This window comes from Oryzias latipes, chromosome 2, assembly GCF_002234675.1.
Source record: "Oryzias latipes chromosome 2, ASM223467v1".
Classification (NCBI taxonomy): Eukaryota; Metazoa; Chordata; class Actinopteri; order Beloniformes; family Adrianichthyidae; genus Oryzias; species Oryzias latipes.
The window spans coordinates 2,752,421-2,896,599 of NC_019860.2; the positions used below are offsets into that span (position 1 = coordinate 2,752,421).

Below are 144,179 nucleotides of genomic sequence, written 5' to 3' on the forward strand. Positions count from 1 at the left end.
GCTCTTTATGACATAGTTTGAATTCTGTTTTTTGTGGGGGTTTTTTTCTTGGTGTATCGATTTACTTTATAGGAAATGAGTTTTTTCATTTATTTCTGTAAATTCTTTTTTTTTTTTTTTTTTTTTTGTATAGAGTCCGTACCTCCAGTTTTTCTTTGCATTCGTGGTTTTTAACCGTAGAAGTTTACTTGATTTTTGTTCACATTTTCTTGTGTTGTCAGCAGATGTACTTTACAAACACGTTTTTTTAGGTCTTCTTGTGGTGCTTTTTTTTTTAAACTTAAATTTTTTTTTTTAATATGGTTTGAAATTTCTTCAAAGTTTGTTTTTTTAAAAACTTTTTTGTAAATTCTGATTATTTTTTTAGTATTTAAAGTTTATTTTCTTCATTTTTCATGCACTTATTTTTCCTGTTACTTTTCTTGATGTAGATTAAACACTTTCACATGTTTTTGTTTCTTATTTTTATTTTCTGTGTATCTTCTGCATGCTAGGCAATATTTTTTATTTCATTTTTTAACATCAAGTGTTTCATCTTCCTTTCCTTTTTGCTAAACAGCAGCAGAGTCGAGCTGCTGCAGGACTCCTTCAAATGTTTCGGAGGCTTTTCTTTGGCCGCCCCCATTCCCCTCCCTTCCCATTCCATTCCACTTCCTGTGAGCCGTTCAGCTCATTGTTTACCAATTACCTCGCAGGCTCTCCGTCAGCGAGGACTCCTCTCTGCATTCTTTAAATTGATACTTTCTGTACTTGTTAGTTGGCAGTCGGAGACATCCTGGAGCCAATCTTCCAAAGGGACGACCAGGAAAACGATTTTTTTGTTTTTTTTTGGGTGAGATTTCAGAAGGAGATTTGGATCTGGGGCGTCTTGAGATGGGCGGTAATCAGGATAGAAAAAAGAAAAAGAGATAAAAAAATGATAAAACACCCACACAAGTTCCCCTTCCCCCTGTCTTCCTGTGCAAATTTGGACATGATCACAAGTGAGAAAAGCCGAGGGGGGTCTGGCTTCACGGCGGAGATGGAAGATTCAAGCAAGAGTGTGTGTCTTTGCGTCGTTTGACATACAAAAATAAATAAATAAATGGACGCACAGGCGCACTCAGCAGACAGTCCCGGCGACGTGAAACTCCATTTATTATGCAGAGTTGCACAAATGGCACGACTCGGAAAGCCTCCAAACGCGAGGTGAGTGGCACCATGGCACCTTTCTGCGCTTCTCAGCGCACCAGTTTTGACGGAATTTTCGGCTTTGATGAAGTTTTGTACAGATTAAGCCGCCGCCGTTCCTGCACCTTTCAAGCCGCCTGAGTGGAATATCGTTGCACTTCAAAATGGTTCCGGCCAATCATTAAAAAGAAAAAAGAAAAAAGAAAAAGGAATGTCACCCAATTACTACAAACGCACATAATTCTCCAGTGGAGCTCAGAAACGCTTAAAAAATTGAGCATCGTCAACCGTTTGGGGATTAAAACGCACTTTTCATTCGTATTTTTTTATTCCCCCTCCACCGGCTTGAAGACAAAACTAATTCAAGACCGGGGGCGTTTGACGGAAGTGTTTCGCCAACACAGACGGCGGTACTTACTACTCCTCTCCTCATGCATTTATGAATGCAGTCGTAACACGTCACTCTGGGTGAACGCCGACACAAACGCCTCAGTAATGCTGCAAACTTTACTCCTTTCACTTTTCCAAAACCCCCAAAAAACTTTAATTTTTAGGCAAATGGCTTTTCTGACCATTTAATAATCTGCCAACATGTCCATGTGAATGTGTTTTGGATAGACGCATCCCAGGTGATGGGTATTTGTGAACCAATGACAGGTGGGGCCTTGGTAGGTGTGCATACCTATTAGGTGGATTGTTCTCAGGTAAAATGGGCCGAAAAAGAGATATTTAACCGACTTTGAGGAGTCCAAAATTGTAAACGGTCTTTAAGACGGATGCAGTACTCATGAAATGTCTAATAACTTCGTCACCTTGACCTGGGTTAGCCTTAACGGGTTAGTCTTAGTACCACTCTCCTGTTGCCTTAGCCTGAGCACGTTAGCTGTTACAGATTAGTTTTTGTAGGCTAGCCTTAGTGGTTTAGCATTAGCAGGGTAGTCTTAGCAGGTTAACCATAGCAGACTAGCTGTAGCAGGTTAACCTTAGTGGGTTAACATTGACAAGTCAGGCTTAGGTGCTTTGCCTTGTGGTTACCCTTGGCAGGTTAGCCTAAGCGGGTTAGACGTAGCCGTTTAGCCTTAGCAGACCAGCATTTGTGGGTTAGCCTTAGCACCACTCTCCCATTGCCTTAACCTAAGCAGGTTAGTCTCAGCTGGTTGGTTTTAGCCGGTTAGCCTTAGTACTACTCACTTGTTTACTTAGCCTAAGAGGATAAGCCTTAATGGGTTAGCATTAGCAGGCTAGCCCTTGCAGGTTAGCCTTAGCAGGCTAGCATTAGTGGGTTAGCCTTAGTACCACTCTCCCATCGCCTTAGCAGGTTAGCCTCAGCCGATTAGCTTTAGCAAGCTAGCCTTAGTGGGTTAGCCTTAGTACAACTCTCCCGTTGCCTTAGTCTAAGCAGGTTAGCCTCAGCTGGTTGGTTTTAGCAGGTTAGCCTTAGTACTACTCACCTGTTGCCTCAGCCTAAAGAGGATAAGCCTTAATTGGTTAGCATTAGCAGGCTAGCCCTGGCAGGTTAGCCTTAGCAAGTTAGCATTATTGGGTTAGCCGTAGTACCACTCGCTCATTGCCTTAGCAGGTAAGCCTCAGGAGGTTAGCTCTAGCAAAGTCACCTTGGTAGCACCTCCAGGTGCCTTATCAGGGTCTTGGGTTGCCCAAGTCCATGAAGGGTCGTAGATAAGAGCGGTTGCATATTATGGAGAACACAGGTGTGTCTTAAAGTTCCCTCAACCTCTTGAGACCCAAGCTCTTGTTTGAAGTGCCTTTTTTTATTTCGTAGTCACAGGGCCCCAGGTAATTAGAATTAACCCCAGGGGTAATAAACCCGCAATGTCATGTGGGTGCCAGGTCTCAGGAGGTTATGGCTCTTAGGTCACCCTCAAAAGACGTTGTGGAAATAGAGTGTACCATTGTCTTGGATGAGGTAAGTATATCGTGAAGTATTTGCAAGCGCATTCAAGTTACACGCACCTGTTATGCTGTTATGTAGGGTTAAAGCTGTCAAATGCAAAACTTTTGTCATCCCTGAGGTGCGTCCACTGGCTCCTTAATGATCTATGTGGTGGCGGCCATTTTGTGACAAAGAGTGAAATTAAGCGATGTTCACGGTCTCCCACGCTATGGGAAAAAGAAGACTTATTTCTCAGTGATATTCACAAAATACACTCATATGCTACAAGGTCAACAATCAACGATCCTCTGATGTTTTGTTGACCTTTGACCTAAGAAAGAGGCCGCCATCTTGGATTAAAAACAACAACAAAAAAAGCACTTTTTAAGCTTCTAGATCTATCGTATAACTCATTAAGCATCACTGGGAAGCTACTTCATAAAATATTTTGGAATTAAAAGTTGTAGATTAGCATGAGAAGCTCACGAAAGTGGCGTTCTCTTGTTGCTTGCACATTTTTTTTACCAGAATATTGTAAAAATGTATTAAATGAATCTCTGGCTCAAGCTGAATAACATTATATATCATATGATATGACTAAAAAAGGTGTGGTGTGGTTTGCAAATAAGCTCCGTTACTAAGGAAATTCAAAGGTTTATTTTTGCAGATTCTGCTTAAAATGACATAGATCTGTTCGTCATCCCCAGGTGACCAAAAAATACAATGGTTGCTATGGAGATAAAACCAAGAGGAAGTCACCAATTTATAAAATATGTTTTTTTTCTATGAATTTGTCATACGCAGCTTTGACTTTAGTGGCGGGGGCAGAGTGGGGCAAGTTTCTCAGTCAGTGGGGGTGGGTCAAAGGGAAGTTGGAGTAAGGGGAGGGGGGGGGTTTCTTTGGTTTTGCTACTTTTATTTTTTTTATGACAAATGTGTATTTCTCTGATGGTTTTTGTTATTTCCACTTTAAAAGGTGAAAACAGTCAAGCGAGATTGGAAAATCTTGGTGTTCTTTATAGAGTTGCATGATAATTCTGCACACTAATAGTTGCCTGATAATGATGTACATCTATATATAATGCTCTACAAATTCCAAAAATTCCATTTTACACCCTAAGTGTTAAAGTTTGAGGTTTTTTTTTAGCATTTTAGATTGACTAAAAGCACTGTAGCTGCAATTTAATAAACAAGAATCCTCAAAAGTACAAATTGCCTCATAATTGTGCACACGTTGTCGTTTTTGCCACCCGATTTGCTCGAAAAAGTCGCAACAAAAGCACAATCTCGCATCTCTGAAGCGCCATTAAGCCCCTCTGAAGTCCCCTCGTTCCATTACTCCACTCCCTTCTCGCCATTTTCTTAAGATATTAGGCCATTTAATTACAGTTTAGAGCATTAAGGAGCAATTTTAAGTATAATTTGCAGTTCATGAACTGTTTTTGAAAATTACTCTTAATATAATTAACTTCCGTCATTAGTACCTAATCCCCGCAGGCTTCCTTGAAGGAACGTGGAAGGAAACGCCTTCCGTGGGAACCGCAAACTCTCCTCGTTGGAGTAATTATCACCCCTAAAAACAAAACAAAAAAGAACAGGAGTCCCAATCGTTTTTTGGGGGGTTGTCCGGGATAACAGGTACATAAGGGATAGGAGGCGGGCGGGCTCGTTTCCCCGGATAAAGAGGAGGAACCAAATGGCGAGGAATCGTGCATTAACCCCAGGATTGTCCTCCGGTGAAGTATCCCGCCTAATTAAGAGCAGATACGTCCTTGTCGAAAATCGTGGGGTCCTGGCGTCTAATTAAATCAAGAGGACTGTGGTGTTGGAGGGTGGGGACGCATCATAAAAAATACAGACGGGGGCCCCGCACCTTGACGGGTAAGTGATGGTTTGCTTAACGTCCCCGCTGATGAGGTTAAGGACGTGTCGCTTCGTCTTCAGCCGGGCTTTAATCAGGCTCCAGCTGGGCCCCGTGGCACAAGTCAGGGCTTTGCCGGCGCGTAACTGACCGGTGATTTAGAATGATATGATTACACCTACACCGGCATGCTGCGCCGTGAATTAGCCCCCACAAACACGCACACACTTCGACCTCTCCAGAAAAAGAAACAGAAAAAAAAAAGTGTAATGAGCGATGTTCCCTGCGCCCAGCTGGGGCCCCGAGGACTCGGCCATGAGCCGGCATCCTAATCAGCCGTCAGCCAAAAAACGCCGCCGCATTCGAATCTGTGTTTGTGCATAACAAGAAGACTTCCACGTTGGCAAAACACATCATCACTCAAGCCCCTTAAAGCGGGAGAAAATGTGTGTGTGGTGGTGAAGAAAATCGCTGCGGTCATGTTACACCCCCCCCCCCCCCCCCCCGCTGTGCTGGACGTTTTGTAACATCTCCATAGACTGACGATGGAATCATGGGAGATTCCAGGTTCTCTTAAAACTGAACGAATGAGTTCTGCACGTGCTCACGAATGTTCCTTTACTCTCCAGGTAATGTAGCTCAAAAGAATAAAGATAAGATAAAATAAACAAATCGACACAAAACTATTTTTCAATCAAAAATATAATTTCATACATTTTTCTTTTATATATTTTTAACTTTATATCTTGATATTATAATTTATGACTATACATATTTTTAAAACACGTTTTATTCTATGGACATTTTGTATTTTTGCTTTAAAAAACTACATTATTTTTTTATGTTATTTATGAGTTTGATTATTTTTGCATTCATATATTTTATTTATTTATTTTATGATTTCAAGTAATTTTTTGGTAGTATTTTATATATATATGTATGTATATATAATTTTTTATGCATATATTTTTTTACTTTTTATTAAAAACACATTTTTAATTCTTTATAATTTTAGTTTATTTTTAGTTTATATATATATTTATATTTTTGTTATTATTTTATATATTGTACATTTCTAAATCACAACACACATTATTCCATTAAGGATTTTTTAAAATTTTACATATATTTTATAATATATTTTATACTTATTTTTTATGGTTTTTTTTATTATTATTTTATGCCATTTTGTATAATCTACATACCTTTTATATTACTTTTCATATCACCTAATCACATTTCTATGTGATAAAACAGAAGAAAAATGACTTTTATGATTTTTAAATGGACCAACATGACACTTATTCACTAATACACCATTCCCATTTCGGCCGTTTGTGACCACCATACTGGTTGGTTGTCAAAGTGAAAACGACAACTCCTTAAAACAGAACAACAGAAGTTTTGGGTTTAATACTACACGATGACCACTAGCGCCTTCTGTCTGACCTCCATGGATTGTAAACTGATCACTCTGTACCTGAAACTCCACCTCAGAACACCAAACACAGCGCTAGACCTTCACACACAATCATTTGTAGGCTTTTCTCGCATCCAATAAGTCAACCAAAAACTTATCTTTTACCCTTGAAGTACACCAAAGGACAAACAAGAGTCCAACTACAATTCACAATGAATTGATGAAAGAACTTACCCAAAGTGGGTTAGATTTTGGATCACATACCCATTGCTTTAGCTTACTTAAGAACCTGGAAATTACCTCAACTGAGCTGTAAAAACGTTCTTACTTGAGGTTATCGTACAAACTCCTCAATCGACCCTTAGAAATGATACCAAATTGATGTAAAAGTCTTAAAGTGTTCCACCTACCTCATGGTCAAAGTTCAATCAAACAACAATTGTGTTGGCAGCAGTCTGGTCTGCCTCCAACTTGGTTCTCCACGAAGGCCACCTTTAGAGGACAACAAAGTTCCTTCCTCCAAAGACCTCAACGAGTATTTGCTTTCGGTACTCACGAAAATGCAGCTTCCTGTTGACTTGAGGCCCATGGATGCTCCCTTCAGTGCTTGGAAGAAAACTTTATTGAGATCATCAATCTTGACAGCCAGCAGGGGGCCAATCTTAGGGTGAGGCTTCATCTACTTCAAGAGAGTCTTTGATATTTGGGGGTTTGAAAGTACAACTTAAAACTGACTTTTGTATTGTTATGGTCCAAACCCTTATGTTTTTGCAATTCTTCTTAATGTGCCTTTGAGCAAAGATGTGCTGCAGTCATGTATTCAAAAACTCACCAAAATTTGCAAACACCAAGTTCCTTGGTGAAATTGAATACCCCCCCCCCCCACACACACACACACACAAAATAAAAAAGAATTTAAAAAAAACAAAATCCATAAACGAAATTAAATTTTAAAATTTCTATGTTAAGTCGAGGTTAGGTCTACAACCAGAACTGTGGTTTTGGTGACCTTTTTGACCTTTTCAAAAAGAACCACCTTTATTACTATCTACAAATTTAAACTCCTAGGCATTTCGATCAAAGTAATCCTAACTTGTTCAGCATCATTTGGAAGTTACTTTGCAAAAAAATGTCCAAATCAGAAGTTAGTGGATTTTGTCTGGCGTTAGCATGACAGGCTAGCAAAAGTGGGGTTCACCCTGTTGCTGGAACATTGTAAAATCTTGATACATGAATTCCTGGCTTAAGCCCAATGAAACGAAATGACTATATTAAGAATCTAGGCGTAGTTGACAAAAAACCTCAGTTGCTAAGGAAATTTAAAAATGTACTTTTGCCAATTCTTCTAAAAATGACATAGACTTGTTTATTATCCCCAGGCGACCCAAAAATACAATGGTTGCTATGGAAATAAAACCTTTTTTTTTAAGTACTTTTGTCACATACCAGGTTGGGGGTGTTTAGCAGTTGCTCACCTGGTGAGGGCGCATAGCAACTTGCAGACCATACAACGCCGCTAGTGGCTTTATTTCTTCGTTGCTATTGTTTCTTTTATGCTGTTAATTTTTTTTGGCCATCGTTCTCTCTTCTTAGACACTGATGAACTTGAGGTTTTCAATAGAAGTCATAAATCATCAAAAGTCACACATTTAGTCCAGCACTGAACTGCCCTGGTGAGCTACTGAGGGGGGAGAAAATGCGAGCCAGGCAGGATTTTAGGAATCCCTGCGAACGGAAAAAGGAAAGTAATTCAGTAAAACACTCACATTAGCCGAGGAAGAGTTTCTTTCATCGTCTTCTTCTTGCCCTCCTTTGCAGCACAGCTGGCAGCGGGCCGCGCCACCTGCTCCGAGGCTCCTCTCCCTTCCAGCTAGAACGAACAGCTGGCTGCTCTTCTGACATTCTGATTGGCTAATCCCTGCTGGTCACTTGTGCTTTTCCTCCCCGCTTGTCATTGAACCTCCTCTCTCCGACTGCCAGGTTCCAGCAGCACCACTCCCCCCGTCCTTCATGTGCCCCCACGAACCAGTCCGGGTGGCACGCGAGGATATGTAAATAATTTAATGAGGTCAAAAGTGTGAGTCTCCTTTCCCGTCCCTCTCGTTTAAACCTTTCCGTGGAATCACTTGAAAGAGAGTTGCTGCTGCCAAGACCCCATTTAAACCACGAATGAACCGAGGGGAGAAACATCAGAAGGTCAAAATCTCTTTTTTTTTTCAGGTGCAGAAGTGTTGGAATTAAAACCAGTTTGGTTAAGAGACAAACTAAAACACAGAGATGATTAAGCGAAAAAAAGATCAATAGAAAAAGTGAAAGCACAGATGAATAAAAAGAGGGATACGTACAAAAAAATGAATGCATTTTTAAAAAATGTGTTAATAAAGTTACTTGTATGTAGTTTTTAAGTTGACCTAAAGATAAGATTCTTTCCTCTTTTTAAAAATTAGAAAGATAAACATGCTAACGCTCATGTTAGCGCACTTTTGTAAAACATTTGTAGTTATTTTGTCTCTTTTTATTTATCTTTAAAATATAAATATTGATTTTTATGGTTATTGACCTATGTTTTTGTCTGCATCTCTACTTTTAATGCCAAAATGCTAAATGTGATGTTAGCAGGTTACCATATTTTTGCTAAAACTTTGCAGTACCTTTTTCTGTCTTTATTGTATCATTAAAAGATGGTTGTCTCGTTTTGGCATATCTGCTGTTTTTAGTAAAATAATGTAAAAAGCAACACTTCTTTTATCTTTTTTCTAAACATTAGAAATGTATTTACTTCATTGTCATTGATGTGTTTTTCACATTTTAGAATATCTATTTTATTAAGTGAAAGAATGCTAAAGGTGACTTTAGCAAGATAGCCTATTTCTATGAATATATTTTACTACATGTATCTGTTTACTTTATCTTTGGAATTTTTTGTACTTCATTCTTGCTGATTAAACCGTTTTTTCACATTGTAGCATATTAAATTTTCAAGACACAAAAATGCTAAAGGTGATGTTAGCACGTTATCATAATTTTGTAAAAATATTTGATAATGTTTTTTTTCTTTACTTTATCTTTAGATACACATTTATATCATTATTTCTGATCACAAGAACATTGAAGTAATTATTTATTTAGTTTTTTTCTGCCTTTCAATTTAAAGAATGCTAACAGTGATGTTAGCACAGTAGCATACTTTTCTAAATACTAACCTCTCAATGATATTTGAGAACATAGAAGACGATCTATAAAATTTCCCTAGGTTGAGTTTTTATTTGTACCTGGTACTTAAGGTGTTTTTGTTTTATCTAAAATATGGCGGCCTTTTTCTGAGGTAAAAGGTCAACAAAACCTCTGTGGTGGTTGTGGACTAAAGCTGGTGTCATGTGTGTGAAATTTCGAGAAACTCTTTGAACAAAAGTAAAAAACGTGAAAAACCGTTAAAAACCGTTAAAAAATCACCAAATTTCACATTTTTGCCTCAAAATAACCGCCAAGCCATTGGTCAACTGGCCATCCCATAATCATCTCATATTTTTTTTTGGATATCCCCGACACGTCTTTCAGTTTCGTTGGTGTACTCTGAATTTTTTTTCTGACTCCGTAAGCGATTTTTAGCTCCTTCCTTTTTTTATGTCATCATCTTGGCCACCCTAAGATAGGAGTGGATCGTATCCTTAAAATTTATTTTCGCTGGGTGTGACATAATTAAAAGAAATTTGCCATGTTTTATATGTGTTTTTTGGTTATAAAGAGCTAATTTATGGGGGGAAAAACACCTACAGACTATGAAGCTTATGTTTTCAAGCATTAATGATTGTAACAGATCAGACTGATTGTGTTTTTTTTATTTATTTTGTGAAAACGCTGTAATCTAACTTCATCATAGACTTTGTATACATACATTGTAAAATCAGCCTCTGAAATCACATTTCTTAACCAAATGCTAAACACAGCTGTCAGAAACAATTAGAGAGAAGAAAAACATGGTTTTCAACAATAAAGCAAATATTTATTATTGGCTCCTGAAGCCCAAAGCCACATAATGAATGTATTTGTTAGTAATATACTTTGTTTACGTTAATAAATGAGCCCTAAACTGTGGGTTTATATTTTCCAGAGGGTTAGCTTTCAGGCCAATACTAGCATGCTGATTAGCAAAACTAAACAGCCAACAGTCCGGATCAGTTTCTCCTGATTTTTTCATTTTTGCTCTGGTCGTTCAAAAATTATTATTTATTATTTGTTTATTTTTAACAAAAGCTAACGTGGAAAAACACACTGTCTATAATTCCTCACTACTTATTGAACCATTTTGTTGGGTTGTCCAAATCTACATTTCCAAAATCCAGTGCTCTGGAGATTTCCCAGAGTGCATAGATGGTTACTAGACTGGCAAATATAGACCACAATACATTGCGTTTTAAAGATTTGTCATTTGAAAAATATGTTTAATCACCTATTGGAAAACGTAAAAAAAAAAAAAAAAACGAAGGTGCTAAAAATCGCTCAAGGAGTCAAAAAAGAAATTCAGAATACACCAATGAATCACAGTGGAAACCTGAACATTTCGTAAAAATGTTCGTATTTACTGCGTTTTTAATTTAGCAAATGGATTACATCGTATTTGTTGTTCCAAAAGAAATTGGTAGCGTGAGTCCAAATTGCGTGAATTGTAATTTAAACTCTAAATGTTTTTTTTTTCTTCCCTACATCCAGAACTTTCAGTTTTACGAATAGAAGTTTCAGCAATGGATTCTTGGTACTAGTAAGGAAATTCAAACACGTGCTAGCTACTTTTTTTTTCAAACTGCAAATATGACATCACCCATTTTTGCAAAGTGAAGAGCTAATAATTACGAACATTTTAGGAATATTTTTTAATCCCTCCATTGTGTTCTGATGATGAAAATTGGATGATTTTTAAAAGTATATACTTTATTTTTGTCCACAAAAAAATGCATTGTGGTCTATATTTGCCGTTCTATTAAGCATCAGTATATAATTGTTTTTCACAGAGACATTTGGGAAATTTTCAGGGCACTGGATCTATGCTATGCCTAATTCCTTGACTACTCACTCTAAAGTGCGTTCACCGTTTTGTAGCGATGTCTGAATCTACAATTTCAAAATCAAGTGCCCCTAAAAATTTACCAGAAATCTACGAAAATCCAGTGTGCAACCCTGCTGACTAGATTGCCGACTATAGACCACAATGCATTGCATTTGAACAATTTTTGCGGAAAAAAAAGAGTTCAATTACCAAGGTCAAAAAGGTCACCAAAACTACAGTTGTAGTAATTGAAGGAAAAAAAGAGTTCAATTGTATTTTTTAACAAATAATCAACATATTCATGAGGATGGTATCCGAATTGCTTTTAAAATCGGGAGCATTACATAATCCCGCATTTTATAGTTTTTTAGTAGTGAGGGATTAGGCTGGGAACTCAGACATACCCATAGATTTTGAACACCCTGAAAAAATGCTAAACACACTAATCCAGGAGTTGTGAGGAAATTCAGACACACACCTATTGAATAAAATTATCTTTTCTTTTCAAATTGTTTAAATACAATTAATTGTGGTCTATTCCGCAGAGAACTCTGCGTAATTCCTAGGGTTCTGGATTTCGTCATTATAGATTTGGATGTCACGACAAAACGGCGAATGCCCTATATAGTTCCCTAATCCAGAAGCAGTCAGGGACTTCGTAGACATGCTAGCTACTTATTTGTTCATAGCAAATATCAGGTCACACATCGTAGTAAATCAAAACATTTTGCGATGATTAATTTAATTGATGATTAATTTAAAAAAGTTTATTCATATAGGTTTTGATTTCCATATTGTTTAAATGCAATGCATTGTGGTCTATTTCACAAAGAATTATGGGAAATTTCAAGGGCTCTGAATTTCGTATATGCAGATTCGGACATCCCCACAAAACAGCGAGTGCCCTACATAATGAGCTAACCCGGCAGTAGTCAGGAACTTCGTAGACGGGCTAGCTACCTTTTTAATAATGGCAACTTTGACGGCACCTATATTCAGAAGTAAAAACGTAATAAATACAAAAATTTTACGAAGACAATACATAAATTCACCAAGTTGTGATGGTTCGTGTAAAAAATTATTCAAATGACAAATCATTCAAACACAGTGCATTGTGGTCTATTTCACAGAGAACTCTGGGAAATTTCCAAGACTCTGGATTTCGTATTTATAGATGCGGACACCCCGACAAAACGGCGAATGCTCTATAAGGAGCACTAATCTGGGCGTAACGAGAAAAATTCAGATTTAGCCGAAATTTTCCTTTTACCCGCGCTAACGACTTCCGATTTTAATATTTGTCCATGTTCGTTAGCACGTCCACACGTATAAATCAGCGTCTTCTAAAACTTTTCAACAAAGTCATAATCGACAAACAGGAATCAAATATCCAGAACTTGTAGTAGAACTTCCACAGAAACTCGGAAAACGACCTCTTTTTAGGGCAGCTATGATCGACGATTTAAGGAGTCTATGTTTTTGTGTCTGGAAGGTAGAGAGGAACGGCGGTGGCGGTGTCGTTATTAATATTTGCGGCCGTATCTCTCAATGTTCTGTGCATGTTTTATTCAGGCATCAATATAAGAAGCCCCCCGAGGTCAGATCGTAGATTACTTTAACAGGTTTCTTAAAGCGCAGGCTTATAAAACTTGATTTTATCCTATGTAGCCATTTTTTCGCCAGTTTAGCTCGTGCTGGTTTGCAGCGCCTTCCGTCCGTGAAACCCGGGTTCGACTCCAGGCTGCTCCCTGTTCCCTTCTCTACCTCTGCCGGTTCCAAGCCCGGTTAGAGAAGGTTGCGTCAGGAAGGGCATCCGGCGTAAAACATTGCCAAATTTACCATGCGACTTGTTCGCTGTGGCGACCCCTGATGGGAGAAGCCGAAAGTGGAAGAAGATCCTATGTAGCCATTTTTTATTCCGAAGGCTGATCTGTTCTCCGTGCATGGAAACAAAAACTCCGTGTGACCAAACCTCAAATCCGCGGCGTTCTGTCACGCCTCATCACTCTTGTTTTGTGTAGGAAAGCAAGACATTTTTCCGCCTTGCATCATTTATTTATTTTAACCGCCGCGCTTCCACGGCGATGAGAGGCGCAGGTAAGGGATGAAAGCCGGAGGAGACGCTTCAAACCAGGAGGATCCGTGGAGGCAGCCGGGGGTAGCCCGAGGCGAAATGTACACTTAGCTTTGGTCTACGCGGTGAATCATCAGAGCTCAGCTGTCCAGAATACACCGCCAATCTGGCCGGGGCATATGGCTGCGTGACACTCCTATGAATTACTACTACACGCTTGTAGTGTTGTGTTTTTTTTCTTATTGCCTTAGAAATGTTATCCGAACGCCGATTTACATCAGAAATCAAAGGTTGGAATTGGAACGGAATCCATTTTCGGTTAAGGCTTGATTGCAATTAAGCCGCATCCCCCCCCCCCTGGCTTCACGGCTGACAGGCCTGAGACGGTATCGATCGGTAAACGTAGAACTCGGAGTGGATCAGCACTCCATGTTTGGAGAGGAAGCCCTGGAATTCAGACAGGCAGCCCTCAGAAGCTTTTCATCAGGTTTGCATGAAAAAGTCTCTTTGTTCCACACCTTATTTCCCTCTACGCTTCGTAGGCTAATAAATATACATTTCCAGCCCTTTTTTTTTTCATTTCTTTCTTTCTTTTTTGGCTGTCTCCACCACTCGTGAGATTGCAGGAGCATTTCATCACATCCATCTCCACCTTTGACCCCCCCCCCCCCATTAGCGTCCCATGAAGTCGGAAAATCTAACAGATGTAATATGTAAAAGGCGAAGACATTTCTTTTCCTAATGATAACGGAGAACTCCAGAGGATTCTCCTGACGTTATGCGAGCCCCCTTTCCCTTTTTTTTGATTTTGCATGTGTAACGGTTCACATCACATTAGCAAACTCATCAGCTAATCATTTAAGACCCCACCCTTTTATCTCGCAGATGATCCGATGGCGTGCCGATCGATAAAAAATTGGGCTATGCAAAGCGTGTTTCAAGGTTCGCCGCCACTCGACCTTTGCCGCTTTCATCTCCTCCTTTGATGTTGCTCTTAATGTCTCGGCGGCGGGGAAAAAGTCCGCCGGTCACGGTTGGAAAAAGTTACAAAGAAGAAAAAAAAAAAAGAAGTTCAAAAAATGACGAGACAGTAAGCGCCGCTTCCACTTTTTTTGTGTATCATAAGCGGAAATTGGATCAAATATTCGTAATTTCATTAAATTTGGCATAAACAGTTTTTCAAAATAAGTGCGCCTTTGATAATAGTGTGCAGCAAATGGGATGTGTGCATTCCCTCCATCATCATCATCAGCTGTGGTGAACTCTAAAAATATAAATATGGGCATTCATAATTATTTTTTTACACATTAAAAAATGTGCTCTTACTTTGAAAAGTGCCTTTTTTGACAGTAAATTCACAAGAGTATTTCAAGCAACTTCTGTGCTAAACTTCTTGAAAAAACTAATTGTAAAGCTCATATTGCATTTCAAAAATGTCAAATGTGAATTTTGGCTTCAAAAACAAAAAAATAGAAAACATTCATCAGATTTTTGAATCAGAAAATTTGGTTGGAAGACAGATTTACTGCTTTGTTTTCTACTTTACTTCAGTCTTATATTTCTTTATAGGGGTTTTTTACTTAACTGCACAGATTTTGTACAATTAATGAGATCAAATTTAAAAAAAACCTGCAGTTTGTACCTGAGTTTATACACTAGTCAAAAATATTTCATAAGTACGTTTTCTATTTTTATATATCCAGATGGGTAAAAGTGTAAAAAAAACAGGAATTTTGTCCTCTGTACTTTAGCAAACTTAAAAGAAAAATGAAATATTTCAAAGCATATTGACTTTTCCGTAAAAACGCACAGATCTCGCGTGGGTTTATATACTAATTAAAAACACTTTATAAATATATTTTTTGTCTTTATATATATATCCATGTGTTCGTATATATCCTAGTGGGTAAATGGAGAAAAACTGATATTTTTTTCCCCTCTGTTTTGTAGTAAATGTAATGAAATAGTAATATTTCGAAGAATTTCGACTTTTTCGTTGAAATGTAAAGATCTCGCATGGATCAAAAACATTTTGTATAAAAATTTTCTATTTTTAAAAGTCCAGATGAGTAAAAGTGGGAAAAAAACAGGAATTTTGTACTCTGCTCTGTAGCAAACTTAAAGAAAATACAAATATTTCAAAGCATTTTGACTTTTCGTAAATAAACTCAAAAACATTACGTAAATATATTTTGTGTCTTTATGTAATTCCATGTGTTTGCATCGCTTGTGTTATCTTTTGGGGTCAAAAGGACCCCCCCCCCCCCCCCTTACATTGACGTGTTCTCCCTACCATGACAAAGGTGGATAAAGGTGGAAAGATTTCATGTAATCCATGGACACCAGTGAAGATCATTGAAGAAAAAAGGTTCAGAGCACTGTCTAGTGGGTTTAGATGACCCGACTCCCAATGTTAAAGTGCCTAGGATAACACAAGGGTTACACATCCTAGTGGGGACAGACATCTTGTCCCGTCTGTTTTGTGGCAAACGTAAGAAATAAAAAATGTTGAAGCACATTGACTTTCGTCTTATGTACTAGTCTAAACATTATTCAGCCTTCAAATATATCCTAGTGGACAAAAGAGAGAAGGATGGAATTTTCTACCGTCTGTTTTGTAGCAAATGTTAAAAAAAAAAAAAAAAGAAGTAATTTTTTCCAAGAAACATAGGGAACCCAGAGGCACATGGACTCTTTTACCAGGAGCTTTTTGGCACCACGTAACCTTCCAGCTGTTAAATACTTGTTGATATTCACAGTTTGAAGAGTGCAGAGCAAACACAGGTGGAAAAAAAAAAATAAAGAAATAAGTCATCGAAATAAGACGTAATGAGCAGCAGAGCCGGGGTCAGCTTACTTTGATCCACACTGAAACTGTATGTAATTAGCATAATAATGAGAAGCAGACACTTCTGAATAGACTGGGTATGAAAGGGAAGATTTCGGAGCATTTAGAGTGACTCCGTCTGGGAATGAACACGAAGCAGCGGCGCTTTGGTACTCTGTAATTTGGCTACTTTTATTCGAGCAGGGTCATTTTTCAAGAGAAATTACAAATTAAGAATTCAATAATACTTTTACAAAGACATTTCAGGAAAGATTTCTTCTTCAGTCATATCATACATAGCAAGTAACAGTCCCTCTTCATTTTTTTTTCTTTTTTTTTGTAAATATTTTTAAGCTTAAAAAAAAAAAAAAAAAGAATAACAAAGATGAAGAAAGTGGAATTCTTTTTTTTTGTTGTTGTTTCAGTTGAAAATACAGTGTTTTCACAATTGTATAAAAGTTCCCAAATTTGGAATTTCCCAGTAACTGGAAAAGAAAACGAAAAAAAAAATAATAATAAGATTAAACTTCGCATTTCACAATGTTTCGAAACACAATAAATGCTCTCTTTACGTAAAATTTGCCCCTATGATCGACACCATGTTCCTTTTTACTAAAATATATCTATATATTGAAGAACTATAGTACTGTACACAACAGTATGAAATAAATAAAATTAGGAAATATAAAATGGGCCACATAAATAAGGTTGTTTTTTTTTAATCCATCCTACAAATAAATGAATGCTGTTTAAAAAAAAAAAAATATTGGTTTGGTGTAATACTGACAAATAAAAGAACCGACGAAACATTGCACAACATAATGTAAACTAAGGAACTGCTGCCTATTAAGTCTTAATACTGACACGGGTGCTGAACCATTTCATAATACTGAAGCTGGTGAACCAAAAGAGAAAAAATAAAAATACAAATGAAACCTTCCTTTTACAACAATACGAGGGTGGCACTTGCAGAAAACACACAGGTTAAAAGGTTTGCATATAAGGCTTCTTTTTTTTTTTTCTTATTAAAAAAAAAAAAAAAAAACACCTTACAAAGGCTTCGTCCTTCATTTTTCTTCTTTTTTTTTTTCTGTCCGTAGACCGTAGTTTTCCCTTAAAACGAACATCTTGGAAACCTCGCCCCCCCATCCCTCCCCATAAAAAAAAAAAAAAAAAAAAAATCACACAGTTTCAAATTCCTTCATTTGGAGTTGATTGAAGAGGCCTAAAACAGTGCGGTTGGAGACGTTCGGCGGGAAAACTCGAGACAACACCGTAGGTAGTCGGGTGATAACAAAGGTAATATCGCAGTGCAGCCACTACTGCTCTTTTTCCAACACTGTATAAATATGTACATAGGCAAATACTTTTTATTATTTTTGTTCGTGATTATAGAAGCGGAGTGCAATTTGTACAAGTCACTAGTTGTGCTATAAATACTATGGATCACATGGGGGGGTTTATTTCAGGAGGTTAGCACCACACATATTTTTAGGCCTTAGTACTGTACATTTTTTGAAATGGATGTTGTTCAGTTTGCATAAAAGCCACGCCCCCTCCCCCCCCTGTTTTTGTTTTCTTTTTGTTGTTTATCCTTCCCCACCGACCCCTCCTGACAGTGTTCTCCCCCAAGGAGACGCTCAAAGAGAAGCTTCCCGGAAGCTTCAGGCACGTGCAGCTTAAAACGTTGCGTTTTAAACCCAGAGAGAAACTCAAAAAAAAAAATTTGAAGCTTCTCCTCCGATTACATGGGATCCTCCATGGCGTCCTCGTGATCCGATTTGGTTTCCGTTTTACCGTCCAGCGAGCTATCGTCCATCGAGTGCTCCCCGTTCTCCTCCTCGTCCCTCAACGTGTCCGGGTCCGTGTCCATGCTCTTGCTCTCCTCCTCCTCCTCGAACTCGTCCCTCCGCGCAATCTTTGCATACGTTCCGTCCACTTCCTTGTGTCCCTCTCGTATCCCTCCGTTCACGCCGTCGTGCCGCAGGATGGCCTCGCGCTCGGCCAGCTCCGGGTAACCCTGAGGAGTCATGCCCTGCAGGTACGCCCTGCTCATGAGCAGCTCGGTGGGCTCCAGGTGGCCCTTCTCGCGCGCCTCCCGCTCGGCCGCCTCCCGCTCCTCCGCCTCCCGCTTGCAGTAGGAGTAGCGGTGGTTCATGTGCTGCGAGTAGGAACCCGAGTGCGAGAAGCGCTTGCCGCACTTGTCGCACTGGTACGGCTTCTCGCCAGAGTGCAGCCGGGAGTGCTCGATGAGATGGTGCTTGTGTTTGAAGGCCTTCTTGCAGATCTGGCACTGGTGCGGCCTCTTCCCTGCGGAGACACAAAACGCAGAAGGGGGCGGAGCATGAGTCAAGGGCCTCCAACTGGCAGCACAACAAGTCAAACAAGTCACACACAGCAGAGGAGAACAACACCACAGAGCTCTCAGTCCAACTTATGCTACGTTCACACGGAACGCGATTCACGTCAGATTTGTGTCCGATACCTCTCTTCGGACGCTTCTCAAATTCGCATCTTGACGCTTATCCAAAAACTTAAATTTGGAGGAGTTCCCATCAAATGTTTTTAGCCTCGTCGCTACACGGAATAAACACACAATGCAGGTAAAACACTATGAAATCTTCGGCAATGTGTTCTAGTTCTCGGATCATTCAGCGATTCTCCCAGTACCAAAACGTTTACTATCTATCGGACTCTGTCAGCGATACGACTTTCTGTCCCGCAGTAGTTCGAGGAAAGAAATATAAACATAAGAATAAAGTTAAGTTTTATTTTTGTCTTAATACAAATAAGAAAAAAAATCATCAAGTCCAGGAAGAGAATGATCAGTCTCTCCTTCTTGTTGGCTGTAGTCTCCACCCTCTGACATCATCAACGGGTCACAGGCCAAAGCAGAGGTCCTGATTTTCTTTTAACTCTTTTCTTATATTTTAACATCACAACACATTGCCAAAGTTCAGACAATAAATCACAGGAAACATTGCGACAACTAGCTGAATTTCCGAAATTTGAAGGATTTTGGGGAATAAAATCGCTACACTTTTCGCGAAATTCTCAATATTTCAACTCTGGAAACCTTTTTACATATTGCCAAATTTCCGATATTTGAACTTTGGAAATTTTGCGAAACATCGTGGCACATTACCCAAAATGCACTGCTGCCAGAACACTGACGCACAGGAATCTCGAAACGCATTTGTACAATGACCTGGACACTCTTACTGGGTGAATTGCGATCGTGTGAACGTAGCTTAACAGATGAGTTTACTGGAAACTTTATCAAGAAAGTTAAGCCACAAAAGTACATCAAGTCAGATCAAGTCTTCAAAGAGTTTTGAAGGAAACACAGTGGTAACCATGGCGATCTCCTGCTTCAATGTGCCATACCTAAAAAAAAAAAGCTGCCTCACAAAAAATCAACCCCGATCAAGAAGCTCCTTGCGTTCCCCGCTGCTGCTCGCCATGTGTCGGAAACATGGTGACCCCCCCCCCACCCACTTCCACCAAAAAAAGGCTTTCACACTTCTGTCCCACATCTGGCTCCACTTTTATTGTAATAAAACAACATCAGGCGACATAAAAGCGCCGGCTTGGGGACACGCCGAAGATAACCGCGACCAGCGCAAGCAACCCTCCACCGACTTTAAAGTCTGTGCAGATAACGCTGCACAAAAGCGCCCTCGCCACCAATACAGGATAAAATAAATGATGCAACCTGCTGAAAGAGGATCTCTATAATAACTATAATGAAAGACTTGTTATCAGCCACTCTGCTGATGTGATCTATCGCCAATAACGGGGGCGGGGAGGCTTTTTTTCCTTTCTTCTCTGGCCTGGTGAATTGATGCATGCCTTTTAGCATAATGGTTATTACATTATAGTAGTTGGATATGATTGGATCATAAAGAGCACAATCATTCCCCTCGTCTACCTGCTCTTGAAAAAGCTCAGTGGATATTCACATAGAAAAAAACATTCAGTCCTGTCAATGAAGAAGCACGTTAGGTGTTGGGTTACAAATACATTTTAAGGCCGTGTCACACAGCCACTACGTACATTTTGCGCATATTGCACGGACGAAAATTGGTCAAACGTGAATATACGTGGAGAAATTGAGAGAACTTCTGGTCTTTATGGGACATCTTTTACAGATGTATCACGAACGAACCACGTTGAAACCACAGAAGAAGTACAAATGAACACATTATCAACGTAGAACACGAACCGTGCACCAATTATGAAATTTTAACATGATTAATGCGGCGTATACACGAACTAAAAGTTACACATCAGTGGTAGATGTGTGAAAAGTCCTTTAGACATACATGGAACGGTCTTGGAAGCCACATTTGCCTACGATGTACGTAAAAATGTCGCACAAACTACGTAAAATACACGTAAACTGCGTAATTGTCAACCAAATAAATAAATCTTTTAAAGACCAGTCTGCCGAAACCTTAGACGGACATCTGCGCACATCGATGAATGACGAGCACAAGAAACATTTGTGAAGTTTCACGAAAGACCAAAATTCCATACGTGGAAAACGCGCAAGATGTACGTAGTGGCTGTGTGACACGGCCTTTAGGGATTAAACAGAGAAGGAAAGAAGGGGGAAAAAAAGAGGGATGGGGGAATGGGGAGCAAAATAAAAATATAGATTCATTCTAGTAGGATTTGGCAACACAAACATTGAAAACATAAAAGAAAAAGCATGGGGTTTAAAATAAGGGTCTAGAACAGTATATACCTGTGTGTTCATATTTGTGTCTTAGAAGGGAACTGCTCTTCTGGAATGTTTTGTCGCACAAGTCACACGCGTACATACCACTTTCAGTCTTCTTAATCTTCTTCCGCGACAGACAGGAGTCGGGGTCTGTCATGTCGTCCAGCCCTGACAAGTAATCGGGTGTACCGTCGAGCAGGTCCCCCTACAAGGGCAACACACACAGAAGGGGAAAGACCGGAAGAAATAAGAAAAGGGTCGCGTCGTCAACAATCTACAAGTAGCTACAGACTCTCGTCGCCTTTATTTTAAACACGCAGATGTTTCATCCAAAAACATTATTAATTAAAAAAGCATTTTAGCTGTATGATTTCTATAGAACAAAATATTTGAAAAAATGTTTTCAAACTAGCCCTAAAACTCACCTGTTTAAAGGGGGCTTCTTTTGTTTATTTGTCAAATGCTGTTGTTTTATCGTGTAATTTTTCATTCTGAATGGTGTCCCTATTTTCAATTCAAGGCAATTTCCAAATAAACATAAAGAATATTATTGGTCTTTGTGATGTCATTAAGAACACAAAGTCATAATCGAAAGGCCCCATTTTTTGTCTTTCAAATCAGTGGGGTGTAACTAAAAAATCGTAATGATGTCATTAAATAGAGGTCGTCAAAATTACACACAGACATACATTACGAAATCTATGAAATACTACGAGATAAAAAGGACAGACAGATAGATAGATAGATAGATAGATAGATAGATAGATAGATAGATAGATAGATAGATAGATAGATAGATAGATAGATAGATAGATAGATAGATAGATAGATAGATAGATAGATAGATAGATAGATAGATAGATAGATAGATAGATAGATAGATAGATAGATAGATAGATAGATAGATAGATACTGTTTTAATAAAAGTTTATATATATATCTAAAAAAAATTTAAATGTATTTATATATATATAAAACAGATATAAATGAAAGTTAATTTTGAAACTAAGAAAGATTAGATCAAACTTTGTAGGAAAAACAATTTTTTTTCATTTTTTGAAATGTACAGATGACTACAAAATTACAAGGTTTAAAAAAAATAAAAAGATTAAATATATATATATATATATATATATATAGACTTTTATTAAAACAGTATCTATCTATCTGTCCTTCTTTTTTATCTGGTAGTTTTTCGTAGATTTCGTGATGTAAACCAATTATATTGTATAGAAAAACTTCAATTTTTCTAGTAAATCTTATCTAATCTTATAATTGTAAGTTATAGAACCCAATAAAACGCTGTAAACCTGACACAACACTACATGCTCTCATGCATTTTTGATTCCCCATCGTTTATCTCGGATGAAACTTTTAGCTCTGGAGTAATATCGCCTATCCATAGCCAACATCCTCCTCATTATGAAGCGCAGCTGCTAATTCTACACTCATACCCATCTTCATTGGGCTCCGAAAAAAGGCCTTTTATGACAAAGATAAGTCTTAAATATGAATTGACTGGGAACAATATTACAGCATTAGAGGAGGCGTGCCGAAGTGTTCTTGAAATTGCAAACTCATATTATGATCCTAATCAGAAGGTGCGCCTTAATGACTAATATTGAGCCACTGGAGCCTGTTTTAATGAATATGAGTGATAATGTGAGGACAGTGCAGCAGTGTGTTTTAAGAACAGACCTCTATCACTCGGCAATCAATTTGAACTAAACGCCTGTAGCTGTATTTTTAAAATCTAATTTAATAACTTAGAATAGGAAACATTATTAATACTTTTTTTTTTTCATCAAAATGGTTCCCTCTATGTTAAACAGCCTTCAGCACTCAGTGGTAATGAACATGGAGACCGTGCATTATTAATCCACGTGCACTGGAGAAGCTCATTTTGGCTTGGGCGCTGTTTAAAATGCAGCAAAGTTGCGTCGGGGAAATGTCGGCGAAGTGCACGGCTCCGGGGCTCACCTTTGTCATTTTTACAAAGGCCTTTCACCTCCTGTATTTATTAAAAAATAGGCCGGGCCGGCAACGCATTCCAAACAAATGAAAGGGGCCAATTAAAGCGCTGCTGATATTAAATTTAAAGGCTGATTATTTTTTTAGATTGTTTTGTAGCCAGCAAGCCATTCGTGGATCCTTGTAGGTGATCTGGTCGCAACCGGTTCCACCGCAGGGTGGTGTACCAGCTGTTTATCCAGGATACCTTCGCTTGTATGGCGCACCTCAGGTGAGCGTTTTTGTCTCTCCTGACTTTTTTAATTAGCCCAGAAACGAGACCATTTTTCGAGAGCAGACGCAAAAAGCCCTTGGGGCTTTTTTTTTACAAAACCACAGGTGGCTGATTTACCTGGAAACCTGGTTTCCGCTGGTACTTTCTCCTCTGCTGCATCTCGGCAAAGGTGGCTGCCCCCGCCGCGTAAGTGTAAGCCATGTGCGGAAGGAAGCCCATTTGATCCATGCCCGGGTAGGGCCTAAGACCTGGTATGCTGGCCTGCATTGGGGGCATGAATGTGGTGGGCGGGAAAGCGCTTTGAGGTGGAAGTGACGTGTATAAAGGTTTGGCAGCAAAGGGGTTAATGCCAAAGATGGGGCTAGTGCTTTTTTCAATGTTTCTATCATTGGTCGAGCCGGAGAATTCCTTCTTGAGATAGGCCAAGTTCAAAGGCTCTTCGAAGTGCTCTCGTGGGGAGGGGATGCTGTTATGGTCGATGGTAATACTGTTGGCTTTAGGTCTGCTTTTGACCGTCAGTGCATGCTTGGGCTCCTTCATGAGTCTCGGCAGGGAGAGGTCAAGCGGTTCGGCCTGCAGGTCCTCTGAAGTCAAGCTGTTGGGGGTGTAGGAGCTGCTGTGGGAGTTTTTGGAAGATGCGGAGGACAGATTAAGAGGAGAAGGGGTGTTGCTACGGGAGTGGTCCAACTTTTCGCCCGCAGCCTTGGCGCTGCCGCCAAACTGGTGGTTCTTCAAATGTCTCAGGGGGTTGTCACAGTTGTTTTGGTGCTCCGCGATGGAGGACGATGTGATGTGGTCAACATGCTTCATGAGAGACACAGGTGACCTAGCTGCCAAAGAGTCTTTAGGTGGGGAGTGGTTATTTGTTCCGACAACCATGTCCGTGGTGTTCCTGTGCTCCAGTGGTGGGCTTCGGGTAGTGCTGTATTCGTACATCTTTCGCTGCTCGAACCACTCCTTGACGAATATCTGAGGAAGGCCAACCGCTATGGAAATTTTGAGCAGCTCCTCTGAGTTGGGCTCCATGTTCATAGCAAAATATGCCTTCAACACGGACATGTGGTCCCTGTAAGGGTTGAGGGGGCCAGTGAGTCCCTTCTCTGACAACATGGAGGACGATAAGTGGTTGTTTTTCTCCATGAACATCGGCGGTTTGTTGGGCATCATGTTCTCGCTGGGCTGCAACACGGCCTTGATCTCCTCGTTCATTTTGCACAGGTAGCGTTCGTGTTGGTGCAGCGGTATTGGCCCGGGGAAGGTTTCCTTGCAATACTGACAAGCATAAGGTGTAAACATGTTCTCTGGCACTTTCTCATCCATACCTCCGTCAAGCATGTGGTTGGCTTTCTCTCGTTTGATATTGCTAATCTGTCTCTTTGAGTCTGTTGTCAAGCTCTGGAGGCAAGCTTTGGCTTCGTTCACTTTTTCTAGCGTGTAGTCGATAATGCTTTTGGTGGCGCCATTGTGATTGACGAGTGGAAGACCGACCTGAGGCCCCCCTGGAGAATTCATCGCCTGCTTCTGCTCCTCCGCCTGGTTTCCCAGTTCTTTCATGTAAGCCTTGAGCTTGGAGAGCTCCTCCGGCTTGCAGTCCATTTTCTGCCTGCACACAGTGTTGTCAACTATTTGGAGAACCTTCTGGACCTCACTCAGGTTGTTCCCTAGCGAACCTGGGTAGCCTAGAAGCTGCGGGTCGAGTCCAGCCAACCCTAGGTGCTGCAAAGGGCTCTGACCTGTCGAGCTGTGGTGAACCCCTAGTGGGCTGCTCCCTCCTACTCCATTCAGGAATGTTCCGGGCGCGCCAAACCCATGGGACGCCATCATCAGCTTATAGTCATTGAAGTCCAGCGGTTCCGTCTTAATGTTCAGGTGGTTGTTGTGGTCGGCGAGGCCCAGCGGCTTGCCGTTCTCGAGCTTCTGCCGCAGCTGGGTGATGGCAGTATTGGTGGGCGAGGCCGATGCAGAGGTAGGGGAGGAGCCTGGCTTCATGCTGTTGCGCATGCGACCGTTGACGGCGATCAAGCCGATGCACTTCTTGCTGCTGATGTGGGAGCTGTAGGAGCCCGAGTGGGAGAAACGCTTCTTGCAGTTGGGGCACTCGTACGGTTTTTCGCCTGAAATGGAAACAAATACACACGTTTAGGCCAAACAGCTAACATGTGTCTCAAGCATAAGTCCTCTGTCCCAGTAAGCTTTGCATAAACAAAGTAGATATGAAACAAACCAGGTTTATATGGTCTTAAAAGATCATTTGGTTTATTCCAGCAGAAAAAACCTTTGAACTTGCTAAACGTAGAGATGGGCAACTGGAGGCCTTCAGGGCCGGATTCTTGCATGTTTTCTAACATCCCCTGCCATGGCATGTTCTAATTGGCTGGACACATCTGAACCAGGTAGGTCATGAGTAGTGCTTGGATAATTGGAAATCATGCTCGCACTCCGGCCCTCGAGGCCTGGAATTGCTTCCCGAATCCATCTTTCTGACCTCAAGTTTGAACTTAGTCCCAGACAACCTGCAATTAGCTTTCTGATCCATTAAGAAGCCAACTTGCTAAAGTGTTTTTGTCATTTCCCTGCAAAACCCAAATGTTCTTGAGTTTGACCTCAATAAGACATGCTTCCAAAGAATCTTCGGAATAAAAAAAAAAAAACATCTTTCCATGTAACCATCTTTAAGCTACGCTACTACGGGCCTCTGCAACTCGCATTCAAGCGACCATTGGTTTTATACCAATCATGAGTCCACTCATCTTTGTTTTAGACAGAACTTTTAAAGCACAATCAGTCCGAATCAAACATTATTTGCCTCTCTAACAAAAAGTCGATGTAAACGCGCGTTCAAAACTCACAAGCTACAAAAGTTTCTATGACGGTTTTCGCACAGGACCTGCTTTCACTGAACGTGCGTTGAAAGTTAAACTGAACTTTGACTGATCAGGGACTTTGATTTAGAAATAATATACGAATAGCATCAGTTTTAAATTCACGGAAGTGCCATCTGAAGAAAAGTAGGAATGTCGGTTTGAGCCCTGCCAGGAAATAAGCCACTATGTGTTACAAATATTGGAAGAGAGCTGTGATAGAAAAACCCTGGAGCTCTACTTCGACATTTCGGAAATGTGCTAGTATCAGTGTGGCACATCACATGCCCAGTGTGAATGTAAGTACTACTTCTATTATGTCGCTCAAATACAAGCTAGCCTTCACTTCTAAGGTTCATCTTTACTTTAATTTATCCACAAAGGATTTGTCCAAAAGGTTTTGGGGATTGGGTTTGATATGTTTATTGTTCTTGTTGCTCAGCTGTAACTCTTTCATCTAACACTCTGCTTTGGATCCCATTCAAAGTAACCAACTCCTCAACCCAAATCAATTTCTGATATTTTGTATAACTTTGGAGTGATTTTGATCAGTACTGGAAAAGTTCTCCATCGTTCCAAGTTTCTACATACTGGCTCTCACTTTGGTTCTGTGAAGTCCCATTAGTAAAAGACTTTGAAGCTTTTTTGAATTACAGTTTGGTAATTTGGATAGTTTGTCACGTAGATTATATCCAAGAGATTTCTTGGATCAACACGTCTACCAGGAATGACACAATGACCAATATAAGAGATGTTTCTGAATTTTGTCATTAAGTTTTTTGGTTGAAATGACTTTTATGGTCCGACTCACCGCTATGGATCCGGAGGTGCTCCTTCAGATGGTGCTTGTACTTGAAGGCCTTGCCGCACTCGGCACACTTGAACTTGCGGTTTCCTGCCTCTTGGTTGAGCATTTGGTGCTGGAAGAAGCAAACGGATAGACAAAAAAAATTAAAAACCAATACACACACGGTAAATAACCATAAGCGGTCGACATGACAACAGGCTATGAGTTCCCGACAAGGGGGTACTGGCGCTCCACTCCCACCTTCGACCACAACCGGCGGCGGTGGCGATAACACAGTAAATCACACACCTTTTAATTTCCTGGCTTCCCGGCCAAAGAGAGCCTTGCCTTTAGAATCGGACAGAAAATAGACTAAATGAAAAGAGGCTCTCTTAGAGCCGTCATTAGAAGATCTGATCTACTTTTCATTAATTTGGGCCTAATCAGTCTGTGAGCTGCATACCTGCATTCATTTTTTTTTATTTTTTTTTAAACCAGCCCTATGATGTCGCTAATAATCTAAGCGGACTTGATCCGTCAAATTTGCAATTCAAAACCAGCCTTTCTTCCAGCACAAAAAAAGAAGAGCGTCAACAATGCTGGCTCCTCAAACCTGGCTCCCCGAACAAAGTGGGAGGTGGGGATGTTAAATGCGCAGCGCCTCCCTTCCTCCCAGAGCCTTGACAAATGCCGGGGTGTGCGCCGGCTAAACCCGCATTCCTGGGGAGACAGATGGCGGCGCGCAGGACACTGGGAGGACTGGGAGGGATTGTTCAAACAAGGCCCAACCTTCAAAAAGCTCTGGGGGGGGGGGGAACCCCACCGCTCGCATGTTGCTGAGTTGCATAAACAAACAGCAACAGCTGCTTTGCCGCCCCCCCTCCAATGGGGACCCCTGCCCGCTAAAGTTTAGTCTTGCCACCGCTGCTAATAACACACAATCGTAAATGGCACCAGCAACCCTTCGTGGCGGGTGGGCGGGGACTGCATGTTTGCATATGTATAACCCCCTAATTAGTCATATTTCGTCTAATTGGTTAAGAGGAGGCGGAGCATGGATGCTTGTAAACATCGAAGACGACGGAGCGCCGCACATGTTTACCTGATTCTTTATGCTAATACGCCTCCCCGCCGTCTGCTCCCCATTACCAATGCACGCCCTTTTGTTAGGCCAGCGCCACCTAGAGACGGTGGGCTGGAGCGAGACCTCACCTCCGTCTCATCTGGAGGATTAGCGCTTAAACAATCGAGCTCATTTACAAAACCCAGATAACTGGATGGAGCTTGAACGGGAGCCACAGGCCTTTGGCCGGACGGCGCCGCGAGGAGGCGACGGGAGGGGGCCATCTGCTCACGTTCAAACCCAGCTGGTAGATGAGGTGATATCATCGCTCATTGGCTGGGATCCCCCCCCCCACCCCTCTTCCAACAACACTTTGGTTTTGCTGGCAGAGGATGCCCCTACATTATCTTTTTATTTTATTTTTTGTCGGCACATCCACTTTTACAATTTACTGCCCCAATTTTAGCTAGCTCAGGAGGAATAAACTCGGCGTGGAGAGAAAAAAACAAAAAAAACAACTTTACGGTGATTCACGGCTACTGCTAGCACATTAAATCGCAGACATATATGGTGTAAATCGCATTCGAGTGTACACAGATGTTTATGCGGTGCATGAAATTAGAAGGGCTTCATGGTTGGGTTGGGGGGGTGGAGTTTGATGGAGTGCCACCATCGCGAGCCGCATCAGAGGCCAGGAGTGAAGTGAAGTAAAGTGAAGTTGAGGAGCTGATAACCCTTTTTTTTTTCTTTCCAGATTGGAAATTAACACAATCATTCGATCGTGAACACGAGACTGGAAAATCATATCAGAGAGGGCCATCAAAAAGCCATTTCGGGCCTCAATTAGAGTTATTACCATTAAAGGATCGGCATCTTGGAAACGCCATGAAAAATTAATAATGATTGCCAATCAGAGGGGGAAAGAGCCCGCCTCCCATCTTGGAGCCATCTGAGCTCCTTGGGAAAGGGATGGGTTGGACGTTTGGAGGCAGCCTTACCTGGTCCCTGGCAGGCTTGTGCGTGGCCATGTGCCGCTCCAGCTGGGTGCGGTACGCGAACGTGTAGTTGCACAGGGGGCAGGCGAAGTTTTCCTCGTTCTTCTCATGGCGGTACTTGATGTGCTCCTTCAGCGATGTCAAGCGCTTGTAGCCTCGGTCGCAGTAGGGGCAGGTCAACAGTTGGGCGAAAGCATCTGGCGTTCCAGGTGGCAGGTCTGTAAAGAGTGGGAGGGGGCAGAAAAGGTCAGCGAATCAATGGCGGCCGATGGGCGGGCAGCCCGGGGTGGTATGGGAGTAATCCGCGCAATCTGCCGCGGCGCTGGCATTACAAGCCCGTCCAGCCGCGATGTCCAAACCTGCTGACACACGTTTCTTTTTAAGACGTCCTGGCCGCGTGAATCCAATTCACCCCCTTCCCCTACCCCCATCAACTCTACCTCCCCTCCCCTGGGGAGCCACTATCTGATTTCAGGCCCCTGCCCAGCTGTTGCTTAAGACTGTAGGTAAACAGCCAGGCATCCAGCGAATCTGTGGGACCAACAGCTGCCTGGCTGTGTCAGCGTCAACGTGTTTGATTCGCCGTTTCTTTCCTGCAGCATGCTCTAGGAGGTGAGCTGAGCGAGCTGCTCAGTCCCGAACTCTGCCAAAAAGAATTGACTCCCTTATGTCAGGATTTAAGAATGTCCTAGCAATTTCCTTGTTCCTGCAGTTTTTTTTTTTTTTGTACTGGTATAACTGCTTTTTGTTTAACTGTGTGACATATACAAAAAAACCAAAGCACAAAACTTGAATCTTTTAAACAACAAAAACAGCTAAAGTTAGACTTAAACGTAGACTAAAATGGCTCTTGTCAATGGGAATGCACTTGGTGACAGAGGGGAGAAACAACACAGTTAAAGAAAATCCTCAGACAAGATTCGGTAAGGTCATCGGTAAGGTCATCCACTAGGGTCGGGTTGGATGGGAGTGAGTTCAACGCTATCAAAAATATAACTAAACAACAAAAACCGATGGACCAAAAAAACACAAGAACGATACTCGCTAAAATGCTAGCTACCAAAACAAAGGGTAACAATGGGGAGAAACAAGACATTTTTAGCACAAAAGTTCTTCGCCTTTATGAGTCACAGTTAGGTCTAGATTGTGATGCAAGTATTACAGTACTAGTACTGCTAATATTACTACTTAACAACAGAAGCATATGGACCAAAAACACAAAAACTATACATGGACTTTGCATGCAAAAAACCTGTATGCTAAAATGCTAGCTTCCCGAAATTTTGGGGTTTTAAAAAAAACAAAAAGGCCTTCGACTTAACCAAATGCAGTAAGGTCGACAATTTGGGTTGGGTTGGATTGGCAAAAGTCTAAATGCAGAACCAACATGAACCAAAAATTCCAAAACGATAAATGCTATTAATGTGCTAGCTACCTAATAAAGAATGTTTTTCAAAGACAAAAGTTTTTCGATCCTTTATCTGCATGTTTGAATATGTATATGATAATCGAGACAACTGTCTCCTAAAAGATTCATTTCTATATTTTTTCCCCAGAACGATTTATTTGTTGTAGCTGTAACTATTGTAACCAAAAACTGCTAGATCATTTCTGTCTTGTCCATGGACATCTAAAGCTCAATATCTCCAATTTTTTCCCAAATTCGTACCATTCTCCTCTGGTCCCGTGGCCTCCGGCGTTCCCAGGCGGCTCAGCTCCTCCGGAGCTTCCGGGTAGATGATGGCGGTGTCTCCACGCCGCAGGCACTCGGCGATGCTCACTACGTGGCTGTCACCGTCGTCCAGCTTCCTTTTGGCAAAGAAGTCCTCCAACTCAGAAGTGCAATCCATGCTCTTGACTGGAGAGAGGGGAAGAGGAGAGGCGGCGAATGAGAAGGAGAGCAAGTTTAGGAGAATATTGGGTGGGGAAATTGGCGGGAGTGTCACCCTGAAACATTGCGGCAGCGAATTGGGGAGCAAGGCGTGTAAATGACGGAAGTTGCTTCTCTGCAGAAACAAGAATCGTCACCCAGTCCAACCAAAATTCAGAGATAAATGTGATACTTTGTTCTTTGTAAGGAAAACTTCTCTGACCTCATGTGGTCATGATTGAAAATCTGATTTGTAGTTTGGGGCTCAAACTTAAAAAAAAGAAAAAAAAATCAATTTCTATACATATACGGTCTTGGCTTAATCAGCAGCAGAGCCACGTCTCTTTGTGTCGGCTTTCGCGTATAAGGTCAATCAAGAGGCCTGTGGCTTTTGTTGACTCTGTGTTGAACAGATTACCGGGGCCAAACCACAAACCAGAGCAGAAAGGAGGAGAAAAGATGGCGAGGCAGAGACGCGTCTTAAGCCAGCCAAAGTGCTGAGGCCACACAAAGCGCTTTCTTTAAACTGTTTCCCCCGTCCCCGTCCATTTGGGGAAACACTTAAGCTGCAGCATGGAGATAGCTGCCGTTCAAAAAAAAACACACACAACTGAAAAAAATCTGCGGATTTCATTGAGGGAACCGACATCGAAAGACGTCCCGTCAAACGCAGTGAAACAACCTATGCTATGTTCACAAGGGGATTGGAGACCGTTTCGGACAGAGTTTTGATCAGACTGTAAACATGCATTGAGAACCATGTGTTTGAATGACCGCTTTCAATGAAAAGTCTATGTAAACGCACGTATATGTGGATTTTGGGTTTCTGTGTTCAAAACACTTGCGTCTACGCAATTTTTTTAGTCTGATGCTGGACCATACGAGAAAAATGCATAGCCATTGAATGCACGCCGATAAAAACGCATGTTTGAGTGACCACTTCCAGTCATAAGTCGGTGTAAACGCAGGTATTTAAGTATTTCGGGCTTCTTCTTTTTTTTTTTTTTTTCACTTGTCTGGTCCAACAGCAAACAGATGAGAGCTGAAGGCCTACTGTGTTGGCCATATTTTACTTTAACAACAGGGGGTTATGAATCAGTATTTCAGGCTTCTGCATTCAAAACACTCGCAATTTTTTAAGTCCGAATTCCGGGATGTACGTACAAAACGCGCGGTAATTGTGCGCGCTTCAAAAGTTGAACCAGTTGAACTTTGACCAATCCGGGATTCTTGTTCAGTAGCGACGTATGGGTAGCGTCCTTTTCAAAACACGGAAATGCCAGCTGTTTGGTGGAGTAATGAATAATTGCGATCCCCCCCCCCCATAGGAATTCTACGAACTCTGCAGAGTCATTCATATATCGTTATAGAGCTGTGACTGAAAAAGATTTGTGAGGTTTACACTGCTTGGACATTTTGCACCAAGTGTGTGTTCAGCATGTTCTAGAACGGGCCACACACATGCCCGGTGTGTACGGAGGCTGTTTTTGGCAAAAGAAGAGGATGTCTCGTCAGGATCCCTCTGCTGTTAATGAGGCTTTTAGACCGCGAGCCAAGGTGAGGCTTAAAGAGCGATTTGTTGGGCCGTGATGACTCTGCGAGCCAATTTGCGAAAGGTCAAGGTAGTAGATATTTGGATGTCAAAAATGGCACTGAAATGTCATCGGTGCCAATGGATCTCTTTTGAAAACGGCAATGGAGGGATTTACAACCTTCTCATTAGGTGATTCTTTGAAGACTGTTTAGCTAATTGAGCAAAGTAGCGTGTTTTGATTGGGTGGTAAATCTAAAAACTCTGGTTTTATCTACCCACCCTGTACCGAGAACTCCATTCGGGTACAGAGAAAGGGGGTCGAAAGAAAATCACCTGGATCAAAGCGCGCTCTGGGACGCGGGACGTGATCATAACGCTCATTCTTTTGTGCAAAATCACGTGTGATCGAGTGCCAGCGAGCTTGTGGTCCTGCTTCCAAAAGTCCTTTAAGTGCTCAAAATGGAAAACATTTGCTGCGCTCGAAGTTTTCAGGAGAACAGAGAAGAAAGAAAGAAAAAAACACCAGAGAGCAATCAAAAGAAGCTGGATGGAGGCTTTTTGAGGCGGAGCGGCGAGCTGTTTCTGTGGGGTGGCGCCTGAGGCCAGTTGTCGAAGTGGCCAGGATGATATCATGGAAGTGAAAGGGAGTGCGGCCGAAAAATCAACCACACACTTCTAATAAAGGATGTCAGACAGGGTTCAACGCTGCTATAAGCTAACCATGAGGGCCAAATGTACAATTGTAATCCAAGGTTACAGAAATTAAAATCAATCGAACCGCCGGCGAGCGCGCATAGATTTTCCTCGGTGGAGGATGACTCAGTGGGAGAGGATTTCCCTGTGCGGCATTACTCAATGTCGGCTTGGGTTGGTTTTGTGTTTTTCAGGTTGCCGGCCTAAAGAAGCTTAATGTGATGTCGCACAGCCACAACGTACATTTTTCGCATATTGCGCGGATAAAAACACGTGAATATACGTTAAAAAAGTGAGAAAAGTCGTGGTCCTTTTCATTTATGTATCAGGAATGAACCCCGGTAAAAGCACAAAAGAATAGCAATAAACCACGCAAAGAACACGTAAATGAACGTAGAACATGAACCGTGTGTGATTATTGCGCTGTTCATATCCAATTCATTAGTGATTCGTGAATTAATTACGTCATTTCAACGTGATGTGTGCACTACATGTGATCTTAAAGTTAAACATCAGTGGTACATGCGTGAAAAGTACGCTAGACATATGTGGAACGGTTGTGGAAAGCCACAAATTTGAGTGTGCATCACACAAAAATGACGCACAATTGCATAAGATTTACGTAATAATTGCATGCAAGCTACATAAATATGCGTAAATTTTAACTGGCCATACATTTATAAAATAAACTAGCTTTTTGCTATACATGTGCTGCTAAATCTACGGGCGCTTTTTCTAAAAATTTGTTTTCACAAACTAAATGCTGAGTACCTGTCCGTATGATTAACTACTTCAATTCACATGGAAGGTATAACCCACGCATTTTATTGTGTGCGTTGACTCGACCATGACAGGTGCATGATCTAAGGGTGTTCAAGGCTGTTTGTTTTACGACCTTAATGGAAACATGCTAAATAAACATTTTGAAACCAACGTCCCTGATCTCCTTTCAGCATCTTTAACTCACCTGTACCGTTTCCAACTCCCTGCAAAGTGGCCTCAGGCCCCAGGGAGTCAAAGTCGTATTTCATTTCATCTGCATAGAAACAAACACAAAAAAGCAGGTTAGGAACGGTGACAAGCGGGGCCTTTAAGAAGGTATGAAGGAAGCAATAAAGTGCGCCGCTGTGCATGGTGGCGCTCCACAGCTTTGTTCGGCATGCGTAATGAATGCTATCATCCGGGCCAGGCAGTGACTTATTTACCTTTATCACGACAATAAGCGGTGGGGGGATGTGAAGGAAGCCTCCATCGGCAAACACGCCGATTAAATACAGCACAAAACACATCCACCTGAGCAATCATAGAGCTCCAGCCAACACGCAGGCGGAGCTCATTACTCCCCGGCTGTGCCGCCGCTGCAGTCCTCTGCATGCAGGATCACGCTTGTTTTATCATATGTCACTTGCTTTTTTTTTTTCTTGCTTTTTTTTTATGATTCTACCGCAACTCCTGGCAGCGAGTTGAGGCTTGCTCCTAAAAAAAAATACAGCTCCTGACCACAAATGAGGAGTTGGAGCCGTGCAGGCATTTCTCAGGAGCAGAAATAACCTCATTGGTTGAGGCCAGCCCCGAGTGGGCGGAGTCGAGGAGTTAATATTTTGAAGTGGAAAGACAAAAAACGTCCTGAAGAAGAGATTCGTGTGCCTTTCGGGGGAGTTTCTCCGGCCTTATCAGGGTAATGGCAGCCAGCGCAGGATGCCGGCCAGGCACAGGTGAGGTGGCAGTAAATAAACCGTGAACTGACAGGCTCATAAACTAAACCTCTCTGGTACGAACGGACAATCATGTTAAGAAGCACCCGTCCCCTCCTTTTGGCGTTGTCGGTTAAAAAATCAAATCAAGGTGCTTCCGAGAAAACGTGGCACCCAAGGATGTCACGAATGCCGTCTCCTTTCCACCCTCAAAGAGGCGTCCGAGAAAAACCTTGCCGGGATCGTACAGGAAAAAGGTCTCGGGTGTGTTTGTTGATCATAAAGTTATCCTGCTTACATTGCTCCACACAAAGGCCAGAAACAACAGGAATCCTTTATTTTTGGTGGGGAACAATGGCCCTAATAGTTGTGGAATGTTTCTTCCGAGGCTCCTTGCTTGAAATGAAGGATCGTGCCGCCGTGGTGGGATGATAAATACCTCTGTCCATGGCTTTGCAGGATAATGACAGACTCCGTCAGAGGGATAGTTAAACTTCCTCCTTGCCAGGACTCTTTCTGTTTCACCATTGGATTAACAGCAGCAAAACCACATTGGCATTATGGGAAAAAAAAAAAAAAAACATGACAGTAACAGCAGACCTTTGCCACAGATTAAATCACACCCACATGGATCTGATATCAACTGGTAGGCACAGTGTTTGCTTTGGGTAATCAAATTTGACTGCATGCTTTTATTCTGACGCAAGGAAACGGACGACCCCGGGGGATTAGTCGGCCCTTCACTCTCTCCCTATTTACCTTGGAAGACTTCTCTCCTGTGGTAAAGGAGGGGACGGCTGCCTCCAGCAGGAGGTAGGCTAACGCTGCGGTTACCCTCTGGCACTAGCGGACCTGCGCCAGTTCAAATGGGCCAAAGTGGCCTCGTGGGTTAGAAACCCCCCCTCCCCCCATCCCCCCACGATTGCCGTCCATGGTGAGGAGGACTGCAATGCGGGGGCGAAGCGTATTTTGCCAGCAGTAAATCACAAAGGACCTGAGGCGGTAAGGTACACACCTCCTTGAAGAGTGATGTCGAGGGGTTCCAGACCGCCCGCGATCCTGCCCTATTTTCATAGAGGCTCGGACGCTGTTTGTTTTCAAAACAGTCGGATTTTTTATGGGGACTTTTAAAGTTCCACCTTTGTCCGTTTGGCCTCAGAATCTGACATTCGAGATCTTTTCAGATTAAAGCTGTCAATAGTCTTCCCGCAGCCAAACGACACACATTGTTTTCCCGACGACTCCCTGGAATGGTCAGTCGGGTGAAAAACTTGCCAAACGAAAAACTGGTGAATCTGAAACAGAAGCTGATTTTTTTTCTCTGTCTCTTTCTCTCTTTCAGAAGTCAGGGATTTGCGATAATGATGTCATGCCTTTCAAGCACACCGCGTCCAACCTGGAGTGTCAAGGACGGACGATGCTAACGGGCCACATCCCGACCTGCGCAGCCGCTCCTGATAGCGGTATGGGGGCCGACTGGTGCAAGGAGGGAGGCTGCTAACTTATCTCAGGCCCAAGTTATGTGCTGAGGTATCACTGTAGACACCAAGGCACCGCCGACAAGGAGGAGGAGGAGGGGAAAAAAAAGGCTGGGAACACAGAAGTGCAAGATTGGGAAAGAGACTCCCAAACGCTCTAATGAACTTGACTTGCTCTCCGAAATATGTCAGACGCTTTATCACACCAGACGGGTATTATCTGGAAATTGCAACATAGTTGAATTACAGACATTATGGCACCGCGGGTCTTTATCAAATAAACAATTACCGTACGCAATGACAGCTTGTTTATCCTTTATCTTGATTTATTTACCCAACTGTCTCCTCTTTCTTTCTTTCACCCCTTAAGGATCCTTGTTTTGCAGAACCCAACTTTGCTTTTTTTCCCCCTGTCCCTAATAAATGTTCAATCCCCAACCCCCCCCACCCCCATATTAAAATTTAAGCCCCTCCATTTTTCGGCGCAGTGCACCGCTAGTTCATTAGCAAAAATGAATAGCGAAGGGCCCCCCGCTCATTTAGATGGGCTGTCTTACATGACTTCTCGCCGTACTCTGTTCCTGTCACATGCTTCCAAGAATCATTGACTCTTATTATACATGTAAATGGCTATCATAAAAATAAAAATTTCATTTAAGATTGTTAATGACTTTTTTTTTTTTTTTTTTGCGCAGCAGTCTGGCTTCCTTTTAATGATTATACCCTGGCCCCTAATTAAAAGTATTTATCTTGCAAGCATCCATGACTGGCGCCCCTATAGTGGTGGGGGTGGGTAGTTGCACCACGGACGTTTCTGGTACTGTAAATATATTTTGCGCTGTTCGGCTGGGAGCACAAACCAAATGGTCGTGGAGGGGGAAGGAAACTGGGTGTTTGTGTGTGTGGGGGGGGGCTCAAAATGGTGTTTGCAGAAGTCGCAGATGGGGAGAGGGATTTATCGGCTAAGGCGCTACCACGGGAGGCAGGATGTGCACACAACCAGCCAAGTAGTAGGCTTAGAGGTCGGTTTTTCTGTGACTGGCGGCTCACCTGACACCCCCCCCCCCGCCTGTCTGGTAGAGCTGATGGAAAAAATGTACGAGCCAAGCGGACATCGGGGGCATTTTTAGAGCCAAATCTATTCTATTGGGTCCTCAACTTTAGAGTCTTTGGCATGACTTGGCTAAGGACTTGAACTCACGAGTGGACACTGGACACTTTACAACAAGGCCACTGAGCTGGTCTGTTGACCTTTTATGGACACCCCCCTCGGTGTACATTGCGGGGTCCAGACCTGTTTTGTAGTTTTGTCATAGTTTAAAACGAGCACCATCCAGAAATCCTTTGGATTCACCACCAAATCCAATTCCTTGGACTTTCTATGCATGTTCAATGACCGTAGAGCATAAAGAACAAAAATCGTTGTAGAATTTTCTGTATCTACGCGTGAACTTGATCATTTTGAACACGGAAGCCGGAAACGGCAGTTTCATAGACTTTTCAATGGAAGTGGTCACTTGAATGCACTTTGTTGAAGGCAGTGTGAACGAAAAAGAGCTTTATTTTTATAAATAAAGTTTGATTTGATTAGGTCCTAAACATGTGGTTGGTATAAAACTCAACAATGGCTTCTTAAGAAACCACTCAGATAAAAATTGTGTTTTGGTGACATTTTTTCGGTTGACGGAGGACAACTTAACATTTCTCCGTATTTCTTTGTTCAAATTGTCGGGGAGTCAGGAACGGACGGAAAAAAATGCAGTTTGAAAAAGGTTGTCAATGGGACGTCAAATCTACAATCAACAGGGGGCCACAGGCTCCCTAATGTACTCAGACAAAGTGGATGGGAAGAGGGGGTGGGGTTGCTCTGCACCAACAGCACTGCCCACATCTCAAACGCAAATCTCTAATGAAATGTTTGAAAAAACGTAGTAGGTTTTTGGATTTTAGCTAAAAACTTCATCATCATCTTTAATGACAGCTCAAAAGACGAGCAGAGTGGGACTGTAAGTACAAAATTAGATTCTCGTGGCAAAGATTGGGCGTCTTAATGGTCAATATCTGGATTTTTAAAGAGGTTTTCCAAATGGTTGGGGCTGTAGAGTCCAGATACCCACCGGTACCGTCGACCGAGGCACTCAGCATGTCGTTGTCCTGCCAGATGTGCTCCACGCCGCTGTCCCGCATCTCGTCGTCCTCCTCGTCCTTCGTCAGCAGGCCGTGGCCCTCGGCGTGCGGCGACGCCTCCGGGTTGGTGAGGCTGGCGGGGCTGCCCGCGCCGTTGATCAGTGGCTCCTCCTCGGACACGGGCAGCTTGTCCTCCTCCTCGGTCTCCGAGCCCGTCTCCACCACATTCTCGTAGTTGAGAGCTGAAACAGAAGGAGGGGGGAACAGAGATCATTGGAAAAAGAAGAACCAACACCACATCAGTGCCTTTTTGGTCGGGTTACGCCCCAATTACAGCATCTGCGATTGGAATTTGGAAGACCGCACCGCAGAGGTGGGCGGGCAGCTGTCGGGGAGATGCGGGCCAAAATAGCAGCTAATTTTCAGTCCCGCTCACATGCCTCAGATGCCAACGAGCTGCACCTTTCAGGATGGATCTGATCTGGCGAATACCGCTCAGTTTTTACATAGCTTTTTCACAGCTATATAAAGGGGTACGGGACGAGCAAACGGGACTCTTGACAAGAAAAGATGGAAACGATGCACATAAACACATGTTTAAAACGCCAGCGCGCCATCAACACCCAGGTCCCAGACATATGTGAGCACTTCCCAAAATAGATGGCCTGCAAATAAAGGGCTGTGAACTCAATCAAAGGTGGCTCTCGTGCAAATTAGTCAGCAAAGATGCATGAAAAATGAAAAAAGGGGACGTCAGACGACCCAATGGCGTTACAGATGGATGCCAGGAGTGTGTGACATCACCAGGAGGGACACACCTTACTGGCAGGACCCAGACACAGAGGCCTCTTTTTTTTTTGGAGTGCTTCATCAGGGACTTCCTCCTTCAACACAGAATCAAGAAGACCGTCGGAAAACATTAATCGTACCGGACGATAAGCCTCCCCACATCTCCTTGCGACACGGACTGGCCTGTGCTTGCCTTCGGCGAACAACTGCACAACAGGTGCAAATTAAAATGAAAACAGGGCTTTCAGACGTCAGGGGGGCTGACGGAGGGAGGAGGAGGACGAGGAAGGGTGGGAGTGCGGTGACCTGCCTCGAATACCAATCGGCGGAGGAAACAAAACCTTTTCAAGAGGTGTGATCACAAGGGTTTAGGCAAGTTCAGACTCAGTAATGCTCTTTATGGATGACAAAAAAGCCAACGGAGACTGGAGACCCCGGAGTGGAGGAAGATTCCTGGGTGGTCTTCGTCCAACCTTGGGACAAAAAAAAAAAAAAAAAAAGTTGGGGGGGGAAGGAACCGTGCTAACGCTAATCGGATCTTGCAACTTAATGTCGTTTATGAGCGACACTTTTTGGAATCCGTGGCCCGTTCAATCTAAAGTTTGGGACTTTTCTCACCCCCTCCTAACTTCGCTGGAGGAGAAAGGAGGAGTGGGGGGGTGGGGGGGGCTGGGGCAGAGCTGGGTAGAACAAAAGGCCGAGAGGCTTGGGAAGCTATCAACCCATCCCTGTGAACCTGATCCCTGGATGCAGATTCAATGACGACGGAGCAGGGGCCGGCTGAATGAAATTATCTAAGGCTGGACAGGTTCTAAAGGGTCCATTCTTCCCCGATAAAAGAAGCGGGGGAGCTTCTTTTTGTTTAGCAACACGTCCACGTCTGCGACGCACACCGGTCTGACTTCCCACATACGCAATGAGGCTACCGTGCCACCTCCACCAACTCCAAACTTCCAAACCCTCGTCGTCGTTCTTTTTCCTTCAAATCTCAGACCAAGTTTCCGAACAATATTCCAACACGGGGGGGCGTTGAAACTGTCTCATCTACAATCTCCTCCAAACGTCAGCTGTCAACGTATACCTCCGAGAAGGCAAATATTAAAAAAAGAAAAAATGACAGTGGGGGTGCTCGTCAAGTCAAATGCGTACCATTAACGCGGTGAAAGCTGCCATTGTTTGGGTGCCACCGCTGACAAGAGCCCCTCTCCTCCAGCATCAAGCATCTATTGGTATTGTGTCACGCAACAAAGTAATTCTAACCTACCGATATTTCGCAGGCAGCTATTTCACCCCCCTCCCTTCCCCCGTACGTCGAACTTCACTGTTAATCAGTCTTTTGTGTTGCTCAGGAGTGAAACGAAGAAAAAAGAAAGAGACAAAGACGATGTTTACCCCTCGAACGCCTCGTCTTCTACCTTAAGTGTCGCGCTTGACGAAAGCCATTGTACGGACGGCGTTCGGTAAACCGTTGCTACCTGTTTGCCGTCGTTTCTTTGACTGGAGTCGCGCGGGATAATTAAGCTGACACATGTAACGAGCCCAATTCTTGTCTAATATCGGGTTTTAAGCTATCTGACATAACCCTTTCAAGGGCCCGGCTTTATTCTGTCACTCACAAGGGAGAACAGAGCAAAGACTAATATGGTGTATTGATTAGCTTGACTGGGAAGTCTACGGTAGTGACAGACTGCCAGAATCACACAGCCAGAGGACTTATTAAAGTCTTTTTTTGTGTGTGTTTTGTTTTCCAAAAGATAAAAGAAAGAAAAAACCTGAACAATAGCACAAGCAATACTTCAGAAGTGACAAATTGAGTTCTGCAGATACAGTGAATTCATCTTGTGCCAAGAAACGACGCCGAAATCCAGAATGATTGTATTTACTTTGACAACACGTGTTGGCTTAACTAATCTACAAAAGTCAAAGTCAACTTCTTAAACACTTCTTCCTAGATGAAAGACGAAGCCTTTTTTTTATTGGTTAATGTAAAAGGAAAGTTTGGACCAAAACTAGTTCGACCATAGACGATTTCGTACACCTACCTACAACTGTACCCGTTTTCTGAGTGTGTGTAGCGTAAGATGTCGAGAAAGTTGACAAAATTGTTCCGTATGAAAACTGTAGTATCGGAAGCACTTATAATGTAAATGTGAAACGTAAGGTAAACTTCTGGAACACATAGTAAAGAAGAGTATTTACGACATTGGCTAATATGAAAAAGTTCTACTAGGGACAAACATCTAAACAACTACCAACACACATCAAGAACCTGCCTTAAATGTACTTTCTTGCGATTTACACGTACAAAAAAGCAATGTTGGTCAAGAAGCGTTATCAATTCTACGACACGCAGTGAACCAGACATTGTACTGTTTTATCTAATCTGTAGAAGTTCTCATAATGACAACAATCTTAAGTACTGCCACCACTCATAAAGAACTTGCCCTAAATGTACTTTTATGTGATTAACACATTTAAAAAAAAAAGTTATTGGATAAGAAGTATTACCAAATATTCTACAGCATTTTCTAAGCCAGAAATTGTACATTAGCTGTGTAAAAGTTCTCTTAATTACAAACATCACGTAGACAACTACCAACGCACGAAAGAAACTTGCCTAAATATTTACTTGTTCAGGATTTATACGTTTTTGAAGCAAAGAAAAAAAAAGTACTGTATATTTTGTACAAAACGTTGTAGGACAAGATGCATTTACGAAAATTGTACGGTTTTAGCTGATGTGTAAAAGTTCTACTAATAGCAGTTTATGGAAAACTGCTAAACCTTTACATTTGTTTGTTCGTAATTGACAATTTTCAATGCCTTAAGAGTGAAATGTACGGTAAACCTTTCACAGAAAAAGTCCAGGGACAAAGTAGATTAACAACAACACTTATGGATACATGTCTGAAATATTTACGTCTACACTGTTGTGTAGAAGTTCTCTCAGTTACAGCCATTATGAAGACAACTGTCAACATATGTGAACACATTAAAGTTTGCTTGTTGATTTTGAGGCCCTAAGAAATGTAGGGTAAATATTGTACGAAAGAAGTTGTAGAAGAAGGTGCACGGAAAAACTTCTATGATACATGGTGAAAATGACATTGTACGTTAATAGTTAGCGTAAAACTTTCTTTTTAATCACAAACTCTTTGTGACAAATAACAAACACTGACAACTTTCAAGGCATTTGTTTATGATTTACATGTTTCTTAGCGCTTCTTAAAAAAATGCCATATATTTTGTACAAAAAAAGTTGTAGGACAAAAGTCATTAATGAAATTTCTAGGACACAATAAAAGTGGAATTGCAGGGCATTAGTTAAATTAGTTGCATTTAAAATCTCCTTTAAATGTACTTTTTTGTGTTTTGCATGGCCTTTTACAGTGTATAAAGTGTTCGGTATGTTTCGTACGAAATAAATCGTTGCACAAAATGCTTCAATAAAAATTGAAGTCCGTTGTAATGTATTGACAATGCTTGACATTTAAAATGCATTAAGTGCAAAATTCCTGGAATTGGGCCTCTCTTTCATGGGTTTAGCTTTATCCCATAGATGGCAGCACTAGTTATCCAATATGGCAGCGCCCCTGTTTAATTCAAGAAGGGCCCAAGTCCAGAGACTTTAGTTTGCTAGTCCTCTGAAATTACAGAAGTAGAATTTGTAAGCTATGAACTGGTGCTAAATCTGGGTAAAGTATTAATCAATTGGTGTAGCGTCCCTTTAAGCTAAGCAATTAAAATCATTTCCTGGAAAAACAAACCTCTTGGACTTGGGCCCCTTTTGAACTAACCGATTTAATTGTCAAGCACGCAAGCAACAAGAAAATGTACAGTACTCCCCCATTGACGAAAATTTCCTTGACAACTACGAAAACACGCGATAACAAGTTTTGCATAGAAAACACAACTTTGTATTCAACAAAGACCAGGAATATGCGTACGAATTACAAGTATTAGTGTCCCTTTACATTAGCTATGCGTGATTTTTATCTATATTTGTCTACGTAAAAGATCGCAGAAGGTGACCATTGATGTGTTGTAGACAAATACACATTGGTCAAGACAACTTTCAATATTTCGTATACAAGTGCTTCCATTCACGAGAATTAAGTAGACAACTACGAAAACACATAACAAGAAAATGTACTATATTACATGTTTGTACATTGTTTACAAAAAAAAGTCATTAGACAAAATGTATCAACAGACTGTCAAAGATAGATAGAAACCAAACATGTGTAAGTATAAGTGTACATTTGTATGATTTGTATCCGTATTTGTCTACGTAAAGGCAAATTGATAAACTCTAAATGTGTGAATTTAGGATTTAGATGCTTTTACTTTTCCAAAACAAACTTGGTTTAGTGAGGAGGGCGATAAGCATAAAAATAAAGACCATTTATTACCAATTTTCAACCTAAAAATCTGCTCAGTCTGCTTCTACGCCGTTCAAAACCCAGGTTCAGAGGTGCTACACCTGCAGGCTGCCAGGGAAAATCATTTCACAGTGCTAACAGGTATAATCACATTTATTTAACAATCCCCAAGTCGTAGTCCAGAGCCCACAGGAGGCTGCGCTGAAAGCCTTTCCGGCTCCACTCTCTGAGCCAGAGAGAAAAGAGCTCTAACTGCTCAGCAGGCCAACGGTGGAGGTGATGGCTGCGGGGAGAATGACTAACACCCACGTTGGCGCTTTCACGCTAACCCCGGCTGACTTTCTCTTTTTTTTTTCTTTTTGTTTAACTCAAGTGTCGGGGCTTAGCTCCAGGTGACAATGCTCGGCCTCCTACGCCGATAATGAGGCAGGACATTCTCCCTATTGGCCGATAACTGCTCGCGCTCGCTTCCTGTCTCATGAATGTGAGCCAAGCGGATCACCTGGATGGCTGCGAGGGAGACGGGGGGAGTGGGGGGGGGAGCAGGAGCCGCTAAGTTGGTGAGCGCGAGTGGGAGGGCATTAAGGTGGAAGCGAGGTCGCTGCCTCTTGGCTACAACCGGGCGATATAGTGGATTCTCACGATGACCTTTTGTCTGCCATTGTTCCTGTCTGCAACCGTTTAAGCACTTCCCCGGGTTAGTCTGAGAAAAAAAAACTTTTTTTTTTTCCTCGTAAAATCAAATTCGCAAACGCATCAGAACTCTTTTGGAGCCACAAAGTGATTTGTCTATTTCCGATCAACTCTATGCCATGAATGCCTTCTCTAGAAAAAAAAAAGAAAAAGGAAAAGAAAAGGCAGACGCGTTTGGCGATATCTCGTCTTCCGTATAATGGCGCGATGGAGCGCCAGGGGCCAAGTCGGGGCCAAGTCGGTGAAAGGATAGTGACGGAGGGCAAACAAAAGCTTTGAGAGGAGACAGAGAGTGAGGGGTAAATGTGAGGGGGGGAGGGGGGGGGGGTGAATAGGGGAAACTCAGCGGAGTGTAAACTCAACCTGGGCGCGTGCGCGCTTGTCGGCGGCGCGTTCGTGTGGGGGGCGGAGCTGAGAAGTGAAGTGTTTGACGGATTGAAGTTTGCTTTTCTGCCCTAAATTAAGGCGTTGAAGAGGAGTTAAACAGGGAGTTTGACATCAAACTGGAGCGAAATTTCTCTAAGGGATCGGAAAAAAGTTGCAAAAATGTTAGATTTTACGGAAAAAACATTTATAATCGCGTCCTTTAACGACAACTTTCCGGTTCAGTTCTTTTCTCTACAGTCTCTTTCAAAATAAGGTGCAAAGACGAGTTAAACAGGAAGTTTGTTGTCAAATTGGGACGAAATTTCTTTAAGGGATCGGGAAAAGTGGAAAAGTCGCAAATTTAGAGTTATTTTTTTGCGTGAAAAGCAAATTTATATAATTGTCTGACCCCAATTCTTTTTTTACGCCCTTTCCATCAAATAAAGGTGCATAAACGAGTTAAACAGGAAGTTTAACGTCAAATCAGAACGAAATCTCTCTAAGGGATCGGAAAAAAGTTGAAAAAGTCGCAAAATTGTGAGTATTTATACGGGAAAAACACTTGCAATTGCATCCTTTGACTACAATCTTCAGGTTCAGTTCTTTTTCTCTACAGTTTTCTTTCAAAATAAGGTGCAAAGATGAGTTAAACGGGAAGTTTAGCGACAAACCGGAAAGAAACATTTGATCTGAAAAAAGCGAAAAAAGCTGCACATTTCGAATTCCTTTCAAAAACGTTTTTAATTAAAACTTTTGTGATTGTTTTGACGGTTTAAGTATTTGCTTCGTCCTTTCTTAGAAATTTAATATGTAAAGACAAGTTAAGCAGAAAGTTTGACGTCAAATTGTAAAAAAAAATTAAGGGATCCAAAAAAAGCTGCAGTCTTTTCCTCACCGTAGAAACCTTTTTCTTGCATCTTCTGAATCCAATATTAAAACTGAATTGTTTTGCTTTTTATTTTGTCTTTCCTACCAATTAAGAAGTAAAGGCGAGTTAAACACTAAGTTTGATGTCAAATCGGAACAAAACCTCCTGAAAGGATCTGAAAAAGTCACAACTTTGGAGGTTTCTTTTTTTGCAATCGCATTTTCTGACTCCAATTTTGGGGTTCAGTTATTTTTTCTACAGTTTTTTTCAAAATAAGGTGTCAAGACGAGTTAAACATAAAGTCTGGTGTCAAATCAGAACGAAACCTCCTAAGAAACTTTCAAATTTTGACTTTTATTTTGAAATGTACCAAAACGTTTCCTCGTAATCCAATTTTCGGGGGTTTCATCTAATTTCATGAAACGAACATCCGACCTGGGACGGGTGAGGACGGGTTAGACTTTGAATTCCCGTTGCATCGCCGTTGCGTTTCATCCACGACGAGACACAACCCCACCCCCCCTCGCTGCGGCGCTGACTCTAATTCAATTAAAGTCCCGTTTATTTGCGGAGGGGGGTCCCGAAGCAACAGGCTGGGGAACAGCTCGGAGGGGTCCCCCACCTTTTGCCGGGGTCCAGCATGGCTTCACCATCTGTGCCCCACCCCCACCCCCTCCCTCCTAGTTCACACGTTCCCTGCCTCCAACAAATGTTCAACCCCCCCCCCCCCTCACCCTCTTTCCTCGTCACACAAGCCAAAGAAGAATAAAAAAAAGGAAGAAAAAAAAGAAAAACACACACAAAAGCTTCCCCTGGCTGCCCTCAAGACCCCCAGGCCAGGAGAGTGGGAGGTGGTGGTGGTGGTGGTGGGGGGGGGGGTTCAGGGAAGAAGAACAGAGGTCGGTAGTAAGGAGGAGTGATGGGGGGGGGGGGATTCCACCATGTTTTTTACCCACTCAGACTCAGGTGAGCATGATGTTTCCCTCGCCAACCACCACACGGAAGGTACGGAAGGTGGTGGTGGGAGGGGGGGGGGGGGGGGGTAAAAAAAGGGTTAAAATTAGAAAATTTAATTTATTTGATAATTTCCCTGAATAATTAGAGTTAATATGGGTTAATTAATATGCAAATCTCTCAGCAGATGTTCGGCAGCGAAGGCAAAAAAGAAAAACAGCCCCCTTCCACTTTCTCCTGCCTGGTTTTGGCTGTCAGTTATTGGGCCGTAATTACTGTAACTAACCAAATACACACACACAATCACACACACACACACACACATACAAACACTCACAAAGTGGAAGAAAATCGCTAGAACTGCTTCCAGTATTGGAGTCGTCTCAGGCAAACTGGGGCTCCTCTTTCACATAAAGGGAGACCGTCGCTAATTCCCCCCCCTCCTTCTCTACCCCCCCCCCCCTTTTTTTTGAATGGATGCAGCTAGTGCTTTAAAGTATTTGAAATTCGCAGGGGCTTTGTGCGCGTGCGAATCCAAATTGTAAAGAAAGCGGCAGAAGAAGAAGAAGAAGCTGCGGCGGCGACAAGAGCACCTGCGGGTTAATGGTGTCGAAACACAACGACCAAACAAAACAACACCAAAAAAAGATGCGATTCAGACGTGGACGCGTGTTTGTGCGACTGAATGCAAACACAGAGGCGACAAAAAGGAATATTTGAAAGGGGGGGAGTAAAACAATGTTCCACACGAAACTCTGTGAACTGCGCAGAATGAAGGCGTTGATAATCGCAAACTTGATCGACACTTTAATGAACTGTTACGTGCAAAAGGGTTAAGAAACATCTACATGGGGAGAGGTTGACATGGAAAAGAAGTTCGTTTTGAGGTGTGCTGGGGGGAAAAAACCCAGCAGATTGTAAGGAAAAGAAGGTATGGAAGACTGTTTGTGCCACGAAAAAAAAAAATGTATCCGCAGAGTAAAAAAGTTTTCTGACTGTTTTCTAACTTTTGGTTTAAATATCATCCACTTTTAGATAAAAAGGCAAACTAACGTTTTTTTTTTTATAATTCAGAATTTGGGTTTTGATCTTTTTAAATCGGATGTCATAAATCTCACATAAGAACAGAACGATTTTGTACAAAAGTGTTGCAAAGATTAGGATTCTACTCAGGTAGAAGTCGACGCGGAAAAGTCAGTTTTTGAAAAAAATCTTTCAGTTCTTAAAATTTTGGAGAGTACAGAAGACAGTTAGTGCCAAAACAAATTTTTCTTTTTTATGAAGCCATTAAACTTTTTGTGCACATTTATCCATTTAAATCGTGAATTGAATTTTCATCCAATTCATGGGAAATTGTTCTCCGAAACTCCAAAAGTAATTAGAGATCAAAGGCAAATGAATTTATGATTTCTTTTAACCTTTTTACCAAGTCGAATGTTTGTTTTATCCTTTAAACATGCATTAATGAAAACACTGGACTTTTTGCACAGAAAATTGCATAAATCTGTCTTTCATGCCAAATATTAATACATAAATATGTTTCTTTTAATTTTAAAACCAATTTTTTTTTTAAGTTTTAAGGTAAAATGACAAATATTTTCTCCTGAATTAACCCTATAACTTTACATTTCTGTTTTGTTGTACTAAAAATGAACAACAAAATGTGTAGAAAAATGAAGTCCGGTCAAGTACATTTCAAAATAAAAGCACTTTTTCACTTTGGCACTTCTTTTGTTAAGAGTTACTTTTAGTAGAAGGCTTTTAATCCGTGAATTCCTTCCCTGGGGAGGCGGGAAAAGAATCAGAGGTGATCTGAGTTGGGCTTGCCGGGGTTCTCCTGTGGTCACCTCCTTCTAACAATACCGTTAGTCTGATAGCGAGTGTGTGTGTCACAAGCTGGGACCGTTATCTCCTCTTCCTCTTGCCCGGTCTCAAAGGGGACCCTGTGGTTCGATGCCATGTTTCCACGCCCGGCCTGACGCACACACACACACACACACACACACACCTGTGCGTACGACTGCTATGTGCGTCCGTAAAAATAAACACACACGTCCACATGGCATGTGGAGCGTTATAAATAGGAGCACGCGTGGAATAAGGCAGACAAACGCTGGAATCTGCTGACGCGGCCTTGCAGCTAGATTTCGAGGTGGGGCATTGGGGGGGCCTGTTATCAGGTCGGACTGTTTAATATGGAACCTGTCGGCGTGGAAACGCCCCGTGAGAGCCGGTGTGGCCTTGCAGCACTTTGTGCGCAGCGCCACCGTGATAACACATCTGCTTTGGGTTCGTCTTGTTTGCTGAGTTCTCCTTATCTGCCTTGAACGCCAAATCCCCAGCCCGCGCCGGCGCGTGGGAGTGTGCGCCCCCCCCCAACCCGCGCACGGTGTGTGCGTTCCTCTGCGAGCTCGAGTTGCTCTGAGTATTTACAGGGAAGGGAATCGAGGGGGAGGACGCCGGTGGATGGGGAGGTAGTCGGCTGTGATTTTGGGCGAGGATGGGACCTCATCATCAGGAGCATTTCCCAGTGAAAGTGCCCAAAAAGCAAGACTTATAGTTATCAATAAACAATAAATATGACTGAGTACTTATCAAGGAAATTCAGAAAATGTGAGATTTTTATGAAGTCAAACCAACGAACTGTTGTTGATTCCTCAAAACAGGTACATTTCAAAACTGCTGACTCTTAAGGTCTTACGGAGTGAGTCATAGGAAGGCCTATGACATGCCGGTACAGTCAGCGGAGGAGCTTAAGGTCAAGGATCCCTTTTTTTTATGTGTACAAAACGGACTCCAGAGGTCACAAAGAAGCAGTACTGGAAAGTTCCGTAGATCTTGAATTTTTGAAAAAACTATAGAAAACAGGATTTCTAGTACGTTTTTGAAGATTCGTCTGCTACAGTTCAACCACACACTAGTGGATCTAAAATCCACAAAATGACTCTAAAAAGGCTTAAGAATTGCAGATAAACAGTGCCGGAAAGTTCCCTAGATTTCAAATTTTTGGGGGGAAAAATTTATAGAAAATATGATTAATAAATGGTTGTTTTTGTTTTGTTTTTTTAAATCTGTGTACTACGTTAGGATACACCAGTGGTCCTGGGATCCACAGGCTCAAAACATTCCCTAAAAATCAGGGGGGAAAAGTTTCGTAAAGAAAAAAAAACAATTGAAAACAAGATTTCTAGTAAATTTTGTAGAATGTGTTTTCTACAGTTCAACAGCAGAACAAAATAGTGGATCTGAGATCCACAAAGTGACTCTTAAAAGGCCAAAAAATATCACGAAGAAACAGTGCACAACAGTTCAGTAGAGTTGGAATTTTTGAAAAACAATAGAGCGATGAGTTTTATTATCTTTTTTGAAATTTCGTATGCTACAGTAAGACAGTAGAACACGCTAGTAGCTCTGAGATCAGAGAGTCACTCTTAGAAGGCTCAAAAATCATGAAAAAAAACTGTTCAGGAAGGTTCCATAAAGTAAAATTATTTTTATAAAAACATAGATAAAACGATTACACAGTAGACACTATACTAGTACCTCTAAGATCCTCATGGTGACTCTGGGGAGATATGTGAGACATCAGCAAAGTCACCAGGGTAACTTGGGGTCACAGTTTTTTTTTCTAAAAAATAACAGAACACATGATGTCTAGTAGTTTTGAACATTTATAAGGTACGGTACGACAGCATAAAGCAGTAGTGGCTCTGGGATCCACAGAGTGACTTTTGAGAGGCTAAAAAAAATCATTAAAAAGCAATGCAGAAAAGTTCAGTAGAGTATCAATTTAAAACAAAACAAAACAATAGAAAGATGATTTCTATGACCATATTTCAAAATTCGTATGCAACACAAAAGATTTTCAAATATGATTCAAATGAATAAAGTTTAGCCTGGGTTACAAAAGGGGTTTATTCAGACAAACCTCTGGTTTGTCAGAAGATTCATAACCTACAGAAGAGGCCTTCAGCTTTCATCTGTTTGCTCAGCTGTTGGACAGGATAAGTAAAAAAAAAAAAAAAAAAAAGAATTTGTATGCTACAGTAAGTACACCCGTGACTCTACTGGTTAAAAAAGGTCACTAAAAAGCAGTACAAAAAGTTTCGTAGAGTAGAAATTTTTGAGAAAAAAAAACAGGAAATATGATTTAGTAGTTTCCATGGTATGACAGTGGACACTAAAAACAGTTTTTAATGGGATTCTACATTGTATTTCTAGTGTTCAATAAAGTTATTGTTTACGTTTTTACTATAACAGCTTTAAACACAGTTTCCACTAACATTTAGTAAAGTCCTTACATTTAACCAACTTTAAATTATATAGATCCTTTTTTCAATTGTTTGCCTCTTTTTAAACTTAAAGTAGATTGTAAAGAGTAACAGGAAAAACTCACTGAAACTTTACAGTAAAGTGATGGATTAAATCCTACTTTCACCAAAGTTTAGCCGTGGATAACTGTGCAGCAGCAGCTGACAACTGGGATGATTTATAAGTGCTGGTAGACAAAACTGTACCTTCGGTTCTAAGGTCTTCAAGTCATTCAAGAACGAAGCAAAGGGGTTTCCCAACTGAGCTGTAATTTAGAAAATTCTGAAGAAACAGTTCTGGATTTCCGTCTTAGATTTTTCCACGCAACAATCATAAATTAGAATCAAGAATTAAGAAATTTACACCTCTTAAAGTGTAAAAAGAACATGAATACATTACATGTATGTATATCTATATCTATATATAGATATACATGTATGTGTATGTGTGTGTATTGTGTATATTGTAATTATATATATATATATATACACACACAACTTGTGTATATATCTATATATACATGTATATACACACACATATATATATATATATATATATATATATATATATATATATATATATATATATATATACACAACTTGTGTATACATACACATGTATATATATATATATATATATATATATATATATATATATATATATATACACACAACTTGTGTATATATATACATGTATATATTTATATATATATATATATATATATATATATATATATATATATATATACACACAAATTGTGTATATATATACATGTATATTCTCTTTATATGAAAAAAAGTCGTTGCCTTCTAAAAAAAATCCAGCAAAACCTCCTCTCTGACAGCCCCTATGTGTCACGATTAAATATAAGAAAAAAATAATTCCATAAAAATAAATTACTCACACTAAGTATATGCAAATTCAAATGTAAGCAATCATTGAGAAATTAATTTTGCCAGAACTGATTAAAAGCTTTAATAAATCTATATACAGTATTGCACCAATCTGATATTGTAAATTTATTACGCTCCCTGTAAGATTAATTAGAAAGCGGCGGTAACATATTGCGCTGCCAGGCCAGATTACAGTACTTTTTTTGTTAATAACAGCTAAGCAGAACCTGAGCAGTAATTACCAGCTAACAGAAGGTTTTGATGTTCAGGAGGGGAGAGAATGAGAGCCAGTGAAAGGAAACAAATGAACGCTTGTGTGTGTGTTTTTTTTTCGTTATTCTAAGAGGGAGAAAATAGAAGATGACATTTCAGGATGTGATTAGGATCTCTTTAGAGTTAAGTAAGACGCCTACATCACAGAGGTTACATCCCCACTTGAGCATCTCAAGGCATTTCGGGATTACTTGGGCTCTCAACCCTGGACGATTTTCACCTTTTCTCCACAAGCGCCTGTGCCAGGAAAGCAGAGGAAAAAACAAAACAACCGGTTTGATCTGGACAAGGTTGTTTTGCATTCTTGTCCGCGGTGACGGGGCCATGGCCACGTTTATCTCGGCAAAACAGCACCTGAGAGCTAAAACAACTGTTTCACTCCTCAACCGGGACAAAAAGACACCCCGACTCTGCGCTTAGCCTTGTTTTTTTTCTGAAAAGATCTCAAACCAGAGACAAAGACAGAGGACCTCTTGCTGTCTTAAAAACTCCTCCAGTCACCAGCTGTTTAAAGGTCGATCTGTGTCTTTGTGTTTAGTACCGGGGGGGGACCTCAGATGGACTAAAGAGATCAGACGGGATGAACCGCACGGGTAGGGGGTCCAGGTGAGGAGGAGGGCTGAATCCTCTTTTTTCTTAGACAGTCCGAGCCAATCCGGAGGCCCGGGGTGTCATTCACATGTTAATGAGAGTGTAAAATCACATCTGTTACCCCCACATGCACACCAACACGCACACACACAATCGAGTGTGTTCGCAGGTACCGAATACAACAAACGCAGCCTGGAGGCCTGTAGGGAGCCCTCGGAGGAAAGGAAACTCCAGCACTGTTACAAAGTTCCCAATTAGCTACAAGCCAGACGAAGAGTAGGAGGAGGCGGCAGTGGAGGATGAAAGGGGTTGGGGTCTGGACAGATACATGGGGGGGGAGGTTGTAGCTTATCGTCACGGCAACAACCTGAGTGTCTGAAACCAGCTCCTGGAAGTTAATTCCCTTTACCTCCTACGATGGATCTCCTGCAGCCAACTTGGAGCCAATATCTCACTCAGGATGAGGACGTTCAAATGAAACGGTTTCGTAGGCAACGGGAGTGGCGTCGGAATATGAGGTTTCTCAAGGATGTACACTCGAGAAACGCCTCCGTGTTCGCACGGCCAGCGGCAGGTTGACGGCAGGTGCATGACGGCAGCGAGGAGACTCAAGTTAACCCTCGATCCCCAGTAACCGGGGAGCGCCGCCGCCGCCGTCTGAAGCCCTAGAGCCTGTGGCTTATACGTGGGTGGAAGCGAACAGGACCTTTCGTCTATTCTATTCTTTCTCGCGCCGTACCTGTTTGTCTTTCCCAGCCTCAGGTGGGCGAAAACTACCCTTTTCATTGCGTTGTAGGAGTTGAGAATGTGTGACGAGTTTTTTTTTTTTTGAGAACCATGATGCAAACCGGATTTGTTTGACCTCCCCAACCTCATGATCTGGTTTAATTGAGCTCAGACAATACATCGTCCACCTGTTTATGCACACCGACTTCTTGGTTCAGATAAGACGGACAGGAAGGAACTCTACTGACTGCACATAGACAGCTTTCATAATTACCTTATTTTCTGGACTACAATGACATCATTTTCAAACGTATGTCAAGTAAAAGGCACACAAAACTATAAGGCATATTTAGTGACACAAAAATATCAGGTGTAATTTTGTCAGATAGCCTAGAACTTGTTTGTAACACGTTAGCAACATTAGTAGCAATAGTCGTGGTAGCACATTCTCGCAAACTCCCAACTTTGTTAGCATGCGTCGAAAAACACACTGATACCACTAAAACAAATGTTACTTTGACTACGCTAACTCCCAACCTTGCTAGCAACACATTTGAAAAAAAAGTGTCCGACAACGTTTACCGCGGTAGTGCAGTCACAATCACTGTAACCCCCAACCTTGTTTGCGACACCTAAAAAAAAGCCTGATACTGCTAACACAAACATTACTCTGACCACGTTAATTTGAAAACTTGATAGTGATACGTGAAAAAAAAATCTGACGCTGCTACACGTTAGCGTTTTCACAATACCTGTAACTCCCAACATTCCTTGCAACCTTATAATAACAGACTGGTGTCGCTAAAACAAACTTAACTGTGACTACGCAAACTTTCAACCTTCTAAGTAAAAACACAGTCCGACAACGCCACACGTTAGCGTGTTCACGATAACACCCATCCGATTTGTAAGGTGTTCTGGATTCTCATAGTGCGTCAATGCAGTTCCATGGGTGATGGACTACAACTCTGAACCTCCCCTCACCCTGTAAGTAAAAGGAAATTTTGATCTAAAGCTTCCCCCCACCACCACCATCGCTGCCAGCCCTTAGGTTCTGCCTCCCTGTGTTTCTGTCAGTCCTCTTCTTTTTTTTTTTTTTTTTTGATCAGTGGCTTGAAAGAGAGGAGCATGTGTGAGCGCTCAGGTACCTGGGGTATGCAGAGGTGCTAATTAGCTCGGCGGGATAATTGATGTGTAGATTACACCGTTGAACAAATGCTCCGACTTGTTTGTTCTTCACACTTCTTCCAGGGAAAAAGAGAGAAAAAAAAAATCCCAACCTTCTCTGCGGCACCTCCTTTCCCCCCTTTATACCTCGGCCCTAATGAACAATTTACCTGGCTTGTAAAGGAGGTGGTGCCGCCTGCCAAGGCTGAGGGGGGGGGGAAACAAAGACAGGGTTGCGCCAGAGTTCATTTCCCACAGGTGGAGCAGCGCTCCCCCGTGCTTTGGGACCTGCCTCCGCCGGTGTTGGTGAGGTGGAAGACGATGGTTGGATGCCAACCCCCTGAAGGAGGGCACGGCGAGCATACATAATTCCAAAAGGGGAGCAATTTTCAAAAATGAAAGAGCATGCCATTAAGAGCACCGGTAGGCTTCCATTGTTCTGCCCCCCCTTGCCGCCCCCTGCCCCTTCTTCTTCCTATAATGCTATTTCCTCAATCTTTTGTCTTTAGGATGCTATTATTAGCTAACCGCTCACCCCCCCCCGCTCACCGCCTCCCACCGGCGTCCGTTCAATAGGGTTTGAATTTGCTCATTAACGGCTAAGAATCCGCAAACACATTCGCCGGAGCTTTTTGCTACTGCTAATAAACTAATCATGCCCTCTCGTCTAATTGGGAAAGAGAATGAGAGCTATGCCTGAGGGTCTCAGGAGTCGGGGTTGAGCAAGGTTGGACCCCATTTGTTGGGGGGGGGGGGGGGGGGGGGGGGTTGCACTTGCAAAGAAATTCCCGTTCCCCGTAATCCATCCAAACTTCACAAGCGAAACAGACTTCCGTGTTTTTTTAAGTTTCAAGGTTGCGTGTCGCCAACTGGCTTTTCTTTTTCCCCCACTGGAATAGGCCGACAAACCTGCCAGGGCGCTGTCACTGGATAAAAGCTATTAGCATTTTTTTTTTTTTTTTTAAGAAGTCTTGATTAGTCGGGCTGGCAGGGGCAAGGAAATGGGACAGATAGGGTGTCTAAGCCACAAGCCTCCCGGTTTCCTGACACCTCCCCTCACACAAAAGTTTGTCTCCACAGCTCGAACGTCACCCCCCCCCCCCACACACACACACACACCACCTTCCAAGAACCGCGCCGGCCTCCAATACCCACAGTTCAGGAAGTCATATCGTTTTTATTTTCCCCCTGCAAGGACCACGGGCTGTAAACGGAACGGAAACGTGCGATCGCTAACTGTGTACTTACAGATAAATTAAAGCCAGGGCAGTTCAGCCATGACAAATGGACTCAATACCCCCCCCCCCCCCCCCCCCCCCCTCCTTCCAACTGGGGAAGAAGATCATTTTATTTAGTTGTTATTGCGTTAGCGGCCTTAGGCGCCCGGGGTTTTCTATGTTGGAGCGATAACAGGAGAGGAGAGATGAGCTCTGTGTTGTGTACCAACTCCTGAGAGTGATGGCCGTGTCACGGAAAACCCCCGACAGCTTGTTGGGACGTTACTGGACCGGCGTTTGCCCCCCCCCCCCCCCCTTTCTTTTTTTTGTTTTGTTTTGTTTTTCCTCCCTGCCTTTTTCCTGTCGCCATCTCGGTATTTAATCTAACACCGGCAGGCGGCAAGGAGGGTTCACTCATCCCCTCCTCCCCTTTAAAAAAAAGACAGCTTTGCGAGTCACAGAAGGCAAGAGAGCAAATGAAGGAGGTGGTTGGTGGGGGCGCACAAAAAACCTGGAGTAAGCGTCACTCTCAACAAAAGCCTTTCATCTTCCTCTCTACTTTGCCCCCTCCCCCGAAGACAGTGCGCCCTGAGCGGTGGGATCCTTTTAAGTCCGTACCTGATAAGGAAACTTTTTCTTTTCACGCCTTCCGAGTGTGCACTGAAGAGGGAAAGGAAGTGTCCCCCCCCCCCCCCCAACTCGTGCGCCAATGTGTACGCCCCACTGCGGGCAGGGCCCTTGGATCGCTTTGAACGTCAGATACCGTCCCCTTTTATCCCGCCTAAACGGGTTTCCTATGGCTATTAGCTCATTCAAAACAGCTAATTACGGCGGGCAAACTGAGACGCCACGGATCAGAGGCAGCCGCTCCGGGCCCACTCCACCTTTGCAATCAGACTTCTGCAGAGGTAGTGACGGATCCATTTGTGGATAACTGCACCTAATCCATTTTAGTCAGGAGTGGCCGTGGCGCACTCTGGAGGGGCAGGGAGGGGGGACCCCGTGGGACGCGTCTGACGGAAAGGTCATAAATCACGGGAAAGGAGTTGGGAAAAAAGAAAAGTCGAGCGGATTGAGAGGCGGCAGAAGACCTGGCAAAAGGGGGAACACCCCTTCTGATGGATGCTACCGCGGTTCTATCGTTGCCTCGGTCCTCAGCGAGGGTGGAGCTACCGCTTGACCATGATGAGCGCCCACTGGGTGAAGGGTTTTGAACGATGTACCAAACGCCATCTCAGTGTGAACATCTTGATGTGATCTCGCCAAAAGAACCACTAAAACTAAGGTGACGGGATCAAAAAGTGCCTTGTGGAGAGGACGGAGAAGCCAATCTCACCTATCTTCTCATCTGCACAGGAAGTGCATGATGGCGGCCCAGGGGAGCACTCGTTCTTTCCTTCCTTGGCTCCTCTATTCTCTCCTCTGTTTGTTGTTTCAGGTAATGAAAACAGAGAGGCTGACAGAGACGCTCTCGTGTTGTTTTCCTGACCCGGACGACTTGCTTAAAGCCCCCCCCCCCCCCCCCCTTCAACCCTGACCACCCCCCTCACCCCTTTCCAAGGCTGCCGAAGCCAGAGGTGAACTTTGACGAGACCCTTTAAACATTTTCCTCCACTCGAGTTTCGAGGTGAGCAGTCGCACAAGAGAGTCTATGCTAATGGGCGCATAATTGATCCCTTGGGTTTTCCCAAGCATGGGTGAGGGGGGGGGGGGGGGGACTTATTTACTCTTGCGACCTGGGAGTTTCTTCTCTTTCCACTTGGGCCTTTGTTTAAAGTGGCTCTCAAACTCCCTCGTCTGGTCCGGGGCACAGCTAGACGCAGAAAGGGGAACTACAACTCTGCAAATGTGAGAACATGTTGCTCCTTAGCAACAGCCTACAAACAGCCAAACCAACGGATGTCTTCAAGGTCCTACGTAGCGACTGTATTCCGGAACTGGAAGGAGTGATCCCCCCCCCTCTCATGTTCAAGATCTAGTTACTGTTTTGTTAACACCTGCTAGCATACAAGTAGGGCGTCAGTCAAACCCCATGGGGTTGATCAATTTTTTGGTTGGTTTTGTTTTGGTTCGTTGACAATACAGGAGAAGTGGACTGAGGGGTCCCTCCCCCCTGGCATACTGAACAGGACGTACGCCCTGGCTCCAAAAGCCGATGAACAATCAGATGGCTCAAAAAAAGTAGGTGGAACCTACTTGCAGAACCCCACGTACAATGTTCCAAACGTTTGATTGACAGACTTTGGGGTGTGTCCTTCAAACAAGCTTACTCCTTATTGGCCAGTGTGGTTGACATAGAAATGCAGAGTCCGACAAAATCGCTACTTACTGACGATGCCTAGTTCCAACATGGCGGCATCTGTATTGCCAAAAAAATGCCGACTGAAATGTTTGATTCACAGATTTTGTCTAACATGCTATCAAATGGTAGGGGTGTTGCATTCTAACAAGCTCACTCCTGATTGGCCAGAGTGGTTGACTTAGACATGCTCACTCAGACTAACTCGGACCGCTTACCGATGATGTCTAGCGGCAACATCGCAGCGTTTTTATTGCAAAAGAGGCTTTGGATCGATCCAGAACTGTTTTCCATGGGTTACATCACACTCACTTCTCATCAATGTGTCTTCTTTTTGCCCCTTTTTGAGCCTGAGAGGTGGAGGGATGCTGGGATGATGAACAGCGCCAACAAAAAAAAACAACAAAAAAACACCTGCACCCCTAAGCTCGATTGTCAACGAAGCCCATCTCCAATTAAACAAAGTCGTAATCTGCCCCTGACAGAGCGGATTAGGTTTTAGTCCTGGTGGGGCCCTTGCAGGGAGGAGAAATGGTGGTGGGGGTGGGGTGGGGCGAACAGCGGCCGGGAACTTCATTTCCTGTGAAGACACCCGTAGAGTTACCTGAGTCAGCTCCAGCCTGGCGGTCAGCTGACTGGAATTAAATCCCGTCTGCGATAACGGCTAATCATTTGTCACCCGTGAGAAGCAATTCCCCTCCAGGAGAGCGCCACTTTATTCCGAGGCTGCTGTCAGGATGGCGGGGGGGGGGATTCATTCGACGTGCTCCCGAACACACAAACCGAACAATCTCCCGCCTGGAGTGACAGCTCAACAGCTGACGCGAAGAAGAAAAAAACGACAACAAAAAAAAAACCCACCTGACTGCACTTCCTGCGCTTTAACCTCGGACAAGCCCCCACACCTGGACCGTGGAACACATGGCCCAGAAACATAAGAACACATAATCGCACAGAAGCTTTGGGGAAACGATGGGAAAACACATGCTGAATGTAGGCATGCATGAAGCGCACACACCACACAACACGACACACACACCAAATGCCCCAGCAGCTCCAGCAGCTGTTTCCTTTTGGGGATTCCTGGAGCCGCTCCTCCGTGACTCTCGCTGCCTTTCTCAGTGAGTCAAGACTCTGCAGCCCCGAGTTGGCGAGCGCCGAGATCAAGGGGAAAGAGCCAGCCGCCCCGGCGCAGCTCTCATCCCTACTTTTGCAACAGGAAGCGTTTGTCACAACTTCACTTTTTTTTTGTTTTTTTTTGCAGAGAGAGTGAGGAAACGGCCTGTCACGCTTTTTCCAGTGAACTTCGCCCTCTTGAGCAAGACGAGACGTTGCAGGCGTTCTCCGAATCGCTCGAACTTTGCGCCGCGTTGCTTTAGTTTCGTAGGGGGTCAAAAGTGAAAAACTCCCAGATCCTGAGGGTTTTCGGTTCTTTTCCCTGTGTTTTACAGCTCAAACCCGCAGCGGTGGCAGCTCTTCAGGTTTTTTCCTTTTTCTCGAGTTTGCAAACCGACCGGCTCTGGGACGCCTGCCCACATAGCATTGGTCATGCTTTAATTACATTATGCACAGTGTGGGGATATTCATAGCATACATGAGCTGCAAATTAAAAAGGCAAAAAAAAAGAGGGAGACACTATTGCCAGTGTGGAAAAGGACCTCTGACATTGAGCGAATTAGGCTATTTATTCCAAAAAGACACCATCCTATTTGATTAGGGATGCTAAATTAGCGCCGATTCAGCCTTTTTTTTTTTTTTTTTTTTTTTTTTACACGAATGCTTCTGACCTGAGAGGAGATGAGTGACGCCGGCGTATGGACAGCGTAGACGTTAAGGCTGCTCGCTGCAGATAAGGACGCCGTACAGTCGGCCCATCGGATGTTGTCGCTCTGTTGTCAGGAAGAGCGCATTTGTGCGAAAATACACATAAATATAAATACATGTGCGTGTGCTTGTGTGTGTTTTCAAAAGACAAAACGCTGACATTTTATCTCTGGTGAAGTTGAACGGCGGACGACAACAAGACGGGGAGGCCCTGTTAGGAGTGAAATGAAAATGCTGATTGGGGCAGAAAAAATTGAGAAGTGTGCACGCGTCCGATAAAATACGCCTTGAAGCCAAACAGGTAAGAAGTGAAGCTCATCAGTCATAGGCTGGACAGGAAGTACCAAGGGAAAGGCGACTGGAGTGAGCCAGTGTGACGTAACCACAAAAAAGAACTTCAAACGTAACCCTTGTGCTATCCTAGGCACTTTAGTATTGGGAGTTGGGTCATCTAGACCCACTAGACAGTGCTCTGAACCTTTTTTCTTTAATGATTTGTGATCTTCACTGGTGTCCATGGATTACATGAAATCTTTCCACCTTTATCCACCTTTGTCATGGTAGGGAGAACACGTCAACGTAATGGTGGGGTCATCTAAGATAGCACAAGGGAAAAGTCAATCCACTTTTCTCGCAATATAAAAGTCACAATGTTTTTTCCCCCCGCAGTACAGACCACGTTGGAGCCATTGACTGTGTGTGACAATTGGACCAAGTGTGACGAGTGAAAATGGCTTTCTACCAACTCCAACAAACTTTAGTCAACTCTGTCGCAGTTTTTCGCAGTACGGACGTCGCCATGTTGGTGTCGTTTACTGTATAGGACAGGGGTCCCCAAATCCAGACCTCGAGGGACGGTGTCCCACATGTTTTCCAAACCAACCTGCCACCAAAGCTCCCTATTGGCTAAACACACCTGATCCAGGTGATCAGCAGCAGATCAGGCAGGGTTTCTGGAAAACCAGCAGGAGGCCTGGATTTGGGCCCCCTTGGTATTGGAGGACCGTTCTGATTGAGCGTCACGTCCACCGTTGAAACTGGCTTACCTACAGCTCCAGTAAAAATAAATTGTCTATGTTGCCCTTTTTTTCGCAATATTGACGCCACAATGTTGGAACCAACTGACTGGACCAAATGAGTGTGTGTGTGATCTGCTCCAACGAAATGTTGTCCGTGTAGAATGTGGAACCATTGACTGTATCTAAAAACTGGAGAGGGCGAGTGTGATGTCACCCATAGAAAATTACTTCCTTCCGGTTCAAACAACATTTTGTCTACTCTGTTGTTGGGGATATGGACACCGCCATGTAGAAGCCATTGACTGTCTATGACAACTAGCCTGAGTGAGGGTGGCGTTACCCATAGAAAAATAAAATTTAGCCAATTACGTCAACATTTTTTTCATGATTCAGAGGCCACAATGTTGGACCATCACCATTTTCTTTTAAAATACAGATGCTGCCATGTTGGGGCCATTGACTGTACTTGACAGCTGGACCAAGTGAGTATGATGTCACACTTAGAAAATGGCTTAAAAACCGGATCCGTCAAAATTAGGTTCATTTAGTTGTCTTTTTTTTCTTTTGCAACATAAATTCTACAAAGTTGGATTATCACCATTTTTTTTCGCGATACTGATGGCCCATGTTGGAACCATATACTGTACATGACAACTGGAACAATTAAGGTTGACGTCCCTTTTAGACAATGCTTTCCTTCTAGATCCAACGAAACGTAGTCAATTAAGGCGCCTTTTTTTTTACGATACAGACAACGCAATGTTGGAAAATCACCATCTTTGCCCAATATGGAACCTCCCATGTTGGAGCCTTTGACTGTATATGACAACTGGAGCGAGTGAGTGGGTGACTTGCTTGGTTAGACGGACTGATATAAGACGGGGTAATAGCTGTTTACTTCTCCAAAGAGGTCTATGCGATTTTGGCTTCCTGGAGCCACTTCCTGTTTGGAATCGGAGGGGGGAGGGGCCACGCAGTCTAGCTCAGTCAATCCGTTTTTTTTTTGTGTCCCCCCCCCCTCAGATTTGACTCAATAATGCATGCGTTCGTCCGTCTGGGCCATGATGAAGCAATTTTCAGGCCTTTACAACCCGCGAGAGCGGTAGCGGCGGCCGGCTCCGCTTCCTGAATTATTCAAACAACCAGGTGGAGGGCGAAGTCAAACGGCTCCATTTTTATTTCCAAACGGTCTCATAAAAGATTAATAAAAAAAAAGGTGTTCTGCTTTCAAATATGAAATCTGGTTTGTAAAATTATGTCAGAACCCCCCCCAAAATAGAGAAAGTAGATCAAAACGTCCTGTTTTTTTTTTTTTGCATCACAACACTTTGGAAGTCACCCTGGATGAGAGCGTCAGCTAAGTGGCTAAAATGTAAATGTAAAATGACAGGCCCTGGAGATCTCCCCGGCCTGTTTTTTCCACAGAGCTGAGGTTTGTCCTTGATAAAAAAGAATAGAAGAAAAAAAAAAAGGCGGGGGAAATATATTTGTAGAGAAGAGCAGTTACATGAATAGAGGGATTTGGCATCACAAAAGTGTGTCTGACAGGTTGAAGGGCTGGAACGGTGCGCGAACGGACACCTTGGTGGGTTTCCTGAAGTGAAGAGATATGAAAGACGCCGAGAGAAGCCCAAACTGACCTTATTTCTTTATATTTTGAAAAAAAAAGGAGGTATTAAAGAGGAAAGCTAAAGCTTGCATGACATTTAAAGTGTCTTTCATTGTGAAAAGCATCCAGTGAGGGAAATTTTCAGGTACAGGTCCCCGCAGAACCGTCGATTCACTTCAAATTGATGCAGTGAAATAAAGCGAAAATGCATAATAATGCACTTCTCTCCGCTGGGAGAGCGCAGAGAGAGGAGTTGAAAGAGGCAAAAGGTTTCCCGGGCCACACAGCGCTGGCGGTTTCCGACGCTGTTCGCGCGAACAAGAGAGGAGGAGGTTTGTCAGGGAAGCAACGAAAAATCGATAAAAGCGAGGCCCCACCACCAACTACCTGGCCAAGAGGCTCGGCGTGATCACGCGCGCGAACGCTCGCTCCGGCGCTCCTATGCGAGGGTGGCGGAGCAGCTGGGCTCCTCCCACAGCGCCGGCCGTGGGCTGTGCACTCCGGTGCCGGGGCGGCAGGTCAGCGCAACAGCTGGACACTCTCGGAAGGACCTGCAGCCAGATTTCGGTTTAAATAAATTGAAGTCAGAGAGGAGTGGGCGGTTCAACACAAGGAGGAGGAGAAAAGTCTGTGAAGGGTTCACTTAATAAATGTGAAACAAAAGTTGTTGATAAACAAAAACGTTGAAACTTGACTTTGTTCTGTGTCAAACTCAGGGGGGAATGGGATATGGCTACTTCCTGCTTCGCCAAATGTTTCTTCCGAAAAAAAGCATAGTTATAGCATAGTTATATAGTTTTCTTTTCGCACTTGAAGACCAACATTTACGACAATCGGTTTTTGTAATATTGTGAAAAAAAATTGCAAAAATGCGATAAAAAAGTTAAAGTAAGGTGGAAGTGATTCCTGTTTCGTTTTTGAAGTAAACAAGGATCATAACGTCAAAGAAAAAAAAAAAAACAGACTAAATTGTGAAGCAACATGGCAAACTAGCTAGCAACTTTCGGAAAACCTGACGAGTAACTATCACTTCTTGTACGACCTTTTTTGCTACCTGTCATCACAAACAACCAAATAGAAATACAAACGTTACTTTTTACATAACAGATTTTCAACAGATGTTATACAAATTGCGTGATTTTCAGATGTGGGAATTTTCACGTTTTTTACAATTTTCTTTCGCAAAATGATGTTAATAATGTAAACATAAGGCAGAAGTGACTCCTGCTTCACTGTTGGTTGTTATTTATGTCAACACGACTAATCAGCTAGCAACTTTTGAAAAAATGTAAATCACTCGCATATTAACAATGTTTTGTTGCTAATTGTCATTACAAATAAGTAATTCGAAAAACAAACATTACTTTTTTATATAACAGATTTCCAACAAATGTCAGACAGTATTTGTTGGAAATTTTTCACAATTAACAATCTATGTTTATGATGATCGATGACATTTGAAAACATTTGGCAAAATCACGATATTAATGTTAAAGTAAGGCGGGAGTGAATACTGCTTCACCTTTAGGTGTAATTTCAGTCAAAATGACTAATCAGCTAGCAACTTTTAAAAAACTTTCTGAATCAGTCTTGCATCTTTTACCAACTTTTGTTGCTAAATGTCGTTACAAATGACCAATTATAAATGCAAACATTGCTTTTTATGCAACGGATTTCGGACAAATGCGGGACGAACTGTTTGTGCCGTTTCATCTTTGGAAAATTTACGATAATCCACGAAACAGCTAACAACTTTTGGAAAAATGCAATTAGAAATGTAAAAATAAGGCCGAAGTGATTCCTGATCGCCAACGGTTGTAATTTAAGTCAAAATCAAGCAAATTGTAAAAAAAACAATAGGTGAATCTGAAATTATGTAACTAACTAGCTAACAACTTTTGTAAAATTTGGTGAAATACTATCGCATTTATTTTATTTCATCACGCACAACCAATTATTTTTTTAGGAAAAGATTTTCGATAAATGTAACCCAGACGTATGATTATCTGTCAGAAATGAAAGAGAATTTGCAAGAACACGATAAAATACAAAATTCAGGTGAGAGTGATTCCTGCTTTGCCAACGTCGCATTATGTGCGAATTTTTGTTCCTAATCGTCGTCACAAACGACCAGAAAGAAATGTAAACGTTACTTATTCGGTAAGAGATTTCCTACAAACTGCATGGTTTTCATATTTCTGAAATTTTCGCATTAAACTATTAAATCTACGATATGTTACAATTACAAAACTATCGCAAAAATGCGGAAACTTATATTTTGAAGATTTTTTGGGTTTTTAGACACAGTTTTAGGATATCTCTGCACCACTCTGAGCTGCACTGTCATTAAAACAAAACAAAAACAAAAAAAAGGAAATTATAAACATAACATTAATTTGACTCACATATGGCATCAGCCAAAACCGAAGTATGAATCATCAATCCCTCCCATCCTCCTCCTGACTTGCTGCCAAGGCACTAAAGGACACCAAATCCCTAAACTCTTCATAAGTTGAAACTGTGATTTGCCTTGAAATGCTGCTACACCCTTTTCATCCTCCCACTTCCCCAACCGATTTCAGAGTCAGCAGAAAGAGGAAGTGAAGCTAACGTTGGCCCTCCATTCTGAGTTACTTCATTTCAAACAAAGTATCCTTTGGTTCTGGACGGCAGAATTCCTTAAATGTAAAAGGGTTGTTCTTTCATATCAGTTGCTGTGATTTTCAAAATAAAAGCTGATCAACAGCAAAGCCTGGTTTAACTCTAATATTTCGTCCCAACACTGTAGGGGGGCAATAACGGTTTTCAAACACCCCCTCGTGGTTTTACATGAAAAGAGTAAAAAGAAAAAGGGCCCTCACCTTCAACAACAACAAAAAATAGAGATGAGAGGAGTCATTGCGGGGAGGTTTGGTGGGGGAAGCACTTAGGGAGGCACAAGTGCCATTCACCACCACTTAGATCTACACCCGCCGACTAAAAATAGCGAAGAGTTAACCCCGCGACACTCAGGAGGCTGAGGAATCGAGAAAATAAAAGCCCGGGGAAAGGTTCGGCCGCGTGTGAATGTTTTGCTCATTTCGGCGCCGTGCGCCGGCAGATATGAGCGCATTAGACAAAATAACAAAATCAGAGTTGTAACAGGTAAAAGTTCAAGCGTCTCAACTGATTACTTTTATCTGGCGTTCAAGGTCATTTCTTGCTTCTTTTGGAATCCTTCTCAGAGTCGCAATGAGAGTAGCACTCTGGGTAAAAATTCTTTTTTTTAAAGGGGGCGGGATCAAAGCTGTGCTTTGTTGAAAACCTCAACTGAAATGGTCTAATAAGGGATTAAGACACAGATCATAAATATACTCAACCTTATAAATATTTGAGCCTGGCTACTCCCCTTGCTTAATGTCCTGTACAAGCCCTAATTAAGCCTGTATCTGATAGATGCCACTGCATAATGATGTGCGGGTGTTGGGGAGGGGGGTGGGGGGCTGCAGCGGCAGCTGGGGACACGAGTATCATCGGAACCGCTCGCTTTGTAATAATGACAGCAACGTTAATGATGGCACTGCAACTTCAATTAAAAGCGCTTAGCGACATCGAGGGGCCGCCACCGCGCTGACCCCAAAGGCGCCTGTGAGAGAGGTGAACACCAGTCCCCGGCTTTTATCGGCTCTGGTGATGACAGTGGGAATATCGTGCCGCTTTCCCAAAAGCCATGGAAAATTGGACTTTCACATGGAATCCAGCAATGTTTATCCACCTTAAAAACTCCCTAGGGTTACGGTTAAGGTACATTGGTTTCTCTTATTTTGTAGGGTTGCTAACTGTTAGCAAGTTTAAGTAATATGTATGAAGATCAATCCAGCAAAATTAATTTGGATTCAAATTGGATGTTATGCAACCCATTTGCCGTCTTTTTTAACTTCCTGTTTTATTTTGAAAGAGTTTGGTCATTTTGCTTCCGCTTCCTGTTAATTCTTTTGCTAGCTCTGATTTTTCTCTTTGTCCCAACAGTTTTTTTACTTTAAAAAAATCAATATTAGAGCCTGAAATTTACTTAAGTTACTTTTTTTAAACAATGCATGCTAGCAGAGTGGTACTAGCTCTCTAGAAAACACCACAAATATGGACAAAAATAAACTGGATTTGTTTTGTTCCAACATTCATTAGTTTTAGTTTTCTTTGTTCTTTTGACAGCTTTTAAATCTAAAAGCAACGTTAGGAAAAGGCAAAAAATGCTAACTTGAGTTACTTTGAAAAACTGTATATTTTTTTTTAATTTTTACTACCGTGTTAGTATCCCTCTGCTAGCATGCTAGTAACTCTAGGAACGAAATAAGCCTTTATCATGAAAAATACACTACATTTGCTACAACATCCTTCATTTTTGTAAGATTTTAACATTCTTGAACAGTTTTTATTTTTAAATGCTACATTGGAGTTAGAGAAACGTATTAGCAAAGAAACTATCAAATTATTTTTGCTTTTTCCAGTATGCTAGCGGAGAGGCGTTAGCAAACTGGTACATTTGCTCTCATGTCAATTATATTTTCAATATTTTTGAAAGTTTTTTATATTTAAAAAGTTACATTTGAGCTATAGGAACACATTTAGCATAAAGCAACAAAAAAAAAATATGAACATCTTTTAAAACCTGTCAATATGTGCACCTTATTTGGGGTTTTTCCTAGTATTTTTTTCTAGCAAGTTGAAATGATAGACACTTTTATTCATGAAAATAGCTACCATATCCAACATTTCTCTAGGTTTTTAACATTTTTTGACCATTTTTATTTTTAATAGTTACATTTGAGTTGGGGAAAAGGCAAAAAACAGCTAAGTTGGGTTAAAAAAGTTGGCTAGGAGACGTCGTTTCTGATCTTTGATGGGTTTCAGGGGAATGTATCCAGAGAAACCTGCTCAGAAGATAAAGCTTCTGACACTACAGTCAGGATTCGCTCCTCCTGTCATCTTTCAAGACTCTTGTCAAGCTGAAATTCAGGATAAAGCGCGACTATCTTTGATTTTCGGAAGTAAAGAAAAGAAAGACGGGAGTTAAGGTTGGAAGGAGAACTCTAACTAAAAATTCAGGATTAAACTGAATCCCAAAACAAGTTGAGTTTAGAGCTTTGGGGCTCATTAAAAGGCAAAAGTGACCTGGTTAAATGTTTTTTTTCTCTCTCTCACACACAGCTCTTATCCTTCTCACGTCTTCGACGGCAGCCTCCTCCTGCGCCGGCGTGGAGGTTTTTCCTGAGAAATCCTGCAGGCCTTTTCTGCTGATGAGGTCCATTCAGGGCCAGCCTCCGCCGAGCACTTGTCGACGAGTATCCCAATAAAAGAGGTCACCAGACAATAAATGCGTTGCCATTTTTAAAACTGATGAAAGCTGGAAATAAAGGGAGGAAGCCCGACCCTAGGTTGGGGTCTTAAGACCGATTAAATTAAGATCCTCCCGGGAGCGAGCCGCTTCGGACCGAACCGATTCTTCTGTGCTTCCCTTCATTTAAAACACTCAACTTTTTACCTCGTAGGGACCCGAGACTGACTTCTCGCCTTGGGTTCAGAGGCCCAACCCATTGTCGGACGAGGGTCGGACCCGTTCAGGTAACGTTTTGGAGCGGCAGAGAGCGTTTGTGTTTGGTTTCAGCCTCTCTGTTGACCTGCTGCGCTCTCGTTACAGAGCAAACACTCCCGCCAAGCAGCCGTGAAGTAGAGCCTAATGAGCGCTTTATTGTATTTACCTTAGATAAGGTGAGCCGCCCCCCGAGGCGATAAGAGACGGATAACGGCGTGTTTGGATTGTATCCACACGGAGGCTCTTATGGCATTTGTCAGAACATGGCTGAAGGGAATCAGGCGGCGGTCGGTCACGCTCCACGGCGAGGGGTTTTTACGTCGATAGCAACAAAACAAAGGTATCTGCTGCTGTCAAACGTGTGAGTTTTTGCTCCCCCCCTGGCGGCACCCGTACTGCGCCAGATGTGACCCGACTTACCCCCCCCGGGCGGAATTCTGGGTAATTTCTCGCACACGTCCTACGCCGTCGATTGCGGCGCCTTTCTGAGGTGAGGGAAAGTGACAGCGCCGACTCTCCGGGGCAGAGCTTCTCAGCCAAGGACTGAAAAATCGCTTATGAATAGTCAATAGGCCTCCTCACGACTCTCGCCACGCTACCGAACGCCGCTTGTCATCATTGCAAGGTGTATCATTTAATTGGCAATTGATTTTTTTTTTTTTTTTATTTCCCGCTGCCCTTCCCCTGGCAGTCCATATGACAAGATGTCACGAAGCAAGACGGGAGACGGCCCCAGCTCCAGGCGTCATGGCATCCCGATCAAACCTTCCTAAAAGAATTTAGCCTATTTTCTGCACTTAAAAGCCTTAATTTTGCTTTTCTCCAAAACGCAGCAGTGCGCCTTACAATCCAAAGCGATTTTGAGACGAAAAGACTGCGCTGTCAAGATGTCAGTCTTCAAATTATGTAACTTACGCACGAATCATTAATGAAATGCATACAAGCGGCGCAATATTCACGCCTACGTTGATTTATGTGTTCTTTGCGTGGTTTCATTTGTACTTTTTCCAAGATCTCAACATGGATCATTCCTGATACATCTGTAAATATTTCACGTAAAGACTACAGCCTTTCTCACGTTTTCACGTATATTCACCCTATGTTGAGCATTTTTTAACCGTGCAATATGCACAAACTGTACGTAGTGGCTGTGTGACCTGGCCTTTGGTAATGTGTTGAATTTAAGTGCAAAGCTGAAACGAAAAGTTGCTTTTCTCTGCGTCAGAATCCGGTGATTCACGTCAATTGTGCGTACGTTTGAAGAGTTGCAATATGTCTAAGAGCGTTTGTGACATCTCCGGTGTTAAAGGGTTAAACTCCAATTCTTTGCATATTTTTTCAGACCTGTTCCTGTTTGCAGAGTTCACGTTGTTTCGACTACCGTAACTCTTCAATCGTTTACGTAATGAATGTAATTCTTGCAATTTGTTAGGTTGAGAAAACCGCCCTTGCGCCGTTTGGCAACACTTTGTTCTAGTGATCAACCCAAAGCTTTCTCCGCTTTAGAATGAGGTGATTGATGTTGATCGTGCAAACGGTTGGAGAGTTACGATGTGCGTTTGTTATTTAGGCGTCACCGGTAACATCCCAGGCGGTAAAGGTTTAAACCAAAACTTGGTGTCTGTAACTCCTAACATGGGTTGGCCCTTCTCCAACGAGGTGCCTGAGAGGTACGACGCCGCTAAGAGCGACCGCATCCACCAGAACCTGCGTCCAAATCGGCAGTGTTGCCCTCCACCCACCACCGCCGCCGCTGCAATTTCATCATCCCACCGCCCTGCGTGCTTTCGTGCACGTACAGCACCGCGCTCGGAGCCTCGCCTTGCCTTCAAATGTGGCAAATCAGCACAGTCGCCCCCTTTGACACGAAGCGCGGCACGATTATCGAGTTGGTGCAGCCTTAATAGGCTGAATAATGAGGGAATTTCAGAAATGCCCCGGCGCCATTATACCCCAACAATAAGAGCTAGGAGTGAGTAAACCGGCGCGGGGCAGAAGGTAGGCGTCGTGGATATAATGAGGCTACTGTGTAAGTAATGTAGTCTCCATTGTATACCCATGTAAATGCCCATTTCTTCACATGCGAAGCATTAAGCCAGTCAGATTGCTGGAAGAATGGCACACACTGTGGTGTTCTCTTTTTACCGCTTCACCCCTCACTCAGTCTTTCTCTTACCGCACCCCCACCCCCCCCTCCCTCCTTCGCAGCGGTGACAGCCGGTGACAGTGGCTGGCAGCCACGGCGCTTCTTGAAGGCAAACATTACAGCGAAAGATGAGCTGCAGGTGTGCCAGGCTTGTAAACACGAGCTAATTACACATTTTTCCCGGCAGATGACAATGAGGTCACCGAAGTAATTGCTGTTTTTTTTTTGTGTGTTTGTGTGTGTGTCGTCACGAGGCTACAATGTTTGTCCAAAACACCTAAATAAAAATGGCGCTTTTCTTGACCCGTGCGCCACGGACCTCACATCTAGCGCCGCATTTCCACTTCCAATCCTCATCTGTTATATCGGCAGTTAGTTCAATACAGTTTGTCCCCGTTTTTCTGAAATATGACTCCGCAAGACGGTAAATCACGACAGGTACCCCACAAATCAAGTCTTCGGCTAGCTATCAGTTCCAGCAGCATGGGTGTGTGTGTGTGTGTGTGTGTGTGTGTGTGGGCGGGTATACACGTTCAGGCCAACATTCTATGGTTTGCTTTGTCAGACAGGAGAAGGGGACGCTGCATATATCTTAAGAGAACTGCCAAACAATTGTCTTTTTATTAATAAGCTCCAAATATCCCTGGCGGACTAGGCCGGCAAAAGTGCCGAGCTTGCAGTTTTGTTTTTTTTCCCCCGGCAGCACAGTACAGGTGCAGTTTTCCTATAGCATAAAAGAGCCTCGTCCGACCCAATCCGCAACCACTCTATTGAGACCGGAGATGGGCCTGGGCGCCGAGGTCACAAACAGCGAGGTGGATGGCGAGCCAAGTTTCGGCTTTAAGGCGGTTAAAGACATGAATACAGATGGAATGGAGCTCAGGCTGCGGAAACACGCTCTGTTTCTGACGAAATTCTGCTACTAAAGACAAACCTGACAGTAGTGGATAAAGACGAGTTATCACTAGAGATGCAAGTCTCTTCCTACAAGTCCAAGTCAAGTACAAAGTCTTTGCATTGAACTTCAAGTCAAGTCTCAAGTCTTTAGCTACAACTTTGAGTTAAGTCTCTAGCTTTAGCTGTAATAACAAGTCAAGTCTCAAGTCTGTAGCTAAAATATCAAGTCAAGTCTAAAGTCTTTAGTTATAATTTCAAGTCACGGCCCAGGTCTTCACTTGTAACTTTTAAATAAGTATCAGTTCTTTAGCTGTAAAGTAAAGTATCAGGTCTTTGGCTCTAACTTTATTTATAATTTGGAACCATGTGCCAACTCTTTTCTTTATCCATAAAGTCAAGTCTCAAGTCTTTAGCTGTAATTTCAAGTCTTTAGCCATGACTTCGGATCAAGTCTCAAGTCTGTATCTTTTAAGTCAACTCTCAAGTCTTTAGCTGAAACCTTGAGTCAAGTCTTAAGTCTTAAGCTGAGATTTTCTAAAATAAAATCAGACTAAACAACTGAACGTTGTTCAAGTTAAGTCTCTGCACATGGCATTTAGGTGCGACTTAAGTCTGAGTCTTAAGACCCAAGACTCCATCTGTTACCACCTAGATCAGATTTGTTTCATCCATCAAAACCCACAACCACCTGATCCAGCCAACTGTGTGTTGACCCCCAATGTTCCTACTTCTTGGTGAACATCAATGACATCAAGCACCTGCAGAAGCAGCAGTCAACCATTATCTATAACCCAACCATAATCGATTTCAACCAAATACATTAGGGTTTTGATTAGCGGAAGGAGCAATTTAACCAATTTCCACCAAAAATACCATCATTCCAAGGAAATACTTGATGATATATCAGTGCTAGTACATAGGGAACTCCTGATAATATAAAATTTTGGGTGACACACCTCTCAAAGGGGAGGTCATTCAAGGGTTTGGTTAACATTTATGACTAAAAGTTGTGTTTTTTGACGATACTTTTTATGAAATTAGAACCACCTGATGTCCGGACTGCATTCTGTCACCCAAGAGGTTCTGACCGTTCATAAGCGATAGGAGGCAGGACAAGCCAGTCAATAGGAGAGTGTTACGCAATAGTGATATAATCAAGACTTAGCGATAAGCTAAATACAATTTTATAAATCTATATCATCATCGGACGCACTTCAAAGGGAGATTTGACCACCTAAAACATTCTGACCGTTCAAAGACTAGGATAATCCAGCCTATGGGTTACTGTTAGTGATGTCATCAGGACCTTGACAGTCTGACAGTACCAAACTGAAATGGTCCTGACTTACAGTAGTTTTACTGCTTGCTGCACTTTGTTTAAGCGTCTCTTTCTATTTGTCGTCATTTTTTTTTTCTTTTTTACGTCCTTTATTTATTTATTTATTTATTTTCACGAGCTGTTAATATTGATTGCCGGCGCCGGGGAGGAGAGGGAGGAGGGTGGCTCAATCTCAATAACAGCATTCCATTATATGGCAGACGACAGGCGTGCCGAGTGTGCATCTTCCATGCAGCCACGCATTGGGAGTATTATCAAATTGATAGTGACTCAAATTGATTTGGATAATGAAGGTCGCTGCACCTTGAAATATAATGGCCACTTATTGTAATTACCATCACAATTATCAAGGTCACCGCGTCCAAAACAAAAGGGAAGGGAACCTGACATCGTGACCACTGCAGTGGAGTTTGATGAGGCGTTATTTGGTGCTCTAGTTTGTTTTTGTTTTTTTCAGTACCGACGGTCGCTTTTGCCCGAGCTTCTTCACCTTTGCTGTTTCCAACGCGTCAGGCAAACCGGGCGCGACATCCCGACACGGGCAAAGTGTTGCTCTCAACACCTCAGTTGTAGGGATCCTCGCGGGCAAAAACGAATAAAAAATATATATATATAAATATCTGGCAACCCAACGTTGACCAAATACAAGAAGGAAAGAGGAGGGATGCCCGCCCCGCTATCTGTGAGACTCAAACAATGTCGGAGTGTGTTTCCTTTCACACAGTTGGGCCTGCAATAAACCCGTGGCCTTTGTTTCGACCGCGGCGAGCAGAAGGATGACCTCAGCTCCGAAACAATAAAGGGCCTGTAATGGGCTCTCCGGAGGCTCGGCTGCCTGAATGCTCCTCCTGAAAGTGTGAGAAGAGGGCGAGAAAACTTTTCCTGCTCAGCTGCAAAAGGCGAGGGGGGTTGGAGGGGGGGGGGGGGGGTGGCGGCGGCGAAAGTGGCTCCTCTGTTGAGGCATTTGAGGCATGCAGGAGGCAAACAGGTGAATAAAAGACGTGTGTGCGCGCGCGAACGTGTGGGGTTAACAGTAGTGGAGGGGCACTGAAGGGGGTGGGGGCATGGCGAACGGCTAAGAGGATCAAATATGGAAGCACAACAAAAGCTGTGTCACAGGGGCGTTGGGGAGTCACAAGTCCCCCCCCCCCCCCCCACACACACCCCTCCTCCTCCCTACGCTGCCCCCGTACCCCTAACCTCCTGTTACCACGACAGCGCTCCACCACAAAGACGGCTCCTGATATGACAAAGAACAAAACGGCGGACAGATGTAGGTATTGTCATGCAGAATGCTCCCCTCCCTCCTTCCTCCTCCTTCCTCCTCCTCCTGCACTTGTGTCCTAAACACCTCTAAAAAAGAGCAACCGGAGAGCCAGCCAGCCAGCCAGCCAGCCAAACCCTCTGGTCACATCTCTGAGGTGAAGCCAGCTCCAGATCCCTGGCCTCTCTGAGATATTTTTACCATCTGCAAAGGTGGTAGTTTGCGCTGATATTTTGGTGCATAAAATGTGGGCGCCGAAGTATATAAAAAAGAAAAAGAAAAACATCCATAGATTTCTGGGGTTTTTTCCATTTTTTTTAGAGTCGTCGGGGTAAAAAAGCCACAACCTTTCTGTGGAAGCCAGACCAAAGAGGAGCGGCCGATGCATTGATCCAGTTTCAACACCAACCGGTGGGGTGGGTATTTTTAGTCGCCTGGCACGCCAGAGGAGGCAGACCTGTCACGATTGGCCTTTTTATTTTTTCTTTCCGGACTGTTTGTTTCCACCGAGACACAAAAGCAAAAATGTCCCGACTTGTGTCCCCTATCGGTTCTGACCCACGCGAGGCTGTCCTGTTGTTACAGCTGTGGGAGACCCGTGGAGTCGCCAGCACAGGGGACCGAGTCTGATTGATTTGGACCAGATGTGTTTGACCCCAAAATAGCTGCACAGCATAGAACTGTGGAAGAAAGTAGAAGTAGCCTTTTCTGACAATTCTAGGTTTAAAACTGAACCGTACGATACACCGTTGAAACGTGGGAAAAGTGAACTGTTGCATTCCTACAACACACCCTAGCTTCTTGATGACTCAGAAATCCCCTCTTAGAGTCATATAATCGCCAACTACTGGTACCAAAACTGTAGGTTTCCCATCACATTTTCAGTAGTTTTAACTTCCTTTATTAGCATCTGGGCGTTTGACACTCACCAATTTGCAAGTTTTACCTTCCTTGGGTAAGTCCAAGTCATAGTCTATGACAAAAAGAACTTCAAGGAGCTTCAAAGTAGAAGTTCCTGGTCCATGGAGGCTTCTCTGACCAGCTGCACACTAGAAATCTTGCATTTCTTGATGTCAAACCTGACCATACAATACATCGCTGAACGAAATTACGGGAAAGGTGAATCAATGCATCCCTACGACACGCCCGAACTTCTTGTTGAGCCAGAAATCCCCTCTTGGACCCACAAAAACCGATAAGTGTTAACAAAGTGTTGGTTTACCATCCCATGTCCAGTATTTATGACTTCCTGTATTTGCGACTACGCTAGCTATGCTCACATGTTTGCAAGTTTTACCTGCTTCATCGATAAATATTGACAAAAAGTCAAAGCTCTGAGACATCCCCCTCGTAGACCCATAAAAACCAGCAGAACCAACAAGTGGTAACAGACTGTTGGTCTACGGTCCCATTTTCCCAACCCATTCCCAGTATTTTTGCCCTAAAGTATTCACGCTTGCGCTAGCAACCCTCGCAAGTTTTTTTTTTACCTGCCTTGCAGATGAATATTGACAAAAAGTCAAACGGCTAACACATCCCCTAATAGACCTATAAAATCCACTAGAGCCAACAAGTGATAGCAAAACTGTTGGTTTTCTGACCAATTTTCATTATTTTTACCTTAAAGTATTTACAACTTCGCTAGCGATGCTCACAAGTTTGCAACTGTTACCTGCCTTTGAGATGACTGTTCAAGATAACTTTGATACGATTGTGCTTTAAGTCAACTGAAACGCTGAGTCGAGCATCAAGTCTCTTGAAGAAACGTCCAAAACCTCGTCCACGACCAAAATAACCAATGACTTAACCCCGGCGGGGCCTTGAGTTAGCTGAGGATTGAGTCTAATAGGTGAAAGTCATCTGCCCCAAGCTTCACCGTGCTTACCCTCCCCCTCCCCCGACACTCCCCCAGTCTAGACTGAATAGTCCTGCTCTAATGTCCCAAGCTGCTGCGGGGGAGGGGGACATGAAGCCCGTTTCTTTTGGCTTTAATGCAGAGTGGCAGCCCAGACCCCATTTTTTTTTTTAGGGAAATCAATTAAGGTTTAAAAAGGTGACTCCTGGAGGGGGAAGGAACAAAAGGGGGAGGTCCCATGGGGGGTTAAACAGAAACCACACACACGGTCACACACACCTCCGTGGTGCCTTTGATGCAGGGCAACTTCATTTTTTTTTTTTTAAAGTTGCTCGTTTCTGGCGTTCAGTCCCCGCCTCTTCTCCTTCATCCTCTCATCTTCCTCATCTGTGACTCCAGCAAACACAAAGTGGCTCCGGGAGACAATCTCAGATAATTCCAATCTACAATTCAATCCGACCCTTCCGCTCTAATTCCTGATGAACTTTCTTTCACCCTGTCACTCCTCCCTCCCAACGTATTCTTATTTAGAAGTCTGAAGAAGCCACCTTTGGTTTGGGGCGGGGTTTCTGCCGCGTCGTCAACCACTGAAACCCCTCCAACCTGTGGGAAAGGAAAAGGGTGGGAAAGGCTTTCCACCCCGCTTTGCAGCGTTTAGCGGCGATTTTGTCCGATTTCACTCCATTACAGCATGTATCAAAGAGACGGGTCTTAACCCACAAAAAAGGTGCCTCTGCACCTTTCATCTCCGCCCCGAGGCGCCGTCCAACTTCCCCTCCTGCCTCCCAGCGACACACCTTGCATAAGAAGTCGGAAATCAGCTCACGACCCCATCTCTGAGGGGCGCACTCTTCTCTGTCGGCGTGCGACACATGGTGTTTCATACACAACTTCTTATTTATGTCGTTCAATTTAGGCGCTGCGTGCTCGGCAGTTCGTTTTCATGATCAATTACAAATCCTGTAGGCATCTGTGAGGCGTTCGACAGAGCGCAAATGCACAGCTGGGAACGAACCTGTGAGAATCAAGGGTTTTTTATGTGTTTTTTTTTTTGCACATTTTCCCAGAGTGCATTAGTTTGGATTCACCCCGCGGGAGTCAACAATTACCCACACCTTTAGTGCTAATAGCAGGCGTTCGGTTGTGTTGCTCCTGAACATCTGCACCACAGAATGATGCTTAATTTGGGGAATGGGAGTCCTGCCACGGCGATGAACAACGCTCTAAGGAGGTCATTTTTAAAGGGTTGACTTCTGCGATCGAGCTAAAGAATAGAGTAAAAAAGTGAAACCATGAAAGAAATATGCATTTAAAGCAAGCAAACGTCGAGTTTAATTGTCAAAACATGCTAGTAAAAAAGACATTTGCTGATTTACAGAAGGCCTTAAGGCCAAAACATGATGACCGAACCCTACTGGATTCACTTGGATCCAACCGATTCGCCACTAAGACAATATATTGCAAATATATTGTTATCCCAACTTGACAAGTGTATCGCAAAATACACAGTAAAAAGTGATAAATGGTTACCTCAAATGTTGCTAAAAAAAGTCTCAGGGCAGCTCAAAGTATTAAACGAATCAAATAGAGCCCTTAATGCATTCAACCAATCGGATAAAGCCCTTCATGTCGCTGACCAATCAAATGGAGCCCTTTTACATTAGATGCTCATCCGCTATGTAGACATTTGGAGTTATGTTGACTTTTGCAGTGAAATAAAATATGGTATATACATTTTTTATGTATCGCGAGTCATGTAGTCATCACTATTTTGATCACTAATATTGCACTTCGTACGTTTCACTCATGTCGTGCAACGTACATCTTGGCTGCAATCATTTGACCACAACTGCTTTTTGGACAAATTTTTTGCATTTAAAATCACAAAATCGGACTAAAGCTGATTTTTGACTTTCGTCTGGGAAAAACATAAGCTAATCCACCTTTCATTTGAGAATCAATTATTGCGTCTTTGTTCTAACAGAAGGGGAAAACCAGAAACACGGTGAACATTGGGAACCACTCAATGCTATCACCTAGCAAAAAACTTGACAAATTGCGGGGGAAAAAAACTAAGATCAAAATTTTCTGGTTACATCCCAAAAGTCGGACCAATGCTAATTTTTGACGTTCCGAAAAAAACGCGATCTGGGACGAACGTAATCTATCTATCGTAATTTATCTCACTTTTTGTGTCAATGTCCTGACCCGAGGGGAAGATTAGAGAAGTTTGAGAACCACTTCATGGTAGCACCTAGCTTAAAAGATGACAAATTCTAGAGATAAAAAAGCATAATTTTTTGGTCCTACTTAAGAAGCCAAAGATTTGACCAAAACTGCTTCTTCGATACATTTTTTTTATGTCAATTTGGCTACATCCAAAAAATCGGACCAATGCTAATTTCGATTATCAAACAAAACCGCCATGCCCACTTTTATAGTTAGCAACAGATGCTAAGAGGAAGATGGTAATGCAGAGCCACTGGGAGGTTTGAGAACACCTCGATGCCAACACCTAGCAAGAAAAGTGGCCAATGCTGAAAAAAAAACACGAAAGTTGTTGTTTTGCAAAATAAAAGCGCAATGCATTTTCCAAAACTGCTAATTCGTTGCATTTTGTGCATCTAAATCATATGGCTTCAGTTGAAAATTCGGACCAAACACCTCAAAGACTGAATCAACGGGATAGCATTTGCATTTCCTGTCAGCTAAATGCAGCACGAATGATCTCATAGCTGCAGCTACAACAAAAAAGAAAGTTTCCAGAGCGAGAAGAGGGCAAAAGCCACGGAGGCTCAGCAGCAGACGCGGGAAACAAAAACAAAAGAAACCACGAGTTTTGTCCTCCGCTGTTTCTCCGTTCTCTCATCAAGCCGACTTCCTCCTTCAAACAGGTTCGATTTTTATGAATCACGGCTTGATCCTCGAGGGAGCGCATGGCGCATTCCTGCAGCCGCGGCCTCTGCTCATATCCAGGGATAATTCATTTCAATATTTATCTCCATGAATATTTGTTTTCTTTTTTTTTTCTTCTTCTGTTTCTTGTGGGGGGGGAAATAGGGTGGAAATCACAGGACGGGTTTGGTGGTGGAGGAGTTGGTGGTGGGGGCCCTCGCCCAGCTGCATGGTGGAGGTGGGAGGCTTGGAGGAGATCATCAGAAAGGGAAATTGTGCACAGCGGGAAGAAAAATCATTGTGTTACCCCAGGTGAAAAATATTGTTGCTTTGCTTAAAAGTGCATGCAAGGCGAGCTACATTATTAGAATGTTTAAATATTAATTCTTCTGCCGGGTAGTAAAGATGATGGAGTCGCCGAGTCAACTACTTTGTTTTTTTTTCTCCCCCTCCCCCCTCCTGCTTGCATTATTTTTCCATCTAACCTCGCTTTGTTCCCTCGGTTGCTGCAGAAAAACGCTCTCCCCTCTTTGCACTCGGGGTCACTCTGATGCTAATTCCTGGTGTTCCAACAAAACCCCCCGCACCCCCGTGTTATGGTCCTGGACGGACGCAAGGTAATGCATGTTTGATCCGAGAATCAATACTCGTATCTTTGTCCTGATCGAACAGGAAGATGAAACACTTGCTGCTAACACCTAGCAAAAAGGCATCAAATTCTGAAAAACGTTTTCTCACAAAAAATGAAAATAAACTAGCGTAAAAGAGCTCTAAAAGCTGCCAGCTTAATCTTAGCACTTTCTTTATCATTTTTCCCAAAAAAATGAACTAAGGTGGAGTCAGGACACTATAGGTTGGGTTTGTTAACTTTTGCTAATCTACCTTAGAGCTAGCATCAACTTGCAAGTCACTTTTTGTCTGAAATTCTAATTTTTAGAGAGGGAGACTGCTGATAGAGACCACAAACGTCTATGCAGAGCTGCTGCGAAGTTTTTAACACAATTGATCCTAACACCTAGCTAAAAGGTGGCAAATTCCAAAGAAAAAAGCTATACCTTTTTTGCCCAAACAAAAACTGGTGAAACAGAGTACCAAATGCACACATCTTACAAGTGGAGGAATAATCTTATGAATTCCATTATGATTCTTGGATAAACACAATTAAAGCCCAGTTAGGACAGAATAGGCAGAGTTTGCTAACTTTTGCTAATTCATGTTAGCATTAGTATTCAACTTCCAAGTCATTTTTTTGGTCTGAATTTCTCATTTTCGGAGATGGAGACTGCTGGTAGAGACCAAAGACGATGTAGAGCTACTGCTAAGTTTTTGAAACACTTGATGCTAACACCTAGCAAAAAGGCATCAAATAAAATTGTTTTTCAAAAGGTTGTGCAAAAAAGAGAGAGATGAAAGAGTCCTAAAAGCTTTCAGCTTTCAAGTAGAGGAATAATCTTATTACTTGCTTTTCAATTCTTGGACACAGAATTTGGCAAAGTCAGAACAAAATATGCAGGGTTTGCTAACTTTTGCTAATCTCTGCTAGCGTTAGCATCCGTGATGCTAAGCTTTCGTTTATAAACAAAACGTCATGCCCCTGTGTTACGCTCCGGGACAGATGCAAGGTAAATAGTCGTGTCTTTGTCCTAAATGAAGGGGAAGACATCAGTGCAGAGCTGCTGCGCAGTTTGAGAAATACTCAATGCTGACATGTAGCAAAAATACGTCAATTTCCGCCAAAAAACTAAAATGTTTTGCTAAAAAATAAAGAAAAAAAAAGGTGAAATAGATTCCTATTACTAATTCTTACATATTCACATTAACATCCAACTTCTAATCCTTTTTTGTTTAAATTTCTCCTCTTCTGAGGCCGACTACTGATAGAGACCTAAAGGGCATCAGCCTGCCCCCCCCCTCCACCACCAGCACCTCCCCGCCTGCTTCCACCCCACCTGAAAGCGATTCATGTTCCAGCCACTCATGCAGAAGAAGCAATACACAAGTCCGGTGTACAGCCACTTTAAAAGCTCATCAGGCGCACACTCTGCTTGTAGGAAATACCTAATTCATGACGGTGCTGGCGGAAGGCTTAGGTAATTACTCGAATCAAGGTGGCCTCGGAAATGTTTAAAATCTACAAGGACCGGCAGAGCGCATGAATAATGCAGCATCATTTGCATCTGCATTTTTTAAGCGCGCCTTTATTCGAGAAGACCTAAAACGGACGCTCGGATTAAACTTTGATGAGGGAAAGTTACGCTGCCGAGAGAGGCTCCTCGTTTGAAGAAATTATTTAGAACGGCGACGGAGGCGAGGAAGGCCAGAGGTAGGGCCAATAAATAATAATTAAGGGAGAGGTATTGCACACTCGCGGTGTCCACTGCGGCAAACAGGTTGCACCGGCTACTCCTCGATCGTTTGGAGGGTTCTTCTTGCCTTGTACAAACACTTTTTTACAACCCCTTGAATATTTATGAGGATGTGTTCTACTGTGTTGCTTGTCAGTTGTAACTTCCATCAGTGGAATTATGGGAAATTGCACTTTTTTTGGCGTGTTGGGAGGTGGTGCAGTTCTTAAGTTCTTACCTGCTTTGAATCGTAGGAGGTCCAGGTGCAGTTGGTGGAAGCCCATAAAAAAAAGAGAAGACAAGAGTTGCAAATTAGTACACGAATATGAACTAGATGGTAAAAATTTTGCTACACTTGACGACAAATGAGGGATATTTGGACGAACCGCACAAGTTGAATCTGTCAGTACTTTTCAAAAGAACCATCTCTTTAGCCTTAACGTAGAAATGTTGCGACATATCAACACTTTCTTGGTTGTTTCTTGCCACACATGGTGTAAATTTATGACACAAATAGAAGTATGTCATCTTCATAAAACGATACAGTTGATGTATCCCATAGGACATCAAAATCACTCTTTGTTAACCGGAGCGTATATCTTTGCTTTTCTCTTTGGCTTGGCCTGGACTGATAGGGTAAGGGAGGTGATACAGGGGGGGGGTTAGAAGGAGGAGGTGTACGCTGGGTATTTTTAAAACGGACGACTGGAAACAAAGGCCCCTCCTGAGGCCAGCCCCCTGCCCGCAGGATCACCTAGTCCCAGGCTAGCCCTGCTCCGCTTTTCCCACGCTAACCTCCGGCCTCATTTGCATCCTCTGCTGCCCCCATCCCGCCCCCCACCCCCGAGCGATTATTTTCAGGTGAGCTGCTCTGTATGGAGGCTTAAGCGTGGACACCCCTGTTTATGTCTACGTGCGTGCGTGTGTTTATGGGATGTTCCAAAAACGAGGTCTGGGTCCCGGTCTGTGTGTGTGTGCATGTCCACCTCCTGATCCTGCTCTTAATTACGACTGACTGGCACCAGACACAATTGCCCCCTTGATTCGTCAGTTTGCCCCCCCCCTCTTCTAATACACACACCCCTCTGCCCCCTGCCAAGCGGCCCGCGGTGACCCGAATCATCTCCCAGCAGCAGCTGGAGGAGGACAACCTTGTCTGCACACGACGGCGGCTGCAGACAGCGATAGCCGAGACAGAGCGCCGCTGTCCTCCTCCTCCTCCTCCGCCAACACCGCTCAGACTGTCGCTGCCATTATCCGCACTTTCTATAGGTTTACAACAGCTCTCTGTGCGCTACTGTATGAGTCCCGGCACGGCGAGGACGCAGCCAGAGAAGCGGCAGTGTGTCCTGTTCATTCACCAGCACAGCTGTCACACGTTAACAAGACTCGCCAGTCAACAGCGGGAACACCGGTGGCTTCAGGACGGGCACAAAGAGCGCTGATGGTCACTACAGCACGTGCACTTCATGTAGGCACTGTTCCATTCAGCGCAGGGCTTTTAATTTATGATGCAACAGCAGGGAACAACGATAACCATTTACGTTTGAATACAACCTTGTTTTTATTCCCCCCGCCATCCGTCGTCTGTGGCTTATTCACGACCAGGTCAGGGGGGGAGACAACAGTCCCTTAAGATCCTCAGACCTTCCTCTCTTTAGTCAGCTTGTTCAGATCATCCGATCGGACGCCGGGGTAATAATCCCTGATGAGATTTAATCTCTTCATCCAGTCCTGTGCCTACTCGGTTAGTCAGTCCACCTTATCTGGAAGGTGTCCAACATCCTCAACTGGCCACTTAAAGAGCATCCAGGTAGGTATGACAACTCATGAAGACTTTAAGGAGGTAAACTCCTTCTTTGACTAAAAAATAGAAACGAACAAGGTACCCTGAAAAAGCTACAAGAGTCCTGACGACAATAACAGAAGCATAACGTCTGCATAAAACTTGATATGACCCTATGGCTATTTGATATGACCTGATTCCGTTCATAAAAGTTTGACTTTAAACAAAATCAAACAACACTTCATCTACTACATTGCACATCAAACACTGTCTGAAATGGATACAAAACAAGAAACGGACCACCGACATAGTTGGCCCTTGACTTTAGTCACAGAGAAAAGTGCCGTTGGTTGATCAAAATCTAGTAAATTGACAATAATCAAAGGTTCGTCACACATATAAAAAGTTAATCCATCTATCCACTTATAAACGTTCCTGGATATCAGCTAAGGTCAAAGGTCAAATTATGATCCCAACCTATTTCCGTCTGTTAAAGTTTGACTTTAGATGAAACTGAACAATGCTTCATCCACTATGTTAGGAATTACAAAACAAAGGAGGTTTTGTGGAGAAACGTACCAAGGTATGACATAGTAGACTTATGACTTTGGTCATGAAAAAAAGCATAGTTGGTTGATCAAACAAAGCAAATTTATAAAAAATCAGAGTTTTTTTCACACGCATAAAAGGAGAATTGTGCTTGTTTTCAAACAAGATACACTTTGAAAAACCTGCAAGGGGCCTAACGATACAAAGAGTAGTACATCATCTACATAAAACGTAGTATGGCCCTAAACCTCTGTATTACGACCTGATTTTTTCCATATGTTTCATCTGTATTCACTTAAAGGTGCTCCTAGAAATCTGATGACGTCACTGGTCACATATGTGATCATAAGCTGATTACGTCTATAAAAGTTTACTTTCAGACAAAACCAAACGATAGTTCATGCACTATGTTATGTATCCCGAACACTTGTATGCTATTGCTACAAACAAGTATGAAACAAGACAGGTTTTATGTAGTAAACACACCTATGTATGACACTGTAGAGTTATGACTTTGGCTAAGGACAAAGCATCGAAGGTTTAAATTGGCAGAAATCAAGGTTGGTCAGACATCTGTAGGCTTGGACTTAGAGGTATTCCTGGAAATTGAATCATTTCAGAGGTAAAGTGTATTATCACCACCTGATTCTGTCTATAAAGTTTGACTTTACACGAAACCAAACAACAGTTCATCTATGTATCACACAAAATCTTCAAACGGATACAAAACATAAAAATTATAGTAAATTGACACAAACCAAAGATTTGTCACACCCATGTAAAGTCGGATCGTTGGTTCATCCACAACGTTATGTATCACACACACTCCTCTAACTGGTACAAAACAAGACAGGTTTTATGGAGTACACACAAAACGAACCAACGACATATGTGTAGTGGAAAGAGCATCAGTGATTGATCAAAATCAAGTAAATTTACAGAAAAAGTTGGATCTGTGTTCACTTGGAGCTGTTCCTGGATATCAGATGATGTCAAAGGTCAAATTTTTGACAAAACTGAAATAAAATGAAGGTACAAACGAACTAAAAGGCTCATGTCGTTTTATCCTACCATAGTTTGGGCCTATGCATTTATGTAAAAATGTTCACAATGTCCTCCCAAACAGACCTGAACTCCATCACCCCGGCTGTGTCAGTGCCTTGTTCCTCCCACCGAACAGCAAACCCACTGATCTCTGCCATAGACGAACAAAAATGTTGTTTGTCCTGCTAAACCTTACTGTTTGGTGTCAACGGCAGCGCCAAAACACCTCTTGTATAGTTGTCCCTTCCTGTATCTGTGTAGGGTCATTATCGTCCATACAAGTAGGACGATGGTTTTGGTGATGCATCAACTGCAAAACTAAACCCTTCTAGACAGTAGCCATGAGGTCAATGTCTTGGTTGCAAATGTACAATGCCGTGACTCGAGCATGTCAATCCTGAGTCAGGTCGTACCTGGCAGCCCTACAATGCAAGAAAAAAAAAGGAATCTTCAGGAGGAATAGAGCGAAAAAAAAATCTGTCAGGGCCGGTTATGTCAGAGAAGACTCGACAGCTGCGTGTCACGCTACTCCTTCCTCCTACCTCACCTCCTTCCTCCCCCCCCAGAGGTTACCAGAGCCCACACCATCACCTTCCCTGCAGCCTCCCGCTTAGATTCTCCACGAAAAGTTGGGAGCGCAAATCAAACAAACAAACCCAACCCGAGAAAGTCGGCTGCCACTTGAGATGTCAGAGCTAATTGTCCATTGCAAGGACAAAACCGGGGAACGGAGGGAGAAGAGAGGGAACATATGCAGAGGTCTCATTTAGTAAACAAATGAGGTAGAGACGACGAAAGAAAAGAATCCGTCTTCCATGGTTCCCTCACACACTCCCAAGCTGAGTTACCGCATCATGCAAGATGATCACCTCGACTCAATTTCTGAAAATTACCACCCCAAGAAGGAGGGAGGGGAGGAGAAGAGGGTGAAAAAAACTTATCAGCCGTTACTCCTCCTTCATTTTATTTCATTTATGAATTACAAGGGAAGATGCCATTATATATTATTAATTCTCTGCTGTTGCTTTGGCTCTGGCTGCCGCCGCGGCGAGCTGCGGATGTCGGCGGCGGTGTAATTACGTTCTAGCCGGGCAGCCATCCGTTTCCTTTCAAAAATTTACAGGATTCTTAATCACGTTGCTCATTTGGGCGCACGGTGGCGGGATGGCGAAACACAAACAGGGGCACGTCTGTTTGCGCGAGAACACCTGCTTAGCATTGATAGCAGATGTCAGTCAGTGAACTGAACAAAAAAAAGTAGAGGGACGAGGGAGGGGAAGGAGGGGTTGGAATTAAAAATGCAAGCATCACCAACTTCTTATTATTTACTCTCTCCGAAAATGAACTGCTGGAATGGCGAAGGGGGAAAATCCCGGTAATTGTGCTGCCTCCCTCCTCTTCCTTGATCCTCCTTCCTGCCAAGCTCTTTCAAGGCGATCTCATACAGTCTCCATGTACATTTTTTGCATATAACACGAATTAAAGTTGGTCATTCGTGAATATACGTGGAAAAAGTGAGAAAATTTGTGGTCTTTACGTGAAATATTCACAGATGGATCACGAATGAACGTCAATTATGTACACTTATCATGATATGTGTGGTGTCTACGCGATATAAAAGTCATACGTGGACAGACGTTAAACATATGTGGATGGTCGTGGAAAGACACAAATTTGCATCTTGCAAAAATCACAATTGTGTCCGACTTACGAAATAATTGTGTATAGACTACGTAGAATACACGTGATTCTCAAACGACCAAACATTTTGAACATCTTCGAACCAAATTCACATACAGGCCATAACCCTTGATGAACATCAGCGTATATCGACGAATGATGAATGCAAGAAACACTTATGAATGACGTGTATCACGTATGTATCAGAAAAGACTCAATTTCATACATGGAAAATGCGGAAAATGTACGTAGTGGCTGTGTGACCCGGCCGTTTTGGTGATTTTTCGTCACACGATGTAGCTGAATTCAATTCAATTCAATTCAATTTTATTTGTATAGCCCAAAATCACAACAACAGTCGTCTCGATGGGCTTCGAAGTAAAACATGAAATCAAAAGGATCACGAATACAAAGAGTTCAATAGAAAAATACTAAAATGAACTAACAAACTGACTAAGCTATACTGGCATCCCTGCCCTTAGACCCCCCTTCGCGGTAAGGAAAAACTCCCAAAAAAAACGGATTCCGGAAAAAACGAAGAAACCTCAGGGGTGCCCACATGAAGGAGGGATCCTCCCCCAGGACGGACAGGCGATTTACCAGAAATCTTAGAGAAGAATTAACTTATCTAAATCTACAACTACATATATAAAAGTTCAGCAGACAAGCTTCATCCAGCCGTGGTTGTGGGGACAGTCAAAGGCGCGAGTCGAGCCGGAGACAGGAACCACAGCCAGGTGTAGGAGCAGGAGCAGAGGCGAGGGCATTAGTTAATTTTGAAACTATTACGAATATTTAGAATGTGTACCGTGTGTGATAATTGCACTATTTATATAGAATTCATTAGCTATTTGTGCGTCAATTACAACATTTATATTTATGTATATACGATGTAAAAGTCATACATCAGTGGTTCATGTGTGAAAAGTCTGTTAGTTGTATGTGGAACGGTCGTGGAAAGCCACAAATTTGCCTATGCATCTTGCTAACATCACACACAAGTGTCTAAGATTTACCTAAAAATTGGGTATAAACTACGTGAAAAACGCAAACTACATAAGTCTCAACCGACCAAAAATTTTGAATTTGCACATATCGACGAATGATGATTGCAGGAAACGCTTCGTACATCACCCATGCATCACGAAAACCAAAATTTCGTATGTGGAAAAATTTGCAAAATGTACGTAGTGGCTGTGTTTATCTTGGCCTTTTGACTCAGCCATAAACTATTTACCAACTTTTTTCCCGTTCCCCCTTGACATTTAGCTAGCAGATTTGGCTATCTTTTCTTTGCCGTTATTTCTTAAGCAGTGATAAAAAAAAAGGTACATGCTTTTTTGCTGTGTCAAGCCGAAATTTTTTAACAAAAATTACAAACTAATCAAATTAACGATGGAAAACTTCACCCCCCCCTCCCCAACACACACACACTGAGTGCTATAAAATTGCCATTTTACTGCAACCAAGCTACCAAAATCTGCCAAAAAATGCACACACAAAAAAGGCAACAACAATTAATTGAAAATGATAAAACACAAAAATAGGAACTATTTCACCGATACGTATAAAAATTCGGACTCCAATGCTTTCCTAAGAAAATAAAAGCCTCTGTAAAGTCAGTATATGTTATTTATACAAATTAAAATTCATTGAGGGGAATCATTTGGAAAATTAGCATTTTCTGAACAAGTTCAGCGGAGTCCCACTCTGGGAAAGAAGGAAGAGAGACACACAAACAAACAAACAAACAAACGAATGTTAGCGCAGGATTGCTGGGAAATCTGCGGGAAAAGGCGAGGGGACAGTGACAGAGAGAGGCTGCGGGTGAGGTGACAGAGCGGCGAGCGGGGCTGAGAGGCAGAGGGATGAGCTGCGCCTTTAATGCCCATCTGGCCCGGAGATGTAATAAAATTGACATATTGATTCCTTTGAATTTACGAATGCCTGTTTCATGAACTCCATTTCCAAAGCCGAGGCCTCTTTAGAGCCCTGTCATTTTTCCCCCAAATGGATCAATTATGTGCCCACGTAATCCTGTTACCTGAGAAACCCACGCATACTTCTCCCATTTGCGGCGCTTCACCGGGGCGCACAGACTCGCATTATGAGCACATAAACAAACTCACATTTTTTTTCCGGCACTGTGTGTGTGTCCCCCCCCCCCCCCCCCTCTTTTCTCCTAATATTAGCGATTGTTTTCTCCCCCCCTGGTGTCGTCGTGTGAGTCTCTCCCGGAGGGCTCTAGGGAGCTTTCTCTGTTTCTTCCGTTTGAAGTTGTAGAAATCCCATTTTACCCCCTTTAAACCCGGATCCTGCCACCGTTTCCTCGTCGCAAACATCTCATGACAGCCTCCTTAACAGCCGTGTAAAGGTGCCGTCTGTCGTGTACGGCGGGAAGCCTCTTGCAGTTTTTCCCAAAGAACAGAAAAATCGAAACTTAAAGCTAAAACTCGATTTTCAAGAAACCTTTTTTGGTTTGTTTTTAATCATAGTATCTCTATCGTCAGTGTAAAAATTAAAAAAATCACATGACAGCCTCCCTATCAGCCCTGTAAAGGTGCCATCTTTTATTTAGAGCAGGAAGCCTTTTCTAATTTTCCCTGAAGAATTTCCAAATCTAAACTCTTAGTTACATCGCAATTTTCGAAAACCTCGTTGTTGTTGTTTGTTTTTAACCGTCTTCTCTCTTAGGTCAACGTTAAAAAAAAAAAAAAAAGAAAAACACACGACAGCCTCTTAAGCCATGAAAATGCATCACTTTTTGTTTCCCCCGGGAAGACTTTTGGAGTTTTTTATAAAGAATATCGAAATCCAAACTTTTATCTCAAACTTAATTTCCGACGACCTCGTTTAGTTTATAGTTGATCTCTTTCATCAAAGCAAACATCATTTAACAGTCTTGTTTTTTATCAAATGCTATTAAAATCTAAATTTTTAGTCAAACTTCTAGTCAAACCAAGTTTTAATAACTATTAATTAATTAATTAATATTAATTAGTATTATAAATTTATGATGTATAATATATATATATATATATATATATATATATATATATATATATATATATATATATATATATATATATATCTTTGATACATTATATGTATACATCTATTTTATGTACATAATATAAACCTGTACATGTATATATAAATATATATGTAGATATATATCTATATATATATCTATATATAGATATATATAGAAAGAGATTTATGTATATACATATCTATACATATATTTATATATATATAGAGATATATATATATATGTATATATATATATATATATATATATATATAGAGAGAGAGAGAGAGAGAGAGAGAGAGAGAGAGAGAGATATGTATATCTTTCTATATATAGATATATGTATATATATCTATATGTATAAATATAGAGAGAGATATCTATATCTCTCTCTCTATATATATATATATAGAGAGAGATATAGATATATACTAATATATATATATATATATATATATATACTAATATATATATATATATATATATATATATATATATATATATATATATATATATATATATATATATATATATATATATATATATATATGTATAGTGTGTTTTGTTTGTTTTTTGAGGTCCTTTTTAATTATCCTTTCTCTTATGTCAATGCAAGCATCACATGACTACCTCCAAGTATCAGAATTCTTACTTTTCACTAAAACTCCATTTTCGAAGACCTTATTGTTTTAATCTCTGTTGTCAATGCAAACATCACACGTCCGCCTTCTTAACGGCCTCTTAGGGTGTTTTTCGAAGAATATCCTGATCCAAACCTATTGCTAAAACTCAATTTTAGAAGAGCCTAGGTTTGTCATTCTTTTTAAATCTACCGTCACTTTTCCATGAATCGCCTCCCAACTACGAGTTCAAAAGGATGACTTTCCTCCGAGATTCGAGTCAGACTCTAACTGCTGCTACAGGAAACCAGAGGAGGGGCGAGCACCTGGGCACTAACAGCCTACAAGAGGTCAAATCAGCACCAGAAAGCAAACGTACACGGAGCGACAGTCAAGCATGGGCGCACGCTCCTGGATATCTGTTTTACTATCTCTCACGGTTTGTGGAGCCGGCGGTGGATGAGTGGAGGAGGTGGAGGAGGAGGAGGAGGAGAAAGTCAGTGCTCGATCTTATTTTCCACACTCCAGCAAGCTACAAGCGGCTCAGTTACACTACACTTGCAGCGAACAATCAGCCTGGCAAAGGTTCACGAAACGACGAAATACCTTGTCACTTACTGCCTGACCTGTTCAGCTGAGTGACTCCCTGTGAGGGGTGGGGGGGGGGGGGGTCATAAACCAATCATGAAGCAGCTCTGCTACAGGCTTTCCCACCCTACCTGGGAGAAAAAGGTTGATTTTTTTTCTAAATAAAAGAATAAAAAAACGTTTCAGGGGAGGGACTGACAGCAAGTGCAGCTGTCTGGATCTAAAAGGGAAAAGCCCCCCAGTTATGATGAAAGGTCGACAGACAGATTGGTTCTTTTTCGGTTAACCTCGCTCCGACTTCTGCTTCAGCGGAAACACTACCGATCTACAGCTAGCAAGCTCCGCCCACCTGTCTCGCAAACCAGCACCTTTTGATTCAATTAAAGGGCGGAGATTCTGGTTTTTCCTTCTAAATTTGGACACAATTTTGAAGAATTCGAAAGAAAGAGCAGCTTCTGAATTTGGAACGACCTCCCAGTGAACCAGAGGATCGGAAAGTTTGGAAAACTCCAGCAACAGTGGAGGCCCCACTTTTAACCGTGCTCTACGAACTTTTTAACAACACGTCTCCTCTGTAAAGCAGCCACTACGTACATTTTCCACGTATGAAATATTCGTGATACATGCATGATGTATTCGTGAGTGTTTCGGTATTTGTCGATGTGAGCAGATGTCCGTCGAGGGTTTCGGCAGACGGGTCTTCACGTGAATTCGGTTTTGACGGGTTAAGAATTTTTGGTCAGTTGAGAATTAAGTAGTTTACGGGTATTACGTAAATCTTTCCATGACCGTTTCACGTATGTCTAATGGACATTCCAATTATGATATTTAGATTTTTCGTGATACATGCGTGATATATTCATAAGTGTTTCGGTATTCGTCGATGTGAGCAAATGTCTGTAGAGGGTTTCGGCAGACGGGTCTTTACGTGAATTCGGTTTTGAGCTTTTCAAAATTTTTGGTTGGTTGAGAATCACGTAGTTTCCGGATATTTCATGAATCTTTCCATGACCGTTCCACGTATGTCTAACCGACTTTTAACCAATGAGTAACTTTTATATTGCGAATTTGGCGCGAACACCACGTTAAAGCTGTTTAATTCACTTTTGGGTGGTTTATTCGTGTGTCTTCCTTGGTTCTAACATCATTCTTGCATTACACGTGTGAAAATTTCACGCAAAGACCCCAACTTTTCTTACGTTTTCTACGTACATTCACGTCTGACCAATTTTCATATAAAAAAAATAGCGACTGTCACACGGCATTAAAAAAAGCTACCTTAAATATTTTGCAAACAAGCCTCACCTGCATGCTGGGAAAGGAGAAGGAGGAGGCGGTGGGGAGGGGGGGTCTCTGCTGCAATCTTTAGAGCTGCAACTCCCCCCCCCCCTTCAAACCCCCCTCCCCCCTCTCCACTTTTTATAAATTACCTCATCAGTGAGTGAAATTAACACCGATTCTTGCAGGCAATTTCTCAATTTCCAATGCTAATTAGCCTCCTCTCCCTCTTTACTTTTGAAATTCTACAGCACCTGTTTAGGGCGAAGAACATCTTAGGCAGCGCAGCCGCATTTAATCACAATTTTAATTAACCATCCCTGTAGATGTGAAAGAGAAGCAATTATAATGCAGATGAATGATGATTTTCCACATTAAATTGTTTTGTTTCTTCGTTATGTTGATTGCATAAATACGGGCGCCGCTCACTTTTCGGCGTTTTTTTTCCTGTTTTTGTTCAACTGTAATTTTGTAATTGTTTAGCAAAATGAAAACGCTTTTATTTTGTTAAACTTGTCAGTCATGGGGGGGCGAGGGGGGGGATTTGGCAGGAAGTTTGCTTGTGGGGTGGTGAGGGAAAGGGGGCGGCGGCCTCTCCTGTATGACCTTAGCAAACTATTAAAGGGGAATGAAAGTCATCCTCCGCCTTTGCACGCTTTTTAACGGCATGGCGTTCGGCAGCGGAAGCACAGATGGGCGCTGCCGGGTCGCGCTCATAATCTTTATGCCCTCGTGAAAGTATAGACGCTTTACTGCTCCTCTCCCTCTGAAACTTTTGCTTTTATTTCGATGACAAACACACTCAACGCCGCCCTCTTCGGCACAAAGTCGGCACTGCTCCATAAAACTTTCGCTGCAAATAAACCATTAAAAGAAACGTCCCTTCTTCTTGTTGTTGTTGAGTTTCTTAGCAGATACACTTCCCAGAATGCTCTTGTGCTTTGCCACCACCCAGCAACTCTCCCTCTCTAATCCCACTGAGCACCTCTTTCAGTTTGCCCAAAGAGCATGCAATCCAGACCCACAAAAACACCCTCCTTTGCTGTCGGACAGACACTCTTTTTTTTTTTTTTATGTCGGTAAAAGACGTCAAACCCGAAAGAGATGCTCGTCCACGTCGGTGCACCTGAGAGGACGCTCCATTTTTTTTTCTTGTTTTTTTTGTGACTGTCACAGGAAGTAAACAGAGCATTAAATCCCGCAGCAGAGGCCGGACAAAAGCCCGGCTCGCCGTCTCCGAGCCTTTGTTCTCGGCTTAACAAAACCGTGCCGTCACACCGGGTTACCTCAACGCCGCCTCGTCCAAACAGCCGGAGCGCAGGGGAAGGGGTGTTTGGGCGGACGGGAGGGGGATTTAGATGGAAGATGGAGAACAGGCGAGCAGGCGAGGCTCACCTCCACCACTTCCATAGAACCCCACAGCAGCTCGGTGGGGGTGGGAGGTTCTTTCAAAGACAGATCTGGAGCAGCTAGATCCGCTGAAAGTTTGATCACAAAAGTGATCCTCTCAGAGGGCCAGACGAAAGACGACAAAAGAAAAAGAGAAGACTCGCCCTAATATGCTGAGCACGTTTCTTACTTCTCCAGTAGCTCCGCCCCCAACACCCGCAAAAATAAAAGCCCACGTGGACTAAAAATGGGTTGAAACTTGCCCCCAAACTTGACCTACAGATCTCAGATGCAGCCCACACCCCCTTTCCCTCTGTCAGTTTCTGGCCTGCCAATTTCCACTTGAAGCTTGACTAGGCCTGATTTGATGCAAACTACCGCGGGGTTGGGGCGCGCAAGGGTGGGGGGTTGGAACTGATGAACAGTTATGTCAAGTCGATTTTGCACCGTTGGGAAAAGGTAACCTCTCCGTCGGGGAGGAGACGGTTTGGGAGGAGGAGATAAAGGTAACAAAAGAAAAAAAAGGAAAAAAAAAAAGATGGTATTGGTGGTGGTAGGGCGGGTTAGTGGAGGATGAGGAGGGCGGGGCCTGAGGGGGCGTGAAGTCACGCCGCTCCACCTCACCTCCTAACTGTCAGCGCTAATTGCAGACGTGCCAGTCTGCTGCGGCGGTGAAGCGGCGGGCAGGGCGGACGCGAGGCGGCCTCATTTGTGAGGCAGCTGGGAAAAAAAAGGTAGCATAAATGAATATTTCATTACCTTAATGACTAAGGAATACTCCTTTCCGCCACTCGTCGAATGAGTGTTGCTGTAACTAATTATGAAAAGTAATAACATTAGGGGATGTGGCGATCACTTGCCGTTTGAGGCGTCTCGCCTGCAGGCGAGCTTTTCGCGTGAAAAAGGCAGGAAACAAACAAAAAAAAGTGTAGTTGACTAGTTCCCGGAGAGGACTACCTGTAGCAAGTCCGTCCTGGTGTTTGCTTCGCCGTACATCCCTGCAAAAACTGTCTAGCCCGTGCCCGCCTGTAACGTATGACCACTGATAAGAGAGGTGATGGGGAGGGTAGTACAAGGTCTGCTTTGATGGTCATGCTAATTCCAATACCTCTAAGTAGTAAGAATAACAAAGTGCTGGGGAATTTATCTCAGGAATGCCGGAGCAAGACAGCGGGGCGATAAGGAAGTAGCTTTCCTTGGGTGGTGGAGAGGTAATTAGAGTAGGCTGACTGGGTAGATGACTGGCTGGCTGCATGGGGTGGGTGGGTGGGGGGGTATTCAGAAAAGGGGGGTGGGTTCTAAAAAGGCAAAGTTAGAGGCTGAAAGTGACAAATAAGACCAGTTCAAGGGACGTAAAACCCCATCCTGAGGCTCTGTAGTCATAAAGACGGAGTCACGAGGCTCAACTCGAGTCTCCTGCAACTTTTCTGGGTCAGGAAATACCCTTCCATCCCAACAGAGTCACAGGTCTTATCAGTATCTCACTTTTTATCTCATCATCATGACTCCTGCAAATCATTTAACAATCAATAGCTCCTGTTTTTGCCGGAATCTCGGGAACAGAAAGGCCCCAAAAGGACAAGTCCACAGGTGACATATTCCTCAACTCCAAAAAGTCGCAAGAAAACAAAACAAGTCAAACCTACATTCAAATAACGAGCCGTTTCCTGGCCGCTCCCTCCTCCTCCAGTTAGGAAGGTGCTTGATCATTTCCCGAGATGAAAGAGCTGGAAAGTGGGCGCAAATTTGTGCAGCCGCAAAATGACCCAAATTCCTCCTAATCTGGCTGGGGCGATCGGCCGCAATTAAGGCCAAGATAGCGCATCTGAATTCCGCTGCGGCGCCCCTCGTTAAGGGGGTGCTCCGAGGTGCCAGGCAAAGCGGCACGCCTCCTGAATAATGAAGAACAGTAGGAACAAGCAAGCGCTGATCAAATAGCATGTTCTACTAACCGGGATTAAAAGGTACGTGAGAGAAAAGCACAGCTTTCCAGATGTCGCCCAGCCTTAATCTGACGATCAGGAATTGATCGTCCCTGACCTTGCCGAAAGAGCATCAGAGAGTGTCTCTCCACTGAATTGCAAACCCACCGTGGAGCCAAAAAAGAACACAACCGCAACTTCTCAAGTTCATAAGAGGGAATAAAGGTGTTGCCGGAGCCGTTCGCACCTGCTCGTCAACCTGTCGCCCAGCGCAAGACCTTGCAAAAATCGCAACCAAACAAGTGCAAAACAGCAGGACAAGACGGGCCAAATACAGACTTTGCATCTTCACTCCGGGAACGCTCAAATGAGGCGTGATATTTCAAAACTGCATCGTCCGCCCACGCGATGCATAAAACATGCCGGCTTAGGGGTAAAGAGTGTGCCCATGGAAATGAAAAGTCCAAACGCAGGCGGTTATTTACCGGGCCACTGAAGTTTCAATTTCACTGTTTGCTTTTTGTCTATTTTTTTTCTTTTTCTTGTTAAAATCACAATGAGTGAGCAGAGACAAACAATGGAGGAATATGCTGAAAGTAAGACAACGGGCAAGGAGGCATGAAATAAAGTCTGGAGGTGACTGGAACTTTTGACGCAGGGAATGACAAGTCGGAATCTGCATCCCCCGCTTCCAGAATCCTGGAGGTTTTAGCAGCGGCTCGGGCGTCTGGAGGCAGACAGCACGCGGGGGGGAATGCCGCGCCGCTGTTTTTTCTGGCCCGAACGCGACCGTGGCACAGCTTTTAAAAGGGGGAGCTGGAATCCGGGACGATTTCGGAGGCTTTCGTTAAAACCTAGTACTTGCGGCGCATCGCCGCCAAATAAAGTGCACCTTTCAAAAGCAGACAGTTTCACAAAAGGGATCGGAGGAGAGGGGGGGGGGGGCGTCCTCATACAAAGAGTTGACCCCCCTCCACCCCCCAATCTCTCTCTTAGTTGCCCCTTACGCCCAACACCAGCACCTTCCACCCCACCCCTTCAAAGCATGGGTTAATATCACGGCTGCACGGTAAGGCATTATCCAGAACCCCTCTGAACAAAAGGCCCCTTTTGCAAACAGACCCCCCCCCCGCCCCTCCACTCCCTGCTTTTGCCACCACCCCCCCCCTCCTCCACCACCACCACCCCACAACCCTCAGTGTCCAAAGGTGTTTGCTGAAGTAAATCTGTCTAAATCCTGCACAGCTTGGCCAGGAGGAGGAGGGAGGGAAGGTGTACCGATAATCCCTCTTCTTAACCAAAAAATAAAGGAAGGAAAAAAAAAAGTTCTGGGCGAAGAACAGAAAGAGAAAGCTGGAATCCATATCACATGATTTAAAGACCCCCTCCGCCCCCCCCTTTCCCTTCATCTTTTATTAAGATTTGCATACATCCTGCCTGGGAATGCAGATGATATCTCACTAATCTCAAGCAAAAACCACAGTGTCGTATACGTAAAAAAGGATTTTCCAAACATGTGATTTTTTTTGTTTTGTTTGTTTTTTGGTTAATTCGTTCAAAAGTGGAGGATGCTTTTCTTTCACCTTAAGGAGTGAGCGTCCACGAATAGTGTAGGCATCTCGTAACACTATCTGTCTGTCAGGAGAGAGGTGGTGGTGGCGGTGGTGAGGAGGGGGGGGGGGGTCCCCGCTCGAGTAAGGAGGCTATAAAAGGCTTGTAACCAAGGGACGACCAACAAACAACCACAAACACCCCAGTTATTTCTCTCCACCCACCTCTTTTTCTATTTTTTCCCCCTTCCACCTCTTCTTCTTCTTTTCCTCCATTCCTCTCCTTTTTTTTTTCCTTCTATATTCTCGCCCCCCCTTTTCATCTCGGGCCCTTTTCTGATGCTGAATGCAAATGTGCAGCCCTGCTGCTGCTGCTGCTGCTGGCGGCAAAAGGGGCTGAATTGTGATTAAGAGGGAGAAGAAGAAGAAGGAGAAGAAGAAGAAGTAGGAAGAGAAGCTCCTTTTCTTTGTTCTCCCCCTGGGGGATGTTTACCAGGAGAGACGCGGCGGATCAGATATGAAAGGCATTCAGGTCAGCATTGATGTGAGCGAAAGTGAAATCGTACCTAAGGCATTCCAAAGACCCGCGGTGTCAGGGGTCCGGGCTCACCGTGCCTCTGCGAGTGTGTGTTCTCTGGCCGCCAGGCACGAAAATATCTGCACACAAGCAGGGCGGTCCGGGAGCCGGAATGATCCAAAATAACGAACCGGGATGTTAAGAGTGTCAAAACAATGTCCTTTGGTTGGACGGGGGAAAGTTTTTAATCCTGTCAGGGCCGGGGATTCCTCCGACACGTCAAAATAAAAGCGGGGAACCGAGAAGAAAAAATACAGACGAAGAAACCGGAGAGGAGAGGAAAATATTAATTCATATCCGTAAAATACAGTCAAAATAACCGAGAACTTAGTAAAAATATTCAGACAACATAAATATATCGATGAAGTATAGGAAAAAAAATAACATTGTAGAAAACTGGAGATCAAAGTAAATAAAAAAAATCACATAGAACAGTGTTAAAAAAACCAAACGACATAGTAGAAACCCATAGAACAAAGTAAAAACAGAGAATATGGTAAAAGATATTCGGTGGAATCGGTCACATCTATAAAATATGATCAGAAATATAGAAGACAAGAATAAAAACTGAAGATTATAGTAGAAAATATAACGGAAAATATCGTAAATAACAAACGTAGATTTAGAAAAATAATAGAGCAAAGTAAAACAAACAGATAAAAGTAAAAATGGGACATTAAAGTAAAAAATAGTCATACAACATAGTTATATATTTAAAATATAATAATCATGGAGAACATAGTTATATCTGTAAATAGGGTAAAGAAATAATGGAGAACGTCATAAATAACTAAAGGAGATAGTAGAAAAACCATAGGACAAAGTTAAAAAAAGGTAGAACTCAGTAAAAACAGGAAACATCGAATAAACGACGAAACTGCAATAAAGAGGCCAAAATCAAACCGTCTTTGGAAATGAAATATTTGGCATTTTTGTCACTTTCTGACCTGATATTCCCCAAACACTTTTCCCTGCTTCTTCCTGCAGGAAAAGGAAGGAAGGGGGGGGTTAGGGGTGGGGGGGGGGACACTCCACCACCACCACCACCACCGCCACCGCCGCCGCCGACCCCGTATGGGAATGGCAGCAGTGAATGGCGCGGCGGACAACCCCCCGCCACTATTGACGGTATAAACATGTAAATGAAACACATTACGCTGACAATCAATTGTCCGCGAGCTCCCCTGCGAAACCTCCCCCTCCTCCTCCTCCTTCCTGATTTTCCCCCTCTTTTTAACCCCCCCCCATCCCTTCTACCTTGAAGAGGGCAAATCTGGGGAAAGAAGGGAGGGAGGGTGAGAAAAAAAAAAGGGAAAGCGGGAACTTTAAAAAAAAAAAGGAGGAAAAAATTATTATGTAACAAAAAAAAAATAAGAATTCCAAATGTTGGGAAAACTAACCGGAGGAGCGACTCCCGGAACGGTTAGTTTTAGGGAAGAAACGAGTCCAAAGGGGGGAGGAATTAACACCAAAATTGTAGATTTGTTCTTTTTTTCTCCTTCTATTAAAAAAACGATGCGGGATTTCTGTAGCGACATTCCCACATCGGAATCCCAGATTTAGAAAAATAAAAGTGCTGAGAATTGTCGCCCTTCGTCTGTCAGTTTAAAACATTCCCAATTAAGAAGAAGAGGAGGAGAGGACTCAATTTTCCCCCCCCCCCCCCCCACACCTAAAAAAAAAGTATTCCCCCCCCCCCAGCTTTATAAATTAAAACAAAGATTTAAAATTCACCAAAATAAAAGATTTTAAAAACAGGTGGCCTCCTCTCTCTCCATCCCCCCCCCCCCCCCCCCCTTACGCTTCCCGTGATGCTCCGGAGCTGTTTAGCGTGGAAACAAAATGCCATTGATCTGCTGGAATCGATCATAACTGAAATCTGATCTAGATAAATGAGATAAAATTACAAAATAAAAGCATGGATGCGCATAAAGACAGGAGGAGGTTTGTGGAACTGATCAGGAATAACTAAGGTGGTGGTGTTGGTGTGGGGGGGGGGACGTGGAAATGTCACTGCAGATTTGCCTCTCATGAGAGGATGGGGGGGTGAAGAAGCGCAGCGTAACGGAGGAAGGAAAACTGCGCCACTGTGGAGCCAATTAACGGTTAACGGACACGTTTGTTTGCTGATCCTCTACAGTAAACTCGGTGACGCGGGATGGAAGGGGGGGGGGGGGTCATGTCATGTCAGAATCGAGAGGAGAAATTTAAAGAAATCCCAAGAAAAGAAAATGAAATAAAAGTGAAGTTTGGTCAGGAACTCCTCCGTCCGCGCGCGCGCGCGCGCCTCCAAACCCCTGAGCCCCCACGTGCGAGCATGCCAGGACGGACCGGGAAGGTGGAGAGTCTCTCTTACCGTTTTTCCGCCTCGGATTCGCTTGTTTTCGCCTCTTACACCTGGGGCCATCCGCCATGATCTCCTGCTTCATTGATAAGTGTGGAGGGGAGGGAGCGGGGGGAGGTGGGTTGGGGGGCGAAGGGGGGGTGGGGAGGGGAGCTCGTGGATCAGATGGCAGCTCTCATGGACTCCCTTGGTTTCAGCGTCTGACGGGAAACACAAAAGCAAAGCGGCTGGGGTTAGAGCTTTTTGCAGCGGAGCTGGAGCGCGTGCGGACTGGCTATCACCGCATGTGTGTGTGTGTGTGTGAGTGTGTGCGCGCGTGTGTGTGTGTGTGTGTGTGTGTGTGTGTGTGTGTGCGCGCGTGTGTGTGTGTGTGTGGGGAGGAAGATCCGAAGCAGAAGACGCGGGTGAGCCCGGCGTGCGCAGCGCAGAGCAGCGCGGAGCGGAGCGCACCGGGACCCTCCGTGCGCAGAAAAGCCCCCTTTCAGTCGTTCCGCTCCAAACGCGCGCGCACAAAAGAAAAGTTCAAAACGCAAAGAAAACACGCAAGAATGCCATTTTCTGCGCATTTGGACCACTTTTACGCACATTTGGAAGCTTTCTTTCTTCAAATAAACGATAAGAAACGGACCGCGGAAGGTTTTTTTTTTCTTTCTTCTTTCAAAAAGCGCAGAAATTTGCGCTTTGAGAAGCGGCACAGATGGAGAATCAGCCCAAAAACGTGTCGCTTCTGTCCCCAAAAAGCAACCAAAAATGGAGAAAAAGCGCTTGCGCACGTCAGAAAAAAAAGAGACTTTTTGGAGTTATTTGTTCTTTTGTTGGTGCGTTTGGAGATTAAAAATAATAAAAAGATTTTTTTAAAGAAAAAGAGGAACTGGGAAAGGAGGAAGAGGAGTCCAGGCGACAAGAGCGGAGCAGCTCCCCGGAAAAAAAGAGTCGATGGCCGGGTTGACAGCGGCGCTTCGTCCCGGTTCCATACAATAAATTTAAAAAAAAGAGTAAAAAAAAAAAAAAAACAAGATTAAAAAACTGAAAAGGAAAAAAAAGGAGGAAATAAAGTAGAAACGAGTTCAAAGTCAATTAAATAAAAAAACGCACCTTTCTGCACCTGCGCAGGTGAGGCGAAGTTAAAGTCCAACTGTGTTGCGCGCAGAAGTTTTCATATCCAACAAATGTCCGGGAAGGCAAAAAAAACAGCAAAAAGGGGAAAAAGGAAAAGCAAACATACCTGTTTCTTTTTTATTTTTTTCCAATTTGTTTTTTAGTCAATTCTCTTGGTTTCCTTTTTTTCGGGTTTTGGGGTTTTTTTGTGTCCACAGAGGCGTCTCGCGGGCTGCTGAGGAGGGATAGCGGAGCGGCGGCGCGCGCGGATCCTGTTCCACCGGTGTGATAATAAAGCCTTAGAAATAAAAGCCTCAGAAATAGTTGGGAGGAGGGAGGGACCGCTGCTCCTGCAAGGGCAGGTTTACAACTGATGTCTTACACCCACTCCAGGAAACAAACCTGGGTAGGGACTGGCGTGTTACGCCTCTTCTAATGACATTTTTTTTTCTTCTTCTTCTTCTTCTCTACCCCCCCCCCCCTTCCCTCCTCTCTCCCTCCTCCTCCTCCTCCTCTCTTTCCACCTCCTTTTTTTTTTGCACCAACAGAGAGAGAGAGAAGCCCCCTGAAACGCACGCCACCTATCTTCACGGGAGGGGATAATTGAGGAGCCAAACGTGAGCATCTTCGGAGGTTTTTTTCTCTCTCTCTCTCTCCCTCCTTCTCTCATCCCTCCCTCCTTTCTCTCTTTCTTGAGCTTCCCCCCCCCCCCCCCCCCCCGTCACCACCACCCTCTCCTGCTATCTCTGCACGCGCTGCCACTTTCACAAACTTCTCTCTTCGGCTTGTATCATGTAAGGCTCCTCTCTCTTTTTTTGGTTTTGTTTTGGTTCTTGTCTTTTATTTTGATTTATTTTTTAAATATATAATGTGGGGGGAGGGGGGTGGAGAGCGCGGGTTTCCGTTGGGGGGTTTTGATGCGCGCGGATGGGGGAAAAGTGTCCGTTCTGCTGCCCGAATGCTGCTTTAAAAAAAAAAAGAAATAGAAGGGAATAAAATGAACAGTTTGCTCTTATTTTGAAAAGACTTGTGTCTCTGTAAAAAATCTGATTAAAGAATAAAAACTCATGAAATTATGGACAAAACGGACCATTTTTATGTTTTAAAAACACACAAAAAACGCGCATTTCTACCGGGATTATCGGGGTTGTTTGTGCGCATTCGTGCGCATCTGTGCGCCTTTCTTGCGCTCTGCTCCACATGTCTCCTTCTCATCTCAATCCAAATATATTTAGCTTCTTTTTTTCTCTCGAAATGTTCCAAAGCAGAAAAATTTCTAAAAAGATTCTAAATTTTTACAACCCCTCAAAAATCACCAGACCTTAGAAAACAAAATATGAAAAATAATTTTAAATGTTTTTATTAAATACATTTCTTGTCCTTTTAGGGGGATAAAAAAAAAAGGTGGAAGATCACTGGGATGTTCGGAACAAGAGACTCCATCCCGTCTGACTCCTCAAATGCAGTCCCCCCCCCCCCCCCCATCGAGCGCGTGCTCGTGCACGTCCCCCCCCCCTTTCCATAAGCCCCACCCTCGCCTTGCCCTGATTGGTTATGTAAATAAAGCGTTATAAGGCGTCCTGTCCTCCTTCAGTTCGCCACTGTTTGGCTAATTAAATCATCAATCAGGGGGCTGAACTGGTCCCCCCCCCTCACACCAACCGGCAACCCCCCCGCCCCTTCTTTCCCATTTCCCATTGGACCCCCCCATCACAAAAACTGCTTAGTTTAGTTGGGATTAACTCTTATAAATCGTCATTTTTGTGTGCAAAAAGTCACCTTTTTTTTCACGAAGAGGAGGATGAGGAGGATGAGGAGGCCCGGGACGAAGCAGAGGAGCGTTGTCATGCGCCCGCACCTCGCCTCGCCGCGCCTCTGTGGGGGCGGCATTCCCACCGTGAAACAGGATTACAGTCCTGCGTGACCTACGGGGGGGCGCATGAATACATCACTATTATTGAGGAGGTATTGATTTTCGGTTGTTGTGTTCTTTATACATAAAAAACCCTCAATATTTAAATTGTGTTTGTTTTGATTTTCAAAATCAAAGATTTTTTTTTTTTTAGAGGAGGAAAAAAAAAACCAATTACTTGGATTATAATCCTAATTTCCTAATTGGGATGCACCAACCTTCTGCAGAAAAAAAGATGCAGAAATCTGGAGGATCGGCGCGGTTCTGTTTGTGTGCAGAGGTGAGAGGTCAAAGGTCAGCCTGCATAATCTGTGCATGCACGCATGCAAAAAAAAAAAATAAAGACGGGATTGTAATCTTGCACGCAGCAGCCTCCCCCCTCATCCAACCCCCACCCCCCCACCCCCACGTGTCACAAGGCAATGGCGAAGAACCTGTCGTTAGATGGAAGGGGGGGGGTCCACATCGCAAAAACACCACTAGGAGTAAAAACCCCCTCCTTGCTAAAAAAATAAATAAAAATAGTTGGCCCCCAGACAGACGGATCAGATGGAAGCGGCAAAAGCCACAGACGTGACTCGGAGTTCTGCGACCGTTCCGTCTCAGAGCCGCACGGAAAGCTGACATTTTCCGTAATCGCTGGCAACAAATACGCCTGACACGGTTCCAAGCAAAGCCATGAATCATCCTTGTTGAGGTTGAGAGCCGGTTTCTCTGCACAGCAGACAAAACTGCAGGTGAGATGGCAGATTCCTACACAGTAGTCATCATAAAAATACAACACCTGTTTTTTTTTTTAAATTCTTTTTAACACTCACACTTTTTACAGTGTACAGTTTGGCAGATTGAGATCGGTGTTCAAACGGTGGAAAGAGCAGAAGTGACTCTTGTTACTGGCCTCACATGTCAGCGACGATGCTTTCATAACAAACACACGTCTAGAATATGACATCAGCTGGGAGCTACACTGTAAAAATTGAAAACGTTGAATTCATTTGCAGAAGAAAAGGTTTTTAATTTTTAAAACCACAAATGCACAACATATTCATAAAAACACCAATAGAAAGTACAGTTAAGAGTGAGGGGTGTAAAAACTTTGTGCCCCCCCAAAACTTTTTTTTTAACTACTATTAATTCCTTCGTCTAAGAACACAAAACTCTGGTTAGATGAATGGCATTTGTGGGGCTTTTTACTGAGATGCATCTCTGGTTTAAAAAACATTCCTTGTTCTTCAATGTGTCATTTCCCTATGACAATTGATGCAAAAAAAGAACCTACAGTTAATGTAGAATAGAATCGTTGAGTCCTTCCTGCTAACTTAAGTTCCAGTAATATACTTTTGCTGCAAAAGCAGAAAAAATGCATATTCTTTAAAAAAAAAATTGTAATCTGAATGTTTTCTCCCCCCAAAAAAGTGATTAATTTTTTACAAAAAATGTGTTCCATAAGTTAAGCAAAAGCATAAAGGCTATCCCAAAAGAATCAACTGGGTATGTTTTTACATACTGGGTATGTTTTTTGTATATGTTTTTACAGTGTAGGTGTAAGTCAAGAAATGGGGTTTTGTGCAGTAATAATATCAACAATCGAGTTTCACAATCTACATATACATTACATACACATTAGTGCAAATAAAATTTAGTTTTGATAAATCTAGCACATTTTCAAAATAAAATCAAGTAGGAATGATTTTACAGTGCATGCCTCTAACAACTGTAGTTTTTATTTAACTTTTTATGGATTTACAGCTTTGCGCACTGATAATGTCAACAAATTAGCCTCTATATTTTTGATACACCTTACTGCAAATGAAATTCTGTAAAAATTGTGATCAATCTTTGCAAAAATTGCTCTCAAAAGTTTTCCAAAAACTCACCAAGAAAGATAATGTCTTTACAGTACATTCCTGAAAAAATGTTTTTTCTTAATTTTTTCTTTTTAGTATTTTTTAATCACAATAGAGATCTTAACTTTTTATACATTGTTCTGTCAAGTTTTAAAAATTTGGTTTTAAAAGCATTTACCAAATTCAGTAAATTTACAAATAAAATGAACTAACAATGTTTTTACAGTGCATTCCTGTAAAAAAAATCCTGTTTTGATCCAATTTTGGAGGTTTACAACTTTGTGCACTGAAAAAGTCCACAAATGTCCATTAATTCAAAAGTAAGAGGGGTGTTTTACGCCATGTTTGGGTGAACAAGTCGTTGATTTTCAAACAAAAAGTTGAAGCAACACAACGGCAGCCGACAGACTGGGAGTAAATACAATTACGATGGCTTTAACAGCAACCTAAGACCACAAAGAGGGCTGGAGAACTGAAGGGGAGGAACACGTCGCAGAGAAGATGTTTGCACGACTCAAAGCAGCTGTCAAGCATTTGCAGCTCCAGTGGTAACAAAAAAAACCAACAACAACAACAAAATAAAAGCCCTCAGTTTGTGTTTCACCCCTGAAAAGAAAGTTTCTGCTTCTCCTTAATTAAAACAACGACATGTCGCCGGCGTTCGGAGGCAACAGACACATCCCCGATCAGATCTGCTCGTTTGTGACTCTCCACGGGGCTGGACGCCGCCACCAAAAGCTCCAGAGATTGACGGACAATTAAAGGCAGAGGAGCCATGTGAACTCCTCAAACATGCAAAAAGACATTTACATTTGAGCCATAGCTGCAGGGAGGTGGGTGGGGGGTAACGAGGGGGGAGGGAGGGGGCTGCTGCTTGTTCTCGGAGTATTTCTGATCTCTCTGAGTTGAACAAGAAAGCCCGCCTGGAGAACAAGTTCGCCTCCAACCAGAGAGCTGCAGAAAACAAACGCTTTCTCCCCAAACAGTATTGATTTTTCATGTTCTTGTTAGCAGCGAACGGAGCCGACGGTCCAAATCAACACTCGTCCAGCTGAGGAACGCCGGTGCTCCAGCGGCGATCTGCGGTTAAAAAACAGACCAAAAAAAAACAAAACAACTTTTACGCTTTGTCAGAACTTTCCCTCGCACTCCGCCCCCTCTTCCCATCTCCCTTTTAATCGAACCATCGTTGTCTGTGTTTATCGGTGGTCGAATCTGTTGAATGAAAAACGTCACGTTGCTTTGTGTCGCAGTGAAACTTTGGCCGGATTTCAAGTTGGAAGATCTACCTCAGTTCCAGGTACGCCAGGTTGCCTCGTCAATCTATACGACAATCATCAACGAGGCCTTCACTTTGAACCAATAGCTATACAGCCTGGTTTCTTAGCCAATTACAATATTTTCATTTCTGAAGGGCCAAACTCATGACTGATTACCTAGTTCAGGTGCGTACAGCCAATTAGAACACGCCAGAGCCTTGGAGACTAGTAGTTATAGTGGCTAGTAGCTGCAGTGGCTAGTATTACTAGTGGCATGTACCCTTTAGTTCCTATTTGCTTAAACAGCTAGTCATTTAGGTGGCTAGTACCTCTACAGGCTAGTACCATAAGCGTCTGGGAGCTTTAGTGGCTAGTACCCGTAGTAGCTCTAGCAACTACTACCGTTAGTTGCTAGTACCTTTAGCAGCTTTATTGGCTAGTATCTTTAGTGGTCTGTACCATTACCAGCTGTTGGCTTTTAGGGGCTGCTATCTTTAGTAGCTAGTACCTCTAAAGGGCTAGTGTCATTAGCATATAGTAACTAAAGTGCCTACTAGATTTAGCAGCTAGCACCTTTAGTGGGTAATACTTTTAGTGGCTAGTAGGTTTAGTGGTAAGTACCATTTGCGGCTGGTAACTTGAGAAAGTAGTGCCATTCACGGCTGGTAGATTTATTGGTTAGTACCATTTGGGGCTGGTAAATTTATTGGTTAGTACCATTCACGGCTGGTAGATTTATTGGTTAGTACCATTCACGGCTGGTAGATTTATTGGTTAGTACCATTTGGGGCTGGTAAATTTATTGGTTAGTACCATTCACGGCTGGTAGATTTATTGGTTAGTACCATTCACGGCTGGTAGATTTATTGGTTAGTACCATTTGGGGCTGGTAAATTTATTGGTTAGTACCATTCACGGCTGGTAGATTTATTGGTTAGTACCATTTGGGGCTGGTAGATTTATTGGTTAGTACCATTTGCGGCTGGTAGCTTTAGTGACTTGTAGGTTGTTGGTTAGTACTTTTCCCGTCTGATAGTTTTAGCAGTTAGTAACAGTAGTCTTTTAGTCTTTGTCGTTTAACTAAACCTCAACTTTTGAGAAAATCTCCCAAGATTCACCTGAAGCACTTCAGACGTTTGGCATTCACCATGAAGTTTTCTCAATAAAATGACACAATTTAGAAGAGAATGACTTCATTCATCAAGCCTATGGAGCATTACGATCTGATAAGTAAAGGAAAATTCAAATTCAAACTTTGTGTTTGTCTGTAAACTTTCTATTACTTTCAATAAAACAATAGACCACTGGTTTATTTAATCAGGGTTTTAAGAAATGAGAACATTTTTCGCTGCTGAAAGTCATGATCTTTCCTTTTTCTGAGTCTCCTTTGTGCTGTGACTTCCAATGAAAGCCAGACAATGGTAATGGGTTCAAAGCAACGAGCTTCTGATCCAAACTTCGGAAAGTTTTGATTTGATTTGACAACTTCTCCTTAAACAGAGCTTGAATTGATTGAAGTGGTCAATGCTCTTTTTAAACAACACCAGGGCCAATCCAAACACGCAGAGCGCAGACACAAAGAGCCGGCCCACATACGGAATATTTGATGTGTACAGTCGAAGACGTCTGATCCGGTCTGCGCGCAGAAAAAGCGCCACCAAAACAAATCCTGCGCGTTTACGACGCTTCCGGGCCAAAACGGTTTTGATTGGGACGCTGATTGATCCCACAAGGAAACTTCTCACTCAGAAAAGAAAAAGAAGAAAAAGGAGACTTTATCGCTCACCAAAATGAATAATTGACTGCATTTCTGCTGAATAATTAATCAAGCATTTGAATAATTGTTTGCGCTCTAATCTTGACAGACATTTGCATATCTGCATGTTCTTACTGTCTGACTCCGTCTACGGGGTTACGTCCCATCAGGACACAAAGGCGGGATAAAAAAATAAACAGATATCCACAGATGTCCGTCGGTTCACGGACCTCACCTGCTTCTGTTGGCGACGTTCGTGATTTGACACCCCCAGCGTGCCAGATTCTCCTGAATTCCCAGTGACCACCGAAGAAAATCGGACTTCCAGAGAAGTTGTCTTTGATTTTTCCCAGTGTGAGACAGGAAATTCCCCGCGGTCAGTGAATGGAGCAACTGATGCAGCAGCTCCCAATCAGAGCATTTCCATGTCAAAACGCTCTGGGAGCATGGCGAGTCGGCGGCTCGTACCGAGAGGGTGACCATAAACTCGGAAAAGTGTGTGCCATGTGATCCCTCACTTGAAGGAAACCAGATCTTACTTTCGGTTTTTCTTGGTTTGAATGAAGAGCAGACGCGTGTGAGTGGAGACAGATGAGAAAACCACAATTAAAAATGTCCAAATGGGCTCGGTTTTCACCCGTTTGGAGAGTTTGGGGTCTCTAACGAATAACGGGTGGTACTTTAGGATCAAACGTGTGGCAACTACCGTAAAAAAAAAGTATTTTATCCAAAACAATTTCTTTGGGTTTAGAAAACCATCTAGTTTGTTTTCTGGTCTAATTTTTCTCAAGAAACGATTCACAAGAATTTAAATTTGCTTCTTTTTTCCAAACACACCAAACTAGATTTACTTCAGGCATACAATTTGTCAGTTTACAGCATGGTGTTTTAACCCTTTAACACCGAAGATGTCATCGAAATAACAAACAGTGGACGACCTACCGCAACTCTGATTATTTACGCAATCAGTGTCAATAAGCTGATTGTAATGGGGAGAAAAGCGAATGTCTATATAAACTATACAACTATACACCAACAACAATTTGCACTGACATGTACTTCATGGTACTCCATGTACTGTAAAGTACTGTACAGTGTTGCAAATCGGCTTTGTGCTGACAAGCAATATTTTACAATAGAACCCTGTGTACTGGAAAGTACTGAAAATTATTGTGTTGCAAATCGATTTTGCGCTAATATGCAATACTTTACAATAGTGAACTGTAGAATGCTGTACATTGTTGCATGTCAACTTTGTGCTGACATGCAACCCTTTAAAATAGTACCCAGTGTACTATAAATTACTGCAAATCTGCTTTGTACTTACATGCACTACTTTATGATAGTACTGTACTGTAAAGTGTTGCAAATTGGTTTTGCACTGTTGTGTACTCCAAAGTACTCCATGTACTGTAAAGTACTGTACAGTGTTGCAAATCAGCTGTGTGGTGACATGCAACACTTTAAAATAGTACCCAATGTACTATATAGTACTATATAGTTTTGCCATCTGCTTTGTGCTTACATACAATACCTTTACACAAGTACCCCATGTACTGTTCTGTAAAGTGTTGCAAATTGGCTTTGCACTGAGATGTACTCCATAGTACTCCATGTACAGTAAAGTACTGGACAGTGTTTCAAATCGACTTTTCACAAACATGCAATACATTACAATAGCACCCTGTGTACTGTAAAGTACTGTATAATGTCACAATTTCTTTTTTATCCAATCAACTATAGAAACATAAGAAAAACCAAAGGAGCTACTTCCAGTCCGTCTACGTATCATGTGAATCCAGGTAATTAGGGGGACATTGGGTAGCCATGTTAGGAATCATCTAAACCTTTGGACTGGTTCTTTTATGATCTCCTGGATGAGTCCTTGTTGAGGTCTTTGAGTTGTTTTTGCTACACCCACTGTGGTTCCTTGGTGTTCCAAGTTTTTCTTCAATTGTAGATGAGAGCTTGTTTAACCATGGACTTCTTGAGTCCCAAAGCGTTAAGACTACTTTTTTCAAACTGATTTGCGAGATATTTTTTAATTCAAGACGGCTTGTAACCCTTGTGCTATCCTAGGCACTTTAACATTGGGAGTTGGGTCATCTAGACCCACTAGACAGTGCTCTGAACTTTTTTTCGTCAACGATTTGTGATCTTCACTGGTGTCCATGGATTACATGAAATCTTTCCACCTTTATCCACCTTTGTCATGGTAGGGAGAACACATCAACGTGAGGGTGGGGTCCTAAGATAGCACAAGGGTTAAATTGATACATTTTTCGTGGTACCATATGACACAATAGCTACGACGGGAAAATCTTCCATCAACAAAGGACAACGGACAGAATTACATCTTTAATAAGGAGCTGCTTGGATCCAAAAGAGCTACTTCAACTCAACCTACTTAACACGTCAATCCCATCGTCAGGGAGATTTTGGGCAGGGATACTTCTCGGTTTGACAGATGCTATAGCGCTTTCTCAGGTTCAAGCTCAAGGAAGGACTCCCACTTTCAGTTCAGCATCGGAGAAATCAGGGCACTCACGTCAGAACGGACTTCTTCAATATTTAACCCGAGCTGCAATTGATCCTTAAGCTTAAGAGCTGAGATTTGCTGGGGCAAACACATAAAATAATCATCAGCCCTTTTCTTTTTGCCAAGGGCAGATATGATAGGATTAGTGTTCATTTGGTGCACATCAAAAGGAAGTGCTTCATTATAAATGTGTTGTTTGATAAAAGCTGTAACGGAGTCAGTTTGCGATGTTGAAAACTGTAATACTACATTACAATGTTATTGCACCTCTTTATGACCATTTGCTAGCGGATTCCACCTCCAAACTTCGGAAGAAAAAGTTGTTTCTTCGCCGTTGGTGGGAGAACTTTTGCACGAAAAGGTCAGCTTTGAAATCGCGGACGAGACAGTTCACAGATATTCCGTAGCCTTTGGCCCACTTCAAGGACCGCCGAACCTCTACTGCACCTCCAAGTCCCGTTTGTCATCTTGTTTTGATCCATCCGTCCGAAGCAATCGCTCAGCTAGCGCCTCAGGCCGTTTCCCTTTCCTCGCGCTTCAGTCGTAAAACGTGTACAACTGGGAGGAGAGTCGATGATTCGTCTTTTGATCGGTGCGTGCTTGTTGTCTAAAGCTGCCGGGATTGAAGAGACTGTTGGCTACAATTGACTGTGACAATTAGGGCACGATCGCGGTGCCTGAGTGGAGCACTTAAAGCCTGATTTACATGTCTCTTTTCCGAATTAAAGAAAAAAAAGACGGTAGAAAGGATATTCTGCTTCATTCACCCCCTCCTTCCCTCCCACTTTCTATCTACTCCCTTTTATTCCTCTATGCCTGGTAAACTGTAATTTGTACACTGCTTAAGGGAACCGACAGAAGAGAGGCAACTCGCATTTCCATTTGAAAGGAGGCAATCACCAGACCACTGCTGAGCCTTTTGTCCGGTGGCGGCAGCGGGGGGCGTCGGCAATTTACAGGCAGAGAAGTTAACCTTCTGGTGAGGTACATAAAACTCGGGCCTCGAGCCTGTGCGTATGCAGATCGTCCTCACGTTTTCCCGGGATCCTTGCCTGGAATGCCTTCTCTAGAAGTAGTCCGGATCCGGCGCGACTGCGACTCGCCTGCAGCTTCCTGGAACCAGATCCGTGATGTCCGGGTCTGGTCTTGCGATGTCTCGATTTTGTGTTTTTGTCAGAAATCAAGTGCCGTCAATCAGCCGTTTTTATGGATATGTCAGCCGATCACTCAAAATCGTTACGGAAACTTGCCCGGTGTGTTCACATATCGGAAATAATATGAAATTTGCAAGAAAACATTGGAAAAGGACATCAATTTGAAGCACTTCCAATCACTAAACTTCAAATTTTGTTGCGGCCCCCAATTGGGGGCAACTGTTCAAATCAATGGGAGCTAGACTTTCGGTTTGCTGATCAGTTGCTTGTTAAAAAATGTACAGATTTGGTGTCCGACTCTTTCAAATGGAATTATTTGGAACCAGTTTGACCCAAATAGCAGCTGCTAAAAAAACAAAGAAACGATAAGGATAAATGTTTTTGGAGAAAAACAAAGTGACTGTTTTTGAAATTAGTTAAATAAAAGAAACAAAACTTTGAAAATTTGGGTTGATGTAAAACACAACAACAACAAAAAAGTCAGAAAGAAGTGTACAAAAAAAAGACAACAATAATAAAGGAAACAAAACAGAAACCACTATAAATACAAACAACAACAAAGTAGAAAAGTTTATCCCAGAAACTCAAAACTCTGATTGTAAAATTTTTAAAAAATTCTTTCATTGTTTAAAATCGTAAAATAAAAAACAGGGCAGCAAAGGAAAGAATTTATGACACAAATAAAGAACAAAATGACGATAATGAAAAAAATTAAACTTACAGTTCTTTTTAATACAATAAAAACAACAAAAAGAAAATGAGAAAAATTATTTTCTGACACGTTTACCAAAATGCTACATTGTACTTTTTCTGTACTCCTAAAGTGTTTGTGTATTTGTTGTCATTTTAAACCGATCCTTGATATGATGCCACAAAAAAATGAAACTACACCTGTTCAGGAGATTTTAAGGAAACATGATAGAAATCAAAGTAAACAAAAGAAAGAACAAATGCAAACAAGGACTAAGACTCTGAAATATTACAAACCTTTTAGAGAAACAACATTTAACAGGCAAAAATCTACTATAAAAAACAAAAACAGAAAACATTTTGAAAAACAATAAACGAACAGATGTGCAAACAAACAAATAACAGCCAAACAAGCAAAAACTAGACCTTTAAAAAAAAAAAAAAACACAAAGCAGACATTTGTTAACATTTTTACCTAAACACTGTGTTGTGATTTTGTCGTAAACATTTTGTGTGTTTGTTGTGATTTTGAGCTGGTGTTTGAGACAATGCCACAATAGAAACAAACCTCGACAACACTGTACAAATAACAACAAAACCACACAAAGGAGAGAATTTATCCAAACAACCGAAAGAGTTACAAATAAAAACAAAACAGCAAAGGACAGAATTGATCAAAACAAATCAATAGAAGTCAAACCAACAAAAAAAACAACACTTTGCGTAAAGAAAGCAAACAAAAGACAAACCAGAAAAACATTTGCTGACATGTTTGTTTCTAGTTTTAAAAATCTTGAGTATTTGTTGTGATTTTGACTTGATGCAAGAAATTCCACAATAGAAAACAACCGTAAGAGATAAACACAAATAACAACAACAAAACAACAAAGGACAGAGTTTAAAAAAACAAATCAATATCAGGCAAACCAACCAAAACACGTCTTTAAAAAAGAAAACAAACAGTTTAAAAAGTACTTTTAAGGAGATTTTAAAACTCTTTGAAGTTTTTTTTTATTTAAAGTAATATATACAACGAGGCTACAGTCAATTATGGGTGATTTACTAAACTCTTCTGTTGTGTTTGTGTCGTTGTTTTGTGCATCAACACCAAAGACAGTGCCATCAAACTCAGTTTCTCTCCGAGCACCTGGTGTCAAAGTTCAGCTCTCAGTCACAAACGTGAGCAAATTCCCCAAATTCCCGCACAGACACCGACCTACAACAACAACAAGAACAACAACACAACAATGAGTGGCCCTTCCCCTCAGTCCTTCCTCATGGCTGCACTTTCTTTTCTTCTGCTCTGACAGAGCTGTTTGTGACAGGTGCAGCATGAAAGTGTGTGCGAGAGGCCTCCGTCCCTTCATCGGACGCACAACCACACACACACACAACCACACACTCCTGCTGTCCTTTCAAAGAGGGGACAGAGGGTGTGCGGAAACAGCAGGTTGATGGGATAATGCCCATCATCTGTTGCACCGTTTCATTTCTGTGCCGCCATAACCTCCTTTTGGAACCGCCTCCCCGTGCCAGGGACACTTTTTACCCACCTAGCCTGGAAAAAGTGGAGTAAAAAAACAAACAAACAAACAAAAAACAACAACAAAAAATTGAAAATGGGGAAAACCATTGGATTTCTTTTGTATGCAAAGGTGACGGCGGATGGCGGGGCGGTGAATTCCCTCCTCTGCTGTGAAATGATGTAATCCAGATTTGATGGTCATTATATCAGGCCGGTTTCATTGTGCTGTAAACATACAGCAGAGATTATCTTAATCTCCGTAATGCTTCTGGAAAACGAGACCAACTTTTGCGGTGCAACCCACCTTGTTTTTTGGTCATTTAGACCACAAATGTTCTACCTGGTTCTCCCCGCATCGACATGGAATTCTTTCTTTTGTTCCTTTTGCAATTTTTTTGGGGCGGATGCTCGAGGATGCCGACACGAGGTTGAATGTAGGTTACTAATCCCAACGATTGAGCCTTTAATTAATTGCACCGTTTTGTAATAAGGCTGGGTGGGATTAGTATGTGGACAGGTGGGCAGATTTAAACCTCACTGGACGCGACACATGTTGAGACAGAGAGGAAGCCATCGACCCGAACAAAGAGGGATTTTTTTTTTCTTTTTCACGTGGATAAACTCCGAATTTCCACATGCAAGCAACGCGGATAGCTGGGAACAATCTGTTGTTGGAATACAAGCTGTTTTTGCAATCAGAGTAATGAAATCCAGTTGGTTTTTTACTAACTACAACGAGGCTAAAGTTACTTTTGGGTGATTTATTTTGTTTATATTTATTAACTCTTACAAAAATGGGAAAATCTGTTAAAGATGTACTTGTTAAGATTTTCATTAACATCTCTACGGAGTAATGTATATACATATATATATATATATATATATATATATATATATATATATATATATATATATATATATATATATGTGTGTGTGTGTGTGTGTGGGTATATAAGTATATATACATATATGTATAAATACATATTTAGTCTGAGAGTCTATATATATGCATGAACGTATGTGCGAGAGGCACCCACACACACATATAAATACATATATATACATTCATTTATTCACAAAGGTGTACTTTTAAATGTCTCCATTTTTTTTTGTTGATCTTTTGATTCATTTACATATGGCTCCAACATTATAATAAAAAAAATTAAATCAAAAGGAATGTGAAGGCTTTAATTAAGTAAAGTATACCACATGACAATTCTTTTGAAAAATTTAGTTTTTTTATGTCTAGCTCCAAAACTATTGTGAAAACATACTACTAATACTTTTTTGTAAATGTTTTGCAAAGTTTTTGTTAAAAAGGTACTTTTATAGTGATTTTTAAGTTTTGTAATGTTCGTATTAATGTATACAATGAGGAGAAAGTTGCATTTGGGTGGTTTATATTTTCCACCCAAAAAATTGAGTTTTATTTTCAATTACTTTTTTTTTTTTTTTTTGGGGGGGGGGGGGGGGGGCAGTTTTTTTCCAAGCACTTCTAAAAAGATATCTAAATGTTTCATTTGTCAAAAGTATTAATGTATACAATTTGCTCAATTGCTACAATAGAAAAACTTAAATTGTTTGGATGAGCAAAAACATATTTCAAAATGTGTTTTTAACTGCCTTAAAGTTTTTTTTATTAATACAGCATAAAATTAAGCTATGATCTTTACTTTATTTAACATGTTTAAAGTACATTACATCAGGACAGGAGTCCTTCTTGGGTGGGATAATTTTCCAAAATATCTTCTTTTCTTTCCTTTAAAAATTGTCCATAATGTTTACAGTGTACTAGTGAGTCAATTTATCCGTTTGTGTCCATTTATAAATAACACTATAAAATCTGTGCTAAATGGGGTAAAATCTTCTGCACAAATAAACATTTTCAAACATTTTCGTTGAAGAACTACTTTTAAAAAGATGTGTACGTCTACACAAAAGAAGAGGACACGGAATTCAGCTAAAATGATATTTTCTCTGGTTTTGCTAATAACATTTTAACTGGTGCCTTATTTATCGATCTTACCAAAGCTTTTGACATGGTAGATCACTATCTGTTATTGGACAAACTTCATTCAATTGGCCTTGATAGATTCTCACTCCTTTGGTTCAACTCATACCTTCATCATCGTCAGCAGTGTGTGCTTTTTAATGGCAGTTAATCCAACTTTCTAAGCGTAGACAAAGGCGTTCCACAAGGTTCCTCACTTGGTCCCCTCTTATTTTCAATTTTCATTAATGACCTTCTAACTAAATGCATTTACAGCAATATTCAACTCTATGCCGATGATACTGTCATTTAATCATCTAAATCTAACATTGTTGAAATTCAGCATTCAATTCAACATGATTTTAATTCTGTTCAATTGTGGTTACAATAGAATAAGCTTCTATTGAACAAATCAAAATCCCATTTTATATTGTTTCAAAAAAGATTATGTCCTGTAGCTGCAAATGAAATACATTTAACTTAATTGAAAATTGAAGGGATTTTTAAACCAAAATACCACTGACAGATTTCTACAGAAGTTATAAGGAAAAAAAACTCAGAATCCTCCACATTTTCTAACCATGAAATATATATATATATATATATATATAAAGGAGAAAGGAAAATGTAATAGATAAAAACTGTTGGGTTAACAAACAAAACTCACTTATCATTGAGGAAATGAGATCCCACTGCTGACACCAGTTTGGTAAAAAAAGAAAAAAAGAGCCCAAGTTAAAGTGATCTGATGAGGTCATTAAACCTTTTGCTGTTTCGGATCAGTGATGCTTTGATCTTTCGGAAACTTGTGCTGCAGTTTTCTATATGTGGGAGTGCATCTAAAACAGACCCCCCCCCCCCTGCTGTGTGCCACATTTTCAAAATAATAGCGTTTTTTCATCCCTAGATGTTGTGATTTGACCTCCGAACTTAAGATAAAAAAAGCTGAAGTTTGCTAATTAAAGTAGATTTTACTGTGATAGATCTGACACACACACACACATTACCTCGGTATGTACTACTAGCGCCACAAGCTAACAGAGTCGGCAAAAAGAGTAAACACATACCGACACATTTACCTGTTTTTGTTTTGTTTTCTTCCATCCATCCAGAGATTTACGGATGTGAAGCAACCTGCTGAGCTGCTCCACAGGAGCAAAGGAAGCAAATACACACAGATATACAAGGGTGGTGAAGTATTGCCGGCAGAACAACTGAAAACTGAAATTAGATGGACTTTCACTGTGCTTTCATCAGTTTTTGCTTTCAAATCATAGCACTAGAGTCGGGTATGACTTGAATAAAAATGTTTAAATAAAAAAGACATTTGAAAAGCCTTCGCAAATGAAAGAGATAACGTCTCTGTCTACCTCACGGAAGATCGGAAGAGCAAAAGAGAATCATAAAATGACGCAGTAGTGCAGAAAAACGTTAAAAAATAAATCTTCGCACAATATGGGAAAAGAAAAGTTTTGCCCAAGTAATTTTTACCAAAAACAACCACCAGGTTAAGTCTACATTCACAACCGGAATTTGTTGACCATTGACCTTAAGAAGACGCCGCCATCTTGAAATTTCCAATAAAAAAAATAAAAAAAAACCTCACCTTTAGTACCTTCTATAACTTTGGAACTTCCGGAATATGGTGAAAATGTAATACACGAATCCTTGGCTCGAGCGGATCAAAATGATACAACATATAGTAGGAATACATATGAAATGTGGGCGTGGTTAACAAAATACCTTTTTTTAAAAAGCCCAAAAAATGATCAGATACAAACACTTGTAGCCATTCTTGGTTGCCAAGGAAATCCAAAAATTTACTTTTACTGATTCTTCTAAAAATTACATAGATTTGTTTACCACGCCCAGTTGACCAAAAAATGATATGGTTGCTATGGAGATAAACAAACAAAAAGGCCCCCATTTAAAAAAAAAAAGTTGTTTCTTTACTTGCAGTTGGCAGGTCCAAAGGTAGAAAAGCCTGCAGGCCTAACAACGCCACTAACATTGTTTTTGTTCTAACTATTTAGGAAAACATCTCAACAGTTAGCTCCTCTTTGTCAATATATGTTGTTGTTTTTTGTTTTTGCTTGTAAAGGTCAAACAAATCAATCAATATTTATCCAACCCAACCTTTTTTCTCAATGTTTGGAGTTGACAGGATAAAAATGCTGAAGAATATCTTCAAACCTTCATCTCACATTTCATAAGACTTGTTTAGAGGAAAGCTAAACAAGTTTCCCTTGAAATGGTTATCAGGGGAATGCCTTTTTTGTGTACAATGTTTATGGGAAACTACAGTTAAAAGGGAACCACAAGACTCTGGGAATGCTGTTCTCTAGATGAAGGAGACCAAAGTTGAACAAACAGCATTACTGTTACAAAGTTTGTCCGACACAGAGAAACGCCTTATGTAAGCTGGCAAGCATAGTGATGATGTAGATAATGTTTTTGGGGCTCCTGCCCCAGGTTGGGTAGTTTGATTGGGGTGGTGTGCATCGGTGGTTAAAAAGGATTTGAATCCGAGAGAAAAGTTAATTTTATCACCAGGTGTGTTCATAATCTTTTTGGACAGATTTCGAGGCTGGAAGGGGTCTGGTTTGGGGACCAAAGGATTTCCTCTTTGCAGACAATGCTGTCCTGTTGTCGTCATCGAGCCAGGACCTCCAGCATGCATCGGGGCAGTTTGCGGCGGATTGTAGAGCAGCTGGAATGAGGGTCAGCCGCTTCACACTCAGACCGGAGAAAGGTAGTCTGCCGGCTCTGGGTGGGTGGAGAGATCATGTGTTTAAGGATCTTGGGATCTTGTTGACAAGTGATGGAAGATAGTAGCGTGAGATCAGCAGGCGGATTGGTGCTGTTATGCAGTCGCTGTACCGGTTCGTTGTGGTGAACGGAGAGCAGAGCCAGAAAGCAAAGCTCTCAATTTACCGGTGGATCTTTGTTCTAATACTCACCTCTGGTCATGAGGTCTGCATCATGATCCAAAGAACGAGGTCCTGTTAAAAGCAGCCAAAGTGACCTTTCTCCATAGAGTGGCTGGACGCTCACTAAAGCTACCTTCACACTTCCATTGGCAACGCGCGTTCAAGCCGTCACTTCCACTACAAAGTCAATGTAAATGCGATTTTGGGCTTCTGCATTCAGAACTCTTGCATAGCTATCATGGCTGTCATAGATAGCTACGCACATTTTTATGTGTGTTAAAGTTAAACCAGGTGAAACTTCATACTGCACGTCCGTGCTGTTCCGGTTTTTCAAACTTCATACTGCACGTCCGTGCTGTTCCGATTCTTTAAACTTCATACTGCACGTCCGTGCTGTTCCGGTTCTTTAAACTTCAGACTGCACGTCCGTGCTGTTCCGGTTCTTTAAACTTCATACTGCACGTCCGTGCTGTTCCGGTTCTTCAAACTTCATACTGCACGTCCGTGCTGTTCCGATTCTTTAAACTTCATACTGCACGTCCGTGCTGTTCCGGTTCTTTAAACTTCAGACTGCACGTCCGTGCTGTTCCGGTTCTTTAAACTTCATACTGCACGTCCGTGCTGTTCCGGTTCTTCAAACTTCATACTGCACGTCCGTGCTGTTCTGGTTCTTCAAACTTCATACTGCACGTCCGTGCTGTTCCGGTTCTTCAACTTCATACTGCACGTCCGTGCTGTTCCGGTTCTTTAAACTTCATACTGCACGTCCGTGCTGTTCCAGTTCTTCAAACTTCATACTGCACGTCCGTGCTGTTCCGGTTCTTCAAACTTCATACTGCACGTCCGTGCTGTTCCGGTTCTTCAAACTTCATACTGCACGTCCGTGCTGTTCCGGTTCTTCAAACTTCATACTGCACGTCCGTGCTGTTCCGGTTCTTCAAACTTCATATGGCACGTCCGTGCTGTTCCGGTTCTTTAAACTTCATACTGCACGTCCGTGCTGTTCCGGTTCTTCAAACTTCATACTGCACGTCCGTGCTGTTCCGGTTCTTTAAACTTCATACTGCACGTCCTTGCTGTTCCGGTTCTTCAAACTTCATACTGCACGTCCGTGCTGTTCCGGTTCTTCAAACTTCAGACTGCACGTCAGTGCTGTTCCGGTTCTTTAAACTTCATACTGCACGTCCGTGCTGTTCCGGTTCTTTAAACTTCATACTGCACGTCCGTGCTGTTCCGGTTCTTTAAACTTCATACTGCACGTCCGTGCTGTTCCGGTTCTTCAAACTTCATACTGTACGTCCGTGCTGTTCCGGTTCTTTAAACTTCATACTGCACGTCCGTGCTGTTCTGGTTCTTCGAACTTCATACTGCACGTCCGTGCTGTTCCGGTTTTTTAAACTTCATACTGTACGTCCGTGCTGTTCCGGTTCTTTAAACTTCAGACTGCACGTCCGTGCTGTTCCGGTTCTTTAAACTTCATACTGCACATCCGTGCTGTTCTGGTTCTTCAAACTTCATACTGCACGTCCGTGCTGTTCCGGTTCTTTAAACTTCATACTGCACGTCCGTGCTGTTCCGGTTCTTTAAACTTCATACTGCACGTCCTTGCTGTTCCGGTTCTTCAAACTTCATACTGCACGTCCGTGCTGTTCCGGTTCTTCAAACTTCATACTGCACGTCCGTGCTGTTCCGGTTCTTCAAACTTCATACTGCACGTCCGTGCTGTTCCGGTTCTTCAAACTTCATACTGCACGTCCGTGCTGTTCCGGTTCTTCAAACTTCATACTGCACGTCCGTGCTGTTCCGGTTCTTCAAACTTCATACTGCACGTCCGTGCTGTTCCGGTTCTTCAAACTTCATATGGCACGTCCGTGCTGTTCCGGTTCTTTAAACTTCATACTGCACGTCCGTGCTGTTCCGGTTCTTCAAACTTCATACTGCACGTCCGTGCTGTTCCGGTTCTTTAAACTTCATACTGCAAGTCCTTGCTGTTCCGGTTCTTCAAACTTCATACTGCACGTCCGTGCTGTTCCGGTTCTTTAAACTTCAGACTGCACGTCCGTGCTGTTCCGGTTCTTCAAACTTCATACTGCATGTCCGTGCTGTTCCGGTTCTTTAAACTTCATACTGCACGTCCGTGCTGTTCCGGTTCTTTAAACTTCATACTGCACGTCCGTGCTGTTCCGGTTCTTCAAACTTCATACTGCACGTCCGTGCTGTTCCGGTTCTTTAAACTTCATACTGCACGTCCGTGCTGTTCCGGTTCTTCAAACTTCATACTGCACGTCCGTGCTGTTCCGGTTCTTCAAACTTCATACTGCACGTCCGTGCTGTTCCGGTTCTTCAAACTTCATACTGCACGTCCGTGCTGTTCCGGTTCTTCAAACTTCATACTGCACGTCCGTGCTGTTCCGGTTCTTCAAACTTCTTACTGCACGTCCGTGCTGTTCCGGTTCTTTAAACTTCATACTGCACGTCCGTGCTGTTCCGGTTCTTCAAACTTCATACTGCACGTCCGTGCTGTTCCGGTTCTTCAAACTTCATACTGCACGTCCGTGCTGTTCCGGTTCTTCAAACTTCAGACTGCACGTCCGTGCTGTTCCGGTTCTTCAAACTTCATACTGCAAGTCCTTGCTGTTCCGGTTCTTCAAACTTCATACTGCACGTCCGTGCTGTTCTGGTTCTTCAAACTTCAGACTGCACGTCCGTGCTGTTCCGGTTCTTCAAACTTCATACTGCACGTCCTTGCTGTTCCGGTTCTTCAAACTTCATACTGCACGTCCGTGCTGTTCCGGTTCTTTAAACTTCATACTACACGTCCGTGCTGTTCCGGTTCTTCAAACTTCATACTGCACGTCCGTGCTGTTCCGGTTCTTCAAACTTCATACTGCACGTCCGTGCTGTTCCGGTTCTTCAAACTTCAGACTGCACGTCCGTGCTGTTCCGGTTCTTCAAACTTCATACTGCACGTCCTTGCTGTTCCGGTTCTTCAAACTTCATACTGCACGTCCGTGCTGTTCTGGTTCTTCAAACTTCAGACTGCACGTCCGTGCTGTTCCGGTTCTTCAAACTTCATACTGCACGTCCTTGCTGTTCCGGTTCTTCAAACTTCATACTGCACGTCCGTGCTGTTCCGGTTCTTTAAACTTCATACTACACGTCCGTGCTGTTCCGGTTCTTCAAACTTCATACTGCACGTCCGTGCTGTTCCGGTTCTTCAAACTTCATACTGCACGTCCGTGCTGTTCCGGTTCTTCAAACTTCAGACTGCACGTCCGTGCTGTTCCGGTTCTTCAAACTTCATATTGCACGTCCTTGCTGTTCCGGTTCTTCAAACTTCATACTGCACGTCCGTGCTGTTCCGGTTCTTCAAACTTCATACTGCACGTCCGTGCTGTTCCGGTTCTTCAAACTTCATACTGCACGTCCTTGCTGTTCCGGTTCTTCAAACTTCATACTGCACGTCCGTGCTGTTCTGGTTCTTCAAACTTCATACTGCACGTCCGTGCTGTTCCGGTTGTGGGTTACAGCACGGATGCTCACAATTATCTTCAAGTGACTTAAAAGTTGATTTTCTCCAAAAAAAAGAAAGCTGACCATGGCCCCTAAGAAAAACCAGGACTACGAAGACCTTAAAAGATTTCTTGATGATATCAAAGCTACGTTGTATAAATAATTTTGCACGTATTTTAACTTTTGATACTTGATCAATTTATGCTAAGTAGATTTTTGAAACAGTGTTGTGTCTTTTTTTCTGATATAGTATTATTTTTTTAATCATATACATGATTTTTATAAGTAACATAATCTGCATATATTTTGGATAAATGATCTGCATTTGCCATGTTGATTTCTAAAAAGTTATTTTTTACATAATAATTTAAGTAATTCATCTTTGTCCTGTTTTCAGGTTTCGTAATTCTGTCTGATAAAAGTTATGAACCGGATAATGATAAATCCTGTAATAAAATGGTTACGGTAGAACAGGGGTGGGATTATATGAGTTTGCGTTCTTCCACTCCCTTTCAAGCAATATTCATGTCTAATTATCCTAAGATTGATTGGTCATTGTATGAATGTATAAGTGAGGATTGTATTGTTTTTGTGTATTATTCTTATTCGACTGCTTGAAATAAACCATTTCAAGTCAAATCAAAAACTGAAGGAGAAATTGTGGTTTGTGCCTGGCCTGGGATTTTATGTCTTTCATATATCCCAAAAATAATAATCCACTGTTAGACGGTCAATATGAGGTTGATTCCAACGCAATAGCACAGAACGGCAGGACGGCCAATAAAAACCATGACTGAAGATGTGAGGGGAAGTTGAGACGTTAAGGGGAAGGGTTCGGTTGTTACGCTACATCAGGCTAAAAATCTCCATGAAAACTTTACAAGTACATACAACACACAACGATTTATTAATCAGAAAACACTTTTTATTGGTTTTAGGTTGCGAAATAGAGCATCCCGCCAATAGTAAAAGCCTTTTGTTTATGTCAATTCTCCATTTATTAATAAATGTCACTTAAATACAACGAGATTGGATGTACTTCAAAGAATAAGACTTGGTGGGTAGCACGTTGGATAAGTGTTTGCCGCTCTGAGTTGACTTTGAAACCCTGCCTGGTTGGAGGAAGCCTTGAGCGTTATTGCAGCTGCCTCTCTATCTGCACACACCGCCACCAAGCTGGCTGTTAGTGGCCCCCAAACAGCTTCACTGTACATTTAGGGGCTTGATCTTCTGCTGCTGATGCGACGGCGCAGCATGGCCGCGCTGCCTGCTGCAGACTGGATAGACAAACCGTAGAGGCACAGACAACACCACTTCAAGGTTCCTATAATGACACCGCGGCGCCGGAGGGAAAAAAAACGGCTGCTTTTTCATATCCAATTTGCAACAAGTGAAAAGTTTTTTTATTTCTTTTTTACCGAAGAGCGAGGTTAGGTGATGGAAAACTGGTTTAGAAGTAAACCCCCAATCATGGGCCAAGTCTTTACTCTTACTTGTGTTTGAAGTCCCAATTGAATTATTTTTTTATCTAGTTTTGAAAGCAGTCCCAATGGTCTTTTTATTATGATTACCATATTTCACGCACTACTAGGCGCACTTAAAAGCCCCCCCTTCTTAAAGAAACGTGCATCTTATAATCCAAGTATACAGTACAATATAAAGAGACGACGAGCAGACTGATACGGAAGCGATTTTGAGACATATACGATGCTCTGCCAAAATTCACAAGTTAAAATAAGCCACAAGCCAATGTAGCTAACAATTACTTATGTCAGACAGCAATTTTTTAAGGTTCGGTGTTAGCGCGGTCAAATTAACGTTGGTTCTAGCAGAATCCCTCATCCTTTTTAGGAGTTGCAAACAGGGTTTGGTGGTTTGTAAATACGCTAACACGGCTAACGTGTAGCTGTTTTTTTAAGAGTTACTAACAAGGTTTAGAGTTTTGCTTTAGCGATATCAGTCGGGTTTTTTAATGAAATGCAAAAGAGGTAAGTGTGTTTTGTTACTACACGTCTAGTGGTGTCGGACTGTGTTTTTTACGTGTCCCTATTCAGGTTGAGCATTTGTGAAGTCACAGCAATGAATATTTTAGCTTTAGTTTTTTTTTTTACGATTTACTAATAAGGTTTGGTGTTTTGTGAATGTGCTAATGCGCTAACTTGTAGCGATTTTGGACTATTTTTCGGATCTTGTTTATTTGTGTTGCTAACTAGGTTTGCAATTAGCACAGTCACAGTAACTGCAGTTTAAGTTGTATTTTTTGTTCTTTTGAGTTGCAAACAAGATCGGGTTAATTGTAAATATATTAATGCTGCTAATGCGTAGCAGTGCCGGTCTCTGATTTTTTACGTGATACTAAAAAGATTGAGAGTTTGCGTTAGCGCAGGCTAATGTTTGTTTTAGTTGTATCAATCTGTTTTTTCACGAGTTGCACACAAGGTTGGATGTTTTGGTAAATTTGATAACGTGTAGCTATTTTAGACTGCATTTTCTTACATGTTACAAACAAGGCTGAAGGTTTGCAAAGTCAAACTAAATTTAGTTTTAGTGGTATCCATTGTTTGATTTTTTAATGGGTTTCAAAGATGGTTGGGTGTGTTGTAAATTCGCTAACGTGGCTAATGTGTAGCAATGTCGGACTTCATTTTTTACATGTTACTAACAAGGTTGGGTGTTAGCGTAGTCACAGTAGTGTTTGTTTTGGTACTATCAGTCTGTACCTTACGTACCGTAAACATGATCAAGAACTACACGTATTGGTTAACATTTAGTGATGTTAAACTGTACTCCTCTTGATGTTAATAACTAGGTTTGGAGTTAGTGTAGTCACCGTGGCTTGTCCTCTATCATGAGAAAAAAACTTGTTTAACCCTTGAGCTATCCTATGGGGTCAAGATGACCCCACCCTTACATTGACGTGTTCTCCCTACCATGACAAAGGTGGATAAAGGTGGAAAGATTTCATGTAATCCATGGACACCAGTGAAGATCACAAATCATTGAAGAAAAAAGGTTCAGAGCACTGTCTAGTGGGTCCAGATGACCCAACTCCCAATGTTAAAGTGCCTAGGATAGCACAAGGGCATGGTATACTCCCAACCCTATTTGCAACATGAAAAAAAGCAGACTAAAGCTCAGAGAAGCGAATCTTTCTGACATCACTACATCTACCATGATGCATTGGGTCAAAGTGACAGCATCTCTGCACTAAAATGAGTTAAACATCCCTGTTAAACTTCTTTAAACCACAACACACATTAGTTTTTAAATCTTCTTGATGAAATCAGAGGTCAACGGTTTGGTTCTCTTTAAAGGTTTGTGTTTATTAACAGCCAAACATCCCAGAGTTTGGTCCAAGTCATCTTTCCAACTGAAACAGTTTTCTAATAATGTCGGGATTATTTTATGTGTTAAACTTAAGAAGAAATGATAACATTTAAGAAACAGGATTATGGTGGAGTGTCCAACAGACCAAATTAAGCTAAATTCAAACAATTTAATTATCTAAAAAGAAATTCAAAGACTTCATCTTTGAGTAAGACAATAGAAAAACTAAAAAAACTTCAACATTTTCACTTTTTGTGTAGCGATAGAAAACATAAAAATATTTGTTAGTCTTTTGTGTAAAATTTATCAAACATATTGTGATCATATTGTTCAAAAACAAAACAGTTGCATTAGCACTAACATTGAAATAAATATAAAAAACATAAATAAATCACTATTTAGAAAGAATATATTTGTTTTTTGTGAGGTTACATAAAATTGCATGTTAATAAACTGGAAGAAAAAACAACTACCAGGGTAAAATTTCAAATAATTTCGTCGAAAATAATTACTGAAAACTAACTTAACTTTTATTACAACTTCCAAATCAATACAGACTATGAGTTACTCCTTTTGTTTAACGATAAATGATTTGGTTGAGCTGTTTCCAGAAATTAAACATCAACTGTTTTGTTGAGTGACATTATTACATCAACATGTGGAATATTTGTTGATAATCGTCAAGGAAGTCCTGCTCTACATTCATACAATTTCATCAAAAAAACTGAATACAGTTGATTAAACGATAACTTTGCGCGAAAATACCCATAAGAATTTCTAAATGGACGGACACCCTTAAGCTACATAGTGTGTTTGACGAAAAAGCACCTAAACGTCGTGTCACACAGCCACTACGTACATTTTGCGCATTTTCCACGCATGAAATTTCGGTCTTTTGTGATACATGCGAGATAATTCATAAATGTTTCTTGCGTTCGTCATTCGTCGATGTGCGCAGATGTCCGTCGAGGGTTTTACGTGAGTTTGGTTCGAAGCTGTTCAAAATATTTGCAAGGTTGAGAACCGCGCAGTTGACGTGGATTTTACATCGTTTATACGCAATTATTATGTAAACTTACACAATTGTAATTTTTGTGACAAGCCAATTTGTGTCTTTCTACGACCATTCCACGCATGTCCAATGGAATTTTCAGGCATGTCCCACCAATGTACAACTTTGAATTGGATATATCACGGTAAGATTATGTAAATGACGCGCAAATCACTAATGAATTGCATATAAACAGCGTAATGATCAGACGCGGTTTTGTGTTCTACGTTGGTACACGCCTTCTTTGCATTCGTAATAAAGCTGTGAAAATTTCACGTAAAGACCACAATTCTTCTCAATTTTTCCACGTATATTCACATATGACCAATTTTTATCCGAGCAATATGCGCAATGTGTACATAGCGTCTGTGTGATATGGCCTTAACCCTTGTGTTATCTTAGATGTCCCCACCCTTACATTGACGTGTTCTCCCTACCATGACAAAGGTGGATAAAGGTGTAAAGATTTCATGTAATCCATGGACACCAGTGAAGATCACAAATCATTGAAGAAAAAAGGTTCAGAGCACTGTCTAGTGGGTCTAGATGACCCAACTCCCAATGTTAAAGTGCCTAGGATAGCACAAGGGTTAAAGAGCTAACAGCTTTGAGTTTAGCTAAAAGAGTTTGTTTTCATATGTTTTAAAGGTATTCTTCATAAATGTAAACTCCTTCAGGCAATAATAAAGTCGCCCCCAAAGCCAAAAGCGGATCTAACAGTCTCCTGCACGGCAGACTGTTGGTCTTATTTTTTTATTATTATTATTCTCTTTTTGAGTGGGGGAGGGGTTGGATTGGTAGGGTTTCAGGGGTTTGTCCTTACAGAATTGTCTATCAATAGGTGCAGCCAGTGTCAGTAGTCCTTCTCATCAAACTGGGGCCTGACAAAGAGGCGGTGGCGCATGGGAAAGGGGCAGCAAGGTGAAACTAATGCCATGGATGTTTGATTCATCAGGGCCTCATTGTTGGCGGCCACGGCTGATTGTGAAGGTGCAGTCAAGCAAAAGGGGTGCGGAGTAATCAGTCGGATTTATGGTGCCGTGGGCCTCGGAGAGAAAAGCAAAAAAAAAAAAAAAAAAAGAAAATAGAGCCAGACAGGAGCTGTTTGCTGTGGGACAGGTCTGCAACACACATACCTCTGATACAGGAAGCTGTTTTTTTTTATTTTTGGACGTATTTGTTCTCCACACCAGAAAACACCTGGAAACCTCTAACTGGCATCACTCAAAGCTAATTTTTTTATCGTATGTACTTTGCACTAACGTTAAAAAGTACAAAGCATAAATAACAAAAATGAATGTAGACTTCTCTTCTGTATTTCTAGAATTTTCTGTCATTTAAAATTCCTTCACTTTTCAATACTTAGTGCACTTCGTAAGTCAATTGAAAAAATTAACTTAAATGTATATTTTATGAATGAAAGTTTTCATTATCAAAACATAAACAATTCAAGAATATTCATAGAATTCGCATTTGCCGTAAGAAAAAGTAGCTTGCATATGTCCAAATTTCATAAAATGTCCAGAGTGATGCTGACAAGAATGGATGTTTACTAGATTGCTGTACATAGACCACAATGCATTGCATCTGAATGATTTGTCATTTTAAAAAAATGTATGTCAATGTATCTTTTACTTATCATGAAAACAAACAACAAAACAACGTAGAACATGACCTGTGTGTTGTTTATTCTGCTGTTTATTTGCAATATATTAGTAATGTGTTTGTCAATTACGCAATTTGTATGTGACGTGCGCCGTACGGGCGATATAAAAGTTATAGATCGGTGGTACATGCCTAAAAAAGTTTGTTAGGCATACGTGGAACAGTCGTGGAAAGCCACAAATTTGCCTTTATATCTCACAGAATTCACACACAATGGTGCAAGATTGATGTGATAACCGTGAATAAATTACGTGAAACACAGATAAACTAGATAATCAACCAAAAATTTGAATCAGATCAAATCCGAATTCACGTAAAGACTTGTCGGCCAAAACCGTCAACGGACATCCGTTCACATTGACGAATGAAAAACGAAAGAAACACTTCTGAATTACGTATATCACGCATGGATCACGAAAAAACCCTAATTTAATTCGTGTCTGTGTGACACAGCCATTAGGTAGAATACACAATGTCTTAGTTTGTTGCATTTTCACAGCGTAATTAAGCAAAAAAATCATAAAATGTATGGATTTTTGATTCTCAAAAACAGAACCTGCTAACAAAGGCAAAGAAACACTTGAGAATTAAGTTTAAAACTTTTTTTTTTGCCTTTTCACAGCCAATATGCGCACTTAGCTAGCATGGCTTTAAATCAATAGAATTAAATAGGAAGGAAATAGAAAACTAAAAATACTCTAAAGTCGTTCTGACTTCCTTGTCAGAAATTCTATTGCTAATCTCGAGCTAGGAGGGACTTTTTTTCTTTCCGCCCTCTTTGTGTTCTATTCTTCCATTCTTACTCCACCCCCCCCCCCCCCCCCCCTACACACACACATCCTCCTGTCTGGATCCACCTTCCACTGTTTTTTTTTTCTTTGCCTCCCCTCCCTCCTTTGATCCCTCCATCCCACCCCTCTGATTGGTCATAGCGGAGGGGGGAAGACAGATGTAGGGCGAACAGCGGCTAAGCCGTTGTACTCTTAAGCCTAATGTGGAAGTTTTATATGCAAAGAGGTGAAGCAGGGAGGAGGAGGATGGAGTTTGAACTGATTAGGATTATTCCTGCTTTTAATACAGCTGTCCCTCCAGCTTAAGGTAAACCAAATGTTGCCATCGGAGATTAGTGTACCTTGCCTGGTTATTAGCGACCCCCCTGATTCCATCCTGCCTTCCTCCTCAACATACACTCACGTCAGAAATGTCTGCAAAGCCGCTCCCGCTGGCATTAATTTGAGGAAGCGGGAGGCGGGAAGGACAAGAAGAGGGAGGCAAAAGTGGTGCAACTTGATCGTCTTTGCACCTGTTGTGAAACTGTTGGATATGGAGGCCGCGTCTTCTCACTTTGGCATCGTTTCCTGGACCAATACAACATGAACTTCCTGTTCATGTTGAATGGTTCTTTTTTTTCTTTTTTCTTTTGGCGAAAAAGTAGTTGAAAATCTGAGTTTTCTCAAAAACGCGTTTGAGCAACTGCTTTCAATGAAAAGTTTTTGTACACACGTACATACGTGCTTCGAGTTTCAGTGTTCAAAACTCTTGGGTTATCGCAAGTTATTTAGTCCCTTTTTTGGCTGTACGTACAGGACGATTAAGGAACACGTCAACGGTCAAAATAGACTATAATACAAAGTAATCCATGTAAGTGCCAGTTGGGTTAATTATTTGACACGTAAGTTATAAAATTGTATTAATAACATGCCATTTTGACGTTAAAAATCAAGATTCATTGAGTTTGTTAGCCTAATTCTGCGAACTTTCGACAGAGTGGTTGTCCTTACAGCTTTGAAATCAGTACAATCTTTATAAACCTGTTTTCGCTTTACGTACAGAACGATTAAGGAAGACGTCCACAGTCAATAATTGTATTAATTCTATGCGATTTTGGCGTTAAATTTTAGTTAACAATGTATAAACAATCAAGATTCGTTGAGTTTGTTTGCCTAGTATTTTAAACTTTCAAGTGGCTGTCCATACAGCTTTGAAATCAATAGGATTTTTTTAAGTCCATTGACAGTTTATACCTACAAAACAATGAAGGAATGCGTCAATATAGTCAATGCTTTCATTAAAGAAAGATATTAGGAATGCAAGTAATGATACGTTTAAACACACATTCAAGCGACTACTACATGGTTCGGGCTTCTGTGTTTGAAATTCTTGCATTCATACAAGTTTTTAAGTCAGTTTTCCGCTATACATACAAAACTATTTAGGAAAACGGCAATGGTCAGTACAGTCAATGATACAGACCAGTGTAATCCAAGTCAGCACCAGTTGAGTTGATTATTTAGCACATAAGTCATAAAATTTTATTAACATGCGATTTAGACATTATATTCAAGATTTGTTGAGTTTGTTAGCTTAATTTCATGAACTTTCAACAAAGTGGTTGTCCATACAGCTTTGAAATCAATAAGATCTTCCTAATTCCGTTTTTAGGCAATACGTACAAAACAATATAGGAACCCGTCAATATAGTTAATGATTTCATTAAAGAGAGATATTAGGAATGTGAGAAAGGCTATACTCAAACTGTCGTTGCGCAGTCAAGTGACCACTTTTAATAAAAATTCTACATAAACAAACGTAAATGCGTGTTTTGGACTTCCATGTTCAAAACTCTTGCATTCATGAGAGTTTTTAAGTCGGTTTTCGGATTATACGTATAACACCATTAAGGACCACTTCAACAGTCAATGCAGTCATTGATACAGACCAAAGTAATCCATGTTAGTGCCAGTTAAGTTTATTTTTAGGTACATAAGTGATAAACTTTGTGAACAACATGCGATTTTGCGTTACAATCAAGATTTGTTAAGCATGTTAGGCTAATTTTGTGAACTTTCGACAAAATGGTTGTGCTTACAGCTTTGAAATCAATAGGATCTGTAAAGTCCATTTTCGGCTATACGTACAAAGCAACGAAGGAATTCGTCAATATAGTCACATTTTTATTTTAGTTTCAAGCATCAGTTTAAAGGTGCCGATCCCACAATGCCTTACAAAGACACATGCAGTAGACAGACAGGTTCAACAAAAAAATTGCCGGACAGAGTGGAATCGCCCCGACTCTAAAATTAGAGTCAGAATACCACATCTAAACTGTGTAGTCAATGATTTCTTTTAAAAGAGATATTAGGGATGTGAATAATGATACATTCAAATCGACCTCGGGAACGGGTATTTAAGCGATCACTTCCAATGAAAAGTCTACGTAAATACAAATTCTGGCCTTCCGAATTTGTGGTTTTAAGACTGTTTTCAGGCTCTACATACTAAACCCGTTTCACCAATCAGGGACTTGGATTTGGTATGAATAATCACGACTTGTGCGCGCCTGACTGTCTTTGTTTATCAGAAAAGGCCTGTAGTGAAAGTTGCAGGACTCGCACCACTTCGACATAGCCTACCATAGAGGTATCTGCGCTAGTATTGGATAGCACCAGTCCAGTGTGAACACTGTGGGCTTAAACGCTCCGTTTAGCACATTCTTGAACGCACCACACTTGCGTGGTGTGTATGTTGCTTCATTTCAATCTGACAATGGGGGGGGGGGGGGGGGGGCAGTAAACAAATAAACAGCAGAGTTTGAATTGAAAACACAAACATAGGCCACTTCTTTTGCATGAGATAAGCTGTAAAACCGCTTGAAATCAAAGGAGCTTATCTCTGTGTAAATTCTAGGCAGCTTTACGTGATGGCGAGGCGGATCGTTTCAAATTTTGAGACCATTTAGACTTTAAAAGCCACCGCTATTACCAAACACCGCCTGCATTATATATATATCCTTGTGAACCCTTCTAACCCTTTGGGACTGGCGTGGGACCGCCGCGCGTCTACCTGGGCATCTGTTCTGGCCCGTCCGTCGACAGGCCCTGACACAATCTGGCCAGCTGGCGTAATACCTCCACATCCCGAGGAGAGGAAACACACACCAGCTCTGTCTGGCACTTGGCGTTTCATGTCAAAATATGATGTCACCCGCCGAGAAGCAAACATTAGAAGGTGAATGCCTCGACTGGAGGGAGGGGGGTGGGTGAGGTTTAATCGAAATCCCTTTTAATGGCTAAGCCGCTCGGTAGAGTTCAGCTGCGGAGAATAAAAAAACGCCTTTTGGCCAGAGCGACGGCCGAGTTGGAACTATCTTAACCTGGGAGTTGTGGATGCCGGAGTTTCCCATGAGCACATGAGAGCGTGGAGTCAAAAACTGGCACTGGCCCCCCCAACCCCACAAAAGCTTCTTACCAACAATTGGATGTCATAAATCAAACTGTCCAGATAGTAAGGACGCTTGCAGAGACACTTCCAGCATGTTACAGCGTTGAATGCTATCAGGTGTCAAACAACGACTTCATTCCTTTTCCACACTTTGACATTTCTGTCTTTCGCGATCCAGGCGTGAAAATTCAAAAGTGTTTCTTGCGTTTGTCATTTGTCGATGTGCACAGATGTTCGTCGAGGATTTTGGCCAATAGGTTTTTACGCAAATTGGTTTTTGAGCTGTTTTGGTCGGTTGAGAATTACGTAATTTATACAGAATTCTTTCGTAAATCTTACGCAACTGTAGGTGATTTTTTGCTGAAAAAACAAAACAAAGATAATGGTACTAAGCTAACTTTCAACCATGTTAAGTAACATGTAAAAAACATACGGATACAGCTAAACAAATGTCATTGTGACTATGCTAACTCCTAAGCTTGTTAGCTAACCTTGTTAGCTACATGTAAAAACAATCTAACTGGTACAGAAAAAAGAAAACTGAACCTACACTAGCTCCCAACCTTGCTTTAAAAAAAAAAAAAAAAAACACAGTCCAATACTGCTACATGTTAAAAATTGTTAGTTGCATTAGCATATTTACAAAACCTGTAACTCCCAACATCGTTTGCAATACATAAAAAATCAGACTAATGCCGCTACAACACACGTCATCGTGACTACGCTAATTCCTAACTTTGCTAGTTATATGTAAAAAAAAACACAGTCTACATTTTTTCACATTTGCCACGTTACCGTATTCACCATACCTTTAAGTAGCATGTAAAAAAACAGAAATAAAAAAACCAGCTATATACACCGTAATCCACTTTAGAGGCCTTAGCATTTTGTAGCATTTCCACATCAAACGTTACAGTGAGTATGCTAACTCCTAACCTTATCAGTAAGACATAAAAAAAGAAATCTGACACTGCTATAGGTTAGCCACGTTAGCATATTCACAATACCTGTAACACCCAAACTTGTTAAGTAACGTGTAAATGAAATATGTATTGAAAAATATACATTAGTGGCATAATCATTTAGTAGCATTTGCTACATTGAACATTACTGTGACTACTCTGACTCCTAACCTTGTTAGTAACACGTAAAAATAAGGCACTGCTATATGTTAGCCGCGTTAACGTATTCAAAAGTCCTTTAACTCCAAACCTTGTTTACAACACATCAAAACAGACTGATATCATTACAAAAAAATGTCATTGTGACTATGCTAACTGCCAACTTTATTGAGTAACACGCAAAAAAGAAAAAACATTCCTATATTGCTACACGCTAGCCATTCACGAAAATACAGCACCACATATTTTTGATTTGAAATGGTTTATTTCAAGCAATCAAATAGGAATGATACACAAAAACAATACAATCATCAGTTATACATTCATACAATAACTAATCAAACTTAATACTAAATATTGCCTGAAAGGGAGTGGAAGGAAGCGAATTTATATAATCCCACCCCTGTTCTACCGTAACCATTTTATTACATATAATAATTCATATGAAAGGAAATTATGAGGTTCAGTTGTTTTTTGAAAAAAAAACAAGGTTTTTAGGTACACTTTTGTGGAAAATATTTCAAGGGGATAATCCAATTTTCAAAAAATTATTTGAAAAATCTAGAAATAGCCAAAAGGCTGTTTATCTGTTTTTTTTAGGCCTTAAGGTCAAAATAAAGCAGTGAAATATAATAATTGTCTGTGTCAGACAAATTCCATCATTGAAGATAAAGATTAGGTTTCAGGTTTGTGTGAACTGTAAATTTATCAAATATCTTAATATCAATGCAAGTTTTTATAGTTTTTAAAGAAAAATGTGTAAAATTTAAACATTTTTCCAAAAGTTAGACTAAACCTGGTGCTTTTTTTTTTCTTTTTTTTTTTAACTTTTCCTTTGTACAAACATGGTAAGGGTTTTTACCCCCCAACTGACTTGGAACAAGATCTTTATTTACACTTGTCAATGAAATAACTCAAAAGCTATTAGAAGACTTCAAACGTCCTAGGTGGGCATGAGTAACCTCTTCAGGCGCCGTTAAGTAAGGATTCTAAATACCAAATGACCTAGTTCTCACACGTGTGGAGTAGCTGTCACAGAGTCAACCTTCATTTCCAAAGCGAGCTAATTTTGACAAAAAAGGGAGGAGAAATCCTTTGCCTGGAGCGTTTGAAGTGAACATGTGAAGATTTCCTCCCAAACGAGATATCCGCTGACAACTGAGGCAACATCAAAAAAAGAGAAAGAAAAAAAAAAAGTAGTCCTCAATTAAAACAAATGATGGCAATTTTCCACGGGCAGTAGGTGTGTCTTAACTCCCTGGCTGACAAAACGCTTTACAGGCTTCAGAGATATTACCTGATAGCTGGAACTCCTGCTGGAATGGAGACAGAGCGGTTTTTTGGATCATCTTTCATTGAAACTCCTGGAAAGTTTGTTAAGGGAACTTTTTTGGACACGACAACATGTTCCGAAGAGAAGAACTACAGAGTGTCTTTAAAAGAGTCTAGTAGAAATATGTCTATTGTAACCTTTCAATTAAACATGACGTTCACGCCGCGCCTTCTTGAAAGCGCTGTTAGCATATGACGTTCACATACTATCCCATACTAGCACAGTTGGAAGAGTCTTGAATATCGCGAATCTTGCTTTTACATCTCTATTCCGATATTTGAAATGAGATAATATTAATATATTATAAATTAGTATATAATATTAACACAAATCACAATTATTGATTACTTCTCCGTGATCAATTCTTAACCAGTTTGTACCACTTTGAATTGAAAACGATGCTACCCAGACTTCACTACCAAATCTGAGTCCCTGATTGGTCAAATGCCAAGTAGTTTAATTTCTGACGCTCAGTCATTTTGTACCTACAGTCCAAAAACTGACTTAGCAACATGTTTAGCTTTCGACGAGAGGTCAGTGGCCACATGTTTTGCACAGACAGCCCGAACATGGACTTGAATGTGCTTTCCTGAATGCATGTTTAAGGTCATGGCGTTCACACAGGTAAAGCAGGGAGGGGCTTCTTCTTCTTCTCCTTCCTCTTTTTCTTTTGCCACTGTTTACTAGCACATGCCACCTACAGCTAGAAGAGGTTGGTTGTTCTGAAGGAAAATTATAGCGATAAACATGAAAATAATTTGTAAATGTATTTGGTGTTAAGTTGTTTTTTTTCTTTTTTTACGTGGGGTTCAATGGAAAATTGCTCCCTTGTGAAACCAGCCCCAAGTGGCCATTTGAGGAATTGCAAGAAATTGATTGGTTAGTTTAAACTGAGCCCTAGTAAAAGGATTAAGAGTGAAAACCGCTCATAAAAGGACATGGCAACGCTAAATCGGAATAGAAGAATATTTTGAGAGTCAGTAGACATCGCCAGCCTTGTAAGTAAACCTGCGTTCCAGCATTCTAGCATTCCCAGAATGCAACGCACATCTGGTTTGGGCTCTACACACAAATCAGGCGTTGATCGAGTGCTAGAAGTTCGGCCAGGTAAACCTTTGAATGTTAAATCGCCTAAACGCTTAACCTTGACCAGTCAGGGACTCAGATTAGATAGTGGCGCTTAAGTAGCGCCTTAGTGCTACCTATTGTAAACATGAAAACAGAGGAGAAAATAATAATTGCAGTTTGTATCTATGAGTTCACAATGAAGTGATCATTCGTGCCGATAAAATCAGCATCTTGTGGTCATTCGAGGAAGTGCAACACTTGAAAGAAGGTATGAACAACAGGATTCTGTAGGATTTTGGTTACATCATAGTATGGCAATTAAATAAATATAGCGGTTGTCCTATCCAACCGCTGAGCAAGCAGATCAGATTTACCGATATTCATGGAGAGGGATGTAGAAAGAGAGAAAAACACAATACCCATGCCCATATTTGTGAAAAGGTGAACAAGCAGGTGGCTGGAATGAATGTGTGCCTCGTAGAGTGTACCTTGATCACACTGGGACCCCACACCCCAGAGCTGGGGGCAGACAGCGCAGCCACCCAGCCGATTCAGTCATCCAAGAGCCTCACCGTCAGACGAAGATCCAGGAGCAACCACCCCCCGTGCACCGGACCCCCGCCACAGAAACGGAGGTCAGGACCCAGCAGCCCCTCGGCCGAGGTGTAGGAGGAACAGAGAACACGCAATTACATCATTTTTAACATGATATGCGATATAAAAATTATACAATGCTTGTACATGTATGAAAAGACTGTTAGACATACTTGGAACAGTCTTGGAAAGCCACAAATTTGCATATGCATCTCCCAAAAATCAGGCACAATTGCGTAAGCGCTTGTAATAATTGCATAAAAACTATGTAAAATACGCATAAACGGTGTAATTGTCAACCGACCAAAAATTTTGAACAGCTCAAAACTGAATTCACGTAAAAACCTGTCGACCATAACCTCGATGGACATCGACAAATAAACACTTACGAATTATGTAAATCACGCATGTATCATGAAAGACGAAGATTCCATTCGTGGAAAATGCGCAAAATGTTTGTTGTGGTTTGTGACACAGCCTTAAAATTTTTTAGATAGAAATAGGGAAACAAAGTTTTGTTAAAAAACTGAATCACAACCACATGAGCACTTGTTCCCATAAACCAGCCCCTTGTGGTCATTTGGGGAACTGCAACAAATTCGCAAGTTAGTTTTTACGGAGTCCTTGAAAAACGTTTCATGGTAGACCCCCCCCCCCCCCCTCCACATAAGAACATGGCAGTGCCAATATGAACAAAGGGATATTTTAAATTAGTTTTTATGAGTTAGTAGACGAGTCGCTGGGCTAGATTTATGACAGATGACTAAGACCAAGAATGTCACACTGGGTGAGTGCGATGAATCAAAGTAAAATTCTCAGGCAGACAGGAAGTAAAGTTTCACTGATAAATGGAATCACAAAGAAGCGAGCACTCGTTCCGATGAAGCCATCAGAGGTGATAACATCACTCGTTTCTGCCTCCCTGACACGCCAGAGAACGCTTCGCTGGCCAAGATAATACACAGTGCTAGGGAAGGCACACCAAGTGATGTACCGCGCAGGATGTCAAAGGGCACGAGGGGAGAGAAATCATTACAGACGCTGACCCAAGGAAACAGATGATTACCGTCTAAAGGGGGCTGCGCGGGTTGATGCGGAAAAGATCTGCGCCATTATCAGGGTTGAGGAGTTAAGCAGTAAGACCGTTGTTGCCGTGTCGGCATATTTTAAGTAGCAAAAGAAGAAAGATTCTGACATGCATTTTAATGCGACAAATCCTTGAAAATATTCCTACTGGAGCAAAAAGGTCCGCTTTCAATTATGAGTCATATTTCACCCAATGGGTAACCCTACACACTATCGTCCAATAATTTGCTATTGTTTGTTTACAAGCAAACCTCCGTTGACTTGAACTCGGTTCCAGTTGAGTTGGGAGGGAACTGAGGCAGGATAGCTCTAGACGGGTCAGCGGGTTAATCACACTTGACTCAGAGCTCGTTGCCATTGTCTGGACCACTTTAGACGTGGAGTGCCGACCTTTCAGCAGAAATCCCATTAACCTGGCAAAGAGGAGCGTTTAAGCATGCTGGCTGGAGAACCGATTAGGTTCAATTGGAGATTCACGCTAAGGAGTGTACGGTGTCTGGCCGGAGAAAGGGCCGGGACACAGAGGGAAGGAAGTCTTTGGGCCTGATGCCTCTCCTAGACACAACGAGCCAATTTCCAATCAAGGGAAATCTTTCCCTCAAGGAACAGCTTCGCTTTTGAAACTTGCAACTAAACTGTTTAGGCGAAACAAATCTATTGTAGAGGTACGGAGAAATTGTTGAGTGATTACCACTTTAAAAAATACAGCATTTAAGCAGATATTGCTTTTCTTGTCAAATGACTTAGATACATTTTTGTCTCTCCTTAAGAATTATCCTATGCTACGGTCACAGCACTTTCGGCAACGCACCTTCAAGCAACCACTTCCAATGGAACGTCTACGTTAGGAGTGTCCAGACGTTTTGCCATGAGGGACAGCTTTGGTAAGGTGAAACGGTGTGAGGGCCGACAATTCCACCAACATTCTAGGATTATTTTAATAGGATTAAATGCAAATGAACATTAAACAACTTCCCCATCGGTAAAAGGTTGTGTTGCTACCTTGTAGCTTGCTTTTGTGGCATTTTCATTTGACTTACAGGTTCTTGTGAAAACTTTCCAGTTACTGTAATTTTCAGTTGTCTCAATTAGCTTGTCAAAGTTATCATGTGTCGTCAGGTGATGCCTCTTTATATTAAATCCCTTAAAACAGCCACGGACTCGTTTTAAGCGTTTTAAGAAGACAGGACTGTTTTTTGTGTCAGTAAAAAATATATGCCAATTTCCACTTGTCCTTGAAGCGCCGGCTCTTGTTTACAGCCAATCACAACCATGCAATTGCACACACAGTTCCTAGAAAGTGCTGGGGCCCGCAGATTGTTGAATTTATGACATGAGCTCACAGGCCAGCGGTAGATTGAACCGGACTTTGGACATGCCGGGTCTACCTAGACGCGAGAAAATGTGCGTTTCGAGCTTCTGCGTTCCAAACTCCTGTTTTTGAGTCTGTTTTTGGGCTCTTGTGTGTTACGACACATCAAAGAAAGTTTGTTATTTAGGTGACATCTCTGGTCATAAAGGGTTAAACATCAGTTCTGCTTCAAAATCAGGGTAAAAATGCTGGAAAGCCATTAAGAAATGTTGGTTTATTCTTAACGTTTGTTGGTCATATCTGCAAACAAGTTTTTAGATCCAGTCCAATTTGCAGTTTTTGCGAGCCCCTCCTCCCTCAATCAAACAGCTGGGGGGAGAAGGAGTGAGGCTTTGACAGCCTCGACAGTTGGGATGGGCGACTGCCAAGCCGCTGCTAAATATACACAGGGGTCATTTTCTGGCAGTTCCTCAGGTTTTCTGATAAAAGGGGTTTCTGCTCGCTGAAGTCAAGTGACAGTTGTGACAGGGGAGAGGTCGCGGGTTGGGGACCTCTGTGAGTGCGTGTTGGAGGACCTGACCTGTCGGAGGTTGATAGGCACTCTTTGATGAACGGGGACGGGGGTGGGGGGTTGTTTTCACAGAGGCAGGCAAACCAAAAGAACTGAGTTTGTCCAGAGCTGGGAAATCTATGTTGTTTCTAGTAGAAATGTGTATCATAATGAGTCCTCCATAACGGAATAAATTTCAGTCATTTGCGAGAAGCTCAAAATGACGGTCATGACTAGCAAACCCACCATATTTTCTGTATTAGTGACTTGTGACTATGCTAACCTTCAAATATGCTAGAAATACAATTAAATAACAAAATCCGACACCGTTACAATTTAGCTGCATTAGCTTTTTCACAATACCTAAATATAGCTAGCAATTTATAGTTAGCAATTTATTAAATAAAAAATAAAGAAAACAGTCTGATACCGCTAAAACAAACAATAATATGACTACCAAACACAATAAAAATACAGTCCAACAGTGCTACACATTAGCCATGTTAGCATAAGGTGCCTAAAACAGTTCATTCACACTGACGTCAAGTCTACGAATGTACGCGCAAATGCGAGTTCTGGGCTTCCCAATTCAAAACTCTTGCATTCTTGCGTCCCTACGCATGTTTTTAAGACTGTTTTCCGACTTTACATACAAAATGCGCAGCCATTGAACATGTGTTAAAAGTTAAACCAGTTGAAATTTGACCAATAAATCAGGGATTTGAAACATTTGACACAAAGTATTTCATGTATTGGAATAAAGCTGTGAAAGAAGTTGGATCGAGAATAGCGAGATTTGCACCACTTAGACATTTTACCACTTTGCGTCGTATCGAGTTTGTGACACCAAATGTGACACCAAATGCTATAAGTACGTTCAAGAATGCACATTATTCAACATGCATCACATGCTAGGTGGGAACGTAGCAGACATGTTTGCTATACGTAAAATACAGACCGATACCGCCAAACAAACTTTACTGTGACCAAGCTAACTCCCAAACTTTTTAGTAACACTTAAAAAAAAACACAGTCCGCCACAGTAACATATAAGCCGCATCGGCGTTTATACCAAACGTTTGTACCTATCAAAATTGCTTTGTCATCAGTAAAGACAACCAGATTAAATCTGTGTATAAAGCGCCCCAGATTAAAAGGCACAGTGTCTGTTTAAATTACGGTTTGAAAGTGCGCCTTACAGTACAGATTAATGGCTCATAATCCCAAAAATCCTTTGGAAATAAAAATGATCAAGAACATAGTTGGTTTTCCTTTTGACAAACAGGTTAAAGTCTGAATGTTACATTTTTTTTGTGCACCTTCCCCTCTTTGCACGTGTGCGCCTGTGTGTGTTTGTGTGTGTCGGCAGAGCATTGATGAACTCAGCACAATGCTGAATGGGACTGTTTTGGCAGCTTAGACAGCGAGGCCAAAGCTGCGGGTCAGAGATAAAACGCCCCTCGCTGCTCTGAGCCGGCGAGAGGACGTCCCGTCAGGAATGAAGGGAAAGACTTGCTGAGGAGGACGGCGGCACGGTTTGAAAGTACAAGTTTGATGGTTGGAATCCCAAAGTGGGATGGGACTGTACGTTGACAAGCTATAAATATAGTCATTGTCATACATACAGGTACATCTGGTACCAAGCTCACCAAAAAAATAATTGTAGATGCGACAAAAGTCAGACTTAGTGTCTGATCGTGATTCTGTATAATCTGTAATTTTTGAGAATAGGACCATTTCTTTTAAATTGGTCACATCAGACATGGACAGTACCGTCAGAAACCTTCTTTAAGCAGCAATGATGGACGTCAAGTCCTTTTTTAGGTTGCTGTCAGGAAAACAGTAAAACCAATAACAGAACTCAACAGTGGACATCCAACGTAAGGCTGTTCTTTAGTCACATGACCCATACGGTGTGGGGTTATCCAAGCGCGTTGAGAGTTGTAGAGGGGAGCGCAGGTGTGTCTTGGAGCGGTCGACACCTGATTGGAAGATCGTGGGGTTGGTTTTCTGGCCTTACCCACTTATGTGCCGAAGTCTCCTTTGGCAAAACACTGCTACATTGCTACTGGTGGTTACAGATTGGCACCAGTGTTGGCCATTAGTGTGTGAATGGGACTTTGACTGGCGCTATGACGGACTGGCGACCTTTCGTACTCTGCCTTCGACCAACAGTTGCCAGGTTAATCCCATGACAAGGATACAGAGTTTACAGAGGGTTCCGTGTCATACGGATGGTTGTTGACGTGGTCCAGGGGCCCGGCGATGACCGTATGTCAATCTGGCAATCTTGGCCATCGTGGGTCCTGCGTATAAATCCTGCTGGGGTTGGACGGCTTGGACCATCACTGAGGGCGCTGGGGCTTGGACACTTGATATGGATGGGAACTGTCCAGAGACATTTCCACATCGCTCAATCAGAGATACTGCCGGTGATCTGGCTGCCACCGCCCTGTGGCCACCCGATTTTGTAATGACCGTAACCCTTGTGCTATCCTAGAGTTGGGTCATCTAGACCCACTAGACAGTGCGCTGAATCTTTTTTCTTCAATGATTTGTGATCTTCACTGGTGTCCATGGATTACATGAAATCTTTCCACCTTTGTCCACCTTTGTCATGGTAGGGAGAACACGTCAATGTGAGGGTGGGGTCATCTAAAACAGCACAAGGGTTAACCCCGCCTGACGGCTACTGTCTACATTCATGACCAACCCAAGGCTTTTTTTTAAAAATCGGATTTGGCACATAAGCTTGAAGATTCGCCTGGTTCCTTCCCATCGTGCGGTGGAGTTATATCAACTTTGTGTGACCCAATGGCAGATAACAGGTTTATATAACAGAAATGACAGCTTACCTGCCTGTTTTGACCTAGTTTTATTTATGTAAAGGTCTGTTTTTTAGTCAAGTTAGGAATCGAATTGTAACAAAATTGAGATTTTTTCCAAAAACCTGAGTTTTACCAGATTCAGCAACGTCAAATGTGTGTGAAAAGGAATCATGTTTTTTTTTTTTGTGTGTGAGACCTTGAGTTTACACACAATCGCACCAATGAAGTCAGTGTTCACTGAAGGAGTCCAGACTACAGGTTCACATGTCTCTGTCTTAGCAGACAGATCCAACAGATTGCAATCTGTCGGAGGGAAAACGGCAATTAAAGTGGTGTTTACGTCCGCAAGTCATCGTTTTGATCTTTTCTTTTTCCCAGTCTTTATGACTAACCAAAAGGTTGCTGCCCGAGAGTCCAGGGAACACAAAATGAACTTGAACCTGCGATGCAGTCACCAGGAAGCCGCCTAATCACCGTGAGGAGGAAGCGATAAGGTCGCCGCTTGATGGCTGCGGCAGGAAAACGGGCGGAGGTGAACCGCCGCGTTTTAAACATGCAAACCTGCCAAGATTTTATCTGCCACCCCCCCCTTGTTTTTCCTCACAAGTGGTCCTCTCAAGATCACAAAAAAAGAGAGAGGGGGGCCTTGGAGGATCACCATTTGGGAAGGAAGTGAGGGTATCACGGGACCAAAAAGCCAATGGCTTATGAGTGGGGGAGGAATCTGCTGGGGGTTGTACAAAAAAAAAAAAAGGGTTTTCGTGAAATATATTTTTCTTTAGGAAAATCCACAACATAAATGCTCAGCTGTTGCTCAGCTGATTTCTCCGACTCCATATGAAAAAACAGAAAGTTTTCAAACAGAAACCCTTTTTTTAGCCAGTTTCCTGGCCTAAAGGGGCTTTGAAGACCATGAAAGAAAAAAAAGGCTGCATTTGTTTGACAGACCGAGATCCTGTTCACGAAATGAGGAAGACCGGCATTTCACGTGTTTTCCTGACTCCCAGTGCATGGTGGATGTTTTTGAGCGCGGCCTGACACACTGCAGTGCTCCTTCTGACAGACCACTGATAGCAGGTCTGGAAGTCCAGGCGGTAACCGGAGCTTTGGATAAACAATAGACAAAGACAAGGGCTCCACTTTGTTCATGTGAGGATTCTGCGGTTGAGCTCAGTGTTTCAGGGGTGTTTCTGGTCATGTTCTGTCCCTTTGTCAATCACTAACTTCATGTTAATGATCCACAGCTGTCGTCCTCAGTCTATTCCACTGTCCTTTTTCAGTTGCTTCGGTCCAAACCGGGCAATGTCAGATGGGTTTACCTGCAACCGCTTTTGAGTCACGCCACATACATGCTTCTGTTTTTGAAGGGGATTGACTGCTGGAGCATCCTACTTCAAGTCTACTCTTCCTGTGGAGGGCTGCCATGGCCACTCCTCTTCATGTGTCTGTTACTGCGAAGGGTCACGGGGGCCGCTCCTCTTGATGCGGTTGTTCCTGTGGAAGATTGCCGGGGCCACTCCTTTTCATGTGTCTGTACCTGAAGAGTTTTTTTCCAGGGTCCTTCCTCTTCATGTGTTTGGTTGTGGTGGAGGGTTGCCGTGACCGCTCCTCTTCATTTCTCTGTTTCTTAGGAGGGTCGCCATGGCCGCACTTCACGATTACGGTCTTGTTCCTGAAGAGTTGCGCCGGGGTTGCTCCTCCCCATTTATGTGTTCCTGAGGATGTTTGCTATGGCCAAGCTTCAATTTTTCCTGTAGAGAGTTGCCGGTCTTGCTCCTCTTCGTGTGTCTGTCCCTTTGAAGAGTCAACGGGATAACTCCTCTTCATGTGTTTGTTCCTGAAAATGTCACCAGGGCTGCTCTTTCTCATGAGTCTGGATCTTGTGGCAGGTTGCTGTGACCGCTCCTCTTCACGTGTCTGTTCCTGTGAAGGGTCATTAGGACAGCTCCTCTTCATGTGCTGCACAGGAGGGTCGCCGGGGCTGTTCTTCACACTTACTGTCCTGTTGCTTAGTAGTCTCTTTTTCGGTAGCCCCTCTTGACATTGATCTAAAAAAATAACCAAAAAGCCATAGTCTCTTGATATTTCATGCTACATACACAGCAGGCAGGAAATGAAAAAATGGGTTGATGGTTGAATGGATGAATGGACTGATTGGTGGATAGCCAGATAGGTTGAAGGGTGGTTGAATAGGCAGAAGGACACGATAGATAAAGTCAATGACCATAATTCGGGTCAGATGTGGCTAAAAGTAGACCAAACTTCCAACCACTGGTTCACATCTGATGATAGACTGTAACCTAAACTAATAGCAAAAGGACGACCCATTAGTACCAGCCTCAATCCGTATAAAAATCTGAGTATGGGTACACAACTCTTAGAAAGAGTCTAAGAAAAATAGCCAACACCCCAACCAGAGCCGAAATTGCAGTTTCATGAACCACCATTGAACTCTACTGGAAAGACAGATGTACTGACACAGGAATGGTCAACTCCTTGAGTTCCAGGCCCACATTCCTGATCATACCCTGATCTGGAATGTTCTCATTTTGTTTAAATTGTCTAAATCATGCAGACACACCGGCCTACGAGGCCTGCAGTTGCCCATCACTGGTAACTAGTACATTGAAACTTCAATGTAGCAACCACATGGCAGTTTATAGTGAGCTTCAATTCTACAAAGCACCTAAAATGACAAGAATATTGGTTTGTAGGCAAGACGAGGCCTTTCAAGTGGGAGCACCTTTACAGCCGTGCGGCAAAAGATTAGGCGGTAATAATGGCTGCGAGCGGGTACC

At 42.2% G+C, this 144,179-nt stretch overlaps 1 protein-coding gene and 5 long non-coding RNA genes across 12 annotated transcripts; 3 read left to right on the forward strand and 3 right to left on the reverse strand.

The window, feature by feature from the left end:
• Positions 1–16,458: 16,458 nt before the first annotated feature.
• On the reverse strand, positions 16,459–100,550 carry zeb2 (zinc finger E-box binding homeobox 2). Of its 6 annotated transcripts, none has more exons than XM_023964042.1 (10): positions 100,238–100,550; positions 99,025–99,212; positions 38,351–38,605; positions 34,029–34,097; positions 30,634–30,822; positions 28,968–29,182; positions 26,931–27,039; positions 23,376–25,372; positions 21,038–21,218; positions 16,459–18,597 (listed from the first exon to the last, which is right to left on the reverse strand). In XM_023964042.1, the coding sequence occupies exons 2-10, from the start codon at positions 99,095–99,097 to the stop codon at positions 18,032–18,034; spliced, it is 3,654 nt and encodes a 1,217-aa protein (XP_023819810.1). In that variant the 5' UTR covers positions 99,098–99,212; positions 100,238–100,550; the 3' UTR covers positions 16,459–18,031. The 6 variants fall into 6 exon arrangements, with proteins under 6 accessions (XP_023819810.1, XP_023819818.1, XP_023819820.1 ...); XM_023964050.1 differs by having other exon boundaries at positions 21,116–21,218; positions 100,238–100,549; XM_023964044.1 differs by having other exon boundaries at positions 18,032–18,597; positions 38,351–38,602.
• LOC110016061 lies at positions 35,187–36,330 on the forward strand. Its single transcript, XR_002291328.2, has 2 exons — positions 35,187–36,008; positions 36,098–36,330. It is a non-coding gene; the product is annotated as an uncharacterized LOC110016061 (long non-coding RNA).
• LOC111948927 lies at positions 51,940–54,857 on the reverse strand. The gene is made up of 2 exons (XR_002874910.1): positions 53,395–54,857; positions 51,940–53,359 (listed from the first exon to the last, which is right to left on the reverse strand). It is a non-coding gene; the product is annotated as an uncharacterized LOC111948927 (long non-coding RNA).
• LOC110016062 lies at positions 59,904–67,610 on the forward strand. The gene is made up of 3 exons (XR_002291329.2): positions 59,904–60,014; positions 61,169–61,214; positions 67,529–67,610. It is a non-coding gene; the product is annotated as an uncharacterized LOC110016062 (long non-coding RNA).
• On the forward strand, positions 96,456–107,507 carry LOC111948926. Of its 2 annotated transcripts, XR_002874909.1 has the most exons (4): positions 96,456–96,623; positions 100,659–100,727; positions 101,498–102,302; positions 105,123–107,507. It is a non-coding gene; the product is annotated as an uncharacterized LOC111948926 (long non-coding RNA). The 2 variants fall into 2 exon arrangements; XR_002874907.1 differs by lacking the exon at positions 105,123–107,507 and having other exon boundaries at positions 101,498–102,367.
• On the reverse strand, positions 103,017–107,231 carry LOC111948928. The gene is made up of 2 exons (XR_002874913.1): positions 107,120–107,231; positions 103,017–104,949 (listed from the first exon to the last, which is right to left on the reverse strand). It is a non-coding gene; the product is annotated as an uncharacterized LOC111948928 (long non-coding RNA).
• Positions 107,508–144,179: the final 36,672 nt, after the last annotated feature.

Coding starts and splice junctions, on each gene's coding strand:
- zeb2 (XM_023964042.1), bottom strand. CDS start 99,097: ATGAAGCAGGAGATCATGGCGGATGGCCCCAGGTGTAAGAGGCGAAAA. Junction 34,098..38,350: donor TGCCTCGGTCGACGGTACCG/GTGGGTATCTGG, acceptor GTTTCTATGCAG/ATGAAATGAAATACGACTTT. Junction 27,040..28,967: donor ACAAGCCTGCCAGGGACCAG/GTAAGGCTGCCT, acceptor TGCTTCTTCCAG/CACCAAATGCTCAACCAAGA.